At 43.6% G+C, this 112,397-nt stretch overlaps 9 protein-coding genes across 14 annotated transcripts; 2 read left to right on the top strand and 7 right to left on the bottom strand.

Annotated features, from left to right (window-relative positions):
• The first annotated feature begins 16,485 nt into the window (after positions 1 to 16,485).
• Positions 16,486 to 25,910, top strand: sox10 (SRY-box transcription factor 10). 2 transcript variants are annotated; one of them, XM_076752393.1, is made up of 4 exons: positions 16,486 to 16,611; positions 19,529 to 20,361; positions 22,434 to 22,594; positions 22,853 to 25,910. In XM_076752393.1, the coding sequence occupies exons 2-4, from the start codon at positions 19,928 to 19,930 to the stop codon at positions 23,641 to 23,643; spliced, it is 1,386 nt and encodes a 461-aa protein (XP_076608508.1). In that variant the 5' UTR covers positions 16,486 to 16,611; positions 19,529 to 19,927; the 3' UTR covers positions 23,644 to 25,910. The 2 variants fall into 2 exon arrangements, with proteins under 2 accessions (XP_076608508.1, XP_076608507.1); XM_076752392.1 differs by having other exon boundaries at positions 16,495 to 16,611; positions 22,434 to 22,702.
• A 2,961-nt stretch (positions 25,911 to 28,871) lies between these two features.
• Positions 28,872 to 30,581, bottom strand: polr2f (RNA polymerase II, I and III subunit F). The gene is made up of 5 exons (XM_076752662.1): positions 30,443 to 30,581; positions 30,176 to 30,245; positions 29,897 to 30,027; positions 29,593 to 29,664; positions 28,872 to 29,425 (listed from the first exon to the last, which is right to left on the bottom strand). The coding sequence occupies exons 1-5, from the start codon at positions 30,460 to 30,462 to the stop codon at positions 29,335 to 29,337; spliced, it is 384 nt and encodes a 127-aa protein (XP_076608777.1). The 5' UTR covers positions 30,463 to 30,581; the 3' UTR covers positions 28,872 to 29,334.
• Positions 30,582 to 31,154: 573 nt separating this feature from the next.
• Positions 31,155 to 37,532, bottom strand: LOC143333491 (MICAL-like protein 1). 2 transcript variants are annotated; one of them, XM_076751535.1, is made up of 15 exons: positions 37,290 to 37,532; positions 36,710 to 36,758; positions 36,379 to 36,520; positions 35,953 to 36,041; positions 35,698 to 35,840; positions 34,739 to 35,352; positions 34,568 to 34,613; positions 33,785 to 34,328; positions 33,449 to 33,574; positions 33,024 to 33,150; positions 32,802 to 32,892; positions 32,569 to 32,642; positions 32,010 to 32,124; positions 31,866 to 31,912; positions 31,155 to 31,672 (listed from the first exon to the last, which is right to left on the bottom strand). In XM_076751535.1, exons 1-15 carry the CDS (start codon positions 37,430 to 37,432, stop codon positions 31,548 to 31,550), a joined length of 2,475 nt encoding a protein of 824 aa, XP_076607650.1. In that variant the 5' UTR covers positions 37,433 to 37,532; the 3' UTR covers positions 31,155 to 31,547. The 2 variants fall into 2 exon arrangements, with proteins under 2 accessions (XP_076607650.1, XP_076607651.1); XM_076751536.1 differs by having other exon boundaries at positions 31,432 to 31,672; positions 35,953 to 36,038.
• Positions 37,533 to 39,013: 1,481 nt separating this feature from the next.
• On the top strand, positions 39,014 to 47,107 carry LOC143333529 (ADP-ribosylation factor-binding protein GGA1-like). Its single transcript, XM_076751587.1, has 17 exons — positions 39,014 to 39,074; positions 39,929 to 40,013; positions 40,669 to 40,744; positions 41,096 to 41,194; positions 41,302 to 41,425; positions 42,065 to 42,165; positions 42,338 to 42,418; positions 42,828 to 42,965; positions 43,050 to 43,131; positions 43,546 to 43,656; positions 43,754 to 43,906; positions 43,994 to 44,067; positions 44,243 to 44,430; positions 44,537 to 44,763; positions 44,867 to 45,036; positions 45,181 to 45,291; positions 45,738 to 47,107. The coding sequence occupies exons 1-17, from the start codon at positions 39,032 to 39,034 to the stop codon at positions 45,846 to 45,848; spliced, it is 1,974 nt and encodes a 657-aa protein (XP_076607702.1). The 5' UTR covers positions 39,014 to 39,031; the 3' UTR covers positions 45,849 to 47,107.
• An 85-nt stretch (positions 47,108 to 47,192) lies between these two features.
• LOC143333530 (putative ATP-dependent RNA helicase DDX17) lies at positions 47,193 to 55,804 on the bottom strand. The gene is made up of 13 exons (XM_076751588.1): positions 55,391 to 55,804; positions 55,045 to 55,204; positions 54,849 to 54,945; positions 54,618 to 54,751; positions 54,464 to 54,529; positions 54,163 to 54,304; positions 53,860 to 54,020; positions 53,518 to 53,690; positions 53,122 to 53,232; positions 52,952 to 53,013; positions 52,791 to 52,850; positions 48,736 to 48,972; positions 47,193 to 48,553 (listed from the first exon to the last, which is right to left on the bottom strand). The coding sequence occupies exons 1-13, from the start codon at positions 55,438 to 55,440 to the stop codon at positions 48,069 to 48,071; spliced, it is 1,938 nt and encodes a 645-aa protein (XP_076607703.1). The 5' UTR covers positions 55,441 to 55,804; the 3' UTR covers positions 47,193 to 48,068.
• A 778-nt stretch (positions 55,805 to 56,582) lies between these two features.
• Positions 56,583 to 70,434, bottom strand: LOC143334153 (transmembrane protein 184B-like). 3 transcript variants are annotated; one of them, XM_076752712.1, is made up of 11 exons: positions 70,315 to 70,434; positions 69,928 to 70,005; positions 67,373 to 67,606; positions 64,964 to 65,129; positions 62,028 to 62,118; positions 61,799 to 61,874; positions 61,303 to 61,394; positions 60,683 to 60,852; positions 59,956 to 60,150; positions 59,613 to 59,639; positions 56,583 to 59,094 (listed from the first exon to the last, which is right to left on the bottom strand). In XM_076752712.1, exons 3-11 carry the CDS (start codon positions 67,604 to 67,606, stop codon positions 58,865 to 58,867), a joined length of 1,281 nt encoding a protein of 426 aa, XP_076608827.1. In that variant the 5' UTR covers positions 69,928 to 70,005; positions 70,315 to 70,434; the 3' UTR covers positions 56,583 to 58,864. The 3 variants fall into 3 exon arrangements, with proteins under 3 accessions (XP_076608827.1, XP_076608828.1, XP_076608829.1); XM_076752713.1 differs by having other exon boundaries at positions 70,278 to 70,381; XM_076752714.1 differs by lacking the exon at positions 59,613 to 59,639 and having other exon boundaries at positions 69,928 to 70,424.
• Positions 70,435 to 70,587: 153 nt separating this feature from the next.
• On the bottom strand, positions 70,588 to 81,777 carry LOC143333773 (casein kinase I). Its single transcript, XM_076752058.1, has 11 exons — positions 81,552 to 81,777; positions 78,516 to 78,606; positions 78,160 to 78,270; positions 77,614 to 77,762; positions 75,997 to 76,225; positions 73,710 to 73,880; positions 73,389 to 73,537; positions 73,008 to 73,203; positions 72,731 to 72,870; positions 72,559 to 72,620; positions 70,588 to 72,459 (listed from the first exon to the last, which is right to left on the bottom strand). Exons 2-10 carry the CDS (start codon positions 78,589 to 78,591, stop codon positions 72,588 to 72,590), a joined length of 1,254 nt encoding a protein of 417 aa, XP_076608173.1. The 5' UTR covers positions 78,592 to 78,606; positions 81,552 to 81,777; the 3' UTR covers positions 70,588 to 72,459; positions 72,559 to 72,587.
• A 960-nt stretch (positions 81,778 to 82,737) lies between these two features.
• On the bottom strand, positions 82,738 to 98,720 carry tnrc6bb.1 (trinucleotide repeat containing adaptor 6Bb.1). 2 transcript variants are annotated; one of them, XM_076751980.1, is made up of 21 exons: positions 98,413 to 98,720; positions 96,883 to 96,970; positions 96,411 to 96,432; positions 95,613 to 96,053; positions 92,426 to 95,278; positions 91,972 to 92,133; positions 91,634 to 91,824; positions 91,398 to 91,460; positions 91,022 to 91,177; positions 90,729 to 90,866; positions 89,750 to 89,950; positions 89,394 to 89,510; positions 89,076 to 89,283; positions 88,495 to 88,647; positions 88,126 to 88,293; positions 87,612 to 87,758; positions 86,637 to 86,729; positions 86,155 to 86,370; positions 85,824 to 85,894; positions 84,886 to 85,025; positions 82,738 to 84,786 (listed from the first exon to the last, which is right to left on the bottom strand). In XM_076751980.1, exons 2-21 carry the CDS (start codon positions 96,937 to 96,939, stop codon positions 84,213 to 84,215), a joined length of 6,171 nt encoding a protein of 2,056 aa, XP_076608095.1. In that variant the 5' UTR covers positions 96,940 to 96,970; positions 98,413 to 98,720; the 3' UTR covers positions 82,738 to 84,212. The 2 variants fall into 2 exon arrangements, with proteins under 2 accessions (XP_076608095.1, XP_076608096.1); XM_076751981.1 differs by lacking the exon at positions 89,750 to 89,950.
• A 786-nt stretch (positions 98,721 to 99,506) lies between these two features.
• LOC143334209 (caspase recruitment domain-containing protein 10) lies at positions 99,507 to 112,103 on the bottom strand. The gene is made up of 24 exons (XM_076752877.1): positions 111,996 to 112,103; positions 109,277 to 109,519; positions 108,066 to 108,203; positions 107,242 to 107,428; positions 106,994 to 107,132; positions 105,665 to 105,874; positions 105,412 to 105,531; positions 105,174 to 105,299; positions 104,810 to 104,989; positions 104,599 to 104,703; positions 104,173 to 104,209; positions 104,029 to 104,066; positions 103,851 to 103,939; positions 103,707 to 103,753; positions 103,427 to 103,547; positions 102,712 to 102,889; positions 102,473 to 102,596; positions 102,098 to 102,338; positions 101,859 to 101,925; positions 101,638 to 101,740; positions 101,357 to 101,515; positions 101,116 to 101,228; positions 100,775 to 100,890; positions 99,507 to 100,499 (listed from the first exon to the last, which is right to left on the bottom strand). Exons 1-24 carry the CDS (start codon positions 112,000 to 112,002, stop codon positions 100,292 to 100,294), a joined length of 3,096 nt encoding a protein of 1,031 aa, XP_076608992.1. The 5' UTR covers positions 112,003 to 112,103; the 3' UTR covers positions 99,507 to 100,291.
• Positions 112,104 to 112,397: the final 294 nt, after the last annotated feature.

Below are 112,397 nucleotides of genomic sequence, written 5' to 3'. Positions count from 1 at the left end.
TGAGGCCTGCAAAGTGAATGTAGCTAACTATTCATGCAGTGGAGGCCAGTGCCCCCTGCTGGACAATCGTCAGACAGTTGTACTAATGTAGTTCACAAGCAACATGTTCAAACAGTAGACGCCAAGTTGACAATACACAGTAACAGGTTTGAGTAATACGGCCAGCATTGCTCACAAGTGTGCCAGTTGTTGTCCAGTCAGCTCTCGATCTCCTGACAGTTTTAAAACTAACTGACTTATGACATCCAAACGCCATGGAGTATACTTGACACCCTACAGCCAGGTGTGGGCAAATTATGAGCAAATTATTTGGGATCGGACATTGAAGCCCAAAAGTGCTTTTGGAGAACATCTAAATATTAGAAAGCTGTTGCCCAAGAGTGATCAAATACACAATCTCCTGATTCTTTCAAACTGGGACTTCCTGCCTCTTTCTGGATCATGGCTTAAGTCTAATATTGCAATGGAACTACTAGACATACCTGTAATTGCTACTGCAAAGATAGATGTTCAGTGAAAGGTGGAGGTGTAATAATGTATGTTAAAGATACCATTAAAAGCTGTAAAATGGAAATAGAATCCCAACTGGAATGTTTGGCTGCACACATTACTGTCTCATCCCAAATGCCCTTTGATATGCTGGTCATGCAAAACTTTCCATGACACAAAACTTCATTCAATAGCGTCTTTGATGTTAGTTCATCAGACAGAAATGTCCTTGGTGATTTCCATGAAATGCCTTGGTTGACAAGGGAGTTCTTGGTTCAAATGAAAAACAGAGATCAGGCCTTAAAAAATCTCCCTGAAAACAAAAACACTGAAATAACTTTTAAATCCCTAAGAAACAAGGTGGTCAAAGAAATGCATGCTGCACACGTACAGTGCTTCAGCAGGTTGATTGAAAGCACCAAGGGGAAAGGTTCTAATGCTCGGACACAAACACACAGTTTGGTAAACGCTAAACCTCTGAAACAAAGCTCTGTTAAGGAGCTTAAGGCTGAGAATACCACAGCGACAGGCCTTACAGAGATTGCAAACGGTTTTTTATTGGTTCTATAGATGAACTTGCAAAAATTTTCAGTTGGTTCAACAAGAGAACGATACCACAACAAGACCCTGACAGCTCTTTCAATATCAAAATGAGCAGTCAGGATACAGTATGCAAAATCATTACCAATCTGTCTAATTCACATGCAAAAGATGTCTTTAATCTAGACACAGTATTCTTGAAGAGACACTTGTCTACTCTTGATGAACCATTCAAAAAAACATGTCTTTTGCCACAGAAAGAGTCCCTGATCACTGGACAACAGCTCAGATTGACCCCATTTTCAAGTCGGGTCCAGATAAACTGGCGACAAAATTATAGGCCGATTCCCACACATTCAATTTTCTCCAAAGTCTTAGAAAAGGCTGTGGCATAAAAATTAATAGCATACTGTACTTGGAGGATAATTATCTCTTGCATCTAAATCAATTTGGTTTCAGACCCAAGCATTCAACAGAACTAGCTGAAAACATGAGAAGCTTCTTGGATAGAGGGATTGTAGATGGTACAGACATTCTACACCTCAAAAAAGCAATAGCACTAAAGCACTAAATTTAATTTCTCTCAAACAAAAACATGGTTTCATTCTTATTTATCAAATATGAGTCAACAGGTTACCATTGACCTAAATTTGAATGCAGAGAAAGTGAATGGGCACACCACAAGGATCAGTTCTCGGACCTTTGTTGCTCAGCTTATATATATATCAATGACATTGCTGAGCGTTGCACAGGAGTTGGGCCATAAATGTACATACTTGAATTCATGCTATACATGTCTTACATTTTGTTTTGTTTTGTTTTGTCTGTTTCTATGTTTGTGTGTTGTCATGGATGGTTGTTCTTATTTTTGATTATTGCATGCGCTGATTTTTAAATTTTGAATCGTAACATGTCATTTTATAATGATTGCTTGAACCATCAAGGCCCATCATGGGACTGGTGTTGGAAATTAGCTTTGGTACATCACTGGTTCTGTGTACATCTCCATAACCACTGAATTAACAAACCAAACCAATAAACTAAAATTCATTTGACAGTCTTATAGTAGTAGGTAAAAATTAGTATTTTAGATCATTAAAATAGCAGAACTCTAATAATACACAAGTAAACGACAGTATGTGGATACGATTTGGCTTTTCCAAAGAAACCAATGCAAGAAATCTTTTGATCTTAACTCTGATCAGTGTACATTTTGTTCTGTGACAGGCAGCTAAGATTTTAGGCATATCTGCAGGGTTAAGGTGTTGTGGTCTCACAGTTTTTCTCTCTCTTGGTTTTTGAGTGCTAGTTACTTTTAGTAGAAGAAGAAGAGGTAAAACCTGAGACTGAAGACACTGGTGCCATTAGACATGCTGACAGGACCTATCAAGGTAACTTGGTCACTCTGTTGTTGTAATTACATGGCAAATCTATCATGCCCCTTGAAATAAAGTGTCCTTAAAGTGCGCTGGTTACAGTGGTTCTCCTACTGAGGAATTTGACAGGGGGTTCAGTGAGACTAAAGCCCCTTGCAGACAGGCCCACACTCATTGCAGTGTGGTCACACCATCAGCTTCTATGAGATTTGCTTTGGAGGAGATGCGACATACAGAGGAGTTTGTCAGGAAACAGCTCACTGGATGTCCTGATCTCTGACACTGTGAGTGTCACATCTGCATTTTGATAGGAAGCACTCACAGGTGTTTGCTCGAGGGGACTTTCCTTACTCCAATATGTAAAGTATCTTTTCCATTCAAGACATGTTCCTATCCCATAATCAAATCATTTCTGTCCAGGTTTTAATTAAGTTAAAATCAGCCAGTGCCAGGCTAGTAAGAGATTTGCCCTTTCAGCCCTCATGGTTGTCCTGTCTTGATCTTCCTTTAATTATATATCCTCCATCTCTGTCTGTCAGCCTGTCGCTGTTCCCATGCACAAGGACCCTGGCAGCAAAAAGCAGCCCACCCACCGGACCTCTGAACCTCAGGAGAACTGGAGAGGCATTTCTGTCGGTGGAGGAAAAGATGAAAAGAGGGAAATGAGGAAGGGCAAGCTGCTCAGTAACCTCAGGCCTCGAGGCCATCAGCTTTTCATTAGCCAGTCAGTGAGTGAGTAAGTGAGTGAGTGAGTGCGATCGGTGGAATGGTAAAACAGGAGAAGCCATGCTGGGCCACATCAGCTATTAGGGTGATTTGGGGGCTCCCACTGACTCCTATTGTGCATTGTCTCCAAAGTGAGCAACCAAGGCTCAACAGTGAGCCTTTGTGTGGGACATTTAAATTCCTGTTAGCATGCTAATTATGGGATGTGTGTGTGTGTGTGTGTCTGTGTGTGCCAGTGTGTGTCCATCATCTTCTCGTCTTCTCCATCCCCTGGGATTTACACCCCTCCAATTCCTCTTCCTCTGTCTCTTCTTTTCCATCCTTCCCCAATGCACTGGTGCACCACTCTGCACCACTGTGCACTAGCATTACTGCTGTGAGCCCCTCTTTTCAAGCTCCTTCCTGTTGTTTCCATGTTCTTCTTGTTTGGTCCCTTTTGTTTATTAATCAGCTGCTTCTGGTTCTGCTATGCTTGGATTAGTTTTGCTTCCACTCCAGCATTTAGACATTAAGCATCTATCAGAGTCAGTGTACGACATTATCCTCACTTTTAGCCATGGAAAGCCTCATTTCAGACATGCGCCTCGTTTATCCCTGACAACTCCTCCTGCAAACTCTTCAGCCATCTCCATCCTGTGCTATACGTCTACCTGTCTCCATGTTGCTGGATTAGGGGTGTACAATTACAGATTCCCAAAATATTTTTGGCCAAAGACAGCCATCCTAGAAGGGAGAAGAATGAGGCTGGCAACCTGCTTTTCAAGAGTTGGATATGGCAAAACTTGTTAAACAGGTTACAATCCACCAAGAAATAGTGTAAGATGTTTCTGTTTTTTGGTCCATCACAACTTTGGAAAACATTTTATGTCACAGGTTGTTTTATTGTTTCCATGGAATTAAATGGAATAAGACAGGTAAGCCTATCTCCTAGAAATGACATTTATAACCGATCACCTTTGAAATGTCTTAGTCAACAAAAGCATTTTGGTTGAGGTTAGGGAAAGATCGTGATTGCTGCTGACTTTTTCTGTATTAAAACAGACTATGAACATTAACCAAATGCTGTCAGAGTCTGAACAGAACCACAAAATTTTGATACTATAAATACTACGAGTGGATAGTCCATTGCAAGATTTCCTGTTTTGGTGAAAAATCTGAACATACATTCGGTGTCAATATTTTTAACTTCCCAAGTATGTTAATTAACTACTATTCCTCATTATGTTAATACAAAAGGTAATTCAGTCTGTATTAAATGCCCTTCAAATCATATTTGCTGTTGCTAATTAGATCTTTATAAATGCAATTTCTAGGAACTGAAAGCCATCCAATAAAACACACACACACACACACACACACACACACACACACACACACACACACACACACACACACACACACTCTTTTTTGCCAACCCTTTAACAAGTTTCAGTGTCTGGTGATCAAAGTCTCTCATGTCGGAGGTTTTGGGGGGTGCCGTGAGTCCTGTACTCTTTAAAAAATCATGGCAAAATGACTCCAGTACCTGCAATACAAGCTCTGCATGTCTATAGTCAATTAGTCATCTAATTCAACTCAATCTTATCACGCAACTGAGTTTTAGGACACAAAATGTGTTCTTCATCACTGAGTTGAGTCTCTTGCACTTTAAGATGAGCCATGAGACCAGTTAGCTAAAACTGTAAGAAGGCATTTCTAAGTGTCATAACACTGAACCATTGACTTATATCAACATCCTATTCAAACAAACGTTAAGTCACGCTTTCAGCATCCATGCAGGTTATGCAGGCTAAACGAATTGACAGGCTCTAGCATAACAAGATGTCGGGTAAACAGAATTATCTCAACTGATCAAGAGAAAATACATTTGATCACAACAGTGAGCAGGAACAAACGTCTCTTGCTGACCATGACAAGGGTGGCTTTGTGTGCTGGGCCTGATAACTTGAACCCTTACACTGATGTTATATCTGTTCTGGATGCCCCAGACTGAATGCGAGTAATAGGATTAGAGAGGCTGAAAACGTAAAATGTCCATCACTCAAGCTGACAAAATTGACAATGAATGTGGCAGAGCACTCTACAGTGTAAACGTCTGCACCCTCTCTGCATCGTGTGTAAGTTTGAATAGTTTCACGACGGTACATGTTTATATTTGCTGTGTCTATCCATGAAACCTCATGCAGCATGTTTCCTTTACGACACAGGGACAGCCCTGACTGGAAAGACCATTTCCTGAGCTTCCCTGCAACGGACTTGTCTAATCATACTTTTTCCATTTTAATGGTTGAATTTTTGATTTTTGTGTTTCACCTTGGGGTATTGCACAAGATATTTTGTTATATTAATTTCAAGTACTTTCTTTTAACTGCTGTAGGTCATTAACCTTTAGATTTTGCACACTTTATACCGATTTTCAAGATGCACTGTGTATTTAATACATGTCTGAGTGTGGTTATTCATTCGTGACCTTTAGGAACAGATGTGGTATTTTAGAATTACGCACCAAGAGCCAGAGATGATTTTTCATTATTGACAGTTTTAATGGCTAATAAAGTTTTTGACTCTTGCTGACTCTTGATTTATTCTCAACAGTATGTGAGATCTTTCTGTGAGCGATTGACTGGTGTGCACCTGCAGGGACTGCATGCACATGTGACTGTCTGTGTCACCATGTGATCCTCAGCTCTCCTCGACATGGGATTAAAGAAAGTTTCATTTCATCTTATCTAATCTTATCTTATTCATAAGTTACTTTCCCTAGTGACTAATTACTTTCATATACAGTAATTAATAAAATAATCCAATTACTCTTGGGAGAAGTAACTAGTAACTGTCACTAATTACTAATTTACAGTAACTTGCACAGCACTGCTGATATGTGTTTGAGCCCTTGAGCGCGGTTTACTCTCACACTGTGCAACAGTTGTTGGTTGGCAGCTACTTGTCATCGTTTTTCATGATGTAAAGATTTTTCTTGGCACCTACAACTTATTGCTTGAAAACCATGACTGGAGGATTGAATCTGATCAAGTATCTGTTTTGTCTGCCACTAGCAGTGGAGGACTGTTCAAAGATGTCACTGAATGATCATGCGCTTTGACCGAAATCCTGACATGGTCCATCTGGGGCAACTCGGCACAACGTGATGTGTTTAAACTGGTAACAGACACGCAAATCAAAGTGGCATGGAGCCCTCCATGCTCTGTCCCTCAGCTCCTTAGACCTTCCATCCTCTAGCTGTCCAAAAGTTGTCCTCTGACTTTCCCTGCATTTCCCATAACCTGACTGCCCCACCCAACTACTCACCTCACACCCCCATCAGCCGCTCACCATATATACCAGTTCACCTCCTTTGTTTCGCACCACACCGTTAAGTCAAGCTGCTTCGTGCTTTGCTCTCTAGTACCTGTATCCTCTTCTGTTGTCCCTGATATCTGTTTCCAGTATGTTTTGGACCTTTATTGGACTTTTGATTCTTGTTTGCCTGTGTGGACTGGCCTCTCTGGTTTTAACCCTTGCCTGCCTCACCATCCCATAAGGTATCTGCATTTGGGTCCTATCCCTTGTATCGCTGTTATCCTGCCACCACCAGCCATGACGGTCTGCGTGTTTGTGTAATGTGTGTGTGTGTGTGTGTGTGTGTGTGTGTGTGTGTGCCTGGAAACGGTTGAGTAGGCGACACATGTATACAGATTCACATTTCTGCATGTAGTTTGCGCGTCTGCCTGTGCGTTTTAGTTGAGGTTGCGTGCATGTGGACACCCGTGTTTTATCCATGTATGTACTTCTGTGTGTCTGCATATGTGCGTGTGTGTGGCTGAGTCTATCTGAGCAGCTGTGGGCCCTGTATTTGAACTCTAACTCACATGGGCAGGGCGAGGGAGGGCCGCAGGGTGAGGAGGCGATGGGAGAGGGGACTGATGCCCGACAAGCTCGCCATCTCCCTCTCCCCTTTCATCTCCCTCTCCCAGCATCAAACAACAAACTCTTTCATTCAGGCATCTTTGCGGCCAGCCGCCCCCAGACCCTCGAGGCCCCCACCCGTTCACGCTGCTTAATTCAATGTTCCGAGAAAAACTCATGATTGGAAAGTGACTTTTTCATCCTCGTCCTTTTCCATATCTCCCCCTAAGAATCATCACCCCTCTTCCTGTTCTCCCTAAGTGTTTTTCCATCCAACATCAAAACAGCTTCTGTCCTAATAAGACAAAGAAATAAAATGCATGTCAATCCACTCTCACATCTGGACTACACAGTGACCATGAAGGATACTTCCAATGAGCATTCAGTGATAGATGATCCAGCATTCACTCTTACTGATACAAGAAATTATTACAACCCCGATTCTAAAAAAAAAAGAAAAAAAAAGTAGGCACTCGTGCAAACGTGTAAAAAAACAGGATGTAATCATTTGCAAGCAAACTGTTTGCCAACAACAAAGTGTCACTCAGCCCATGTAGTAAAATTCTTTATTAATTCATGTGTTCACAAAGTGGTGAACCTCGCTCCATCCTCGCTTGTAAACGACTGAGTCTTTCCAGGATGCCTCTTTTATACCCAATCATGATGCTATCACCTGTTACCAGTGAACCTGTTTACTTGTAGGATGTTCCAAACAGGTGTCTTTGGATCATTCCACAACGTGTTTGAAACGTTTCGCTGCATCCAATTCGGAAAAAGCAGATATTTATGAAAACTAATTAAGCTGATGACGACAACTTTTTTGGAGTCGTGGTTGTATGTATTCTGTCAGAAACTGAGGGCCAGCTCGTCTTAGTTCATCCACTGAGTCACAAGGATGTGAATTACTCAGAACAGCTCTTCATGTGCACAATGACGTATCTAAGAGACAAAAATGACCTCCTTTAGTTCCTTTAGTGCAAAATTAACTTGAAAATGAACTGCCAACCAAATCTCAAAAGATTTTTTTTGCTTTACTTGTCTGACTTGTCAGAGAGGCCGTCTTCAAACAACAATGATTATACACATACAATGAAGTTCAATATTATGTAGAAAAAGTAATAACACCTTCCATGACATAAAACTGAACTGAGTACAAAGCATGTGAAATGTACACAGTACTTACAGTAGCAACATTGTAGAGTATGTAAAGTTTTTTTTTCTTCTTCTTCAAAACTACCATTAATCACTTTAGCAAGATACAAGCAGAAAAGGGAACCATTATCAAACCTTTGACTGGACGGCAATGACCAACGCTGCCAATTACTTTTACTTTTCTGAGAAAGTTCTTTCATCTACAAAAAATTCAAATTCTGAAAACACTGTAAATAGGCCATTTAGACTGATTTGCCAACTTATGACACGAAGCTAAAACTACTGCAGCCTAACAGAGCATTATGCATGATGTTAATTCAACTTCAAAATACAGCATTTGTGATTGAGTGAGATATAAAAGAAGCATAAAAAGATATGTACAAAAAGATATGTGGATATGCATTTGTAGGATAAGCACATATTCAAGCCCATGCAGCTGGAAGCAGTGGGGCAGGAAGTACGCATCATATTTTATTACAAGATGATCATTTATTTTGTATAGAAAATCTTAAACTATGTTGAATGAGCATTAGGTATTAGGCAAAATAGGTACCTTGTATTATACTGGGTTACTATTACTCATGTATTAATTTGTAACAATGATATTTAAGAACCTGATTGTATGTTTTGCATGAAAATTCTCTGACAGCAAACGCAAACAGTTGTCAAGTAAATAGTGGAGTTAAATGTTCAGTGATTCCCTCTGACATGTGGTAAATAAGCAGAAATATAAAGTAGCACAAAATAAAGATTCTCAAGTGAAGTACAAATGTCAAAGCAGCACTGAAGTACAGTACATAAGTAAAATGGACAAAAGCTAAATCAGATATTTAATGAGGATTTTGTTTTTTGTCCAGGGGGACAAACAGCCTGTGAGAGATTCATTAAAATGAACATTTTTAGAGAGGCACATCATGCTGTGTGATGATGTCCCGAACAGCAACCAGCCAGACATGCAGTAGAAACATCCTAACAAAGGACACCCTTGTTCCCAACTGAATTCTTGAACATCATTTTCTGCATTTTCCTGCAAATGACTCAATCTCCACGTCCCTCGCCTCTCATTCCGCTCAATTATCATTTTTCAAGCATGTCCCCTCGTCCTACAGAGATGGGTTGTTTGGGACTTTCCAAATCTGACCATGAAATCTGCTTATATGTGTAGGGATGTGTGAGAGGATTTACTGCCAAAAAACACACACGTACTATACACACATTCAAACTGCACGGTAAATGAAAAGAGATGCACGTAAAAGAATAATGTGACTGATTTCGCTCCGAGAGGGAGACGGGAGGCGGTTGGGAGTGACACAAGGCAGCATTGAGGATTCTCTTTCTCTTGTTCTTCCTGAATCGTCCTCTTTTTTTCCTTTTGCCTTTGTTGCCATCACAGCTGCAGCAGGGCTCAGGGACCCCACAGCTTCATGGGCCAGGCTTGGTTAATGCTTGTCAGTATGTTATTGGCTGCTCAGTGTATCTGTGCCTACAGTTAGCTGTATGTCTATTTCAGTGTAAACCTGCACTGATGGCTCCAAAGGTCAAAGGTCATGTGCAGCTGAAGTATCTCAACCGAGTATTAACACTTAGCCAACCACTGTCATTTAAAACATTTTTCATACATTTGCGATTATTTTTAGCAAACTAATCTAATTTGTCAGTCATCATGTTGTAATGGAGTGCAATAATGCATATAGTAAGATTTACTCTGTATCATTAATCCACAAATTTTATCAGTACTCATACTTAACAAGGCTGCATGTGCATGTTGTCATTGTTTACACTAAATGTCTGAGTAGTAGTCACCTGCTTCTGGTTGTGTCTATCTGAAAGTCATATGACATGACAGCAGAATTTTGTTCACTGCTGAGCTTCAGCTTAGTGCAACAAAATCACTTGCAGCCTTTCACTCACTCACAAAGGGGTGATACACTGTGCAAAGATGATGAAAGTCACTGTTTTGGGTGTAACACCAGCTGTACTGAGCTAAACGCTAATGCTAACAGTATACTAATGTGATGACAATGACAATGCTAACGTGCTGTTATTACACTTGTAATGTTACCATGTTCAGCATCTTAGATTAGCATTTTAGCTTTGCTAATTAGCACGCTAACATTTGCTAATTAGCTCTAAACATAAACTACAGCTGAGGACGTCATAAGTTTTGCAGGTGCGTGGGAAGGAACCAAAGTACTGGACAAATTAAAAGTGTGACCTGATGTTGGTGCTGAATGAAAAGTCAAGAGATCTTCAAAGTGATAACAATTCATCGTAAGCGGCGCACAAGTGTGTGGACAAATTTTCATAGCAATCAATCCAGCGGTTGTTGAGACATTTTGCTCAAATCCACAAATATCAATGTCATGGTGGCACAAGAGGAAAAATCAGGGGATCACCAAAATAATTTAGATTCATTCTCCGGGAACCTTGAATGTCTGTACCAGACTTTATGCCAATCCATCTGTACACGATGAGCTAATGCACAGGAGAGTCAGAGAGTCTGAGGATCACCAAAGTCATGAGGATGCATCCTGTGATCATCATTGGTATTTGTACAAAATTTCATGGCAATCCATCCAATAGTTGTTGAGATATTTCACCAAAAGCCAAAAATGTCAATCTGCTGATGGAGCTGGAAGAAAAGTCACAGGATCTGATAGTTGTTAAGATATTTTAGTCTCAACCAAAGCGGTGGAATGACTGGCAGACAGACGGACTGACCCTGCCCTCCACAGAGCCATGAGCATGACTTAATACTACAAAATGACGGATTTCAGGTCATCATTTCTCCCCCAAAAAAAGAAGTCTGATTCTACAAGACAGTTCTTACGCAAAATGTTAATCATCTCATACCTAATGAAGTAACACAAAAATGCATTTCAAACAAAATACTGTGACTCTAAACACTTTATGGTGATAACTCTAACTCATTAAATGATCAGCACAGCTGCCTTCTGAGAGTGAAAACAGGAAATATGAGCCAAGTTCCCAAAAACGAGCAAAAGGATGATTATAGAATGCCAGCAGAGATCAGCCACGGGTAACTAAACTCTCTCTCTGTGTCTCACCTGGGACCCTTACCCTAATAACCCCACCCCCCTCCAACACCACCCTTCCCCACACACCCCACCTCAACCCCCATATATCAATTTCCTTTAGATGTTCCCCCTCACACAATTGAAGTAACTAAATTCTTTCCTTTGGCTGGCCAGAGGAGATATGAAGCAGAACACACAATGGGCTATTCATTAAGGTAGCAACACACACACACACACACACACACACACACACACACAAAGTCTTACCCCCATTCATCCCCACCAGATCAGTACCGGTGGAAGCACCGTCCACCTCTTAAAGGCCACACATACATATTTCCCCATCATATGCTTCTATGACATAAATGCATGCACATATAGACATGCAAACACACACATACTTTCTCTCTTTCTCACGCACACACACTCTCTCACAAGGTCACACAGAAGCACATGCAAAAACATTCACATACCCACATATAGCACACTCACTCACACAGCATCCCACCTCACTCCCCAGCTGCAGTGAAAGCCCGTCCAAGTTCTTGCCAACCCCTCACACACACACACACACACACACACACACACACACACACACACACACACACCCTCCCACTCCTCCCTAACCAGTAACTCAGAGAAAGTCAAGACGAACACAAAAGAATAGGAACTTTGGTGGTATGAGCACAAAGGCAGGATTCAAACGTTGAAGAGGGGGACCTATTTAAATGTAACACAGCTGCATGAATTTATTAAGGAAGATGGATGGCTGGAAAAGATCAGGAAGGTTCTGTAGCAGCCTGAATTATTTTTATTACCCGTCTGAAGATTCTCTGACATTTTAATTGGGCCTGTAACTGACATTCATCACTGTTCTATAATCTAGAAATTAAAGAAGCTCAGTGTTTGCCTTTCGTTTTCTATTACAGTACGCTACTTTTAAAATAGAGGCCTGGTCTGATGCTTCAAAAGAACGAGGAACCTGGTTTCTCAAGCAAGATTATGAATCCCCACCAGGTCTAGTTGTGTTGTTCTATGGCTGACTCTGTCCTCCCTGCGTGAAAATAAATGGGGAATCCATCAATATCTCATTATTGCTGGCATTATTCCAGAGGAACTCACGCCTCAATGCTGCCTTTATCTCAAAATTAAGACAGACTTGATTACATTTGTAATAACTTAATAAGTGCAATAACAGCAGCCCGCCGGATCCCTCTGCATGGTTGACTGATCCACTTCAACGGGCCAGTACTGACACACCTGCTCTGTCCTGCACAGGTGCACGCAAGAGGAGAGGAAGAGTGAATGAGAGACAAATAGATGAAGAGTGTCACAGAGAGGCAGCAGAAAGAGAGGGACGCAAACTGCTTTCGAATGATACAGTGACTCAGGACACATGATAGACCATCCTACACACATGTGCTGAGGTTTTTGTTTACATCTCCGCTCAGACTTTCAACAACACCACGCTAACACCATTACCGGGTCAGTTGAACAGATTCCTGCGCCTTGTGAGTCAGCAGGAATGTGTTTGTCCGAAACAGAAAACAGGCAAAAAGAGAGATGCCCCCATCTCTGTGCCTTTGCTGAAGAATGCTGTCCAACCATAGCACACAATATAATACAAATAAAGTTGTAGATTTTTTTCTTCTTAAACTTTAAACACCGCTAGATACAACACAAAAAAATAGCTTTCTGTAGTTGACAGGAAACATGTACCATGTGCCAGTAAGAGCTGGTTTAAGCTGCTGTGTTGATTTTGTTGTGAAGCTGGTTGTGATTGCATTGCAATGTTAATAAATGACAGGAAATACATGCAAAGTACACAGCTAGTTTGTGTTCTTCTCTGGCTGAACATTAGTAATTCCTCTGGCATCACCTCCTTTAAATCCACTTCCAGTATTTTGTTCAGTTATTGCAAATTTGTACATTTGTTGTATGTTTGTTTATTGGTCACTGCTTGTTTATAGAGAGTGACATCACGAAGAACCAAAGATCAGCCAATCGCAGAGAGTCAGTTCAGTACCTGCTTTTCACCTGGATATGACTGGGTACAGCCAGGTTTGGATTTTGTTACTATTTAAAGCTTCAAGTGTTGGTTTTATCTTATTTCATATTATTTTTAAATGTTTTTCTTTAATCGGTTTGTTTTGGAGTCTGTTTTCCCTCTAAAATATTGTGTTATTAGATAAAATTCAAATTATTGGAAGAGATCAAATTTGGGTCTTGATCCTAAAAAGCATAAACTAGGAATTCATAATGTTGACTGTATGAAGTTATGTTGAGTAGTGTGTGTGATTCTGGCCTGGCCCTGCGCACTGCTGGGGGTGGGGGCCCGGACCACAAGACCACGTGGCCTGTGTTAGGCATCTGCTTCGACGCTGCCAACCCAAACAACCTGCTGACCTTTAACTGTCACCGTCCATGTGTGCTTCACAACAACACAACAAGCTGCATCATCGTCTCCGTCACATGACGGGACAAGTTCGTTCCATTTTGTTTGTGTCCATCATAATAATCATCTCATTTCTCCAGTGAGCCTCAATAGCCCCATGGGAGTGGAGTGAAAGCGACTCACTCATTCTGTAGAATCAAAGGAGATCTATTATTGTTAAGAGCGCTCCATATTTTGGGGTTTTACATTACTTTTAAACATGAATTCACCATGATTGTCATTTCTCCTCAATAACATCACAAAGTAGCTCTAAAATTGGCCTTAAGTCTGTCAACTTTTTATGGCAAGAATCTAAAGGTTTAACTATTGTTCACTGGGAGCACACACACACACACACACACACACACACACACACACACACACACACACACACAGAGTGGCTGGTTATTATTTCTTAAAAATCTACCAAATCTTGTCTCTTTTAACTCAGACTGATTTCTTTTAGGATTGTTGTACTTTATATTTGAGTATTTTGAAAAAGTAACTTCAAATGTAAGTTTTTTCTTTTTTTTTAAAAAAAAAAAAAGTAAAGCTATTTCAGTAAAATGCAGTTAAAATTATTTATCCACAGTTGCACATTTTATCATGAGTAGCAGACCTGAAAGCAAAGGTTTTTCAGACTGAAAACATTTTCTTCCTATTATAATTAGGCCTGATATATATATATATATATATATATAAAGTTGGCTGTAGAAAATAATAAATAACAAACACATTTAGAAAGTTTTTATATAAAATTCTGCGTATCGACATGTGTAGCACTGATGTATTATATGGCAGCAACATTATATTCGACACAAATACTCTACAAAAAGTGCAACGTTTTTCCAAACGTCTCTCTTCGCTTTGAATTTAAAGAATTTATTTCTCTGTGAACGAAGTGCGCAGGCTGTGCCGCATTAAAGTATCATTTTTCACATTTTAGGAATTTAAGAAGCGAGAATAAATGACGTCTTCTGTTGTTTTAACAACATGTTTACTGGGGGGGGGGGGGGGGTTGGCGTATTTTCTCGCAGCGCCAGATATATCTAAATTCTGGCCGGAACATTAAATTCGACCCAGTTTGTGCCTCATGTCATCACCCGGCATATTTGCCTCAAACAAGCCGTCGCCATAGTCACGTGTTACATTAATTGACATTTTTGCTCTCACGCATCTTTGTTGGGCCTTGGTTAATTCTCCCTCATCATTTGCGCCCACACAGTCCAAAACAAACACTCACGTCAAACCGAGGCAGGGCCGCAAATCCTCCGCTCCACAGCGGGATACAAATCCCCGGAGTGGCTCTCACAAGGTCCCCGGTTTAAAGCTCCAGGAGCCGCACAGTCCCACCACAGCTGCCCGGGCTGAGTCCCCGCGCTCCTGGAGCATTTTTCTCTATATGTCGGTTTGTTGAGACGCGGACAAAGAGTGGCAGAAGAAGAGAAGACACAAGCTTTTTCCTCCTTTTCTTTTCTTTTTTCATATGCACAGAACTGCTTTTTGTTCCCCACTTTTTTTTTTCATTTAAGGGGGAAGGGGGTGCTCGTTGTGATCACATGATTACAATTCACCTGAGATAAAACAAAGGACGCAAAGAAAGGCGGGTAGAGGGGGGATGAAAGGGGCAGAGAACCAGACAGAGAGATGCACTCATGGTTAGGATTCCCTTATCACAGTCAACATTAATGGATAATGAAAAAAAACGGTGATTTTTGGATTGGGTGCCAGTGTGTCGCATGGCGGGGATACAAGGGGTCATTGTTGAGAGGAACAGCGCTCGTGTTTGTCTCCCCGCCAGTCTCCGCTTTCTGCGTTTCCACCAACACTTGGTTTTAAAGGCGCGCACTGTGGCTCTCAGTTAGAGGCGCTGATGCAATTAGAAGTCACACATGGGCATGAAGAGGTGCACTGTCCCCGCCACACAGCCTTGTTAAGGGCCTCTGAATGTTGTCTACACCTGTGATGCGGCGGTGAATATAACACCAATTCATATCTTCAGCAGTAGTCAGTAACTTTGATCTAACTCTTCCCCCTTTTTCCCCTCTCAAGGAAAGATCGGGCCTCTGATAGAGCTTAATCTGTGTGTCTGTCAGTGACAGAAAGCCTCCGAGCGTGTTCTCAAATCTCAAATGAAACTGCGTCAGATTCGTCAAATATCATACTCGTGATGAACGGTACACTCAAGCACACACACTCGATTTAATTTTGGACTTCGTTTTTAGTTTGAACTTCGGTCCTGGATTGGTGCACACTTTGGATATTAATAGGCCTAGTTTTTCTCACTTATTTGCTGGAGGGAGTCCGCAAAAATGAAATTGTCATTTTGCTCTCTGAAAAGTCGCAGATATCGTTAGTTGGACTCCTTTTCACGTTCACACCAAATCAAGGCCTGTATGTGGCAGTATGACATGTAGCCCACCATAAAGCAACAACACATCCCCCATGTAAACGCTTCAGAACATGTGCAAAATGAAAATCTTGTGTAAATCCTCGCGTAAAATTCCGTGCGCAAAATTACGCACGCTCGCATCTTACTGTAATCAACTTTAATTCCTTTGAGAGTAACAAAACCTATTCCTATGTATTTTTTTGAAACGTCAGGGTTTGATAAGAGAGAGCGAGAGAGAGAGAGAGAGAGAGAGAGAGAGAGAGAGAGAGAGAGAGAGAGAGAGAGAGAGAGAGCTATTACCTCAACCAATCAGAGATCACCGAGCCTTCGTCTGTGCAGTTTTGCTGCTCCTTTAAGACTTGTCCCCCCCAGTATCTTTTTATTTTTTTCTCTCAGCCTCATACAAGGAGCTCTTTAAGCCCCGGTACCGACACACAGAGCAGGCATTCATACTCGGGCAGCGCGAGCGAGGGGGCTGGGGAGCGAGCGTCACTTTGGAAACTCGGGAACTCACGGATTCTCGTGCTAAACCGGCGACCTCCTTTTCTCATTACTGAAGTAAGGCGCTCAGCATTTCCAACTCTTTCCTCTCTGCTGCTGGTGGCTGCTCTGACTCTGCGATTTGATTACTTCTTCTCGTCGGCCGACTCAGATTTAGATGATGTGATCTTAGCTCAGATAATCGTTAACGTTGCATGATTATTATTATTATTATTATTGACGACTTTTTCAGGATCTTTTTTTTTTCGTTCTGAAACTTTAATAGTGTAACATTTGGGACATTTCAAGTGCATGTGTGAGAACAGTGCTGTAACAATGTCTTTTCAGCACAAAAACATCCTAAGAGCAATTTCTGACTGCTTTTAGAAAGGGTGATGATGATGAACATAACCTCTGTCATGGTGAATCTCTCAGTGATACAGCCGTTATTGTATCAGTGCAGCAAGTGCTCCAGTTTTAAACTGATTTTTACTTATCGTTGATCATCATTTGTTTGGACTTTCTCTACACTGAACTGAAAGTTCAACCTGTCTGTTCGACTTACTGAGGGGACACTGAGCCTTTTTCATAGTAAGAAAAGAAAGATGCTCGAACAGTTTTTAAAGAAAGGAGACGTTTTTAATAGTTGGAACAGCTTAACGCACAATATTAGCAACGTAGCCCCTTGACATCATTTTTATGTGTGTGTAGATGGAAAAGATGAGTTTCTAAACAATTTATTTGGAAACACTCCATCGTTAGATTACAGTGCTCTTGGTTTAAATACATCTTGCGTTGGTTTGTCCTATATTTACTGTTGTTTTGGAGCTGTGTGGACTAGATGACACTGTAAATACGAGCTATTGTAAAACCAACTGGGGGGAAAAAAAAGTTTCCAAACAAGCAAATTAAGGCCAACTTACTGGCAAGTCAAGCGGTGATAATGAGTTCACACAGCCGAGCAGGAAATGTGCTCAGTAATGTAAATTAATAAGAAGCGTGATTTGAGGCCTGTGTCGAAAACAATTAATATATAATGGCCTATATTATTAGACAATAAATCAAATACATTTTTCGCTGCAGGCTGATGCCCAGTGCATAGATGACATATGTGTCGCTTAATTGTTTCTAAATTGAGGCGCAATCTGTTAGAGAAATAAAATACTTTGCGATTAATGTTGTGAGTGACCAAAGGAGATGATCACTACACAGTTCCTTTATTTTATTAGAATAACAAAAGTCTGTCCTGCAAACTGGCAACACGTGCGTTTGGAGCCTTACGCGCGGTGTTTACGCACGGTGTCTCTGCAGCGGCGACGCTTGGAGACGTGTCTGTGAGGTGGCCCGGCAGACCAGGTGGCAGGCGAATATCATTATTAATGCGCTTCGAACAGATGGTAAAGCTTTTACACGACCCTCTGCTGGAAATGGAGACGATTCCTGACATCCACTGTGACGTTAAATAAAAGCTGGTTTTCAGAACACGTCCAACTTTTATCGAGAGCCACACGACATATAGTCTGTAATTTAAGTGCAGTCAGCCAACACGCCAAATACCATTTTAAACATTATCTATTAGTTAAAAAGCACTCTGTAGGTCAGTAAAGAACAGTGGATGACCAGCAGAGGTACCCAGAAATTAGCGGTCTAACTAGAGGTTAATATGCTTACATTTTATCAGAAAGGCATTTATACACTTACAAAGATTTTCAAGTATCTACAACCAAGTCCAGCTGCCTTAGACTCAACCCGTCTTGGAGAACCATCACCTGGATGACAGACGTCACTTTGTTTACGCGTCTTAAGTATAAAATATAAAGGCGAGGTAGCCTGAGTGTTAAGTGGGTATATTCCCTGTCTTGACAAGCTACTTCATAATGTTGCTATAAGCGACATCACTAATTATCCTGCAATATGATACCGAGGCAGTACACAAACCAGCGGGCTGTGGGTCGCTGGTTCACAGGAAGTTCGCTGATTTAGGACGTGAAGTTCGAGGCAGGGTGTTGATTTAATGGACAAAACAAGGACACATTTTGCTCCCGCCGATAGACCTGGCACTGTTCAACAAACAGACTGTGTCCAATGCACACACGCGTACTGACACGCACGCACACGGGGTTTATATTTCCAGCGCCTGGCCATGTTTATCCAAGAAGTGCAGGGTATAAATCCAAGGTCTGTGCTGCTGCGGCCTCATATCATTCCAACACTTTCTCTCAGGGGAGCTTGGAATAACTGCAAAACCTTAAACAGTAGCTTGTTTGGGAGTTGGTGGGGGGATTGAGGGCGTCCTGCGCTATACAGGAGCTTAAGAGAGGTCCATATACTTACATGTATGTATACATATACACATATATAGTTATTTTTATTGAGCCTGATACTGGGCGTGCAGATCCACTTTCAGGATAAACGATACTAAGAATTCCACTTTGAATCTTGAGGATATTATGGCAAATCTTAGCTTTTCTGTTAACGTTCAGTTCCATAAGGTCAACACATATTGAATGGAGCCCAGGTGCACCAATGAGACTATTTTAGCTCATATTTGTCTCTCAGACTTTGATGAATATGAATTTAGGATTGCCTTCCATGAAAACGTCTCCAATACTGAATACATTTAGCCTAAAGGAATCACTTGAGGTACACTTTATACTGCTGATTGTGCGGTGAAAGGTGGAGGCAATACGGGGATTTGGCTGGAGAGGGCCCACACGAGGACGGTTTCATTGAGGAAAATTGGGGTGGGGCAATGCTTTCAGGCTGAGTGTTTAAGGTTTTATCACTGTGACGACAGAAAGAAATTATGTAATGTCAAACACAAATTTCCCTCATCAAGAGGTCTTGACTTGACCTAACTAACCAGATTACAGCACCCCCTCTGCGTGGATACAGACAATATGCCGACAGGTGTTGGTGAAGTTCTCATGAAGTAAGCACGGACTGACGCTCTACCTCTGGCTTGTTGAAGTGACTCGTCTCTCTGCTGTTTCAGGTCCTTGCAGTTGGATTTCAATCGTGGGACAAACGGAGGAGAGAGTGAAGGGGAAGTCAGGAGGGAAGTGAGACCGGGTGAGTTTGGCGCAGACAGTTGTGCGTTAGCAGGTAAACTGGGGTCCAAGGTGCGCACTGAGCCGCCTATGATACCAACAACGCGGATGGAAAGAACTTTAATGTGGAACCCTCACAGAGTTTTGCAACGGAGGCTCAGAGTAGAGACAGACTGGCAGTTTATATTATAACTTAGAGGTGGCCAGAGATTAGACAGCAGTCACCCGCGAACCGTGCGTCACTGTAGGGACAGACAGCAACAAGGACCCGACAGGTAGAGCTAAGCATTTTAGGAACAGGCCTTTTATCACCTGCGCACCTGGAGGCTTGTGTGTGTAGAGAGATGTCCAGAGAGGAGCAGAGCTTGTCGGAGGTTGAGCTCAGTCCTGGGATGTCCGACGACAGTCGCTCCCTGTCACCGAGTCATTCCTCCGGTGCGACTGGCGGGGGGGACTCGCCTCTACACCGGCAGCAGCAGGCGCAGCTGGTGGGTCTGGACGACACCACGGCGGGCTGCTCCTCCATCAAATCCGACGACGAGGACGAACGCTTCCCCGCGGAAATCCGCGACGCGGTAAGCCAGGTGCTCAACTGCTACGACTGGACCCTCGTGCCAATGCCGGTGCGCGTGAACTCCGGAAGCAAGAACAAGCCGCACGTGAAGAGGCCCATGAACGCCTTCATGGTGTGGGCGCAGGCGGCGCGGAGGAAACTGGCCGACCAACACCCGCACCTGCACAACGCGGAGCTCAGCAAGACCCTGGGGAAGCTCTGGAGGTGAGGAGGCCACTTCATGTGGATAGTTCAGGGCTGAAAGTCAACCACTGTCATGTTCTGACTGTGCTCACACTCGCAGTAGGCCCGCAGCAGCTGGCGGGGTTGTTGACAGATTAGTACTGGGAGGGGGGAGATACCAAAACATTAAGTAAAAGAAGCATCCATCTACTGCACTTAATTAGAACAATGCAGCACACTAAATACAGATTTCCAGGATGAATCTTCAGCTTTCAACAACCACATTTGCACAAACATCACTACAAAATAAAAGGGCCAGCGTTTACTTTTAGGGTTCAAGCAGGACAAGAGCCGAACGTTTCAAGAATAAAGGCAGATGGGTAGTAGTTCCCCTCTAATATGAAAAACAGCTTAGATTTCTGTGGTCTGACTTGTAAAACAGTATCACTCAAACCCAGTCAGCTGATGTTTTTGCATCCTGTGCTCAAATTCCCCATAATTTCTTCTTCATTGTTCTTTGTTTTCTGAATCATCACTCTTCCATGGATTTTACTTCAGGCAAGAAACAAGGGTGGTGTAGGATGTTGTGAACTTGTAGATGGGTTTTGAAGACAGAAATGTTGAAGCATACTGCTTTATTCTGTTTTATCCAGGGTCGTTTAAGTTTTGCCTGATATTCTGATAATTATGTAACTTGCGCCTGCCTTTTTTCAGACCACTTGGTTTAACTTGGTTTTTATTTTCTTATGAACAAAGACATAATTGTGACCTTGTTCATCAGAAAATGTGACACCGTTCCCTCATACAACTTGATGTGTGACACGATGCTTTCTGCAAAATATATAGTTGCTGTAAATGTGTACTGCCACAAATGTGATGTGTTTTAGGAGACATGGCTGCCCCAGACCTCTGCCACATTGTCTAAATGTCCACTTACAGACACAGCTCGCCAGTTAAGAAGCATTTGTATGTAGTTACTGTGAGTCTGCCATGGTCACATGTTCCTGAATCCAGGCAAATTTAAAACACTGTTTAATTACTGGCCATGCAGCTGGAGGAAATGGCTCCCGAGGGCATCAGAGGGCATTTTCACAACCGTTCAGCTCAAATTTAAACCTTCAACCTACAACTGTAAAAGTACTGTGTGATTATTTAGGTTTTTATTTTGGTTATTTAATTTTTAATTTGATATTTTATATTGCCCCCGCTCCTCTTACTCAATACATCTGCTTGTGTGCAGTATGTAAATTGTGGTTTAAGATTGCTAATATTCCCGGGTCAGCCACAGTAAAGTGAATTTTTGTGGTTAGCCTCCTAAAAACCTTCTGCTCTGTTAGATAGCTAGCTGTCAACATCGCTGCCTGATGAGCACAGAACCTCTGCTGTTCCTTAAGTTCAAAGTTTTATCAGACATCCACCCAGTTTCTATTCTCTCACACAGAACACTCACTACTTGTTGACAAGAAGGTCAGAAAGGTTAAATTTATTAACCTTGTGGGGATTGAACATGAATTAGATCAAGACTTGACCTTGGTACAGGCAAGATTGGTTAATTGGCCCAGAAACATGATGAGCAGAGAGGCTGAGGAAGGTCAGGGGTTTCTCATGCCATTGCCGTCCGCAGTAGTAATAAGGAGCTCAGTTTCTTGTGTGCAGACAGGATGCATCTTTGGCCTTTATTACTTCATTATTGTCCAGCAGGCATGACATTAGATGCAGCTGCACAGATGTAGTGAATAAAGCATAAATGCGCTGAAAATGGAACAAACTTATTCCGTAAGCATTTCTGTGAGAGGTAATTCTGACCCATATACTGTGTGCTGATATTCTTTCATGCAGCTTAACCCAGATTCTTGACTTCTTGACTCCAGAATATTAAGCCTTCATAAATCATCTGAATGTACATTTAGCCTTCATGTAACACATGCTCTAAAAGTTCGCAGATGACTACCAACATTTTGCCGCGCTTTTTGCATCATCGTGTATCATGTATCATGTAACAAGAGCCAAAAACTAGCAGTGTGGCCAAATTCTGATTGAGTGCTGAGACTTTTCTTCTGTTCTTCATACCTTAAACAAACCTATCAAACCTATCCACCTTCTTCTCTTCCAAGGCTTCTTAATGAGAACGACAAGCGACCCTTTATCGAGGAGGCAGAGAGGCTGAGGAAACAGCACAAGAAGGACTATCCCGACTACAAATACCAGCCACGCCGTCGCAAGAATGGAAAGCCTGGTTCCGGGTCAGGAAGTGAGGCAGACGGCCATTCGGAGGGTGAGGTCAGCCACAGCCAATCCCACTACAAGGGCCTGCACCTGGAGGTGGTCCACAGTGGGGGAGCTCAGACCCCTCTGGCAGAGGGGCATCACCCTCATGCTGCAGGTGGGCTGCCTGCTCCCTTCCACTACCCCACTGTCCTAGACCATGTTAGATTAGTCTAGATAGAACTGGAGAGTGTGGCACACAACGAGACAACTGCTTCAATCTGCCAAGAAAACTACAGTAACTATATTCTGTCTTGTGTCTCCACAGGTCAGAGTCACAGTCCTCCCACACCTCCCACCACCCCCAAGACCGAGCCTCAGTCTGGTAAGGCAGGGGATGGGAAACGGGAGGGTGCTGGGAATGGGGGCTCCCGTGGCACAATGGGAGCTGAGGGAAGCTCAGCTGCTCCGGGATCTGGGAAACCTCACATTGACTTTGGTAATGTGGACATTGGTGAGATGAGCCATGAGGTGATGGTCAACATGGAACCTTTTGATGTCAATGAGTTTGACCAGTATCTCCCCCCCAATGGGCACCCAGGGGTTGGGCAGAGTGCTGGGGCAGGAGCAGCTGCAACATCCTCTCCAGCCTCTCCGTACACTTACGGCATCTCCTCAGCTCTGGCAGCAGCCAGTGGACACTCAGCAGCCTGGCTCTCCAAGCAGCAGCAGCCGCAGCAACATCATGGCTCCCCTCTGGGCTCAGATCCCTCCAAGGCCCAGATCAAGAGTGAGGCCGGAGGTGCTGGGGGTCACTTCGCAGAGGCAGCCTCAGCCGGTTCCCATGTCACCTACACGCCCCTCAGCCTTCCTCACTACAGTTCTGCCTTCCCCTCACTGGCCTCCAGGGCTCAGTTCGCTGAATATGCTGACCACCAGACCTCAGGGTCATACTATGCCCACTCCAGCCAGACCTCGGGGTTGTACTCCGCCTTCTCTTACATGGGGCCCTCTCAGAGGCCCCTGTACACTGCCATCACTGACCCAGGCAACGTACCGCAGTCTCACAGCCCGACGCACTGGGAACAGCCCGTCTACACAACACTGTCGCGGCCATGACAGATAACAAGAACAGAGGGCACTGGTGCAGGTTCAGCCCCCATGTCAGACCCAAGGAGCAGCAGCAACAACAGCAGTGTTGGTGGTAACGATGGTGAAAGTGGTCTAGGCCAGGGGGAGTGGGCAGGCACTGGGGGAGTCGGCTGGGGAGGCAGGAGGGGACACACCCCATTCTGCACTCGCCCAGAGGCAGAAATGCTGTCACAGCTCAAGGATGAGCTTGGAGCGTGGTGCTTTTGAGGCGTGGTTGATTATTTGGAGCACACAGTGTAGTAGTGTAGTAGTGTAGTAGCGCAGATGAAAAACACCCACCCACCACCACCGCAGAGTTCCAGGTTACGTTTACAGCCACAAAGCAGTGTTCGTAAGTGGTAAAGGATCATGTCCCTGTCAGTTTGGTGACAGAGGAGGCCCACTGTGGTCTACACCCCTCTTCCACAAGCCACAAGGGGTCAGCCGCAACAGGGACCATGGTACACAGTGAGAATTAGGAAGACCTTTATCTATAGAGAAGGGTGTGACTGAGAGGTAGCCAAATTGATTCTATATGAAATGTTTTTTCGAACCAGAAGTATGGAGTGCCACTGCTCTTGGCTGTGGCACATTCACTTCTCAGGCAAGACTGACCTTTTATCAAACAGAAGTCAGTTTTGTATTGCTTTTGAAAAAAAAAAAACCAACAACACAAGAAGTACTGACAACTTTCTGTTGGTTTCTGAGGCACACTCGTGCCTACTGAATTCAAATCATTACACTGTGTTCACTTAAAATGCCTTTTGTACACACACTGAATATGTGTGCAGGATAAATGCCATAAAACTATGTTGAGGATTTGTCGAGTGAAATGTATTTTTAGTAAAAAAAAAAACAAAAACAATTGTCGTGATGACCGGCTGTTATCAGGATTGTTTATATTATGTACTTGAAATGACAAATGTACACGTGTATATTGATGCATACAGATTTGAGATATTTGTGAAACGACCAAAGTTTTGAGACCAAAACTTGTAAAGAAGAAACAGATTGTGCAGATGTTTCTCCCAACGTGACACTCAGAACTACCTTACATTTTGTCACTAATTAGCTGTCAACACTTTTCCAATGTGACTTATTGCAAATTGATTAAAATTGTATTGGTGGCAAGAGCTACTTCTGCCTTTTTCACAATGGCACTGATGAGTGTGTTGATATTCAGTTGTATTTGATGTATTCACAAAGAAATTCATGATAAAAGACATATTTATACTTGGATGGTCAATTTTCATTGACCATGGTCGCAGTTTGTCATAGAATTCACGATAGAAGCTTTTCATTGTTTAAACAGTTGACTGTATTAACGGTTCTTTGCTTTTTGCCATTATTATCTCCACTGAAAGTCTGCACTACTGCCTTTTCTTTTCCTTAATGTGTCATTCAAAGTGTGTACATAGAACAGTATTCAATGTCAAATGTCAAATCTTTTGATTGTAGTTGTGTAACTTTTAAAAAAAAAAGTTCTGGGATAGTTTCCGTGTGGAAAATGTCAATACTGAGAAACAGCTGCCAGAGATTGAGCATGGAAAGTTTTAACACAGCCTAATATTAAGTCTAAAATGTGCCTTGTCCTTACTAATAACTGCAACTCACACATGAAACAGAGAAGCAACGAGCTGTATTTTATGTTAAATCATGTTTCTTTCCAGAGTTTTTGACTGTTACTTTTTCTAATCTCTCATCTCTCTTCCGTCTTTATGGTTTAATGTGTCACTTCTGTCCCTCATCTCCTAAACATAACTGTATTTTAACCATGTTACTCTGCCACTTGGTAAGTGAAAAAAATATATATTTGCCTTGTTTTCATGTATATCAGTTAAACACTCTTTATCACAACTGGACACAGATCCAATCCATATGCATGCAGCACTGCTTGTTTTGATTCTTGGTCCACCGAAGCTTAAAGCCCATTTTTATCAAACCATTTACCTCCAGCATAAGCATCAGAGGTTATTTTACATCTTTGTTGCCATGTGTGAAATATCTGTGATGTTGCTGTGAATTTGCCATTTTTTATTTATATTTGCTTTGTTTGTGTGTGCTGTCATTGGTTTCTCTCCATTATGAAAAAACCTTTTGACTGTTCCTGCCATATTTCATATTTTCCATTCGTGTGTAACAGTTGCCAACACAACACAGCAACACAGCTTCTAACAGCAAGAGCAAAAGCCTAAACATGTGATGATGACTAATGATCTTTTACTCTCACTTGAAATAAAGCCCTATTATTTCTGCTTTAATACAAGTCCGCCTCTTGAAACAATTCTGCAATGGAAGCGAATAATGCAAATAATAAATAATCACACATCAGATTGTCACCAGGATCAGAAAAATGTTGCTAATGTCGTGACGTTGACAAAAACTCAGCAACAAAAGCACATCTTCATGGCATCCAGTGACTCAATCAGTGCACACATTTGCAGCATAATCTGTTCAGCTAATGGATAATTCACTTTAGCTGGCTGCAGCAATCGACAACCTACCATTAGCAGAGGTAAGCTGAACATGAGTGATGAGGCCCTGCAGGAGCAAGCAGTGCATGAGACTGTGGGGAGGAGGTGTTACAGCAGTAGCAGAAGTGTCATCAGATCCACATTCACGTACTGTATTTTGTGGCTGATTACTGCAACTGAAAGTTTCCTTCAGCTTGAACTAATCCAGCCCCAGATGGGGGTACGATTGGTTATGCATGCCTTTATGTATATTTCAAGTTTGTCATAGTGTGTGTGTGTGTGTGTGTGTGTGTGTGTGTGTGTGTGTGTGTGTTTCTCTGTGTTTTGTGGGTTAAGCCGGACTCCTAATTCCCTCTCTTTAATCGGCTGTGTGATACTTTTGAAAGACAAAGAGGGCCATTGAAGGGGAGCTCAGGGAGGAGGGAAACAGGGCAATGAGGGAGCCTTACCCATAACTGCCTGGCCTGTAGCTTCACCGGGATACAAAGGGACTCTCATACTCTCTCTGCACATAGACCCTGCCACCCCACTACCCACCCTCCTCCCCTCAACCCCCACATTCACCATATCCACTGAAAAAAAAAAAAACTCAGGTTGTAATGGGATTGAAACATTCCGATCGTTAAGAGAGTCGCCCGCAGGGAAGACCTAGGTAGAGTTATTTATCTGCTTAAGCTAATTCTGAGCAACAAACTGTCAAAGCCGATGTCAGCCAGAAGCAGCAGACCCAGGAACAGGTAGGAGTGGCATGTGCAGCTGATACCCAGACAGTCGATGAAGCCATCAACTCACCCTGCCACCCAAAGGTGCAGAGCAAGACTGGATCAAGAGCATTGTTTATTAGGTGGAAGGGTTGTTTGTTTCTCCCAGCCATGCTGATACAATGAAGGTCTGATAAACCTCCAGAACACTCATCTGATCTCATCCTGTTACGCAGTAAAGATTCTGATTCACCTTAATGAGAGACTAAGCAATCACGCAAGGTCAGTGGAACTGGGATTAAAGTTTGGCTGTGAAAGCACAAAACCGTGAAAACATGAATTTTACTGAAGGAAATTGTGGGGGAAAAAATTAAGAAAGAATTTGCAATGCAGCCTGATCGGTACATTTATCAAAGACACAATCAGTAAAGCAGAATAGCTACAAAACTGGAATCAAGTAGCATGACATGTTAGAGAGACAATCGCTAAAATAAAATCTGAAGAATTAAAGTACAACGCTATCATCTTTTGATCCAATAATCTAATTAACAAATGAAGGATATATTTAGTCCAGGCGGCGTGTGATCAAAGGCTTAATGAGGAACAGTCAGAACACAACAGGTAAGAGCATAAAGCAATGAGCAAAAGAAGAAGTCATAAGATATTAATCATATCCTCAGATGGATTGAGGACGACCTGATGGTGGCCTCCCTGTGGTTGGTGCTGCTGAGTGTCACATGGGCTGCACCATCGCCCCGTGAAAGGAGTGCAACCCTGAGGCGCTGTCTCCTCCAGTCAAAAGGCTCACAGATGAAAGCAGTTGTTCAGAAATGAATAACATGACTGTGGTAACGCATAGTTATGGATACCAGCGCAAACTGGCATCTCCCTGATGACAGGGGACAGGGGAAAACACGCTACTTCGTCCGTTTGTATCTTGGCTGTTTTATTATCCAGCTGCACTTTTATCAAGTGGGGTGTCTTTGTCATATACATATAATGCATATATACACTCATTAATTGAACAGATAGAATCCACCAATGCGTCTACCAGAGGCTTGAGTATCATCTACTGCTTCATCCACAACAGAGCTGTTAATCCTCTCATTCTCACAAACTTTCAGCCCCCCTGATGTTCCAGCATGCGCCAGCCCTCTTTCTGCCCAGGCAACAACTCATCTTCACTAAACAATACACTGACTGTTTGGCTGCTTTGTGCCTATGTGTTTGTCTGGGGGAGGAGGTAGGGGGCACAGAGACCGTCATGACAGTTACCACACTTCTCCACCTCTCGTCTTTAAGAAAGCTCCCAGAATGATAAGTCAGGGGGGAAGATAGGGTAGGAAATAACAAGTAACCATTTCTGAGGCAGTGCGGGTTGATTTTAGGACATCGTCCCTTGCTTATGACATCATTAACTAGTGTTTGATGCGGTGGATGTAGCAGGAATCAGCCATTCATTTTTTTTAAAGAAACCTCACCAATAAAAAAAATGTTGAATGTTTTCAAGCACAAACTGCTACCTGATATTCAACATGATAAGGAGTTAGTTGTGCAGCTGTCTGTGTATTTCAGTTTCAGCTGAACTGAACGATCTTCAGATGTGAAGTTATTTCATGTGGCGGTCTATTAATTATAATAAGGTATGTAGTCAATACTACTAAATCTAAAGCTGCAACAAATTCTCTGGCAGTTAATACTCAACACTGAGCTTTACCAACTTGGTATTAATCACAGGTTGTTGCACTGCGTTGCAGAAAATTTGCTATTTTTCCTTGTTGGAAGAATTGCTTATTTACTTCAAGGCTGAAAGATGATTTAGCAGTATGACACACTGTAGGTTCACGGAAACTGAACAGCACTCTTGCACTTCATTCACTTTACTTAGACTTCCCACTTACTCAGGTGTAAGTTACCTACTGCATAACTATATAATTATAGTTAAACTTTGGTGACAGGAATATAAACCCATAGCACAACTTCAAACTCATTGCATCTCTAATGGTTCACAGTTATTATGACTGTTATGAATGAGCCGTGGTCCTTTTATACAAAAGAGTTTATTAATAACAATAAAACACTAATCACCTCTCCTTCAAAAACAATAAATGGAATCATTACAATACAGGTAAGTAAATGTTTGACTTAAGTTACATTTCCCCCTTGTGGCTCTAAGTTGAAATGCAGCTGTAAAAATAAACAGTTCTGTAGATTCTAACTTGAGTCGTGTGGTGTGCAACGAGAATATCACCACCAACACACTCTTGATTTTAATGAGTCCTCTCGTGTCTGTTCAGTAGATTTTCTGTTTTCATATTTCACCAACTCACAGAGTCATCTGATGTGATGGGTGTTTTTGGATCAATCAAGGCATAAACAGCTGGGTGATAACTGCATCCAAATCAGGACTCTTCTGGGTTTGTGTAGCTGACTGACCTGAGACGATGGGGGGGGGGGGCTGAACCAGCATATATTGTTTTGCCAGTGCTGACTGGATAAGTTGTTTAATCAGTTATGATTAGCTCGTCACAGCCCCAGTCCTCATAACTCCCATCAGGAAGGTACCTGCGGATGATGATGGGGATCTTTCTGCTCCTGTCGCAGGAAACAAACAAAATTCAAGGTGAGACACTGGAAAGTACAGAGAAGCTCTAGAATACTGACCATCTCTTAAAATAATGACAAAAAGAAACTAAAAATGCAGTCATGATATGATTATATAAAGCATTACTGCTCATACAAACTGTGCAATTATCACTTACTTCAGTTCTTTCATAGCTATTTGCAAGGGGTCTGTTTCTCCCTCCAGCTCTACCATGACTGGAGCGCACATCCTGTTGGAGACAAGTCAGCAGATAGCAGACAAGGTGAGCTACCTTGACAACCCACAAAATACAAGTGGAGGAATGAGTCTCTGTCCTCACTGGCAGCACTTCCACCTCCATCATACATGGCCATAACAGAGTGAACATGGCAGGCAAGAGCGTGTAGGCAAGAATCAAAGGTCAGAGGCCAGATCTGAACCCAGGACACAGTTTGTAGGTCGACACATATGAAGACACTCACGCTATCTGGAGAGCTCGTGTCCCAAGCACCCTGGCCCTCTCGTATTTAGTCATGTATGGTGTTGTGATCCTCTTCTGGTTTGCCTGCTGCCCCTCTCCTGCGGGCAGGATCTGCACGTTTTCCTGGTCCTCCTGATCACAAGAACCAAAACAACAAAACAAAAAACAGGTTTGGACTAGATAAGACCAATAAAGATGGCATTTAAGTTACATACAAGCTAAATGTATGTTTAATCCAATTAGACAAGCCAATTCTCAAATAATTAAACGGTTAACTTACATCTTCAACGTTTTCCAGGTCATCTAATCCCTCATCCTCCTCGGCATCATCAAAATCTCCGTCGTCGAAGCTACAAAGTTGACATCCAAACAGTTATCACAGAGAAATCGGAACCAGAATAAATCTGTGATGGACAGTTCAGCTAGAGCTAACTGGCTAAACGCTAGCTAACGAGTTAGCTATAACGTTCACGTTAGCCCACGTTGTTATGACGTTACAGTAAATAACGCCATTTAATGTAACGTGTTAAAAGCTGTGTGTACTTACTTATCTTCGTTGTCGGACATGTTTTATGTTGAAGCTCGTACGTGTGAGCTCTTGGTATTACGAATTTTCAGAGACACTTATTATTGTCAATACGAGCCCACATGAACGTTCAAAACTTCCCATTTCCGGTGGATTGGTGCGTCGGGAAATGTTCCGGATGTTCAAGAAGACAGTTAGTTTTCCGTTCCGCTTGGATTGCACAAAGTATGCAGAACGTTAAAAGCAGTATTCTTGACTCTAACGTAATAAAATAAAAAGACTGTGACAAGGTCTGAATGTTACCTGTCAATTTATTGTTGAGTGGTGTTAGTGCATATTTAGTACTTCTTCCTACCCCCTTAATGTGAGTTAAACAAAATAGTGACAAACTCAGTTATGGTTGTTTAATGTAATATGTAATAACACAGCCAAGTGTCAGTACATACATTCCTCAACTTTGACCCCCAAGTATGTCTTTTCAAAAATGCTGCAGTACTTTTTTATTGAACAAAATGTTGGGCTTCAGGAGGCTCTTAACTGGAGATTACAGCCAGGATGAAATTATTGCATCACTTTTTTGTTTAACTCTTCAAGGATTTCCAAGTTCTGCTCTCCAGTGTTTCTCATGACATTTGAGCAAAAATAATCAAAGTGATACTGATAATGGAAATAACTTCTATACAGTATGAATGTTCATGTGTTTTCAGTGAATTTACACAGACAGCAGATCGCTAGCATTTCAAGAACAGTTGTTTAATCATAAAGCATACAATTCTTCTCCATAGACAAGACATAAAACTTTGCCAAATAAATATTCATCGCATACTTCAACTAATACAAGTCTGCAATACAATAAAAACAAAAACATAAATATTGATTACATATGAGAGATGAAGCAGGTAATGAAACACAGGAGAGAAAAAGTATTGACAACACTGGATCATTTGTGCTGGGAAAACGATTCATTCATTTTGTCTTTTTGCGACTGTGCTGCTCTTCAACAAAGTAATAAACCATTCTATGTTATGATCTTCTTCCACTTTTCCACAACACTTTGGACATCCTTATCATCTGAAAGCATGAATGAGTTCGCTGCCTATGAGAAGTCTGCAGTTGAGCTAGTACTTCAGCTCTTTTTGTCCATAGGGTTTTTGGTGCTCTCTGCTTTCTGGTGCAGCATCTTAAACATTTTGATGGGCTTGAACTTTCCTTTTGACTTCTTTAGTTCTTGTAGTCCTTCCTTCTGGAAGTCTGAGGAGAGATATCGCAGTAAGACATGGGTCACCATTTTCAAGAGAGTGAGCATTTTCTTGAGCATTTGTGAGTGTCAGAGAATCCGAGGCTGAACTTTCTCAGCCTTCTTCAAAAGCAGAGAGGAGAGTAAGACATGGACAGGAGAAGACACACAACAGTGTGACAAAAGGCCGGGAACTAATTTTCTCACCTTTGTTCTTCATCATAGCTTCCATAAGCATATCTTCTTCTCTTTCCCTAATCAGTAAAACACAGCTGCATTTATACATTTCAAAGCAAAAGCAAAAAAAAAAGAATGTGAAAGCACCATGTCTTGCTTCATGTCCCCGTGCACCTCTGCCTGTCCTGATCCAAGCTGCTGACGACCTGGTTCCTCTGCTCGATGATGGCGACCAGCTCGTCCGTCAGCTTCCGCTCTTGACCTCGATCCTCCTGACTCCAGTCGCTCTCTGAATGTGAAGACGACGGTGTACCAGATTTAACAAAACCCAACACTGCGCATCACTCCTTCGCACTGCATCACCACATTCAGGAAACTGCAACCAGTGAGGTTTCTGATTTCTTATTTGTTATTATCTTATGCAAAAACTCACAGAACTGTTTAAACCTGTGGAAAAAAAATCCATTAGAATGTCATATATAGTGTGTGTGTGTGTGTGTGTGTGTGTGTGTGTGTGTGTGTGATTTTAATTGTGAAGCTCTTTATACCCACATCAGAAGAGTGGTATAAGTAGGTGTGAAACTAGAAATGTTGGGCCTATAAATTATATGATTATATAAGTCCCCCAGGTTTCCCCACAAGAATGCTCCTGGTCACAGAGAAATCATGGTCATTATTGTCAGATAAAGTGGCCAAAAAAGTGACAAAGCGATGCACACAGTCACATGCTGACCTGGTTTATTAAGGAGACATCTGAGCTCATACTCCACGTCTGCCTGTCTCTCATCTAACTCCTGCTGCTTTGTCCTGGGGAGAGGCACAAAACAACACGTCTGTAAAATTAAGAAACCTCTCATCACAGATGTCACAAAAACCTTTTGGATGCAGAGTAAACTACCGTTAAAAATAATGGCACATACAAATCTTTACCAGAGCAAAATCGTTGTCCTGGTCTAATCTACTTACAGGTAAACCAGCTCTGTGTCTCTGCGTACCAGACTGTGTCTCTCCTGGATGAGAGAGAACCACTCCATCAGCATTTGTTCCTCCTCTGTATCTGAAATAAAAAAAAGGAGGGACCAGAGATATAAACATGCCGATCCCACAGTTAGCGTTCATGCACAGTGCATTCACACAAACAGTGATTTTAGTGATTTTATCTAGAACCAGAGGAACGATTCAGTGAACCATTCTTGCAGTCTCTCAGATTCCTCTCCAGCTCGACTCCTCTTTGTTCCAGAGCCTCCAGATGTTTATCCACTTCTCTCAGCTCCACCTGCAGGTTTTCTGCAGAAACATTCTGGTCTGTCTGCACCTGTCGAGCAACATGTAAGACTGAAACTCAAACACATCATTTCTGCAAAAGCAAGTGTGAAGTTAGGCCAGGACAATTTACATGTGGTCTGTAATGACTCAACTGGTGATGATCACCGTGTTTAAAACTGAACAATGCATCTAATCCTTCTGTCAAGATGAGAACATCGAGGCAAACTGAAAATATTCAGATTTTTGCCTTTTGGGAAAATGTGTCAACATGCATTTAGAACCATAAACATGACTCAAGTTATTTTTTTATTTGTTTGTTGCCTTTTGGTCTTGAAATCCAGCGGTACCTTTCTCTTGATGAGTGGGAAGCCATGTCCGGGGGCCGGGCCCCGGTGAGATGATGGAAGGGCCTGAAAAGTCTTCGATTTGGGAATCGCAGGTTTTTGGTCAGAAGGGTTCACTTTGCAGGCCAGCTGAAAATGACAAATAAAGCAGTTAATACCATATGATACATGACTGTTAAAGTCAGTGAAAACAAGGGCAGGCACTAATGTGAAACCTGCCTAACCTGTTTACATAGCATTACCATCCCACAAAAACATTCTTGTATGTGTCTGTGACTGCAATAGAAAACATCATGTTAGCTTTCACTAGTAAAAGTTAGCTTTTATCTTTATTCATACCTTACTCTGACATGATGTGACCTGATCACATTCATTCGTCTCTGTCGTGTCAACAGGCAGACGGTGGGCAGATGTGATAGCTGGCACAGAGAGGCTCCTGGGTAAAGTGTGACCCTGTGCTTCATCTGCGGTGGCATGAGACCCCTCTGCAGTCACATCTGATTGTGAACCTTCCGTGTTTCCAGTTTCATCCAAATCTGATATACCAACTTGACTAGCATCTCCAACCGGTTCACCTGAAGCAGCCACTGGGTTAGAAACTCCGCTCAGATGGCTACTGTTCCCTGAGCGGTTAGCTGACACTGAGGCCTGAGTTTGGTCTGCAGGCTCGGGTATAGCGTCCTCATCCACATCTTCTCCAAATGGATTGGGAGCAGGCACTTTGGATGTGTAGCCTGACCTCCGCAGGTTAGAGACAGATTTGGATCGAGGAGTGGGCACTGGAGCTGGAGCGGGAGGCAGCTGTGTCCATGGTCCGGGATGGATGATGGTCAACCATGGATGGTTGGTTTTCACTTTAGGGCTACCACTTTTTGGGCTGGTGCTAGGAGGCAGCAAGACAAGAAATGCTTTAAGGGATGACTCCACAACATTATTTGTTGTAATTGGATTTATGTTTAAACAATTGTTCTGATTATTGCCAATATTTCATACATTTGTAGCTGTGAGTCGCATACGTAAAACGAGTAAAAGAAAGACACAACATATTCAAGAGAAGGGCAGGAGACAGCTTGAGGTTTGTGCCAGAGGTAAGCAGAGAACAGTCTTGTTCTGCACACTTACATGTGAGGTGAGCTGGGTGAACATGTATTTTGGTTGGATGAACTGCCTGTGCAGAGAAGGAGAGAGGAAAACACAAATGGCTTCACAGAGAAGAGAAGGACATTGATATCAACACGCATGCAGTAGACAGAAATAAATGACTAACAATAAGATAAAGCATCCATCCATTACCTGCTGTGGGGGAGCTGTTCATGGTTTGGGAAGTTTTGGTCCTGGGTGCAGGAACAGGGACGAGCGTTCGTCTGGGTGCTGGAACCGGCCGACTACTTCCTTCGGTCACCTGTGCACAAGCTGAAGAGAGCTCAGAGGGCTCTTGAGTGTTTGTTCCTTCCTGCTGTATCTTACTGTTTGCCAGAATAGCTGCAGTTCCAACTTTCCCAGCTCCTTCGAGGGTCCCCTCTTTAACACTGGCCGGGGGGAGACAAGGAGGCAGGGGCTTCTTTACTTGGCTCTTCCATCCAACAGTGCAGTCTCTGTTTTCTCCGTCTTTCTCCTCTCTGCTCCTCTCCTGCCTTTCTTTCCCCTTTGTCTCTGCTGTTTTACAAACCAGTCTGTCCTGTGACTCTATTTTCTTAGTGTAATGAGGGACGCTGGTGATAGCCAATCCACCCTGAGAAAAATAACCGGCCTGAAGCGAACATTTGGGCCGATTCTCAGCGGACCCACTCTGCTGACTGAGGTCAGGACTTTTACTGTCTGTTGTGTGGTGAGTGCAGATCAAGGAGCCGGCATCACTTCCCTGTGTGTAAGACCCTGGTAGAAGAGTGCTGTGGCACACCGCGCACCTGAAAGATAAACATGAAATGTGTTGCTATAAAAACATCCTTAACACAAATTATCAGAGAAAAGTTAATCCCATTACTCTCCTGTACTGCTGTTTAAAAACACTTCTCTTCTTAGGCTGTTTGGCCAAGCTCAGTTACAGATTCCTGTGGCTATAATCAAATAATCATATATGAGTAGGGACGTCAAATACCATCAGAGTGGTCACTTGAAACGCATTTGAAACACATTCTTATGTGTGAACAGCAGTCTGTCTTAATCAGATCAACTCACAGTCTGGTTGAAAATCTGGACCCTAATAGAAAGAAAGTAACCAGCTGCTGTTGCCTTGTAAAGAGTGTTGTTACCTGAAACAGCGGCGATGGTAGATCTTTCCCTCAATCAAATGTCTCTGTATGAGGTGGACAGGCTTAAAACACAGACAGCACACTGTTCGTGGCCGTGTGTTGCATAAACGATCTTCTCTGCTGGTTTTGAGATCAGCCGAGCTCTGAAAAGAGAAGAGGAACCAGCGACGAAGCCTGTTAACCCAGCAGCAAAGAGCATGAGAAAACAGGCGTGTTGACCTTGGGAGTACATGTGCTTCAACTGCGAGCAATTACCTTATGGCGTTTCAGACCATCAGGAGTTTTATTCTTTGTGCGATGGTTTAAGACAGCGACATGTGATGACCTCAAACTGGCAAGACCTGCTGCAAAGTCAAGAGAACACGTGCAAATGGAAAACTTTAAGATGGAAATGTGCTGTCTTGCTTTGAGTAGAGGAGGGGTGTGGACCCAAAATACTGCTAGTAAAGTAGGTGAAAAAACAGAGGTGCCACTTAAAGCTAATTCCTCGCGGGGCATGAATTTGCATATCTTGTTAAGGGCCTGAAACAACACAGATATAATCCCAATAACCTGTCAGATGGCTTCAATGATCATGCACCTTCATAAAGTGCCTTTGAGCAAAACAATAAGCCTCTGCTTGCGGATTTCCTGCAACTAACTACAAATAAAAGTACATTCTGAAGAGCAGAAGAGACACACCATAAGACTTCCTGTTGAAGAAGTAGTAGAACTGAGAAACGTAGGTGATGACGCTCAAACAGTCCGGTGCCTTGCTGGAAACCATGTCGTTTGGGTCCAGCAACGCAGGGATGCCCAGCTTCATCTCTGCGATCCCAAAGGCCTACAGAGCAGGGCAGATAAACAGACTATGAGTGAAGTTAGGAAAGGGAGTTGTCTGAATACAGATTACCCAGAAGGTTTTTTTTCACAGTCTCTTGTGTAAGTAATGGTAAACAAACCCTAACCACAGCGCTGACAGAGACACGCTTGCATTTTGGCTTGTCTGAAAACACAAGAGGAAGTGACTCACCAGTTTGTTATTTTGATAAGCATTGTCTTTGGACAGGGAGCTGAAATCTCTGGAGCGAGGGCAGGAAAACAGAGAGATTGATTAAGTGATGATGAAAGGAGGCAAATCACCAAAACAATTGGTGAATGGTGGCGAACCAGACGCTCCACACACATACAGCACCGCACAACAAAATGCAGTTCAAAATCAAAGATTAGATGAGACAATTGAGGCTCATTTGCTGCACGTAAGAGGTAAAAACAAACCAACTAATCCCATTAAACTGGACAAGAAAAGGAGAGACAGAGAGGGATTAAGCAAAGGAGAGCAGATTAGTCCAAGACACAGTGTGCAGGTCCTGCTTAGATTAGACAGCACGTTAGTCAATCTGGAGCAGCCCCAGTCAAGACGACAATGAAATCTCAGCAGAGGACCCCAGAAACAGACGGGACAACGTGTTTATGATGTTAGCAATGGCTTTGTCATGCACCTGCAGATTAGGCCAGGGCCACTATATAAATAATGCACCTGACTGTCCTTGTTTGGCTGAACATGACTTTGCACAGGCAGCACAACTCTATGAAACTACTGGTGTACTTACATCAAGTCAGGTCGGTGCTTGTGGATGATGGCACAGAAGGCAAGTCCATCTCTGAATGAGGTTGACATGTTCTTTATTTCCACATTGGGGTAATAAGCGCACGAGACGCGGCACCACTCTCGTAAAGCCGTCGGTGATGCCATGTCTTGTGTGAGATTTGACGTGTGGACTGGGTAAGCATGGCACTTTATGAGTTAGAGGAGATCAAACAAAAATCTGCCCAGGTTTGGTTCTGTAGAGGAAACAGGAAACGAATACTTTTGCAACAACCGTTTTTTTTTTTTCCTCTGAAAACCTGCGGCCAAACTCGTGCATCGAGTAGGTGAAGCAGCAGGAAGGAAGTTTTTCCCCTGTCATGTTGCTTTGTCAAGTCAAAACGGAGGTGTCTGCGCATGTAAAGCGGTATAACATTGCTTCAGTGTCTCCAGCCACAACTTAACTCTCAAACGGTGTCCCTCACTCACGGCTGCACAGCACCACCTTTCACTACAAACCACCAACGAGCTTCTCAATAAAGTGAACTCTCGTCCAAACGTCTGTAGCGTCCCGATGACTCGTGGTCGATTTGATAGAAGGGGTGTGAATTAAAATCAAATCCCGTTACTTGCCGCAGTCCACCTTATTGTGCTCCACTCTCAGTGAAATGCACAATAGCTGCCGCTGGAGGGAGACACAGAGCTGCTGCTCCTCTATAATTAGGAAAGGGAGGTTTCTGGTTACAAGTTTATTTCACGGATACAGACTTGCCAGACTTTTTCTCTGCACTGCATCACAGTCAAACATAATAAATGATTTTTTTTAAATCAAAACTTGGTAATACATTAAAGCCTAATTAAAACTGGGCTTTAGCTCATTTGAATCCTTCCTCCCAGTTCGTGCCATTTTTGATAAATAAACACATGTCCTGGTATAAGAAATACTACTTTTTATGTGAGCATAGTCAGCTTAAAGCCACAATATTAACTTTGATTGGACAGCATACCCACTTGACAGTTCAGGAAGGATATTTTAAGTTATCAATAAAGTAAGCCATTGTTGAAAGACGTATTTCCGGTCAAACAAGTTAAATAAGATATAGCAGCATTAATATTTTGAGACATGAAAAAAAAAACTTGAGTGAAAATGCGACCCGTTTAGTGATAAAATGTTATAAAGCTATCACAGAGGGTGCTTTATCTCTATTTGTCCATGGAGATATATGATGGTTACCACAAAAATCAAACGGTCTGCTTTAATTTTGAAGATATTTTACATCCGGTGAGGTTGTGTTTTCTCACTTAACGCAGCCCCTAATGATAGAAATTGCTGTGCTCGAATGGTTATCCTATTTACGTTTACGCTTCATAATCTATAATTTGTGGCTAAAATTCAATATAGAATCATGTTTTCATGGACACTGGTGTTGACTTGGTATTTGAAATTGACAAAATAATTAGGATTAATTAGACATTAGTCTAAAAGATAACAATATCAATGTTTTATTATTATCATTATCATTTAGTGTACACCGGTGAGAGATTTCTTAATTTCCAAAAATATATGTATATCAAAAACATTTTAGACATACAAAAAAGGCAGAGAGCTTACATACTATATATAAGTTACGCTATTATACACAAACCTTAAAAATCCATTATGTTTTTAATTTGTAATTTCTATCCACTCTAGTTCTGTGTCTCTCCTGCTTCTACGTACCAGTGTGCACTCTCGCGAGACCCACACAACACATAAATCTCGCAGTGATGGCTGCGCCGCCCGATGCGGAGAGTTTGGAGTCTCGTATCAGTGAGTATTTCAAACTTATTCTACAGAGGTAGTTCCGATTGGAGACCTGAACACTCACAAGTCATTATCTGTGAGTTGTCGATGAGATGACAGCTCACCACAGCAGTGCGTGTCCGAGCAGAGGGGACTTTTGAGACCCTGCCGTCACATCCAGGATGCTAACGTAGCTCCGGAGCTGCTGTGCTTGCCAGCTGTCAACACACAACACAGTCAGGCGTAGCGTTAGCTTTACGGCACGATAGCTCGACGAGGAAACGCTGGTGGGCGACAAGATCAAGGCCCCCTCCCATTCTTAGTCACGGAGTTTGGATTATGGTGTCGGCAATGCTATGGCCTCGTGAGAAAGTTCTAGACGAGGCAGTGACACAGTGCGACTACCGACAGCAAGCTAGCTAACGTGACAGTTAGCGCGTGCACTGTGCACGGTGGCATGCTGGCGTTCCGTGGAAGAGACTTCATGAATTTTAATCATGGAGGCACCGGGGAAGCCTGTACGCTTTCTTAGGTGTTTTTATACGCAACATTTCTATGATGTCAAAGGTATTTTGGGTAGAATATTGCTGCTCACATTCAATATTAAATATAAAAGGGACAGTTACTGACACAGACTGAATGTTGAAACAGTGATCGACCAGGTAGAGATGTTCACTGTCACTGAATAATCTAAGAAAGATAAATAATCGTATAGTAATGTTACTTTTAATAGTAATGAAACCTGTGTAATTTAATATCATTGCTTTCCTGTAACCAAAATCTCAGAGATATTTGTTCTAAAATCAGAGTAGCAGTATTGATATATTGATATAATGCAGTAAAGTTGAAGTAACTGTCACCTCTGTTGTCTGACATTTCAGACAGAGCCACAAACCCACTGAACAGAGACACGGACTGGAGCAGCATCCACGCCTTCTGTGACCAGCTCAACAATGATTTGGAGGGGTGAGGAGACTGCGTTTTGTGCTTCGTGCCTCAGTGATGGTCTGGTTGATGCTGATTCAAGTTTAGAAATCCCAGAGACCCCATCTGTGGTAGTGGCCATCTTTTCTAGCAAAGAATGCCTTTGTATGTGTTGGTGTTGTGTGGTTGATGTTAAGCTTAGAGACGCACCGATCCGATACTGACTCAGATAGATGCATCATGTATTTGTGACAGTGAGACAGATCTTGGGGCCAGCCTATTCAGTTCAATTCTATGTTTACATCTACATGCCTGTTTGCACTGAACGTTTACACAGAATTTGAAATCCTAGTTAATTTTAGTATTTTTACCAAGTTATTGGTTTATACTACTTGTATGAATTGTGGTTTAATTTATCAAGTGTGATCATACTAGTTCAATGTTCGCATTTTGTTCCTCCTTGATGCAGTTGTATTTTATACTGGTATTTTAATTTCTGACCAATTTATTGCTGCATTTCAAAGGTTTACACCTGTAATTCCTGTTCATTTTGATTTCTTTGTATTACCAAGCATGATTATTTATTATTTTAAAACTATTTACAGCACACTTTACCACACTTGCATTTGCCCATATTCCGTCAGCTGCTGCATGCAGTGCTCTGGACACTGCAGTACTGTTGTGACTTGTGTTCCAGACCTCAGCTGGCCACCAGGCTCCTGGCCCACAAGATCCAGTCTCCACAGGAGTGGGAGGCCATGCAGGCCCTGCTGGTGAGTTCACATCTGAACCAGGATCTGTTGTAAGCTGCCCCAGCACTGGTGACCCTGGTTTTATTTTCTACCCCACTAATTGTACAGGATATATATGTTTGTTTACACTTGTACATTTTCTAATTTAAAGATGTTTTACTGCTATAAAGTTACAGCTCTTACAACAGAATCTGTTGATGGACTTCCAAAAACTGTTATACATCAAACCCTAAATCAGACGTAGTAAATTCTGTCAGTCTGTGTCCTCAAACCTGCATCCACCTTGACTGTTTGTTTAAATACATATGAAATAGTGTGAAGTGGCTTTTTTTTTTTTTTTACAGAATGATGTTGTTGATGTTGTTTTTCTAGGTTCTGGAGACGTGTATGAAAAACTGTGGGAAAAGGTTTCACAGTGAAGTGGGAAAGTTCCGTTTTCTCAATGAACTCATCAAAGTAGTTTCTCCAAAGGTGAGATTTTCAGAGTGTCTCTCCGTGTGCATATTTGTTTTTCAGACATGTCATTTATGTGTAAATAACATGGTTATTGTCCTCGACCCCCCCCCCCCCCCACTCAGTATCTGGGCTCACGATCACCAGAGCCAGTGAAAAAGAAGGTTTTGGAGTTGATCTATAGCTGGACTTTGGGGTTGCCTGATGAGGCCAAGATCTCAGATGCCTATCAGATGCTGAAGAAACAAGGTAAGAGGCTGATCTGCCATCACATGAAAGGAAAATACAACTTCAAAAGTTGTCAGAAGGCACTAAAGGTTGCAGTCAGAGGCCATGTTTGAGACTGCTGCATCATGCTGACCTCCCCAAATATATAAAGCAGTTTTCTCACTTAAACTCCAAACACTGTCTGTACAGTCAGGTCCAGACAATGCCCAGAGGTGCTCTCACTTAACTGAAATGCTTTGTTTGGTTTAAGCACGGGGTGGGGCCTGGGTAGAGCGGCAGGAGGAGGAGGTCTCATCTGTAATGATGACGGATTTTGTGTTGGTATCAGTAATACATGTATTTGGATGTACTGACAATGTCAGCGAAAGACTGGAAAGCAATATACAGGCAATCAGAAAAAAGCATGAAACAGCTGCAGTCCATGACATCAGCACGCCCACTCGCTGGCTGTGGAGCAGGGCAGCAGTGCATACACTGAAGGACAGAGTGTAAATACACTTTAAGGGATCGCTCCCACAGTGAAAACAGTATTGCCAAATCTAGTATATACCATCACACGGCCCAACCCTAGTGAGGGGTAAACAACTAGTAACCGCAGTGATGAGTAATGATCAGATACATTTCACTCTTGCTCTTGTTCTCTCTGTGTTTGGTAATCAGGTATTATTAAACAAGACCCAGAGCTGCCACCTGACAAACTGCTGAACCTTCCTCCACCCAGACCCAAGAATGCCATTTTTGAGGATGAGGAGAAGTCAAAAGTAAGGAAACAATCAGTTCTTTGAAGAGATGCTTTCCAGCATGAGAATAAATGTGACCTGAGCCCATTTCCCACTGACTGTGCGTGCGACGTGATTGTGCTTGTCTCTCTTTTGGGAGTTATGAACCCTGTTCACTCATTTTCTCCTTTGTGAACTCGGTCTGCTTTGTCAGATGTTGTCTCGCCTGTTGAACAGCTCACACCCTGAGGACCTTAAAGCTGCCAACAAACTCATCAAGGAAATGGTCCAAGAGGTAAACCTCTTTCTCTTTCCTCCTCCTTTTTCTAAATCGCAATTTTCTGTTATACATTAACTGCACCATAGTCGTGTGTGTGTGCGATTTTAAGGAAAGGGGTAAAATACCAGAGTCTGTCCTCACAGCAGAAACATTAACTGAATGAGGAAATGGCTCGGGTGCCCTGTGGGGTTTTGTGTGTCACTGGCAGAGTGATTCAGCAGGATTCCAGAGTAAATCTGTCCTGATTTCAGGGGCTCCAGAGCTGCTCTTTGTTCTTAAACCCAGACTTTTCTGATGGCCTCTCCCTGACCTTGCTGTAGTTATTTGGCTGTGTTGTTGTGTTTCTGTTGCGTGTTTTTGCCGCTTGCTTCATGTATGATCATCTCATACATGTGCGCGTGTTTGTGGTCGCACCCTGTTGCAGGACCAGAAGCGAGCAGAGAAGGTGTCGAAGCGGGTGAACGCCATTCAGGAGGTGAAGGAGAGCGTCACTCTGCTGACTCAGCTCCTGCAGGACTACGACAGCACCGGCAGCAATCAGAGCAATGCTGAGCTCATACAGGTGAGCTGAAAGAGAGCTGTAAAATAATGGTAAACCTGACAGGAAGTGGGTTTCAGGTATTTATGGTGTGTTTTGTGTGGTCAGGATCTGTACCAGCGCTGTGAGAAAATGAGACCTACACTGTTCAGACTGGCAAGTGATACAGAGGACAACGACGAGGCTCTGGGTGAGCGTTAGTTCTATTCATCTAAATGTCACATAAATTGATAAAAAAGAGGGACCGATGTCTCCTTGTGTCTTTGCTGCAGAAGTATTTTTTTCTCTATTAATCCTCATCAGGACAACCCCACAATTCATTGCATCATTCAGCTATTCAGGTGTTTTTCTTTCCTTTGCTGTGGAAGCATCAAACAGGACACTGAACTCAGGCTTCCTTGTTCTGTCAAAGCTGTGCCTGATAGGACAGCACCAGAGACACGGCCAGAATATAAATACAGAAAACACTGGAGCTGATAACTGACAGCTGATGCCAGTCTGTGTTAAATCGTTGTTTCCACACAGCGTGCTGCTCCTCGCGTCATCAGTTCGGACTGATCAACGCTGAAAACACTAAGGAGCATTTTCTCACGTCTTTCCACAGCGGAGATCCTGCAGGCCAACGACAGCCTGACTCACGTCATCAACCTGTACAAACAGCAGGTGAAGGGGGAGATCGTAAACGGCAACAACGCAGTGAACACGCAGAAACAGGGTGAGGCACCGAGCACGGAAATGTGTGTTTTAGAATTGTCTACAGAAAGCTTCATTCAGCAGTTGCTGTTTTTTTTTTTTGTCTTCCTTTCTCTCAGGAGGAGGGACGGCGCTATTAGATCTGTCTGGATTGGACACATCGCCGCAGTCACCTCCGTCCTTCCCAGAGTTTCCCACTCCCACAGACAGCCTCAACACCGCCACGCAAGAGATGGGCATCAGTCTCCTCGATGACGAGCTCATGTCACTCGGTAACAGCGTGTCGAACACCTCGTGAAGTGCATCTCAGGTTTAAAATGAAGGGAAAGAAAACTGAACGCTCTTTGTGCGTCTCGTAGGTTTAAGTGAAGGAACACACACCTCCAACCCTCCCTCACAGCCTGAGGACTCCACAGCCTGGGACTCCTTCCAGGTGAGCAGAGGGAGGATTCGTGGTGTCCACTGTGATGGTCTTGTGACAGTTTGTATGATTTACACTGAGTTTCTTTTTGAAATTGATGTTAATGGAGGTCATTACTCCTGATACTGCTCCGGTACATTCAGTGACTCATCTGTACTGCTATTCTCCTCTCACGGTCTGCTTCCAGTCCTCTGACAGCATAGATGCAGACATCCCAGCAGCACCCAGTCTCCTCCTGAGTCCGGACCCACCCTCCCACTCTCAGCCCCTTTCGTCTGGCTCCACCCCCGGGAACTCGGCTCTGGATGAGCTGGACCTGCTGGGAAAGACGCTGCTGCAGCAGTCCCTGCCTCCAGAGGGCCTGCAGGTCAAATGGTATTTAAATAGCACTGCTAAAACTGTGGGAAATGGTCTCAAGACAGCCCTCATATGTTCCAGGTTTTAGTTTGACAGGCTTGTGTGTTCATTTTTCTGCTTTTAGGGACAAGCAGCAGTGCAAACCAACTCTGAGGGATCTCCAGAGCAAGTCTGGGTCCAACGTTGCCCCGAACCCCATCCCAGCCTTCTCCGCTGAGCCTCCTGCACCTCTCAACTGTCAGCCCAGCCTTGGAGCGACGTTGCTGGACATGTCCCCGACTCACACCGAGACTCCTCCTCCAGACATCACCCTGACGGATGTTTTTGTACCGCTAGAATCCATTAAGCCCAGTAAGAGAACTGGATGGCTTTATTCCTCTGTCCACCTGGGAGTACAGATTTACGATTGGCTCTCACTCCTCTCTCTCCGTCTTTCTGTCCTGTCCCTCTCCAGGTAGTCTGTTACCTGTGACTGTGTTTGATGGACACAGTCTGCGGGTTCTCTTTCACTTTGCTCGCGACTCGCCTCCGTCTCGCCCTGATGTGCTGGTGGTGATCATCTCCATGCTGTCGTCCGCTCCTGTCCCCGTCACCAACATCAGCTTCCAGACCACGGCTCCGAAGGTCGGCAAGGCCGTTATCTCCCGTTTGATCGCTCTCGAGATGAGCTGTACATACAAGCGGGGTTCATCTTGCACAGATATAAGCACTGCAGCCGATTTACTGACTCAGTAAAGACTGTTGTTTGTTTTCTCTAATCAACTGCAGTCCATGGCAGTGAAGCTGCAGCCCCCGTCAGGAACAGAGCTCCCAGCTTTCAACCCCATCCTTCCTCCTGCTGCTGTCACACAGATCCTGCTGCTGGCAAACCCAAACAAGGTAAGATGAGATTTTGAACTGACTAGATGATAAACAAAAAGCATTCCTTTGCCTTTTGACTTAAACTACTCAAGCAGGACAGTAACCACAAATGTTATTTCACTTTCACTGCTGCATAAGAGCTTGAATAGCAGTGTTATGTGTCAGCCGACGTCCACAGCAAGAAATGGAAAGTCTCTGAAAGGAAATAATCCCTGGAAAAACATACCACGCTGCAGACTTTGTCACTTTACCGTCTTCATTATTATTTCAAGCTGCAGCTCGATTTGACACTGAGGTGCATGTTAGAAAAGTGAAAAACGAGATTAGCGCAGAGGCTGTCCGTCCAGCCGAGGCTCTCTGGATGTTTAACTGCGCATCAATCCACCTCTCCCATCCTCTCTGTGTGTGTGTGTGTGTGTGTGTGTGTGTGTGTGTGTGTGTGTGTGTGTGTGTGTGTTCCTCAGGAGAAAGTACAGCTGCAGTACACATTAACCTTCACCATGGGAGAGCAGGAGCACAGTGAGAGCGGCAGTCTAGAACACTTCCCTCCTCCGGAGACGTGGGGGAACCTATAGCATTTAGAAACAACCACAACACGACAGACTCTCTGCTTTCAGACTCGGCTTCCCCCCTAAACCAACTCTCCAACTCCACGCTCTGCATAAGCCTGTTTTTCCTTTTGCGATCACACTGTACTTTCTTTGATCGGTATTGATTGGTTTCCTTGGATTACGCTCATGCTCAGTCAGTGTAATGTGCGTATGCTTTGCTAAAACGAATCATGTGTGTTTAGGTCTAGTCTGCTTTATGTGGCTGCTTTTAAAACAAACCTGCAACTGCTTCCCCAAGCTTGTTGCAGTCTTGTCATCTTGTGTTTAACAGACGGAGCTACGAAGGAAGAAGACTACATCATATGTGTACATATTTGCTCGTTTGGTGTGCTTGATTTTTTTTTTTTTACTTTTCATTTTGTGTTTCCTCCTTCATCCACCCAGGACACAAAGTCGGTTTAAATCCATGATCAGTTGCATTTACCTCTGCATGCTCGGCCAACATGGGACACTGCTTGCAAAATCCAGCACACCAATAGAGAAGGAACATAGGCATTACATAGATGCACTTTGTCTTAGTTTGCAAAACAAAGCTGTACTTAATCAACTTTTGTGGTGTCTAGTTTGTGATGAGTGAATATTGCATCTTTTCTTTGGCGAAGACTGAGTCCACGTTTTGATTTGCACAGACTGTTTTTTTTTTTTCTCCTCATCTCGTGTGAACATCAGAGGTGTGTATCTGCCATATGTGCCTATTTTGCAGTTCTAACATTTAACTTCTCGTGTTTTGATGGATTGGGGTTTTTTTTTTCTCATGTTACATGTGAGTCACGTTGGGTCTGCAGTTTGTCTGAGACACACATCAGCTACATTATAACCTGAAATTCTTAATATATTCAAGGCATTTTCTGTAGAGTATAAGTTACATTTTGAGAAATCTTTCCTTCATCTCGTTTGAAATACTGCAGCATTTATTGGGTAAAACTGAATATGAAAAACTTGAGCACATGCAAACGGAGCTGCGCCCAGGTGCTCTGAGCACGGCGTGTCTCCAGCATGTTCATCTTGTTGCTGCAGTCTGCGATGCATGTCCGCCATGCTGAACACTTCCTCCTCCCCGCAGGCTCTCGATCACATTCCACTGCACTAATCTGATACAACTGCTTTGTAAATACCGACGATGGCAGTTCTGTTATGGACATTTGACGTGTGCAATGTGCAGGAGCATAACACTGGTAATATATTCCTAATGAGTAATAAAGTTTTTTTTTCTTGGTGACCTGAAGGCACGTTCATTTGTGTTGCAGATAAGTTTCGACTCCCACCGCATGAAAACTCCACAATGTCACTTAGCAAAAATCGAGACGGTTCAGTGATACATTGAAGAGCTTTATTAAACAAACTGTAAAAAGGGACGTACTATTTGCTAGGAAAGTTTCAGTCATCACTGCCGATTAAACACGGTGATCTATGGTGGATCTCATATTTGTCAGTAAACACAAACTCACAAATGTGAAAGAAAAGTTCATTTACATGCACGACTTTAATTGCTAGCATGGCTGCACAAAGCCCCTGCAGAGTTGCCTCTATAAGGCCTAAATCAACATCCATGTAATTAAATCAAGATATATTTTCAGAGAAAATGTTCTAAAGAAAAGAATAGCTTGACAGAAAAACTGCTTTAACACTAGTTCTGTTCAAGACACACCAGGATCCCCACGTTTTTTCTTCTCAATTCATACTGATCTTGTGGCTTATAAAGTTTCAAACACAAAATTAAACCTAAAACAGAAACATAAATACAAGAATTAACTTCAGCACCTACCTTTGACACACCTAAAAGGAGAAGCAGAGACTGAACAGACCCTCTGTGGCAGCTCAGAGGATCACAGTACAAAAACAGAAGTTTGTACAAAAAGATTCTTTTTCAAGACAAAAATGACAAACCTAGTCAAAAAATGACACAGACCAGTTTCTGTCAACCTAAATTTGATGATTAATTTGTCAAAAACAAAGAGAGTTGACCATTTCAACGAGCTGGGAACCGCTCTTAATATCTTGATGATAAAGAGATGGAAGAACTCTAAAAGCACTGTGTGCAGACGTGCTGCAACCAAAACAAGCTCACAGCTGGCATGTGCTGTCCCAGCAGTCAACTCCTGGGACTAGACCTTTAAAAATCAAGATTTCTCACTCATTTTGAGACTGGGTGTAGTGCTGTGTGTGCCTGATGCACAGATCCTATTACTTTCTGCCTGATGGAGCAGCAAACTGAAACGGCGAGTGCCCCATCAGGCCCATCATAGGCTGAGGAGGGTTGAACTGCTGGGCCATTAGAGGCTGGGGGCCCGATGAAGCAGGTGGGGCCTGCCCTGCTCCACCGCCCCCCGATCCAGAGCTGGCCCTGGAGCTGCTGTACTGACCGCTGCTGCTGCTGCTGCTGTTGTTGTTGTTCTGGTACTGGTCGTATGAGTTGGAGCTGGAGCCGTAGCTGCGTCCTCCGTCCCTGCTGCTGCGATCTCTGTAAGAGGAGGACGAGGACGAGGAGCGGTCCCCGTCCCGGCTGCTTCCTCCGCGGCTATCTCGCCCATAGCTGCTGCTGCTGCCACGGCTGTCCTTGGTGCTGCTGCCGCCCCCACCCACAGAACGCATTCGCCTGTCACACTCGTCCTGGTACATCAGGTTGGGATTGTTTGAATTGGAGCTGCCGCGGAAACGGGGACGGCCACCTGGAAATAAAGGATAGGAGGAGAGGGATAAAGCACCACCGCCACAAACACAGTCAAGTGTTAGGCTGTCACAATATCCTCAGACTGGAGACATTAGGACAGACAAATCTCTTTGGTGCTGAGATCTCAGCAGTAAATTATAAAGTACACAGTGTTTGAATCCAGCCGGAAGCGTCCCTCACCTCCTCCGCCTCCTCCACGTCCATTGTCAACCAGCTGCAGTAGTTTGGGGTTGATGGCCTGCCGGGCCTCCTCCAGCACCCGGATCAGCTCGCGGGCCTGGCGGAGGTTCCCCGGAGTGAAGAACGTGTAGGCAGTGCCTTTGTTGGTGCTGCGGGCCGTGCGACCGATGCGGTGGATGTAGTCCTCCGATGAGTTGGGATAGTCATAATTGATGACAAACTTGACATCCTCCACATCTTGACATTTGCAGCAGCAGCAGGGTTGAGGAGGGGCAGTGTGATGGGATCAGTTACAGGGACGGAGAAGACAAAAACACAAGTCAGAACAAAGACTAACACCAGCAGAGAAATGAATCAGTCTACTCCACTCATGAATTTAAGTTTTGTGCTTCTTGGAACTGAAAACATTCAGACAGACAATACCTCCAAGATACCCATAATCCTCTGAATGCATCACTTACCTGTTTACTTATCAGCTACTCAGACACAAAATGAATTTACTTACCATGCCAATCACAAAACAAGGCTCAAAAATCTATGATAGTAATAAAGTAATTGCACACATGCAAGTCAATTAGGTGCAGCCGAAGCTCCACAACTGAATTAAGTGATGGAAAAAAGTTAGTGGCTTGCTGGATAATTTGGACAATATTAAGTGGAATTCGCTAAGAAAAAAAGAGATTTTAAGAGGCAAATGACCCTAAAATTAAACCTAGCAGGTGATCCTTGTGTAAAGGACAGATTTAGCAGTAAAAAGGGGGATTGCTGATGAATGGTTTATGCACAAGAATCAAATGACTAATTGTTTTTAGGAAAAACCACCAACCAGTCAAGTTGCAGTTTACAACCACGTCTGTCCAGACTGTAGAGAAGACTTTGAAGGAATTTAATCAAAGGTACTAAGTGTATTTTTTGGTGAATCACTATATTGACATGTATGATTCCATTGCATGTCTTAGAGACTGTTTTTCCAGTTGACTGATAGAGAGCTTCATCACATGGTGCAGCGACAGTCACCTGAAGCTCAACATCAGCAGAACCAATGAGCCTGTGCTGGACTACAACACTTCAAATATGGATGTTGCTGCACATTGTAAAACATGGATGCTTCACACACATCTTCAACGTGACAGCATAGAAGATCTAAACAGTCAGCACAGTTTGAAGGTGGATGTCCAAGATTAGAGTCACCAATTCAGTATCTGACCAAATGTGAAATATGGCCACAATCTGGCTTCTGTTCCTGAGTTATGGTGCTGAATGATGGCCAAAGGGGTTTTTGCAGAACACTATGATGTCATAGTGAAGCTGACCTTTGACCTTTTAGATATAAAATTGGATAGAGCATACGAATTTTTGAGTTATGGCCAAAAATGTGTTTTGTGAGGTCACACTGAGCTTTGACCATCAAATCTAATCAGTTCATCCTTGAGTTCAACTGAGTGTTGGTGTCAAATTGAAAGAAATTCCCTCGAAGCGTTCCTCAGATAGCACGTTTATGAGAATGAGACGGACGGACAACCCGGAAACATAGCGCCGTCTGGCTGTCACCAGGATGAAGGTATAAAGACAGATTCGGCAGTGGAAAGGACTGATAATGGTTTAAATATAAGAATCAAACACAATTAAGCTAATTTCTGTTCAAATCAAATCAGAGGTCTGTTTCTCATTACAGTTGACAAAGGGCTCAGAAAACACTGCTGATTAGAGGAAAAACAAATCTCGTTTTGGAAGCAAAATGATGAAGGCTGGTGGAGGAGAAAATGGGGAAAGGGGGGGTTGAGGTACAGTACTTACCCTGAATCAGAGATTTAGTGATGACTTACAAAGTTAGCCCTCTGTCCCCCTACCCATCAACAGTCCTGAGAGGTTTGCAGGGGTAGGAGGAGAGTGCACAGGACAAAAGCAGTCCCATCTCCCACCTCGCCACTCCTCCACAACACTCCCAAGGCTGGAAAGTGTCTGGGCCAGAGCTCCAGCTGGACTACGCTGGGACGCGGTCCTACTCTAGTCTTATCTGCGCCTCTTCACGCCATCCAGCCTTTTTTGACGTGGAGACGCTACAGCCGGGTTTACGCTGGTTCTAGCGCAAAGTGGTGGGTGGAGAGGCCTTTACCGGATTCTTTTATGGAAACTTCAAGGATCTTAAGCCCTTGTAAAAACAACTTCCTCTGCCATCTCTTTCATTAGCTGGTGGCAGTGACAAGTGACTTCTTATCATGATGGAGAGCAGTGGAAGTGGCAGATTTTCTTAGGGGCTTTGGTGGTCTTTGACTGGTGTGGCTTGTTCCAAATGCCTCCCAGGTCACTTCCAATGGCAGTGATATCAACGAGCCCAGCTTTTCAAGTTCAGTAACAAGAAACAGACACTAGGGAGAAGACATGTGGATGCTTTCTGTGAGAGGAGTCTGAGAGGGGGCTCTGCCAGGGAGTTTGACTCCTGACAGTTTATGCTAGTCCTTATGGAGAGATCCAGCAAGTCATCAAGAGCTGGTGAGTTGTTTACAGACTGGACGGGGTCAAAGTGTTACAAACAAGGGGTGTTAAAAGCAAGACACACAGAAGATTTGGGAATAGGGGGCAAAGGGACAAAGAGGACAGGGGTCAGAAATGGTTTAAAGAAAACAACAAGAATAGGAGACCAAGATAGGCAGTTGAAGGGGGGGAGAGAGAGAGAGAGAGAGAGAGAGAGAGAGAGAGAGAAAAGAGATGAGAAAAGAGTGAGAAAAAGTGAGAGCAGGAAAAAGAGATGTGGTGTGTGAGAGAGGCAGAGGAAGAAAGGACAGAAAGGGAGGGAAATCGATCATAGAGAGGTGGCTCCTCCAGGCCAGGACTCCTGCCAGCCAGGACCAGACATGACGTCCGCAGAGGGAGAGGCCGGCCGGCACAGCCAGTGGTGGGGGGTGTCAGGGGCTGGCATCAGGGGGCAGTTCAGAGGGAAGCCTCCAGCATAGCCGTCCATGCCCGGCTTTGGCTGCTTTCCACCCTCACTTCCTGGCAGTTGTCTCTGTCTCTGTCTTCTTGTAACGCACCACTGAATCTCAGCTTCACAAAACTTCAGTATCATCTATCAAAGTGGATTACCTGCAGGACCAATTAAGGTGAAAAATTTTGCCCTCCAAAAGTTTGTTATTGGGAATGTATCTCCTCAAGGACTGCACTGGAAAGCTTTCTTAATCCACATATAATACTGGCAACTTTGTTAAAAAGTCTCTGAGTTAATTTAATCAGCTAATGTTGTGGTGCGTCACTGTGATGATGGCATGGCCGAGGGGAGCCCACCCTCCTCCATACCCCCCTCCTCGCCCTCTAACCTGACAGCCGCCCCCGACCCTACGGTCAAATTTGGAAGCCCAGCAGCACCTCGCGCTCGCCTCCCCACCCCGTCGCCCAGGCAGCCAGTGTCCTGGAAGGGGGGAGAGTTTTGTTTGTGGGCTCTGTTCTAGGTTTTCAGTGGAGATGGCTGTGTGGGACTGATTAATCAGGCCGTCTCTCTCCCCAAGTCAGCTTTCGATTTGTCATGCCTAGGTCCGGCTGCAGGCTCCCGAGGGCCTGTGTGCTTCTAGTTGTCGGAGGAGAGACTTGGAAACAACAAACAAAAACAAAATGAAAAGAAAACAAATGAACATAGAATTAGGTTAAAGGTTGATTGCCATCCTGTAAGGGGCTGCTGAACTAGCCTCACCCCTTACATCTTCACATCTTTATTCAACATCATTCCTATGTTCAGTGTTTTTGTGTGTTATTCAATAGAGCAAAGTGGCTTAAATCTTCACGGGCAACCCCGCTTCAAATATGACACACTTCTTAGATACACATTTTATCTGAGAAGCATCACACACTCTTTGAAAGAAAAGCAAATCCGTATGTGTCTGCGGTTGACTTTTGATCAGAAATCTACTGTAAATAAACATGCAGTGAAGAGTCTGATCATCATATATAACGACCACTGTTCTTATTCTACACATCAAACGGTCAAAACATCTCCTGTGTGTGTGTGTGTGTGGTTATACTGAGGGAATGATTCGCTTTGCACTTGAGCACACAGGACATACCCAAACCACGCGAGGCCACGTCAGTAGCAATGAGGATGGGAGCTTTGCCGCTGCGAAACTCTGCAACGAAGAACAGACGATGAGGGGCTGCACATCATCCTCTCAGAGACAGCACAGAGGAAAAGGCAACACCGGCGTTCAAATTTCAAGTGTGTTTGTACCTGATAACACCCAGTCTCTCTCTGGCTGGCTCTTGTCGCCATGAATACACATCGCTGGCCACCTAAAAGAGAGGCAAGCAACTTCGCATATATATATATTTAACCAGTGATTATCACTACTTTGAGTTTTTTTAAATGATCCGTTCTTAATCCCTCCTTTCATAACTCACCCATCACGTCTCATCCTTCGTGTGAGATCGTCACATCGTTTCTTGGTCTCCACGAAGATGATGGTTTTGTTCTCCTTCTCAGCCATAATCTCTTCCATCAGCTGGATCAACCTGATGAAAGAAAACCAACAAAAAAACAACAGGAAGAGTTAACAGATACAGAAAACGTGCAAGTTATACATGTAAATATATTGTATATCCACATCATTTATCACTTAAAATCAATCATAAAATTAAGGATTATAAGGGGCAGGAGTGGGATAGAGGAAACAGGAAAAGAGAAAGAAACAAGAAGAAGAATGAAAGGAATATTACAAAGAGCCCTAAACAACACAAACAACCTGTAATAAACCAAAGCAGGAAAAGAAAGACCTGCTGCTGCGACAGGCCTCTTACTTGTGGTCCTTCTCACTCTCCATACAGACATCGACAATCTGAAGGATGTTGTGGTTGGCGCTGAGCTCCAGCGCTCCAACATTAATCTGGACATAGTCTTTCAGAAAGTCCTCTGCCAGCTGGCGAACCTCTTTAGGCCAGGTAGCGCTCCACATCAGGGTCTGTCTGTCGGGCTGCGCAAGGACGCATCAAATAAACAAAAATCAGCAAGGAGAGATATAAAAATGATTGCTTCATTTAACAAAAACACCAAGCATAAGCTACCAAAGCAGGGATTGCTAACACTAATATTCTATAAAAATGTATCTTCTCCAGAGACAAATCTAAATGTATTCGCATTACTCTGATCTGATCCACAATCTTGCGAATCTGTGGTTCAAAACCCATGTCCAGCATGCGGTCTGCTTCATCCAGAACCAAGTACGTGCAGCGTCGTAGGTTGGTCTTTCCAGCCTCAAGGAAGTCAATGAGACGACCTGGAGTAGCAATGCAGATCTCAACACCTAGGAGATACAAACATGGTGTGTTTCAGTGTGTTATATAATTAGTCAACTCAAACAATATCAATTAAACAAATGCAACGATGCCAAAACAATTAAGACAATTACAGAAAAAGACAAATTAGTTAATAACGTGAGGCAAAACCTCTCTCCAGGTCTCGGATTTGAGGTCCCTTGGGAGCACCCCCATACACGCAAGTGCTCTTGATGCGGGATGACTTTCCATAGTCGTAGGCCACCTGCTGGACCTGCTGCGCCAGCTCTCTTGTGGGGGCCAGAACCAAGCACTGCAGAGCACACATACACTGTCATAACAAGCCACTGTTTCCTGAATTCGACACTTCAGTGTTGAGTTAAAGTGGCGTTTAATATCATTCTTATACACTCTATGATATCCCAAAGCAGACTACTCAGTGATTCGTGCATTCCTTTTTCTATTCACGTACAATGGGTCCATCTCCACGCTCCAAGTAGGGCTGATGATTGATGTGCACAATGGCAGGCAGGAGATACTGAAGGAAGAAAGGGCAGGGAGAGGTCAGTGGATAATGCTGCTGTGTAATTCAACAGTATGTTATGGAAGGAAGATGTGTGTCTCACCGATAAGGTCTTCCCAGAGCCAGTCTGAGCAATGCCCACCATGTCTCTACCACTGAGGGCCAGAGGGAAACCTTGTGCCTGAATGGCTGTGGGCTCCTTGAAGTTCTGCTGCATCAGTACATCCATTACATATTCTAGATGGAGGGGCAGAAACAAATGATGAGGTCAATTCTGTACCACAGATTTTGTTTAGTAGCTGTAGTTGCTGTGTAGTTCCACAGTTTTGCTTACGGGGATACTGCGCCTGATGGAAGTTGATGATGGGCTTTGGGCAGCCTGAGCCTCGAACAGTGATTTCTTTCTTCCTGCGATACTCCTCAACCTCATACTGAAAGCACACAACAACAGACAGACAGTATAAATACTTCAGTGCCAAAACCAAAGGTTTACCTGAGGTACACAATTAATTACAGTACTTGAGGAATACCTGGCTCAATCGCTGCACTTCCGGGTGTTCATTATAAAAGTTCTTCTCAAATTTGGGAAGCTCATCCAGGTCCCATCTCTTCTTTCGTAAACGGTCGCCGGGGTTGCCAAACTTTCTACCCGATGGTGGGCCGCCTCTGCTGGACCCAAAGCGAGGGCTGCTGCAAAATGATGACACACACTGTGTAGTCAGGTATGTGACAGTTTTCTGAACTGGCATTTTATTATTGCATATATGTTATGAGTGTTAATCGCAAAAAACGCATCCAAGCCCATTGCAATGCTAACGACACTCACAGTGTGCGCTAATATTAGCTCGCATGCAAACTGTTGACTGAGCTGCTTACCCTCTGTCACGGCCACGGTCTCGATCCCTGTCTCCATACGAACCTCTCATTTTCAGCACACACGCTTTTCTATGGACGGTGAAGCGGATATTTAATGCTGCCTTTAGATCAGTAGGCCCTTCTGTTGGATAGCTCACCTGGCTTTCGCTTATCGTTTACGTCTCAGGCCTTAATTGAAAAAACACCTTAGTTAGCTAGCCGTTATATCCCGTTATATATCACTCTGTTTCAGCCAACGTTAACGTTAACTCGAAACGCTGACAGCAAGAAACTGTGGCTTTCTTGTTGGCTTGTTGAAAACTCAAATATCAAACGCCATGTTTTTTTTCTGTGATGAATTTAAACTTAAGTTCAATAGACACAATAACAGCGAGCTATAATGCTATGTTTGTGTTAGCATAGAGCTCAACCGGCAAGCGGAAGCCGCTGTGATTGGCTGCTGCTTGGGAAGCCCCGCCCTTCAAGTATGATTGGTTTTAATCTTGAAATAATTATTTACTTATTTATTTATTTTTGTCTGTTACGACATACCATTTGCTCTGTAAATAATTCCTGTGTTCATATTTTACATATTTTTTTGTTTTCATGATGGCGCCTCGCAGTTTCTAGTGGAGTACGTCAACGTAACTAAATCTTGCATAACCACTAACGTGTGGTCACGCTGAGCCACACAGCTGCAAACATTTACACAACACGCACGCCACAAACTTTCAACAAAAGCCCACATTAGCTCTCCTGCTAAAGTTTCCTTCTTATCTATCGTAAAAACATGAACACACGTCGTGTCCTGCACCTTAGCTGGTTGAACGAGCGGCCAAACGAGCATTCAGCAGGGATGATGAAGTTTGTTTACTTTGTCTCCCTACAGCTAAGAGATACTTCAGCAGCCACCCAGCTGTCAGTCAAACACAGGTACACGCCCCTTCGGCTGAGACAAAAAGGAGCGTTTCTGATATGTCCCCACAGACCTTTTTAATCCCGTTTAACAATTACAAAAACTATAAGTATGCACTAAATAATATCTTGACATCTGAGTACGAAAAGAGATGACTAAACGTGATTATAGTTGGAGGTATTCAGCTCATTGTACATCATTTGCTTACATCTTAGCAGCGTTTTAATATATATTTTACATGTAAACTGCAGGTTTAGCTGGTTGCTGTAACTAAAAAAATAAAAAACCTGACAAATGTCTTGTCTGCATTTGTCTTTTATTTCCTTTTCAACACCAACAGAAACCAATATAGCATCAAAATGTGAGATATTTATTACCAATATACAAATTAAAAAGTATACAACAGAAATAAAACTGGAGAATATATGAAATTTAAAATATCAAACTAAAGCACTATACCAAGCAATACCATTACAGTGATGATCATGATGGATGTTTCACAGTGCCCAGTTCAACTCTATTTACAACATTCTTTCCACTCTGGCATATTTCCTCATTAAATATATTCAGCTTTACGTCAAAACAAATCATTTGATCGTGTTTTGAACCAAGACGTATAAGGCAGTGAATTTCACTTTTTCAGTTTTACTAAGTTAGTGTTACATTAATAGAACAAATTCACTGATTGGTGCCTTTGACTGAAGCACTGCAGGTTCAGTAGAAAGACGGATGCGAGTGGAGAATGTGTTTGGCAGGGATACATGTTTGCGCTCATGGCTGGAAACCAACTCTTTATCAATTCAACCAACACGCCCATTATTCTGCTAACTGGATGCAATTTTCGCATTATGAAGCTGATTGTGCTCTTCTGAGGACGCACATCGATTTGGCTGTTTCCTTCGACCTGAATACATTCATTACTCACAAGGACTGCACTGTTTGTTAAGCTGCAGTCAATGGGCTTGAGTCAATGTTTCCAAATCTGTTTGGACTCTGCACTCAACAGGAGGAGGACAGTGATCGCACATTTAGAGGCAGCAGCAGTCAAAAGGATCTGCTGAGCTTTTATGCTGGTGCACTCCGCCACCAAACAGTTACTATCACGACCGCAAGCGACTTCTACAGCGGCCTCTGCTAAGATGCTTATTAGCAATCGTGTTAACAGTTAACTCAAGCACAGCTTCTATTATCTTTGGGGGAGAAACAGATGAGAGGCAGGCCTGATGGTTTTTACTCACTTGAGGTTTTCTTCTGCCATGCATCACAGTCTTCTGTTATAGTGTGCCTCCTGGTTATCTATATTTACTGACTACGTGCTTTCACCTTGCATAACCAACTTTTAATGCCCAAATATTCCTTTTCCAGATGTAAGTCCAGTCAGATTTAAAATCTGACACATCTTTGCACGGCCTTATTTGTCTGTAACGACAACATCCTTAATCACTCACTACTATAGCGGCGAGGCCATTATAAACAATACCAGCAGAGGCAGGCCTGTTCTGTGCTACATGTAATGCCCTTAATTATGGGATTACAATCCACAGCAGCACATCACAGCTGGGCCAGCTCTGAGGGGAAGTGTTGCTTCTTCAGTAATCTGTAATCTGTGTGGGTGTTGTCCTTCCGTCAGTCTCTCTGCACACACACTCAAATCTCTCCTACAGCTGTTCCCTCAGTGCTGCACAAGCGCTGTTGTGCGAGGAGCCCAAGGCAGGCCAACAGCTGGAGTCGAACCATTAATCTTTTGAGTCACTTGTTCATATGAACCCACAACAAAATGAAAACAGACACAGACTATTTAGAACATTTCAGGAATAACAATTTTCCAACAAACTACTCTTTAAAACGAGTTACACCTTCAAGGTCATACAACATTTAAATAAAAAAAAAGATATCTGTGTTTCAATTCTTATATATTAAAATGAAGCCTGGCAATTCAATAGCTCTTAAGTTTTCCTTGACTATAAATCAATTCTGAATCTTAATTCTCAACTGGAGCACGGGGCACTGCTCCTTCTATTTGGCAATGTTTCGGTACGAGGCAGAGTCGGCAGAGGAGTGAGACGAAGCATGGATTGATATGAAAAACAAAAGATGAAGGAGGCTGCGTGTTTCTGATGAAAATGGCACTTATTTGCTCTAGCATACACTCTGTCATATCTTTTTTGCTGTGGTGTTTAAAATGCAGCATAAGGATGCTTTATGCAGGCACGGTTATTTGTACTAATCCACACTCGGTGGGTGAATATAGATGTGGTGTTTCTGTCAGTAATGGCCTCTATAACATCAACAGAAACGACAACCTGACCCTTTAGTAAACCCTAATGTCTAAACATCTCAATTTCTCTTCTCTTTTCCATCCTCGTCTTGCTCCCTTGTTTCCTTCTGCTTCCTCTTTCCCTTGTAAAAAACACTCGGTCCCTTCCTACAGTCTGTTACCCATAGTTTCATAAGTCTGACATGAAAAAAAGAAAAAAACAGAATCTGATCTTCCATGTTAAGGTCGCAACAGAAGATCTGATTTGTCTCACATGGCTAAAAAAATTCAATATGGGCTACAGGAGTAAAGTGATTCAGTCTCAGAACTCATCATCAGAGCTGAGCAGCAGGGTCTTTTCGTTGTCCCCGCGGGTGCTGAGGTTACTGTGGCTGCGGGAGAGGGGCGGCCCGCCCGCTCGCTCCAGTGTGGACTGCTGGGTGTACTGCTGATAAGCTGGGGAGAAGTTGTGGATGGCATCCTGGACCATGTCCCCTGGATTCATGGTCTCCTTCAGGCTGCTGGAGATGCTCTTCATTGGGGCACAGCGACCTAGACGTGAGGTAGGAAGGTTGGAATATTACTTAAGAGACAACAGAGCAGGATGGACGAGGAAGAAGATATGAACGTGACAGATGAGTGAGAAAGATATAAAATGTTTCCATCCAACTGTCAGGTTAGTTTTTCCAAATCAGTCTTTGAAATGTTGCCAAAATGAATGAATGAATTTTGCAAAATTCAATCAGCAGGATGGAATAAATAAATCTGTCTTCAGCTGGGAGAGAAAGCCAAAGGACACCACTGAGCCTGGGTGGGAACACAGACTAAAAAACACTGAGCCAGGAGAAAAGAAAAGACAAAATGTTCACCGACTGCAAAATGAACTAGACAACATGTAGACCCATGACTTTAAATGTAATGTCATGCTGAACTGAAAACATTGTTAACATAATGGAAAATTAACCACAATCAAACACAAAAACACAAACAAAAAAGGACTGGAATGGACACCTGTTGAAATGTTAAAACTGTTGTAGATATAGAGGAAACATAACCAACAGCAGACCTACCGTACTGTCCATAGATAGGAAATGAGCCTTTCAGTGCAGCACAATCAAGAAAAGAGGAAAAAGAAGATAGGGGAGACAAAGAGAGACAGGAGACACAAGAAAGTCAAGAAGAGAAAGGCTTAGAGAGTGTCAAAAATAGAATCTGTACAGTAAAAAGGCTGGGACACAAAGAGTGAGGTCAGATCAGCTCTGTGTGCACAAATCAGTCTGTATCCAGATCCACTTCAAGACTGTCAGAGCACACTGATGATAATACACACGACAACATACAGGATCATTATCAAACCCATCTTTCAGCCTCTTAATGCCTGCAAACACACTCACATGCACGCACTTCCCTTACCGTATGAGTCCAGTCTTTTGTCCATGTAGACCTTATAAGTAAAGGCATGGCGCAGGGCAACAGCAGCAAAGAACATCTCAATGCAGATGATGAAGTTTTGGTAGCCAGCAGCGACTGTTCCCTCGCCCACAGAGAAGTCAGCCGAGCTGATCTGAGGGATGGCTCCGCACTTCTCCAGAATGGCCAGCAGCATTCCTGAATCGTACAAAGAGAGGCAGAGAGAGAAAACAGAAACGAGAAGGAGGAAACAGGCACAGAGTCAGTTTTCATCTGCATACTGAGCGCTGGGGGCCCAGAGACTGAACAAACACCTGTTGCAAAAAGTGGAAAGGTTGGCGTGTCAACAAACATGATCCACGAAGGGTGATGGAAGCTGATGTGAACTTGAACTCAGTCAGTCAGTAAGTAAGGTTACACGACCTGCTTTCACACATTCTTCTTCTGATTTTATTTCTGGCAGTGCAATGCAGCGTCATAGAATTCACACCACTTCACCACAGCAGCAAAACACCATCCGGAGGAAACCACTGAATTCATGCATGGAACAGAGCTGTCCTTTAATTACAGCATGTAATCCTGTTGCACACACTAGACAATTACAAAAAAATCAATTTTCCTTGCCAACCTATTGGAAATTCCCTTCAAATGTACACAATATAAATAAAAACACACCTACAGATTACTGAGCAAAATAATGGCTGGTTGGTTTCAAACCGTGGCCTCATACCTTGCCAGAAGGAGAGAAAGATGACGGATTTGACCATGAAGAACTTGAGCACGGGGTTGTACGGGACCAGCAGTTCACGAGTGGCAAAGTAGAAGAGGAAGAGAGCGTAGAGCGACAGACTGACCGAGATGTTGTAGATAATGGTCACGTACAAGTAGCCACTGGCCACGCTGGAGGAGGGAAAAGAGCGCGCTTTAGCTTCGACACACAGAAAAAAGTCTAAGTGAGGGAAAAAAAGAAAAGAAAAGAAGCTACACAAGACAAGCTCATGTTGGCAAGCTGCAGAGCTTCCTGGTGCACAAATATGCAGATTAAGTTCATTAAAAGATGGAGATTCGGACTGTAGAGCAGCACACTTGATGTGTATTTATAGCAACCCTCATTAAGGACTTTCTAGTGATGACCTAAGAACTGCACAGCAGAGATAACTAGAGACATGAATTGTCTTGCATTTAGAGGGTTCCTTCAACCAAAGCTTCTCAGTCATTATGTTCAGAAAAGACTTCTGGCTGAAGATGGTCTGGGTCTGCAGTACTGTGACACAACACAGGAAGTCAGAGCACAAGAAATCACTGCTGTGAATGACAGCGGGTGATGTCGGTGTTGTTGTGGAAACATACTTAAAGTCTCCGTCTCTGTATTTCCCAAAGGCCTGAAGAATGACAGTGATCACCGCCATCAGGGGCTTCACCACACAGAACTGGAGAGTTGCCTGAGGAGGCAGGAGTGAGAGAGCGAGAGAGCGAGAGAGAGAGAGAGAGAGAGAGAGAGAGAGAGAGAGGAGGGGAAGTAAGCATGGTAGGAAAAATGATGTCAGGAGAAATACCAGGTCAATAAAAGCAGCAATGCTCCACCAGTTTGTTTCACTCATGACTTTCATTTATCTAGCGTCCGACATTGAGCAAGTTTCAATGACAAGCACATTAAAAAGACATCACACTTCCTGTGCTGGCATATCTGCAGTAACTCAATCTTAACTTCTCTGCTGGTGGATTTTCATGTTGTATGGAAATAAATATAGATTTTGTAACATTTGGCTTATTTATTATGAAACAAGCATTACAGTGAACAGTGTTTGTTCATCTTTCTGTAAAAGCACAACCCTTTGATTTGTACCTGTTTGCAAAACCTGAGGAAGCCGATGGAGTACGTCTTCCCCCACAGACAGCAGGTCCCATACACACAGCTCGACCTGAGGGGGAGTGCAGGTTCATACAGGTCAGGACTGCTGGAAAAGTATGCCGGCTATTTTCACATGAAGAGACTAACTGTTTCTACCAGAAAGACAGAGAATAGAACAAGAGAGAGAAAAAAAAAAGGAAAGACGAGAGCAAACAAGACTTACTCGATGGGTTTCCCTCTGATCTCGGCCATGATGGCGCTCTCTCCACCCAGATACTCATAACACAGACTCAGGAAGTTGTAGATGACAAAGGCTGCAGAGAGTCACACAGAGAAAACTTTACTGGGCTGTCAGAGTGACAGTTAGCAGCACATTAAACAGCCATCGACACTTTCCACGTCCTAACTGGAGTATGTGCTTGATGCAGTGAATCTTGAATTGAGAACGGGTCAGAGGTAACTGAGCAGAAAGCCTCAACCTACCTGCATTTATATCAAGGTTCTTACAAAAAATATCACGGTAATGTTGCTGGTTTAGTTATTTCTAACAGCCTCCAAAAACAGATTGATGCATGACAGCGACAGCAGCAGTCGGTTCATGACACAGAGCTGTCAACACTTGGTGAAACTGTCATAATTACGGTTATGTTCTTGGGTAAGAACTGCTGAGCTTGCCATTTCGAGGAGGAAAGGTGAGTCATCCCCATCAGCAGGCTTAGAAATGATTGGGTGATGCTGTGTGTGAGCCTAAGCATAATTGTAAGGTAGAGTTCTCCAGTGCTGGGAGCAGAAGGGGAACAGTGTGATAACAGGACGCCTGTGGAAATGTTAAAGACAGCAAACGGTGAGGAAGGCTCATGGTCATGTCACCCTGCCACACAATGGTGGCAGGGCGACATGATGAAAGTTGTGGGGTGGGGGCCACGAACGTCGTTCATTCAAAAGTTTGAGAATCACCGGTTTAGAGAAATAACACAGATGTTACGCAAGTGTCACTCATGTAATGTGTTACATAACTACCACAAAGCATCGCATGTTAAAACGTTATTTTGATCTTTATTCGCAGTATTCTTCCACAGCATCATGGGCCTAACAGCGAAGCTACACCTGGTGTGTCTCTAATCCCTCTCTCTTCTATCCACAGGTCGGACCTGACATGTAATCAGCCGAATCGGTGCAGCCAGCTTCACTGGTTGCTTTTTTTGGCTTGTTTTATTTATGCATGGCTTCAGATGAACCGCCCACCCACGGTATGGTTACAGTTAGGCAACAGAAAGCAAACTTCCACAAATCACCTGCTGATGTGTTTGACTGGAAGAAATGCTTCAGATTCAAGCCTTGAGACCGCTGACATGCCTGCTCTTACCTTTAACAGCTATGCTTCTTATACATTCAGACAGGAAGTCCCAAAAAAAAAGCAGGACAGTTACATCATATCCTGTGCACTCGTCAATAATGTACCGACTGTTCTGAAAACACCAATTTATTGGGCATTTTGCTGAGAAGTGACATCTAATTTAAATAAACATGAGTGTGCTGCATACTGATCCCAGCAATTGGTGTCCTGCTGCCCCAGGTGTTCTCAGGCTAATTTAAGGGTAGCCCACAGACACTAGCTCCTTACTGCCTCAGCTCTGAGCTTTGAAAGCGAGCCTGTGATTGTAGCACACTGGCAACCCCTGCTTTTCACTGAAAAATATACTTTAGCTGTTTTAATTTAAGGACGGGCAAGATGAAAGATGGAACTGATCTGATCGTGCATAAATATCCAAGAGTGCTAAAAACAAGAGCAACAACGCATACACACATTTTGCAAATGTACAGCAATTCAGAATGAATTAAGGTCCATTCTAAGACTGCATAATGCAAAATGCCAGTTTCTCTAAACACTGTGAACTAACTGCACTTTGTGTGTACTTTACCTGCAGTAGATGCCACTAACTGTAACAGGCCTGCGCCGTGCTGTGTAAACAGCAGCAGAAATAAACCTTATGCTGCCTGAAGGCCACAGGTGCTGCCCTCCCGTGCCCTCTCTCAGCCACTGTAACAACTGCTACAAGGTAGGGTGACACTCCAGAGTACAGCAGACTGACCAAACTGCTCCCAGTAAATAAATATAGTACACAGTGATAGTAATACACGGCCATCACAAGTTCTGAATCCAAGGCTGGGCTGGGCAATATGATGGTATATACCATGCGACAGTAGAAAGGTGTCCAGAGATTTTTATTTGGCAATAATGCGTCGTTCTTGCGACAGCAAGAGTTGGTGGTGGTAATGCACCTCCAAGCTGGTTTGTTAACTACTGCAGAAGAAGAGACAAAACATGGAGGAGGAGAGTGAGGCCCAATCCCAATGTCCCCCCTAAATCATTAATTAATTAAGCCCTGTTCCCGTGTGGACATCGTTGACGTCACCTGGCAAGTGTGAGAGTGCGAGAGGTTACAAGGACCCGAGATGCTATAAACAGGAACGGGACAGCACTTTATGATGTTACCTCATGGGTTTATGATAAGGAATTCAAATTGCAATGATATAAACAGAGAAAAGCAGCAAATCCTCACAACTGAGAAGCCTGAACCATCTAATGTGTTATCATTGGCTTCCTGTACATCAAACTAAGTTTCAGCAATACAAGCACGCAATTATCCTAATAAAACTCGTGATGATGAAATAAAAGGATAAGGAATAAAAGGATTTTCTTCTTAACCATAACATGATACAGAATTGCTTGTTCTATTCTAAACTTCTGCATGAAATTAGACACACTAGATGCATCATTGGCTGCTAAGATAAAAACCAAGCTTACAATTTTTCTGCTCACAAGCCTTTTACAAGTCTTCACGAGGATTTGCTCGTTTTCATACAGTTGCTAGGAAACAGGGTTCCCCTCCCCTGCAATCCCAAGAGGCCACAGAGACATGAGAACAAAGATGGCAACCTTTGTAAATGAAGACACTGCAAAGGCCATCTGCCACTGAGGTATCACACATAAATTCTCACACCCTTATTTCTACTGGGAGTCAAAAGACACACTGAAACACAAAACACTCACTCCCACCGCTGTGATGAGCATCGGCCTGCTGCTTAAAAGCATGCCAAATACAGCAGACATGTTGCTGTGCCAGTGGACTGTACAGTGTTCCTCTACGCACTCACCTTCATAGCAGTCGCGGACTGTGTCGAAGTACACGTAATACTCCTCATTGGTGAAGAAAAGAAGGCTGAGCCAGGAGTCGAAGGCATAGATGGGGACTATGAAGAGGATCCGAACTATGTGCCTCTGTTCATTTGGAGAGCTGTAGTAACGTAGGTGCATGTAGATCTAAAAAGAAAGAAAGATGGAAGTGAAGATGGATTCACCAAAATACAGAATCTGAAAATATCCATTCTATGGCACAATTTACATCGTTCCTACTGTGTTTTTGTGATTCTGTCACAAATTTGGTGCACAAGTGAGTCACTCCCTGAGCCTGAAACCGACATCAGACACCACACACCGTTCCATTTGGGAAAAATTCCATCTATAAGGGTGGAGGTGAGTGAATGCAGCACGTTCTTTAGGTGTTTTGACTGGTAACTTGCCGATAACATCAGCCTTGAGGCTTTTGCGAGAGAGCTGCTCGTGCTAGAAATACTGCAAAAGCCAAAAGTGAAATTAAATAATCAAAGGAGGGAGATGAAGGCTCTGTGGACCCAAAGGATCCGGGATGCCTGTGAGATGGAGCAGATGACGTACTCTCTAAGGTCACAAAAGAACAGATTTGATAAGAGAAGCATAACGAGCTTCTTAATGCAGTCATAATCTCAGCTCATCTAATGTGCAGATCGATGTAATGATTACCTCAACTATCCAAACAGGCTTGTTCATGTGATAACTCCAACTCACCTACTCCTCTAACCCCTCAAAGTTGAATGTGGACGGGATGTGGATGAGGAAAAATGAGGTCTGAAAAGACACGGTGAGGTGAGGCCTCCTTGTAAAACTACAGCTCAGAATGCGGCAGATAAAGAGGTCAGCTGCCTCATGAAACCTGCATGTGTGTTCTCACCCTGTCTGTCTGCCCAGTCAGTAAACATTTGCCTAAGTTGCACAGTGGAGTGCTGTGGGTTTGAAAGGTGTGTGTTGTGTGTGTGCGCTGACACATGGGGTTGTTTTGGGTAACTGATATTGGGCTTTTGTCTCCTACTGAGAGCAGCAGACAGCAGGAAGAACAGGGTGGGCCTTTGTCACCAGCACCTCTGTCTGCTCCATCTGGCTCCTTTCCGCTTACACAATGTCCCACCTATCACATTCCCTGGCCTGTAAACAGACACACACCTGTGGTAAAATAACAAACGGTGGGTGACAACACACCAAGCGAGACGGTGCACTCCACTCGTCGGGCTTGTTGCTAGGTGACACCCCCCCCCCCCCCCCCCCCCCCCCCCCACACACACACACACACACACATGCGTGCACACACAGACACACTCTCTCTTCTTTAAGCCTGTATTTGAAGAGCAGCAGCAAACAATGGACCACAAATCATTAACCTGTGCCTCCAGGTGCACAGCTAAAAATCAATCCCACACACACTGATGGGGTGTGATCAGCAGCGGAAAACAAAATCCAGAAAATTACCTGTACCAAAAGTGAGCTGAGTTGAGTCGTACCATGCAGTGGAAAACAGACTGTATAGCACTTATATAAGGTAGTCCTTATATCATTTATTTCTAATGCTTAATGCTTGCAACTATCTTAGGAGGATGGTTTGGGCAGATCTGATGCATACTCTAGTGGGAAGCCCTCAAAACAGTAAAGTCAATCCAGCTTTTGTCATTCATTCCCCAAATCCTAAATGTGTATGAACCATAAACACCCTCATGGACGTGTTCAGTGTTTACCCACTGTACAACAGGTAGTGTGGAAAAGCTACATGGAAATATTTCGAAGTGCATGCAGGTGTTCAGCGTGTGAATGTGCACATATAGAGCCTTAGAATAACAGGGGCTGATGGAAAAATGCTCCTACATGTGAATGAGTCTACTGTTTTTTTTGATCTTGCTGAAAAGGAGCTGTTTGTGCTCAATGACACATGAGTGATAAAAGAAAAAAGGGAGAACAGTGCGTAGGTTTGAAAGGCCATGAGCAATATTTAGGTTTTGTTCCGTCACTCTGTTTGTCCAAAGGCTGTGAGCAAAGGCAGTAAAAACAGATGCAACCACTTATTTGCACTTTGTTTCAAGTTGCTGCACTTAACCAGAGTGACATACAGGGAGTAAGCAGACCACATCCAGGCTGATGATCACGCAGCGTAAATGAGGCTTAACCTCCTCATTCATTTCAGTAAGACCATAGCATTAGCAACACGGTGTCAGACTGCACATGGCTTGTGCAAAAACTTCTAAACTTCTGATCTTTTAAAGTCATGAATGTATCATTCTAACATCCTCCAAGATGATATATAGTATTTCACTCACTGCTACTTAGACACTACACATAGTTGTTGCTGGACAAAATAACTAGTTGTGGAGACAGAAACTGAAATCTTCATGTGCAACCTCCAAATGTCAGGCTCTCCTTACCTGGTGACATGTAATCAGAAGAGCTGTCCAAACAAAGAAACCTGATATGGTTTGGGCAGTGGAGGTCATGAGGAAAATTGGCTCCTCTGGTGTGACCAATGGAGCTTCTGGTATCCAGGAGGAGTTGGATCCTTGCGGGGCCACAGTGGCTGGAGGCCCTGGGGCAAAGCCGACAGGAGAGTCATTCCCCAACCTCTCTGACAGGGTTATGTCTCGCCGCCAAAGTTGACTCATCTGTATGAAAAAAGGGAGTAGAGGAAACTTAATGAAGACGCTCTTAAAGCAATAATAGCCCCTACATTCGAAATAAGCATGGTCAGCAACACTCAGCAGCACAGCCTCATGTTCCAGGTTATAAAGGTTGAATGACACACTATAATGTGCATGTGCATCATAACAGGCCTGCGCCATCTGAGACCTAAATCTCAAGCCAACATCTGCTGATGTTAGAATGAGAAAACAGAGAGTTACAGAGCAAAGTAGGACATTGCACAGATCTGCAGTGCAAAAGAGACAGTGTGGATAGACGGATGAAGCCAGATCAAAACAGAGTGAGTGAAAGGGGGGGGCATGAGGTAGGTGGGTGAGGAGAGGCTGATAAGGAGTATAAAAACCACACACACCAACACACTGAGGAGGGGGCGCTGGATCACTCAAACACAGCGAATCAGTGTGACAGCAATGAGCTGAGGGCTGCTGACCCAATTTCTCCCCCTCTTTCTCTCTTTGCCTTGCTGAGTGCAAAAACGAGACAGCGTGTCGCTGGAAACAGCATCTAACACAAACATATTTCTTCAGAGAGGGTGGTGGCCTCAGGTACCTTGCCGATTCTGCAATAAGATAGATTCTTGAGAAAAACTGAAATAAGAGTAAAACTACAATGTAATCTCATCCAGAAGCATGCTTGTAGCTGGAAAAGATGGGTGTTACTGAGTTGCATATACTTTTTTTCCCCATTGTTGAGCAGCTTTAAGCATCATATTTATGTTTTTCTCAACAAACTAAGCACAGCGCAGTTCCAAAGCAGGCTGAATTGTCTTTGTCTGGTTTATATCACCCGTAATGCTTCGACAGCATGTGGACCTCATCAGCAGAATGGGAATCAACCATCACATCCATTGGAAAATCCCTCTAACTCGAAATTTCAACAGTAATGTATGTGAAGGGAAAATATGAGAAGTGTGAATCACGTAATTAAGCAACGCCGACTTGGACAAATGAAAACAAGACAGGCCAAAACCGAAGCCAGCAACATCAAACGCATCCAGAAAGATGCTGCATGTGCCGCCACCCTCATGATCAGATCACCGCACATCTCCAAGCACTGTCATCTCTCCAACCACGTCAGTGTCTTGGTGTGGATTCCAGGAAGGCGGTAATCTAATCATTCACAGTGAAAACTAATTTCACAATGACTTTCAACCCTCCCTGCACACCAGCTAAATATAGGCTAGTGCTCAGTGTGTTCATGGATGACTCATGCTACTTGCCAAAGCCTCAATCAGCTTGTGGCAATGCAGCAACTAGGAACACATCAGCGTGCCACACACACACGCACACATACACACAGAAGAAGAAATGCCAGGAAGACGTAACCAGAATATGGATTTACTACGTTTCTTCAGTGCAGACATTTTTAAATTGGTGTACTTTTTATCTTATTTGTTACTTAGTCAAACTTCTCGCTCAGTGATTTCTGACACAGCAGGCAGCTCCAGTTTGACTTCCATAATAACAAAACATTTAAATGTGATTAACTTCAAGTAGCATATCTAAAAACTTCCTTTCGATGCCCAAACAGATGTTATGTACTATACACTGATACCAGGGGAAGGTCTTACCACTTATCATCATCACTGCTACAACTAGTCTGAAAATGGATTCTACTCAGTTATCTGCCAACCATGACTGGATGCATGTAAATCAGTCAAAACAGATTGACATATTTAAAAAAAAAAATCAATAAAAAATATCTATATCATCTGGGGAAAATGAATATAGGTTTTTATGGGGTGAGTTCTGTGTTCAGTACATACGAGCACCAGCTTGCACTTACAAAAACAAAGCTCGATGCTTCCCAGTGGACCACAGACAAGAGAGAGAGGCAACTCATCAATCCTGCTGACTGCACCCGTGCTTAGGTTTCAAAACATGCATTGTACTTTGACCTCAATCGAATCAGCAGTCTTTGTGACAAACCATCATAAGTCCTAAGGCTGGGGGGGAGCTGCCTGAAACATACTGTAAAGCTGTCGGCCATTACTGAGGATGTGTTCACTCAGAGGCACGAAGACCATAGGGCCACTTTGCAGTGACCACAACTAAAACAAATCCCACAAAGAGCGAGGGAGCAGGTTTCAACCTTCAGGGCATATAGCCGTGAGGCATTAAAGAGAAAGAGTGAGTATATCACGGAAATCCAGCCAATATTTACCTCAGTACGGCTAATTTTGATGATCTACTGAAACCCTCTAAGAGTTGAGAAAATCACACTGCGCTGAAAACACGGTAGCTGCTGAGCTGAGCTCCTGACTCCATCCTGCTGCTTTACTTACCTTCTCTGCAGTTGTTTGATCTGCGCTGGTCTGAATCAAAGCATCAATTTAGCTCATCGTCTCAAGTCGGTTGCAAACCTTAAGGAGTACAGAAAGTTAATTGGCCGAGCGTTAACATTCAGACGACAGCCAGCCGGGTTATCTTATCGCTGCATCGTTGTTTGAAGCCCTGAAAATTGCCTTTTTTTTTCTAAAGGCAAGTGTCGGAAGCTGAGCGTGAACTACGCCGAGCGCTGCTAGCTAACGTTAGCAAGCCTTCCTAGCCTGACGCTAGCTTGCTGTTGCTTTTCTCCCGAAAGTCAAAACAAAGCAGAGAAATATAACACGACTTAAAGCAGCGACGCACTCACTTCCAGTATTATGTCTAAGAAAAACGACTGTGTTTACTTTGTCATTTCCTATCCAAAGCTAGTAAACTGGACACCGTTATTTCTTCCACATCAGCATCATCGGCAATTCACTATACCAACAGCAGCTGCCAGCACAAACTCCTCTCCGTCGGCGCATGCGCACTCACGCTCTTCACATCTCCAGGTCCTTGCCATTGGACATGATGTAACTTTGTATAGACTAGACTGCACAGCATGTGCTGCGGTTGTGCCCAAAAACACTAAAACCAAACTCTCCATGCAGCAGTAAATGAAAGATGAGCAAGAAAGGTTGTGAGCAACGTTATTCATTTTATTACTTCATAAAATATACACAAATACTGTTGTAAATAAAGTGTTAAAGAACTGTACAAGATATCAGTACACAATACATAAAGTGAAATCCCCATTACCTCAACTTCTTTTATTCCATTCCCAACCCAACAGTTACAATACCACTGGGTCATGGTGGCTTGTACAAACATAATTACACACACAGTGCACTGCTATTTACACATCCCTGCAATTGCATCAGTTGTTTTCTTTTGCATGACATCATCAAGATTGCTGGAGGTTAAAATCCAAAAGGTGACATCAAACTATTAGTGTATAATTTCTGCAGAAGGAACACTGAAAGCCCTATATATGACATGAGGTGGACAAGGTTTGAAGCATAAGAACCGAAGAACAAAGGGACAAACAATAAACCTGGACAAACAAGCTACTCCTAATAAGGTACAGGAAGATGAAATAAAACAGAAATAAGACAAAAGTTACTTCAGACAATTAAAAAATAGTTTTAACATAAATAGAGAATAGAGATAAAAACAATCGACGTTCAAAATGAATCTTGTATTCTTAGTAGGGAGTCACTGCATCTCATGCTCTCATACTCACACACACATGCACTCACACACAATGTTGGATGACCCAGCTGGCAGAGTAACAGTAGCCAACCCCACAATTTAGTACTTTAAATACCTAAAATTCTGAACCCTGCCCCAATTTATGTCATTAGTATGCATTTTTCTACTTTACACCTTAAAACAAATAACCACATTTTGGCTTTACATCAAAATAAAAAAAAAATATTTACAGTGAAGTAAACATTTAAAAAAAAAAAAAAAAAAATGGATGTCCCCACCCCTATAAGAGTCATCCCTAACAGAGCCTGCCCCCTGCCCTATGACCGCCAATAACAAAAGAATAAAAAAGGTAACATTAAGAACTATCATAAAAATTGCAGCCACTATTTGTTAGCCAAAACGGGCAGCTATGGTCTCTGGTCAAATACACTGAGAATTTCCTGAGGAGCTTTCCCTCAAGACTTGGAGTGTGTCTTTGCAATATCTATGCTCATTCTTCACCTTACCCACTCCCATTAAAACCAAAGAAAACACGCATGTCAAAAACAGGCAAAATAAGGGCTGATGGAGGTTTTGGTGGCAGAGTTTTGAGGGAGAGCAAATCATCACGACATGAATGAAGGGCAAGCAAGCACCAAATGCTACTTCACCAGAAACTTTACAACAGCTAAAACATCACTTACTTATCCTTTTCAAAGTTACCTTTCTTTTTTTTTGTTCCATTATCCTCTCACCTACCTCTCCCTATTTCTTCATCTTTCAGCTGTTATTTCTCTCAAAAAAAAAAAAAAAAAAGCAAGGAAACTCATAACAAGCTCCAATTTATGTCTTCATGAAAGATAAAAGGGGCGACATTCACTGAAATGTTTCTGTGGTGTTAAAACTGAAAAAGATAAATCTTTACTAAGCCTATATCAGTCACAAAAGTTGACCTTTGACGAGGAAACATGCGTGTGTCCCTGATACCTTTTTGCTTCTAGGATGCCATCAGTTCTTCACATTTGTCAGACAGAAGGTACTGAGGGAATGTTTTGAGGAGTGGAGCAGGCATGAGCAACCATGGGAGTAACATGTAACAGTAACTGTTATTCATTTGCTTTTTGTATTGTGGTGGTGGTCCACAGTTCAGCAAGTTCATGAAAGAGTGCACGTTGGATACTGTCGTGTGCTTCCCTGGATCCTTCCAAGATTTACTGTCCTTTTCCAAAGATCCATGTGTCCATTGGCAATCATCTTTTCATAAAACAAGGTAAAAAGAAAAGGAAAATAATCCGGAGCAATGAATATACTTTGCAGCCCTGCAACGACAGAGTGATGTCATCAGAGAGGGCAATGGATTGGTGAGTGGTGGATTTCTGCATTCAGTGTGTGGAGTAAGTTAGTGAATTAGACCTCACCTGTCAGTTCCATGTGCATACAAAGAATTCTACTTCCCCATGTGCTCAAACGGCACACTGACCTGCAAAAAAAATAAAAATAAATAACAGAATTAAGACTCAGAGGAGGACACACACACACAAAATTATTCCATCACATGGCTGACCAAAGGGGCTTTGAGTGTCTTCTCACCTGTGATGTGGAAATTCTGGATTGGTCATGACGGGCTGTGAGGTCAGAGGACGACACGTTGGCGGGAGCCCCACGGTGGAGCCGCATGCTCACCTTCCTCTCCCTCTCTGCACGAGAAATTGCACGAGGTGACGTGTTGCCTGAAATTAAGTAGAAAATTGAGAACTACATTTGATGCAGACTATGAAGAAAAATAAATTGCAGTGTCATCGTAGAATGACTCTGTTAAAACAGACAGCAGGGGTTTAAGACTTAAGCAATTTAACAGTACACTCACCAGACTGCTGGACCCGTGAGGCAGGGTTAGAGATGGCCTGCTCTGGCCCATTCCTGACTCTGTTGGCAGCTCCAGGGTTGGGACCTGGGGGGAGGCCCCGTGATGCAGACCCCCTGGGGGCTCCTCCAATCCGCTCATCTCTCTCTTCTCCTGTCCTCCTCTCCCGATCCCCATCCTCGGCTGTCCGACTGGCACCCTGATAGATGAGATAAGCCACATTCAAGTCTTTTCACTAACAACAAGTAGCTCTAAAGAAGCTGCATCATATTGTAAGCTGTTTAAAAGTTCGATTTTTTAGCACTGTGATAAGAGATCCAAGTGGCAGCTAGGCACCAAAACAATCATCAATACCACAGTTGGAAACACGTTATGTAAACTTACAAATTTGAGCATGTTCCAATCAAAGACATAATCATAGGAGAAACCCTGACGGTGGAAAAGATTCCTGAAGAGCTGTCGTAGGTAAGAGTAGTCTGGCTTGTCATCAAAACGGAGAGAACGGCAAAAATTCAGGTATGTGGAGAACTCAGCTGTGGGAGGATAAAAAAGGGAAACAGTAATGAGGAGAGACTTAGATAACATTTGCATTGTTAGTGTTCAATTCCATAATGAGGAAAACCCAATGCTGCAGCTGCAGAGTATTTCAGAACTGCAGGTATGTTGCTGCCATATACAAAGAGACACCAAAGACACATTACTTACAAGGGTATCCTTTGCACAGAACCTCAATGGGTGTGGACATTTTCTTTTCACTGATTCGTTCATACTTCTGTCTCTTGGTAGCAGCTTTGAGGCCCTGCCAGGGAAGTGAGCCCAGGTTGAAGTACATGAGGACATAGCCAAGAGACTCCAGGTCATCACGTCTGGACTGCTCTGTGGACAGAAAATTGTGAGAGTGCAAACAAGAGTGAGAAAACTGAGAGATGTCTGCAGTAGTGCTACGAAAAAGGGCCATTTACCCTGGCCCTATTTACGGTTTTGAAATAATAAACTATCTTCTTCAATCGCCTGTGGTCAGTCACAGGTCACAGTGGCCTGTAAACCCACACAATAGCAGTCATACAGGCAAATAAAAGTCTGCTCATGCAGTCAAAAAAAATGAAAAAGGACATCCCTTCGGACAATAGCACTATTTTTAGTTACTGCACTTTCAAGTGATCTTTGGTTGTAGTGATCTTTAAGTTGTGAATCTTGTGGACCTTTTCTTACCATCTTACCATCATTCATCCCTTCGTTATTAAACTGGTCCCACAGTCATTATTTGATCTGTTCAAATGATTGGCTAATGAAAGTCCTGTGTGCAAACACACTGAATTTGAGAGAAGTGCTTCTAGTTCTTGTGCTCACACACAGTTGGAACATTTTACAACACCCATTAAAAGTTAACACAATTGTACCTATAGGTCAGGTTAAAAGCATGATTCCAAACTATTCCGGTCTTGAATGTAACGGTTTTTAACTGTGTTCTGTTCTTGTTTGTTTTCTTGTTAATTATTTCTAACAAGTTGACATAATTAGAAATGCTCTCCATGATTCTTCAAGTTTAAATAGAGGTTGATGCATGGGCAGTTTCAACCCCCTAGAATGGTGTCCTCTGACTTGACAACCCAACAAAATAAGGTGCTAATGTGGCACTTCTTACTGAGGAACTTGTGTAGCCTGTTCATCAGCCAGCACTTGAAAAAAGCAGACAAAATTACTTCTTGACACTAACACTGTGTTTATATATGCTTTTTAAAGTGGAAGCAAGGTACATGCATCTCAGCTGTTATTAACTGCCATTGCTGGCTGTTTAAATTCCACGTTCAATGCCTACTTGTTACATTTAAAACTACAACTCCAAATAAGCTACTTAATCAAATGATTTTAGGCTCAGAGTAAGGCTAAATAGTCTAACAGCAAAATCACACCCAATCATTCTCACTTAAATGTTTGTTTAACAGAAAGTCAATATCAAACCAAAGTATAAAGGTAAGTAACTTGTTGGGGCTGCAACTGTTCTGCTGGTACACTGCAATGAGATGGGGAGTGTGTTAAAATAGTTAGTCATACGAAAATGCTCTGCACAATGTCTTAGAGAGCATTGCACTGAAATGACGACACCACAACAGGGCTGCTTGCCATCCCAGATGGCATTTCCTCCTTTTTCTCTCTCATGAGTCCTCTGCCTTCATATCCCTTGTGTGATCCAATAGGGTGTGTATAAACAAAAAGACGATGCAGAGAGGAGACACGTCCAAAATGAAACAGTGGGGATGGGATAGGGGTGACAATGAGAAACAAACTGCTTCCTGGCTGAAGAAAGTTAAGCCCCAATAACAACTCCAGATTTAGAAAATGCTAAAATATTCAGGGGGAATTGTTATGTTCTGACAAAGACAGTGAGAAGGGATGTGACTCATTAAATAAAGAATCCAAAGACAACCGTTGACAGGGAAAGTCTGACAACCAGTGCAGTGCATTACACTTCCAGGCTAGGGCTGAATGTCATGTAGAGGGGGATATCATCAAGACAGCTCTGATTAATCACATTTAACACGGTGTTTAGAAGCAGCTCTATCGAAGGGGAATTCGTGAATTTTTATATTTTCTTTACATTTTAACTCCATTTAAAAAAAAAAGAGGCAAGATGGGCCTGCTGCATGATGCAAGGCCTGGACTGGACTGAACACATTGCATCTTGCTGAACTTCCGTCGGCTATATTCAGTGTTATCCGCACTTTAGGCACTTTAACCTCTCTGCCAAGACAGTAATACATGGAATGTAAACAAACATGAATCGCATCAACTCTAATAGGGGTTTTTGAGAAAGCATCATCATGCGGGACTATAACAGAATTACCTGACAACATGTGTGTGAATAACCAGGCCAAGGGGTCAAAAACCAACCGCACTATTGTTTTATGAGGATCTAATTCAATGTTGTGAATAACAAGTAACTAATCTGGTACATAAACCAGGTCTGTGTATATGCTCCACTGTGTCTTACCAATTCCAAGATGTGTGTTGATGGATGCGTAGCGCGCCGTGCCAGTCAGGTTCTTGTTCTCCCTGTAAGGGATGTGCTGGTGTGTACGGGCATCACGGTACTTTTTGGCCAGGCCAAAGTCAATGATGTACACCAGATTACCCTTCTTGCCAAGCCCCATTAGGAAGTTGTCAGGCTTGACATCCCGATGGATGAAATTCTTGGAGTGGATGTACTCAATGCGACTTATCTGAAGAAGATGCATGAGACAAAGAGTGGCAAAACTGTCAGGTTCTGTCCAACAAAACATAAATACTTCAGTGCACAGACAGGATTCATTAGAGAGTGTCATTGTGACATGAGTTCATGGCCACAAGGCCACAACACCTCATTCTACATGCTGCCAACCCAGCACATTCCCTGTGTTGTCTTCTAATAAATTTTTTGTCACTGAACAGTAGTAGGTGTACTTGATACATCAACACCTTGCGCTAGCTAAGGCAAAAAGAAGGACAAAGAAGGACAACAGGATATATGAAGACAGGACAAGGGAAGGTGATGACCCCGGGCTATAAGTAGAGAGTCAAACATCCATATAGAGGACTGACGCAGCAACTTGGCTGCAGTTGAAACAAAAGGTGAGATGAGTTGAGCTTGAAAGAGCTATGTATGAAATATCTAGGCCAGCACAGTCTAAGAAGAGGCCAGGATTGCTAAGTACACTAGATACACAAGAGTAGTGGAGACTAAACCATCCATAATCTTAAAAAACAAACACAAAAAAGCCCTCAGGGGAATCATGTGCATTGTTTATATATAGAGTGTGCACCAACAAATAAAAGCCAAGTAGGCCATGCACATGACCTAGTGGGATCATAAATATTAGCTCTCTGTAGTCTACTTGCAAACAGAACTGTTTCACATAGTGGGACCTTAACAGAGGGGACGGTGAAAACATCTTAATTCCAATGCCCCTGACGTAAAGGCAGGATGAGTGGGGGTTTCCTCAAAAACATCCCTCTCAATCATCACTTATGAACCACTAAAAAAGTGTGGTGGTGTCTGTATCTGCAGAGACCCTGTCCTCTGCTTGGATTTTCATATTTTGCTATGTTCAGTACATTCCTGGGCATCAACCTTTGGGCAATGGGGGTATAGCCACCAGCAGAAAACAGCATGCAAAGTGTGAGGTCAGTACTTTATAAAAACTAGTGACCATGTGACATCCCCATCTCTGTCTCTCTCCTCTGCTCTCTGTATCATGGGTGGATGAAGAACTGCATGTCTGCGCATCTGTTTGACTGAGCTACACATCCAAGCTGAGCAGAAAAGCCACAGCGGACAGGATGAAGTGTGCACTTCGGCTGCACTCACACAAAATCCGGGAGGTGTGTACCAAGGTGCGGGCATGTTTCTTTGTGCTTTACAACATAAAAGTAACTATTGCTATTTCTCTAATTCACTGCTTTGTTCTTGCCAACACCGCTCCCTCTCTTGATTCATTCTTAAGCTCATTCAAGCACCGCTGCTCTCACGCTCTCTCTCGTTGAGCCAGGGTGGAGGGGTAACAGTGTGTGTACAAACAGCAACTGACAAATTCCACTCATTCTGGTTTTAACATGTGGTTTTGTGTCATACCATCTGGTCTGCCAAAAGCAGGACAGTCTTTAGGCTGAACTTCCGGGAGCAAAAGTTGAATAGGTCCTCCAGACTGGGACCAAGCAGCTCCATCACCATCACGTTGTAGTCTCCCTCTGCACCACACCACTTTATTGATGGAATACCCACTAGAATACACACATACACATATACTGTCACCATAAAGTTTGTTCAACTTAATACTGTAACATCTATAATTCATATTACTTGCCATACAACAAACTTTGCATCAAATACAAATGTATTTCTTAACTTTGTAAATCTTACAGAAGATAATCAATTTCTTTAAAATGCCTTTACTCATCAATGTAGGCTCAGCTAAGATGGATTTCAATCACAACCATTTGAAAAGATAACATTCATTCAGTCAAATTCTTATTGATAAAAGAATTCATTGCACATATTTTCAGAGCCTGAGTAGGGTATTCACGTATATAATATTGCCAGGGACAAAAAAAAAAAAAAAACTGTAAGGAATGCATGAAGAATCTTGCAAAGCATGTCAAAGCTACATTCACTCCTTACCTCCTCCTTGCATCATCTTGTAGAACTTGCTTTCAATGTGCAACTGTGGGTGTTTGGTCTTCACACATTCCAGCTTGATGGCTACCTCCTCACCGGTGGCAATGTTTGCACCTGAGGAGATGCACAAAAATACAACACGGCTGTAAGAGCCATAACAATTGCACCCTTTCCAGGCCAATGATGGATGAATAAGAAGGAAAATCAAGCTCTGTGCCCAGATAAGGGGGGGAAATTAATGGTACAGTTTGAAAAGGGAGACTGTCCAGAAACCAATGTGGAAAGAACCTTAACAGATGAGACACATGGAATGTTGCGTAAGATGTGAAAAAAATAAAATACTGCATGCATTTACTTACCAAGGTAAATATCGCCAAATGAACCACTCCCTATCTTTCGCCCGAGCCGGTACTTGTTCCCCACTCTCAGCTCCATGGTTGCAAGTCGTCACTGCCACCAACAGACAAACAGAGATGATCATAAGAAAGCAAAGCACACATGACTCCATACTAGCTCATCTGTGCTAACCCCCTTTTCTCTCACCACTATCACTGAAATATTATAGAATGAGTTACTGTATAACTCAACTCAATATAACTGGACTATTTTCTTGACTCTCCCAAGTAGTAGAATGAGGGATGGTACTCTCGAGTCAATCAGCTGTTCACATTATGATCCATCAGTCCCATGCTCACTGAAGTGACCACGTGTTTGAGTGACAATGCTGCCTGAGCAGGGCTAGTTGATCAGCAAACAGCTGTCTGGCCTCCAGAGATACATGATTAGGATTGGGAGGGGGAGGTGGTTGAAATGAGATCAGCAAAAGCAGGGAGGAGAGGAAAAAGAAACAGCAGAATGAAGGCTACAATCAAATGCAAGTTGCCACTTGGAAACTAGAATCAACTGCTGCACGAGCACAAAGACGTGGCAAAGATCAAGTGAAATGAAGTGCATCTTTTGAGCTAAACTGCACGTGATGCTGGAGCAGAATCATCATTTATTTAGTGCTCTCTCTGCCACGCAACGTTGTGCAGCCACTGCAAGAGCAAGACTAAGCTCTCCACTGTTCTGTACTAGCACTGCCAAGGGAAGGAAGGCACGAGCAGCCGCGGACCGCTGGTTGGCTTTATCTGTGTCAAGGCCCTCAGACAGTTCTGTGCGATGAACTTCAGAAAGTGCTGCAGAGAACATATCAGCATAGACCATCATTTATCAAAGCAATTTGCTTCCTACCCACCAATTTGGGAACACCATGTAAACAAAAACTGAGCTCTTTACACCAACAGCGTGCTCTCGTTCCAAATGTAGCATTGCTCCATCTTCAAATAACACTTCCAGTCATGTGACATTGACAATTCAACAAGGGAATATTATATTCCCTTGTTGAATTGTAGGGTCAACACACAAACACAGCAACACTGAAGTGACCACATGTTTAACTGATCAGCAAACAGCTAGTCTGGCCTCCAGAGATACATGATTAGGACTGGGAGGGGGAGGTGGTTGAAGTGAGATCAGCAAAAAGCAGTGAAGGGAGGAAAAGAAATACATATAATACTAATACATGAGATACAGCACAGCATATTTACTGATTCCTGCCTCTACCTACACCCCCTATAAAAAATATGAAATAGTCTGAAAACTAAGAGAATTAGCAAAACAAAACATTATCAGATAACCTCAGTTTTGTGGGTATGCCAACTCAAACAGAACAGTCATCAGTTCTGCTGGACCAGTCCTCTGCATTCAGTCCGCTTCCATCCAGAGCCTCCTTCATCACAACATAAATTATCCCAGAAGTTGCTTTGCTTGATTGTAAGCAGTGGGATTAAAAAGAGAGCTGCTGACACCAGCTCTGTTCAAAACTACTTTCTCAGTGATGATGGCTAACATACTCACATCTTGGACGATCTGAGCCTTGTTAAAAGACTCAAACTCCAAACTACTTGCAATGCACTGTCCTCACTTCAAGTGAAAACGTCAACTGACCAGCATACTGTATGATATGCAGCGCCCCTAGACCTCCTTGTCAACTCTAGCTGATGAGAGGACAGCCTGCCAGAGTGAATGTGATGGATGCAGATGGATTTGGGTTAATAAAGGGTTGGGTTTCATTACACCAAGAGGGTATGTCATGTGCTGCAGCCAGGAACCCGATTTAGGGGGCAACATTAATCACAAGGTTACACAGTGAGTGCCACTGATTAATTACTTGGTACCGGAGCAGTGACACACAATTGCAAATTGCATTGTTTCTATACAGTTTTCATTTGTATATGTGTTCATATGTTGATTCTAAAGAGCTTAGCAAGGGAGAACTTGGCATTGCAAAGACATGTAGAGAAAAAACTTAGGCACAAAGTCTGTCTTAAAGATGTGATGTGTAGCAAGTTCAATTAGCCTATGACACTGGACCTGACAAAGGACCATGAGGTGGGAGTAATGGTCTACAGGACAGTGGACTGGTTAAGATTCCACAGTCCATATCTGCTGCTTTGGGGGAGTCTTAGTGGCAGTTGTGGTTGCAGGATGTCCTGAGCAGGCAGCACACTGTGGTTAAACCAAATATACCTCATAATAATCATCTGAATCCAAACTGTAAAACAATTTAGGATTTCTTTCTATAACATCGAATAGAAAGTAGAAAGTGTCTTCAAAATCAGTCCTGTTTACGAGAGAAAACAAGTCAGAGACCCAGAGCCAGAGATTTCAGTCACATGAAAAACACGGCTAAGCTACGCCTCTCAGACTCGGACAGCTGTCACTCCGCAGCCAGATCCCGTGTTACACACACAACACTAAATGCGAGCATTAATATAACCCCCGCTTTCAAAATCTCAAACATATACAGTTAAGTTATTTATTTTTTAACGTTAATGGTAGATGTCAGGCTACGGTGCTCTTTCCTTGTTGCAATTTGATTAGAAGCAAGTCAGTTGTGATTTACGCTACAAGGGCAAAAATCTTTGCTAGAACTAATATTACATTTCGTAAAATCCACCTTCGACCTTGATGTTTTAAAATATCCGTTTCTATCATTGACGCTGTAAGTAAAAATACCGTCCGAAGGCATTTACGTTAGTTACCAGTTAACGTTAGCTGCTAAGAGTAAGCTAACGTTAGTAGAAATACGTTAGCAGAACCGTAATACGTACTGCACCACCATTAATGTCGAAATTAAAAGATGGAAATGTAACTATATATCGCACATCGTCGCATTTTGTATCATAGTCACAACCGCACCCATTTATGTACTGGACTAGCCTGTGTAGATAGCCATCCCTACTATTCGCCCCCTCCCCCTCTCCCGTAAGCCGTGAATACTAGACTCTGATTCGGCCGAATCAGGCCCCTTTTCCCCCTTGGTTTCTCTGGTTCCGCGAACCACCACTCACCTGATATTGGGTTCGTCCGAGAGCTGGTTCGGTGGAGGTTCTGATCCGATGGTTGTCAGTCAGACAGGAGCCTGGGCAGAGACGGATGGGAGCGGATTCTGGTGGCTCTCATTCCCTCAGCTCTTAGATCCGTCGTTGGTTGCACTCCCTGTTGATAGTCCCTAAGAATCTCCAGCAGCACGAGCGGCCGTTCTCCACTCGAGTCTGTCTCCCCCTCTCGTTACTTAACAACGCGCCCGTTCACAACGTCGATGATGTCATTCTCTGGCTGTCAGGGCACAGTCATTAAAGGAAAACGTCACACCAAACTGCTCCTTCCTCCATAAATTTGACCATTCATTAATTATCCCGTTTCTTTCTGTTGCTCGTTTTGAGTCACAACACTGTTCACAAAGTGAATCCGGTCGTATTGGTTGAGTTCATTAACACATATGTTTTAGTATCAGTAAACAATAATATTAATAGTAATATGGGAAATTTCTCTATCATATGGTACATATAGTACCAAGCATGTCCCATATTATGCTCTGGCAACCATTGAATCTCACTCACTAATGTACACACACACAAAATTTGAGGTCAGTCACTTGTGGGAGTTTCTGCTATCCGACAAATTGCACTCATGTACATTGGGCTCATCCTGATAATCAGGAGCCATTTGAAAATGGCCCTGTCACAAAACGTTAGGATATCCTGTAAATCTGGCCTGAACTCTATGGGGAAAACTGTGGTCTATGATAACGTTTTTGTGGGCAACAGTATATCCACTTAGCACAATGAAAATCCATAACTGCATCAGAGAGGGTAAATAATTTCATACAGTAAGCAGTGGCTTACTGTAGGATGACGTGGGTGTTAAATAGGATTGGTTTGTGGATGGTAATGAGAGGGTGACAGATGGACAGGCTGGCTTGTTTTTCTGTAGCTCTGTCTATGAACAGCTCATAGGCCTTTCCCTTTATGTAATTTCTTTGTGGTACTCATCACTGTAACATGCACAAAGCAGGATTTTTCACTGCCGCCACGCAGACAGTGCTTAGTGTTCACATGCGCGTTACAGCACACGGGACAGTTTCAAGCTGGTTTAACATGTAACAGGTACTCACCATAAAAAACTTCTAACCAACACCCAGAGACCAAAATTCACACATAAAAAAAAGAATTTACAAAAATGACAAGGACGCGATTAGAAGCCAATACTTTCATCTTTATTAATCTTGTTCTCATTTGTTTAAATAAATTTTTCCTTTGTAAAATCTCATAACGAAAACACTGAACAGGAGTGTTAAAGCCTGTCTTAATTTAAAACGAATGCACAACAACAGAACATTAAAAACGTACGGCAACTCTTACTCTGCATCTGTAAACAACCCGTCCCACCCCTCCCTCCCACTCCACACAGTTTGATAAGATTTGGCATGTCCATTTTCTCAACGCATATGCCTTCAGCTCTTTGTGTCATTAAAATGTTCTTTTTTTTTTTTTAATTATTGCAGGTCGGACAATAAAAAAGACAAGTCTGCTTTTAAAAAAAAAAAAGAAAAAGAAAAAAAAAACTTCAAATGAGAGAAAAAAAAGCATTAGTGCCAATATTTCTTAACACACAGTCAGCAGTATACCAAATGCACTCATTTTTGTAGACCTTCTGTATAGTAAGCAGCCTTGCCCACATTATGACAGGCAGTAACATGCACACACGCACACACACTATCTTCACATTCACACACACGTGCGCGCGCACAACAACTGTGGTGGTTTAATTTACTTGGTCTCAGTCTCACTCATACTCATGTCCGTATAGTGTGTATGATACTGCACACAGTATTGACACATGGAGAAATGCAACATAGCCTCAAACTGCCAGCAATTTAACATTTATCACTGCAACAGTAACAAACATGTTCAAGAGAGAATAACAGAGAAAGAGTGCGTGAGATACAACAGTAGGAGGTCAGCATTTTGAAAACAGAACAATGACATTTTTCAATATTTTCACTGTTCAAAAATTAAAACCATACATACAAACAAAACAGAAAAAACTAACTTAACATACACAGTAGATACAGTTCTGTTTTCAATCAGAGCTGTTTGCATGTGTATTCGGTCTCCGTTTTAAAGGGGACGTGAATACAAACTGCACTTTAACCTCACATCATGTAGTAGTTTTAAGTTCTCTTATACGATGAAGGTAATGCTGTTTACAGTGCCCATCTGTCTGAAGGCTTGTCTGTATTTGGTGAGTGCATGTGTATGTAAATCTGTTGAAAAGTCCCCTATTTACTAAGCACATTGCAATCCAGTCAAGTCTTTCAGACCAACTGACTTTTCATTCTTTTTCAGGTTTCAAGTCTAAGCAGTTGAAATCTTCATCTGTGGAAAAAGGCTGTATACACATCTAACAGTCCCTGCATTTGTTTATATAATAGCTTAAGTCTGGCCACGAGAATGTGTGTAAGCATGTCTCACATTTCTGCTTTGTGTGTGCACATTAATATGCATACCATGTATATGTATGCAGGTGTATATATGTGTATTACATTAATATGCATACCATGTAAATGTGTTTGTGTGGATGTGTGTGTGCTATAGTAAGTACATATGTATCCCAGTGTATGTCGTATCAGTGTGTCCAAACCTACACGTACAAATGGAGGGGGCTTATCAGATAGAATCAGCTCCTCCACCCAGCAGGTCGCCAGGCAACAATGCAGCAGGGCTGTCCATTTGGTGCCTTTCCTCCATTTGTGGTGCCCCCCACAGGCTGCTGCTGGGGTACCCCGCAGTCATGCCACCCCAGAGCCCAGACCTCCCAGACTCCACACCGCCGACACCTCCTCCTTCCCCTGCCCCGTTGGTGCTCCATTGGGAAAATATCCCCAGCCCGGGTCCTTGGGCTGAGGAGGTTTCTGAAGAACTGCCTGTACCATCGAGACTCTGCCAGGCAGAGCCAGAGGACCTCACGCTACCTACAACCGCTGCTCCACTTTCCCCTCCTCCACCACCATTTCCATTTCCACCTGAAGTTGTGCCCGCTGATGCCCGTTCATTCCCCGGGGAGCTACCGCCACTGCTGGCCACAGCTGTGCCCGTTCCAGATGAACCCTGCGTCCCACTGGCTGCTGCCCCTCCTGAGCTTGCCCCCTCTGCCCCTCCGGCCTGGGAATGTGCAAAATAACGAGCAACTTCTTCCTCACTCACGAACTCCGCCAGGATTGTGGTGTTGCCCAGAACACACCTGAGAAGGATTTACAAAACAAGGCTCTTTAGATCAACAGGAGCGTGTTCCATGTTTAGTATTCAGTATGTGCATTAGTGAGGTTACAGTTTAACCTACATGTGCAGTGCTCCCTGGGCCTTGGCTGCTTCCTGCCGGCTGCTGTAGCGAATCAGAGCACTGCCCTGGGTCAGGCCAAGGTGGAAGGTCAGCAGGGGGCCATGCTGCATGCAGATAGTCCTCAGTGTGGAGCCGTCAATCTACAGGAAAAAAGTATAAAGGTCAAGTGTAAAAGATTGTTTGTGTGTGATGTGACAATGCTACAGTAATTGTCTGCAATCTTGAGCCATCAATTTTAAGGCCAAAGAAAGGTCAAGAAATCTATGAACTTATGCAACAATGATTATGTGTATGAAGAACCATGAGCTTATTAATAAGTAATGCAGTGAGACTGTACACTGTGGATCTATTGTTCTGTAATTCTGACACTTAAGTAAGTTAGACGAGCTGTGCAAGCGTGTGCACATGAGCACTGAGTAAAGCCAAATGTCTAGACTTATAATTGAACATTTTAAATTCTATGCTTTTCCCACAGCAGTGTCATGCAAGTGTCATTTGTGCAAACCCTAATTGATTAAATGGCTCATCCAACTTCACAATCCAATTACAGCGGGGTAATGCATCATTCAGTCCAATTTGCATAAGACAGACTGAAGGGGAATGCAGATGAATGAGCACAGAGATTTAATGCTTTTCAATCCAAACCCTGACCAGTCTGTATGGGCATCTGTTTTACTGTATAGCTATAATAACTTCTGCTGTACTGAAGGGTTGTAAGAATATTGTAATTCCACATTGCCTGCACAGCATTCTTCCGATCTTCTCCACAACCTTCTGCAGTGTACAGACAACAGGATTACCGCTAGTGACATGGTTAATATTTAAAAGTTGTCACTTTGGCTACAAAATCCCTGAAAATTGTCAAGTTAGTTTCTAATTTACTTCTCAGAGTTTCCATCCCTCTTAACCTGTCCCTCCCTTGTTTTCTCACTCCTTACCTGAGGGGTCAGGTTGCTCAGCAGCAACCAGCAGCTGCCTCTAGAGGCAACACCATCACTCCAAGCTGAGCCTATGAAGGAAAAAGGAAAAGAGAAGAGACAAACATAAAAGGAGGACGGATCGATTAGTGGGAGATGTCACAGCTGATGGCAAATACAAAGTTTATGCTGAAGATTACTTTATTTACATAAAGACAACTTTAATGCTCGGTTTCACGATAATGATCTAAGACTGGAGTCATCATATCACTGTCAAGATCTTTCTCTACACAGTATACAGCTGTTACAAATAGTTATGAAATGACTGAAATCTTTGCTCTTTAAACAATACCTGGCCCAAATCTTGACTCTTGATTAATCCCGCCCCCTCCCCAGCTCCGGGCCAAACGCGGACCTCCACTTCCCCATGGGGAGGGCGAGGCCTGCTTCTGATTGGTTAAGCCAGGAGGAGGGCGTGGCAGTTGTGAGCTGTTGCGATTGGTCTTCCACAACTTGTTTTGTCCGATGGGCTCTGGGGGCCAGCTGGGCTTGTACTCCGAGTACTTTCCTGAAGAGGAAATGGGGAGGTGGGGGAAAGAGGGTGAAATGAGTTTTGACAAACAGACCACAGAAACAGGAGTTGAGAGGACACAGTATAGCCAGCTCCTTTGGCATCTTTGTAGAAAACTCGCACACCCGTAAAATACAGTGACAACACAATGATAGTGACCGAGAAAAAGAAATTGAAAAGCTAAGTAACAACTGGGTTAATTAGATACAAGAGATTCAAGAGTCACCATGCAAAAGGAAAATCAAACAAATCAAAGCATATACCTGTGCTGTGCGCATTGCTGAGGGGACTGTCTGAGGCACTGTAGGGCCAGGCACCAGGTGAAGGCAGCGAGGTGTTAAGGGTGGGGTTTGGCCCTGCGAAACATTAAAAGGTTATCTCAAAGCAACACATGCTGTTATAAAGCTGGACTGCACATGGAGCCTGTGAGGAAGAGTTTGTCAAACCTTTGCCCTTTGAATTTCTGTCAATAAACGCCATGAGCATGTTGCCATAACTTAGTTCATGATATTTAGCAGAAGAAAAAAATGTTCGGACTTGCACCCACTGCATGCCTCACTTTGTGCGTGTGTGTTTAACCATGGGGTGTGAGTCAGTGAGTGAAAGACGATACGCTAAAAATAGCATTGGAATCATTGTTAAGCATGTTCAGGCTCATGTCCAGTTGTGGAATTTTAATTGCACTACATCAGTTGATGCTCATCATACTGGAGAAGCCAAACTGGAAATGTAATTTTCTGTTGGCAGTCCATCTTGTCTGACTGAAATCAATGTGGCTGCTCTGGAGTAATAATTCAGAAAATAGAAATGTGTATCATTATTCACCATATAAAATATCCATCATGTTACAGTGAGAACAGTTAATGGTGAACAGATATACTGCTCAGCCCTAATCCTCATGAGAAAGAGCCGTTGCTTCGACAGGGAACTCAAAGTAATTCGCTTTATTAACGACCTTAAGCTTAACATTACTTTAGAAAGTAATATTTAATCTATAGAAGTTAATAGTATAAAAATAAATGCGTTTATTCAGTCTGTCAGCTTCATGCGCCTGCTGAGCCAAAGTTAGCAATGCCACTACAAGTAAGACCCTCTAATCTATTCTTTCCTTTTATTTGGGACCAAATTGGAGCTCATGTTACTACAAATGTCAAGATTTGTTGAGATTTGTCAGTAATAGTTTAGAAGTCAATGCAACTGGAAACTACGCTCATCAAAAACATAACACACTCAGATACCTATGTTGTCTCGCAGCAACTGGTGGTCAGAGTCGTTGAGGCTCGGGGGTCCTGGGGAGCCAAGAACACTGCCAGGGGTCATGTAGGGGTCAGACTCTGGGTCTCCACTACTCTGGATTCCCTTCCAGGGCACACCAGGCTGGAACTCTGTCATCAAAAACAGAAAACTTATTGACACCAAAAGAATGTAACCAAATTCTGTGGTTGTTTATTGCTGTCGTATATTAAGGGACAATGTGACTAAAACTCCTCTTAGGATTTGCACATGCTGGATGGCTATAAAACAAGTAGCAAATGAATGTAATTAGTTTGTTTTTGATTGCTTTAGGTAAGGTACTTCAATGAAAACAGCACAATAGCTTCTGAGAAGTAGAAGTATTGAGTCAGTTTGTGTGCACACACATAACCTCTGGACAGGTTGACACCCGTCTACTGTTCTCTCCTGTGTACTAATTCTCTGATCCTAATTAGAGACGGCACTTTGGTAAGATGTAGCAGAGAAAGACACACTCACCTGGAGGCCAGCTGGATGTGGCAGGTTTATTCCCCATTTTACTCCCAGGGGTCCGGTGCCAGTTGTCTGCAGAGCCTTGAGGTGGAATCCCCAGACCATCACTACCCAGCATTTCATACTGGGAGTAAGGGGATCCTCCTCTCACTTTTATAGCACTGGGTAAAGGGCCTTGGGAGTTGCACACAGAGGAGAAATAAGGTCAAACAGACTAACATGAATATGTCTCAGCGGTTCATTCAGACACACTGTGAAAGAGGGTGATTACCAATGCAGTTAAGACCAGACTGACAACAGCCTGGGAGCCATGCTTTCCCAAAGCATGAATTTCACCTTGGCGAAAATCATGTTACAAACCACCTGTTATCCTACCATTCTTGTGAAGGGCTGTGTCAGGGGGAGATGGAGCTGGGGAGTGTCCCTCCATCATCCATTTGAAGCGGGACTGCTGTCCTCCTGTGTCCTTCATCCCTCCCATCATGGGACTGAGCTCCAGTCCTGACAGGTTACCACCGGGGGCAAGCCCTGACGAGCACAAAAACATAAACACTCATGGGCACATTACATTTTACTAACACTCGGTTCATTACAGCCTTTGGCTGAGCTGGCACATGTATTTTTCCCCGGAGTTTGTGTTCAGTAGCACTGGGATTATACTTAGTGCTGAAGGCTACAGGCTGTTAAAAATGGAAGGCCGTTGTTATAGCAACAATTACAATGGTCATGTGTCTGGGCTAACACAAGTTAGATAGGTATTCAGTAACTAGATGGTTCTTATTGGGCCACCTGAACAAACAGACAGACTAACGACAAGATGCTGAGACTCTATTATTGCAGGTGGACTGGGATGAATTCTATTTCCACAGGGCACTTCACAACAGTTTTATTTATACTTACCTGCTCACCTAACTGTATCACATCTAACCCAAAAACCCTTTGCCTGCTGGACTCACCAGAGTACATCCCTTGAGATTTGGCATGAAGGTCTGATAAGGGTCCCCCCATTCCAGGATGTGGAAGGGAGTCTACCATGGCCTGTTTGGACAGGCCTCCTCCCATGTGAGAGGGGGAAAGTTTGGAGCTCCCTCCTCCTGCTACTCCTCCAACTCCACTCTGCTGATGTTGTCTTTGCTGCTGCAGAATAGCCATAATCCTTGCCAGCTGAGAGGGACAAGATTCGAGAAAAGAAATCCATCAGAATGTCTGTTAAGTACAATGGATGGTCAGAAATTGACACTGCATGGTGTGGTACAGAACATGACCATGTTTACCTGCTGTGGGTCTGGCTGCTGTCTGAGAGGCTGAGGCTGGGGGAACTTCCTCTGGTTCTGCAGAAGCTGTTGCTGCTGCTGTTGCTGCTGCTGCTGCTGTAGCAGGAGCTGACAAGCCTGTGGGTTAGTGGGAAGAAATGGTCAGCGATGGAGGTAAACAAAGAATACATAAGCTAGTGCTCACATACAGACACTGCGAGTGTGTTATTAGGGATGGGTTTATTACAACTGACCACGTATTTCAAGATATTCCAATACAGGCTTACACACAGGCAGATAAACAGACAACAATGAAATATTTAATTCAATGTGATGAATCAATCCAACAATCAACATTCTAACAGTTAGTCATGTACCAGATGGAACTGCTGCATGTGGGGGTAAATGTTGCTGAGCATTGCTAGCTGCTGTGGGGAAATCTGAGGAGGGAACACTCCTCCACCAACACCACCAACCCCTCCGACACTTCCAACGCCACCGACACCTCCTACTCCTCCAACCACTCCACCCACACTGCCACCAGGAGAGGGCATCTGCTTCAGCATGGGACCCGGCACCTGCATGTCACAGGAATTTCTTCATGTATGGTTGTTGATACAGACACTCGGAATTTGAGTAAAGAGGAACAGCGCATTCATCGAGCTCCACTCACTCCAAATTTATGAATGACTTTAAGTGAAATTCAGTTTAAAAAAAAAGTCTGTGCGCATCATCTAGTCTTAGTGAGAGGTGTGTAAGATCAAAAACTACTGACTGGGAAGTATCCTATTTTGAGTCAAGAGGCTTCAAGATGCAACAAGTGTGGTGCTGCATTACTGTCAGATGAATTAGACAACAATTAAACAATGATACAAGGTTACAAGGTGTCTGATAAACAGAGAACTGAAGACTGCTGGGAAATAAAACCATTAAATTAACAGTTAATATACAATGCACAGGAAATAAATAAAATTAAGTTGATTATTTCATGTCTAAACATTGTGTTATGCACCTCTTAAAAGCCACCCTCTAGCCTAAAAGCCATAGCCACAGCTACTATTTACTTCCAGACCACAAGGCGATCAGGCAATCAATAAATTGACTCAACACGTAACAAGACCCACAAACTATTTGTTTGCGTGTACTAACAGGAAAAACACATCACTATGGGTTTGCTGCATGCCACTTTACCCCCAACTCTTTTCGACATGCAGCGTCAGCATTATGAGCAATATTCTGTTAGTACTGAAAATCACACAAACAACAACACTTTGATTTGTGTGAACATTGGCAGGACTCAGGGGACTATACAACATTCATCATAACTAATAACATCAGAGACAGAAGACAGCAGACCTGAGCAGACAGGAACTGATGAGGCACTTGAGCACGTAACCCCTGGGAGGGGTTCACTGGATGCATGCCAGGTTGGTGCATCCCTCGAGGTGGAGGCATCCCTCCGCCACTGCCAACAAACACTCCATGGCCACCCATCTGGAGTACAATGGAAACCAAACAACAATAGCAATAGATTTGTGGTGAGGTTTTCTCAATTCTAAGTAATTTTTTAAAGTCCTCAACTAAGCACAACTCAAACTTTGAATCTAACTCTGTGGCAGACGTTGATGATATAAAAGACAGACTCATACCTTTTCACCATAGGGCCCCATGTCAACAGGACCCATGTCTTTGGAACTAGGTATGCGGTAACCTCCCCCTCTTCCTCCTCTCCGCATCTCTCCATTATAGTCAGTTATTCCTCTCTTGTCTCCTTCCATCTTTTTGTCAACACTTGGGTCGTCGCCCTAAGAAACAACAAAGTAATTTAGTGACCTCACACTTATTCATAAGACAGTAACAGAGGCCTCACTGATAATCCATCCACCATAATGCCATTATCAATACGAGTGACACAAATTTTGATGAAACAAAAAGCAATATTACAGATATCAAAGTAAAATGTTAAGAAAAACACGGGAAGACTGCTGTTTTCAGTAGCTAGAAATTTACGAATTAACATCTTACCAGAAGACCCATATTTGAAAACTGCCGTGACACTGGGTTCATCCAGCTGTCCCCTCCTCCACTCTTTAGGAAAGAAATTCAAACATTACTCTCAGTCAAAAAAGGGAATACAAAAAATGCAAACGATTGTCAATATTAAGGAAGTTACCAAACAGAATGGAAAATGTTTTGTCTTTATACAATGAACCAAGAGAGACCATGTAAACTTGTCTGTGTGTCCTAGAACCTCCTTTTACCTTGATGTTGCCTCTCTTTGCTCCATGAGTCTGACCCCAGCCTCCAGAGTTGAAGGAGGAGCTGCTTCCCTGGGAGCCCGTGCTGTTCCAGACGCCTCCACCACCATCATCTTCTTCATCCCAGCTGGGGTGGCGGGAGGCTGCAACTGAACCCTCTCCCTTTCCACCCCAACTTTCCATTGACTTGGTGCCTGCAGCAAAATTCGAAGCAGCATGATTATGATAATATCGGCAGTCATTTCAAGACTCAGCATCACCTCCCAGAATGATAGAACATCAATAACTCAGAACTCACATACTGTAATAGTTTGAATTACACAAATTTTTTCTATTCTTACCAGGTTTACCAGGATTGGGTGAAGGGTTCCCCCAGCCAGAAGCTTTGCCGGGTTCATCTGGATCACCCCAACCTGTCGCTGCTTCTGACGTCTGGCCCCAAGCAGCCGTACCATTATCCACTGATTGTGCACCTCCTCCTCCTCCTCCCCACATACCTGGACCTGGAGAAGAAATTAAACACCAGCCTTCAGAATATGCCAAAGAGAAATAGACGAGTTAAATGTGGAATTCTAATTCCAAGAGTCAATGAGATGTCAGTGGGGATGACATCAGCAAATACTGTGCTTCTCAGCAGCTGTTCCTGGTATTTAGAATCAAGGAGACAAAAAACCCTTGATTGCAACATTGCTGCTACTTTTGCAATACTTTAAGACCACTTTAAATGCTGATTCTCAATCTACTTTGGTTGTGGCTTGCACATTTTTTTTAATGAACGGTACACCTTCTGCTTACCAACTGCAGTGTTGCCAGGGTTTGCGTCCCTGCTGTGCTGTATCCCCTGCTGCCTTCTTGGTGGTTGTTGCTGCATGGGTAGTGGGGCCTGCTGACCGTGGCTTTGGTCGGGCGTAGCACTGTTTTTGTCCCACAAATTCACATTCTTGCTGTTGTAGCAGGTTGGGTCTCCCCAGGCTGAAGTGCCATCATCTATTTCCATTTTGCGACTGATGGACTGAGGAGAAGGTTCTTCCCAACCACTGGGCTCCAGGGTGTCACCCCCAGCCCCAGAGATTTGGGGGATTGGGCCAGAGGTCCAGCCTAAACTTTGGTTCTGATTCTTGGATGGTGGACCTCCACCTCCAACATTGGACCGACTGTTCCATCCTCCTTGCATGGGACCTCCTTGTGGCTGCTGGCCCTGTGATTGGTGCTGCTGTTGATTTGGGGCTTTCATTGGTGCCACTTGGCTGTTTGGTATCTGTGCTGCTGCTGCTGTGAGGGGCTTGGTACTCCCCCAGTCCTGATGGGATTTGCCTCCACCTACATCTCCACCCCATCCTCCTCGCTGGGATCCCCCTTCATCCAAATTAAGCCAGGAGGATCCGTCATCAGAGTTGCTTCCACCTCTGCTTCGCCCATCACTGCTCCCACCTCCAGGTATAGAGTCTCTCTGTCCCCAGTCTCCTCCCCAACCACCTGACTCCCCTCTTCCAGTCCCCTTCCATCCTCCTGTCCTGCCCTGTTTATCCTCTGAACCATCTGCCCACCCACTACCCTGTTCTCCAAAGTCTATCCAGTTCCCTCCTCTACCTCTGCGATCCCCCCATTGCTGTTCTTCAGTTGCCCATCCTTTGCCCTGCTTTTCAGGTGGGTGATCCCCCCAGCCTCTAGCTGCCTTGCCCTGGTTGCCCTCCATATCTTCTTCTGGCGTTCCTGGCTTCCTTATAGTGCCACCAGGCATGTGGGGACCACTGGTGGACTGTGTAACACCACCATCCCAACCATCCCTCGCTGTAGCAGTGCCGGAGTTCAGGCTGGTCGTGTGACTGCCAGCAGATAGATCATTATTCATTGAACTGGTGTTAGACGGGTACCCAGGACTGCGACTAGTGGTAGTGTTCATGGTTGCTGATGAGAATGTAGAGGAAGATGAAGTGCTTCTCTCATTTCTATTTCCTACTCCTCTTGTGGTGTCCAGGTCCCAGGCCACATTCTGTCGAATCTGGGTCTGTCCCCAGCCCGTGTTAGACAGAACCCTGGGGTCCAGGTCTGATCGATTGAGCATGCTGAGTAAGGCCACTTCAGCATTGGAGGTCTTGTTGGAACTGCGGCATTCAGATGAGGTTCCCTCCTGCTGTTGTCCGCTATCACTGCCTCCTCCACCACTTCCAGCTATGGACCCTCCTCCGCTAGAGGATGAGGGTCCTCCCCCTCCAGTGCCTCCACCCTGCCCGCCCCACTCCCCAACTGCACTGTCCCCACTTTCCATCCCTTTCTGATTGTCCCAGGCTTTTGTCATAGTTGAAAACTTTGGTGAGGCAGAGTCCTGCAAAATGCTGCCACCAATACCTACACTGCCTCCACTACTGCTGCTGTTGCTGCTCCCATCTCCTCCTCTTCCACCTCCTATTGCTAAGTTACTCGAACTTGCACCTCCCACTGTGCCACCCCACTCTGTTTCTGAACTGCCTCCTTCCCACGCTCCCTGAGATACCACTGGGGTATTTGAGCCACCATCATTTCCCCGGCCCCACCCTGCCTTGTCACCCTGGCTACCAAAGCCCCACACATTCCCTTCCTGCCCCTGAGCTACAGTACCTCCTCCACCCCATCCGTCTGCCTGTGAGGCACCTGCACTAAGGTCAGAGGACACCAGAGGCCTGGATCTCCAAGAAGAGGCAGCAGAGGAGGAAGTGGAAGAGCCAGAAATATTACCACTCCCTTCTCCTTCAACACTAGCAACCCCACAGTCCCTCTCATCACCATCTTCTTGATTTGGTCCTGCTCCTTGTGCTCCCCCGCCTGAACCCAACTCTGGCCCCAGGCTTCCTAAGTGCTGCTGCTGTTCTCCACTTCTGGCTTCCACAGCTGTCTCAGTGTGCTGCTGATGGAGACCAGTTTGATTCACAGATGAAAGAGAGTGAGTGGTGATGAGGGTGGTGCTGGCAGAGAACGAAGAAGCTGAAGTAATGGACGAATGAAGTGGAAGGACATCGCCAGCCGAAGATGATGTCCCACCCTGCACAAGGGCAGGCCAGGCAGAGGGGTTCACATTAGGGTTGAAATTGGCACCAGGGACACTACTGCTGCCACCCATAGGGCTCTCCTGAGGCCCAGGAAGAAGATGGGAGACTTTGGAATTGTAAAATGCTGCTGATCCTAGCCCTGCCTCCACCTGAGAAGAGGTGGAAGAGCCCCACACACCACCAGTTGACTGAACACATTCATTAAGCGAGGAAGAGGAGGAAAGAGGAGAAGAACGAGATGAGGAAGGATTGTCCATGTTCCCTGCTCCTCCTCCTACCGCTCCTCCCTTCTGCTGGATGTTTCTCTCACTCCATGAGGCACTACTGTTGTTGATGTTACTGGGGCAGTCTTGCTCCTGCATCCCTCCTCCAGCCCCATTTGAACTCAATTTGGCCCCGCCTAGGATGCTAGGCCAGTCCGCCAGGTCAGTCCCATCCACAATCACGTTCCCGCAGCCCTGAGAAGAGGACGGGCTGCCAGAGCCTGCCCCCCATGTGGAATTTGCATAAGTTGAAGTAGTAGTAGTAGTAGAAGAAGAAGAAGACGACGACAGAGCAGCGACACATAATGAGGATGAGGAGGAGTTGGTGGGTGAAGCGGAGGATGAATCAAGGTTGGAATCTGCATCGAGAAAATTGAGACAATTCATTTAATTGACAATTTAATCATTAACAATACCAATGACTTGCAAAACATACAAACTGGTGGTCCCATTCTGAGATATTACTGGCATACCATTGTTGTCATGCACAACTACAATTATAGTGATATCCATATCATAATGTCAGCTGATCGATGGTATACTATTGTAAAATCTTTTCCATGGCTTTTGGATAAACTGTAAAATGGATCTTTCAGACATAAAACCACTACTTTTGGTGGGATTTGGTACTCTGTGGACTACATATCAAATTTGATGGGGTTTTTTTTGTTTTTTTCAGAGAGATCAACCCACCTGTGCCTCCAGCTGTGTTTGCATTGGGGCTATCTGCTCCCTGTGAGGAGAGAGATGGGGTGGCTACCCAGCCACTGCCTCCACCAACCCCTCCCGCAGCCCCTTCCCCTCCTCCTCCTCCCAGCAGCATGGAGGATAGCGGTGGCTGGCCCCTCTTCAGAAGCACTTTATGGTCCTGCTGGCAGCGAAATCTTGGTGGAACCTCTCTGGACATGTATCGCTGCTGCTGGGAGGTCTGGCTTCCAGAGGGGGAGGAGGAGGGCTGTCCGTTGGCCACAGCAGTTCGCTGCTTTGCATTGTTCCCGCCACCAGGAGGAACTTGCGCAGAAACCCCAGCTGCACCAGGACTGGGGGATGAGGGGGCAGCAGGGCCAGGGCTGGGGGACACTGAGCCTGGGGTGGTGAGCGGCTGGGAACAGGGGGGCTTGGCTGATTCTGGCACTGAAATACACAAACAATGAAGGGTGTGAATCACTGGTAGAAGTATGACAAATAGACAAAGACAGTGTGGCTTCATCGCTCAGCTGCAGGTAGGTAAAGCTTCTCTATAGCTAAGAGTTTAAGAAAAGCTCAGGAAAGTTTAATTGTCTAAAGAGTGAGCATAGATGTGCATAACCTTATGCAATGATTCCCTCAGTCATCACAATACATTAATGTTATTTTAACAACAGGCTACTGCTGATTAAACTATATTTTTAATGACACATAGACATCATACCACTGACATTATCATATGGAATAGTGAATGATAAAGAAGTAAAAGTGTGATGGTGACAAACAAAAGAAAAAAAAACATACCTTTGATTTTCTGTTCTGGCACCTAAAATAGAAAGAATAAGTGAGTCGGATACAAAGCAGAAGACAATTTGATGGTGGCAAATTAATGGCAAAAAAAGAAAAGAAGAAAATGTTATTTTGTTTTGACATCACTATCTACATACATCTACATGGACTTACAAATGTAATCATTGTAGGCTTTAGTCATGCTACTGCAGCTGGGAAATATATTAGCAATGCCCTGTTCACGCAAAAAATTTAAACAGGACATTGAAAATTAATCTTACAATATCCAAGCATGACAAAAGCTCTGAGCTTTAAAACCCTGGTTACCAAACAAAATAGTGAAAATTCATGTTGAGATGTTATCAGCTCCAATTCTACAAAAACAATCCTGGCCATAAGTCGTAATGATATCGAAGTGGGAATTTCGCACATATTCTCTGCAAAATCAAACACAGTCAACGTGTGAGTTTTCGGTGACACTATTTACCTTCTGAGAGGTTTCCCTTTTCTTTTTATCTTCTTTCTTCTTTTTCTTGTCTTCCATGAACTACTGCTCCCTTTCCTGATTCTCCTGTCTGTGCAGAGAAATGTACACATTCAATTATTAACGTTACACCTTGGGCCAAACAGAAAGTAATTTAATGCTCACACAAGGATAGCATTTTCATACACAGTTATAGTGTTCGACTCAAAATGAATAATATGTATTTTATCAAATTACTGCCAAGTATTCTCTTATACAGTCCGTGCTGTAAGGACTGTAACGTTAACCACGGACAGACAGCTTGACAGCAGCCCATGGCAGCCTCGCTTCTCACTGCATAATTCATTAACCAGCAAACGATTGCAATTCCAACCAACAGACAACACAGGCAGCAGTCAAACAAACAAGGGACTTCAAGCCCTAAAACATGTCAGAAAAAGTCAAGTTCTTTTGCATTGCAGTAGAGACATTAATAGCAGCGTGAGCCACAGAATACTAGCTTTAATGTGAGTTAATCTGTTTAGTGTCACGAAGGCTCTCTGACCTCTCACCTGCCTCCCACCCTGCCAAAAGTAACGTTAAACCTATGAGATATGCAAAATACAACACTTAAACCCAAGTCACGTTAGCCCGTTTTTACGGAAGGTAAAATATACTTCAAGGGGCTTTAGAAATGCATGCGGAAGATTAAAGGGATCTCAAATACCAGGGAGCTGTAAATACGACTCGGCCCGGTGTTTCTGTTAGCTAAGCTGCACATAATTAGCACCATGTCACACAGCGCTAATGTGAGCTAACTAGACAACTTATGGCTTTAACTCTTCACTGTACCCTATTTAAATGCAGCAACTGACATTATCTTTACAGTAAGTTTATTTAGTATGTGAGAACCCCCCCAAAGGCAGACGCCTGCGGTCGCATCAGGAGCAAACAAACTGGATTTCGTGTAAATAACAGGCCAGTAAGCAATAGCTGTGCAGCTACACGGGACCACTAGAAGGGCTTCAGTCGGGTGAGCAACTAGCTAATGCTAGTCGAGTTTAAAGCGGCTGGTGAGCACTGTGCCGTGACCCGGGGAGCTGGGGGCTCGCGGCGGTAGGCAGTCCAGGAGCAAGGTGCCTCTGTCGCCCCGCGCGACCAATCTAACCTCTACGCAGTTGACTGCAAACAACAGGCACGTAATGTTAGCCAACGACATGCGCCTTATTTTCAAACACGGCGCATTTAGTTTAGCCTACTAACTGTTCAAATTCGTAACTTTGCAGCTGGCACAAAAAACACGAACGTTACGAACAAGTCCGCGAACTGACGGCTAGCAGGCTTGTCGATCAGTACTAACGGTCGACAGGGCCAAATTAAACGACGAACTTCAGGGACGTTTCTTCAGCATTGCAACGCGTATCAAGCGAAGCTCTTCCAAAACTGAAACCCAAATATCGCTGGCTCCGTAAAAGCGGAAACAACTATTGTTATCTATCAGGAGATACACAACGAAAGCTACCAAGGAGCGTAACATTAATGTTAAATACTCACCTCGGGAATCACACAGGACATAAAGTGCTTCTGTGCAAAAATTCTTGCAGACCTACCGCTAGCAGGCTAGCAAGGTAGCTAGCCTAGCGAGCTAGTTCTTCGAGGCTTCCAAGGCTAAATTGAATAAGAAATGACATCACCGAGAGGCGAAATGTTAATCGTAGAAAAACGGAGGAAAGGCGACTATCCTTTTTGAGCGACTGTAGTTCTCAAGCTGTAAACAAAACATGCATAACCCCTTGATGACTGTCAGACGCTGTATGATCGTTTAGTTTACTATCGGCCATTTTGCTTCTGTGTAGAGGTTTAGGCAGCATATGATATCACCGAGCTGGTTGTTGATCAGAGAGGGGAGGAGGAGCAGGGCGCTACCGACACCGTCCACCAGAGGGCGTCTTCTCCCTGGAAACATGACGTCATACACGCGGTGTATAAATAAGTAAACAAACAGGTCAAAAATCTGTGATTAAAGTGAGATTACCTGCGCAAGACTGTAACAGGCCTTAAGACTGCCTCCCTGAGCTGCAATTTTAAAGCTACATCTTAAACACAGAGCACTTTCACGTGTTTTAGTTTTCACTAATTGTGCTGAATAATTGTGCACACTCTACTGGTTTTGATTTGTGAGAAATGCTGCGATGTTTTTGTAACTTTCGTGGCAGGAAGTCAAAAGGCAGTTTCTGGATTGTCCTAAAATATATTTTTCAGAGTTTTACAAAATTTCTTTTATTGATTTAGTACAAAATTTTGATTGATCAGGATGATGAATCTTCATCCTGTGGTAGTTCCACATAGCTTTGAAAATTTGCCAGAGAAACAAAACACTTTTATCACTTTTGACAGGAACAAATGTATAGTATTCTTTAAAGTTTTTACATATTCTAGACTACGTGAGTGCATGTGTCTAAATGTAAAATTAGGTTGTTTTTGTTTTCCATTACTTTGTCTATACTTCCTCAATCAGTCTCGCTACTGCACTGATGTCTAAATGTCTGCTTTTCTTCTATTTCAGTTTTAAAACAACAATTATATCAAGTCTGTTTTGTATTTGAGCACAAAAGTGAAGTCAAAATCAATTCTTCTTTATTATTAATTTATTTCTTAAACTGGTTACGAAAGGAAAAAAGCAATGTAGTAGTTAAAAAACAAAACCATCCGGTCACAGTGATCTACAGCCTCTGTCGTACAATGTATTGTAAATGCAAATGCAGCCCTTGCTGACTTTCAGTCATACACAGCCCACCTAAAAATATAAGTTTTCCTTTTTAAAACAGTCTGTGTTGATGTACTTGCAGTCATACCGGTGTGATACTAAGTGTGACCTGTAGACGTGTGGTTTACATCTTCAAGATTATGTCAGCCCAAAAAAACACTTTATTGTCTTTATTGCAAATACAAAATGCGGATAAACAGATTTGTACCCTCCACTACATCCCTGCTTATAACATACTACAATCCCTTCAGCTATACCCTCACAGCTCAACTGCATCCTCACAGCTTAACTTTCTACTCACATCATAACTGAATGACAAGTGACACAAATGCCCTAAAATGGGTACCTTGTGTGATCCCCCAAGAACAATTTACAAAGTACAGTTATATAATAAAACTGTATAATAAAACCTTATTTTTTGTCACTATTCCTCCATTGTTGCCAGTCCAGCTTGGCTATATAAGTGATAATAATGAAATTTCTGTTTGTCTTCATGTACATAGGCCTAATCTTAGGAAATAAAAGATGATCTAACAATAATTGTTAATCTTTTATAGAAACCTGGCTGTTGCTTGTTGTCTGCTGGCAGCTGCCAGATTCTTTATTCAAAGACAGGAGACCGTAGTTTATGTCGTGAATACACACATTCTACACAACATCTCTCCTCTACTGAAGCCGATCAAGTTCCACCCAAGCTACCGCCCTCTGCTGGCTGTGGATGGCATTGCATATGGCTTCCAGCAGCTCATCAGTGCAGCTCCAGGCGCTGGGCTCCAGGGTGTAGTAGAGCAGGGGCAGCGTCTCCAGCTGCAGCTCTTCAGCCTGGCACACCTCCTCCATTATGCTGTCCTCTCCACACCGTGGAAAAAACTTCCTGTTTCAAGTGTTGGAGGGTCATATGAGGCATATTAGAGGGAAACATGTTGGGTTCTTTCAAAACAAGACTTTTTACATATCTGAAAGGTAAAAAAATGCCACACCATCTGCACATGAGGTAAAATGCTTATTTACCCTTCCATGTGAATGATGTGATGTGTGTGGTGAACCTGGACTAGCCTGAACGAAGCGCCAGCATGCGGCTAAGATCTGAAGTGTACCACTGTAGCACTGAATTTACTGTTCATGCAAAGCGAATGGATGCGCACATACCTCAGCTTCTTGTGCTTCTTGTTCTTGGGGCGGATATGGATGATGATAGGGTAAATCCCCTGTCTTAATAAGCCCTCAACACTGGGCAGCCCCAGCTCCAGCAGACAGTGCTTGTCCTGAGACAGAGAGGGAGATTTGGATAATATGTGACAATTCACATTCATTATTATTACCACAAACATGTTCTCCATAAAATGAAGAGGTGTTACAGGCTATGATTGGTTATTGAGATGATTACAATTACTGAGCAGAATGCGGTGAAGTTGAGTAATAAGAAGGTGCGGCTATGTGTTTGTTTGGCAGGGGAAAACAAAAGCCAACAGATATGTGTTTTTTAATACCTGGCTGATGATATCCTGAATTGACTGCAGCCGTATGCCCAGAGCCTGCTCTGGACTGCAGGAATCCAACAAGAACACTCTCTTGTCTCGTCTCTCTGAAGCCTGGATGGGCTCTGCAAACAGGAAACAGAGGGACGAGGAGACCGGGGTGTATCATTCGAGGGTCAAATGAGGAACCACGTTTTTGTTCACTTGCGTTTGGGGCATCATGGGCGATTAAGTGTGTTTGCTGTGCACATACCTGGTGGGCAGGTGTTGAACTTCAAACCAGACTCTGCTGGTTGCAGCAGCCTCTCGATGAGACGACAGGAGAGAAGAGAGGGGGAGAAGATGACCGGCCGCTTAGTGTGGACCTGCACCGGCTGCACGACACTGTACGGGATCAAGTGCTCCTCGTAACCTGAGGGGAGAGGCATGCATGAGGGTAGGTGCACACACACACACACACACACACACACACACACAAAAAAACAGATTCATCACACAGATTTGCTGTTGAATTCACGGCCCGCTGTGGCTTACGTTTGCTGAGTGTGTAAAGGACCTGCTGCGTGGAACCAATCCCACGGCAGCTGGGGTCCACTGCCTTGACCAATCGTACACGTCCAGGTGCTTTCTTCAAGAACTAGAAAAATGCATTTAATAGTTGTGTCAATTGTGTTTAGCAGTTCTGTCATAGTTTGGTTAAGCACAATGACTGAAATTGAGCTTGCTGTTCATTTCAATATGAGCAGTCTTCCCACCTTTTTCTTGAAGTCCTTTTGCTCCAGGGCCATCTTTCGTAGCCTTACAAGCAACAACTGCTGTGCCCTGAGATTGAAAATGGTACAATCCAGGTTATTTACACTCCTTAAACATACAATGATTCAAGCCAGGTTAATGTTTGTCTTTCAGAGCTAGTGTAAAAAAAAATCCTCATTGGCCTGAATTAGAATACACTCTGTAATAACGCAGCAGTAAAATGAAGGTTTAATTGGCGTGCCTGTTGTAGTTGGGCATGGTTCCTGCCTGCAGGGGCTTGGCTGTGTGTGGGTCCACGAGGGAACAGCGCCAGTGGTATTTTCCATTGTACTTTGTGTCTGTGACATGTATAATGTCGTCACAGGACACACCCAGAGACGGCGGGTCACCGAGGGGCTCCATGTTGAGATTGACACGCACATAGAATGAGTCAGCACCAATGAAATTAGGTGCCGAGAGCTGGGAGCACAGCTTGGAGTATGCTGAGGACGGGTAACAGAAGAGGGGTCAGCTTAGTCTCTCTGTCTTTCTGAGACGTGAATGAACATTTTTTTAAAGAACACAGTATTACTGTTTTACACCCATTTCTGTCAAACCTCTGAGAAAACGGACTCACCCTCTGGGTTGCTCTGGTGTTTGAGCGTTGAAGGCTCGGTCCACCACTGCAGAGAAAAGTGGGCTACTTCAGCAGTGCACTGGCTCAGCAGCACACTGCCCCCACCAAACAGAACCCGCTCCAGCTGGACAACATCAGGAGAAAGCATGTTATGCTCCAGCCTTGCATTCTTCTGTTCTTTTTTTTTTTTTTTTTTCAAACAACCCTCACACATATTATTTATTCATGCAGACACACACCTCCAGCAGCTCACTGCCCTCCTTCAGTCCATATTGCTCAGCTGGGGAACCAGCTCGCACATGGCTGACAAAGATCCCTGTCCGGTTTCCTCCGATTATCGTAATATCATCAGCTAGACTGGATCTCCTGTGCTTTGGTGAGATGGGGGGGCTTGAAGACGGGGAGGTGGGGGGTATCCTGAGAGATGGCAGAGATGGGCAGCGGCAGATAAGGATGGTGTGACATGCACAGGAGGCAAAACGTGGTACAACTCCACGAGTCTATCGACTGGCTGTAATTAAAAAGGTAACTTCTCTGCTTGTTTTGAGCTCTAACAATTTATTTTAGTATATATTCACATCATGTTGTATGTTATATGAATATTTATAGCATTAAACCCTTTTGAAAACAGTTGAACCCTTATATTAATGTTTCATGAGATGTTCATCACTATTCTATTAAACTGTATCTGCTAGGAATGAATTGTTGGTTACATATTGAGACTTACATAAACATGAGATAACACAGTTGCTGTAACAGGGCCAATGTTCACAATAAATCCCCTAAAATGTTTGTAAGGCAGGACCTTTTTTGCTGCATCGTCATTCCTGTCTATGATGGTATTAGATGTTGCTATGAGTAGCATATTAGCGGTACCATTGATTATTAAGCAGAAAGGAATCACATACATCAGTGTTTTAACAATATTTTTAGTGGCTTTCTGTGAGGTTGTACCTGGGAATACTGGGATCGGGTTGATGTGAGGAGACTGCAGGCAGGTTGACCAGGTCAGGGGGGAAGAGATGAGAGTGTAGGGAGTTCCAGGAATCCCACAAAGACGGTTCACTCTGCTCACCTGAAGACACCACAGAGCCTCATAACTTCAAAGTTCATTCTTTTTATTTTCGCCATGATGGATATCTAATGGAAGGTGGGGAGCACCTGAAGGCCTCATTTGTTTGCAAAGAAGACTGTGACAAGTGGTTCATGCAAAACATGACCGAATCACACATACCTGGAATGTTATCATTCTCATCACTGCCCCAGGAGTCCAGGTCAAACCTTTTCAAGCACAAAGAATGAATGTTAATCAAATGAGGTCGGTTAGAGCAGGTTGAAAATATGCATCGGCAGGGTTACGTGGGGCTGATGAACTCACTCTGTGTTGAATCGCCGGTTGATGGAGTTCATACATGGAGGAAAGGGGAATGTTGAGAGCCGATTGATTTCCTTTTCATTGTCTTCTGTCTAAGGGGAGAAAGGTAAATAAAAACACATGTACTCTCACGCTTTCATCCTTTCTCTCCTTTTTTTCTGAGCAGAGCTGTAATACTCACTGACAAAAGGAGGTTCTCCTCAGAATTGGAGCGAGAGTCTGTGAAGGAGCAGAGGGATTTTTTAAATAAGTAAAGTATATCTGTGAAATAAAAAAAAAAAGTATTTTCCTGCACAAAACTTGAGAATCACCTGTCACAACTTACCCTCTGAGTTTTCATTGGCCTGACCTCCAGAGGGCGTCTGTGGCACAGGAAAACATGTAAATATACAGTAGTACAGCCTGTGAGCTAGTGAGAGGTGTGGTGCAGGTGCTAACATGCCGAGAGTTGCATAAGAATCTACTACGTCTCATATTCTAGGCAATAACAAGCTCTTAGTGTAGCTGAAGAAATTTACTTTGCAGTCCAAAAGCTCCATTTCTTACATAGTGTAATAACAATAGGAGGAAACATGTTGTTGCAGAACAGTTGTGTCCCGTGGAAATGATCCCTTCGACAAAGAAGAGGTTTTACTGCATAAGCAGCAACTACAAGTCAATACAATGTTTGACAACAGCACCGCATTCCTACAACTGATTCTGATGGTGATTCCACTGTTATTATGAATGGGAGTAAAATGTCTGCTCTGACCTTCCGCAGCAGCAGACGGGCGCTACTGGCCCAGGGTCTCAAGTCCAGGCCGACGGAACAGCAGGGGCCGTAGCACTGGTCCTCGCTGCACAGGGACAAGTGGGACTGGGGAGCATGCACAGGGAATGATGTCAGTGTAAAACGTTCAGAGGTTGCGGCAGGAAAAGACGGCGCTACACTCCTAACTTGCTGTACTGGAGTGTTAACTCACACAGTGCAGACAGGGGCTGCTCTGCTCCACCTGCTCCCGGCTCCTCTCCCTCTCTCTCTCCAGCTCCCTCTGCTGCTGCTCCAGGTTGGCCTGCAGCTCTGCAATGCGTTTACGCAGGCGGTTCTTATCCAGCAGACAGTCGGTGTACTCCAGCTGCAGGCTGTCTCGACTGTGCAGAGCCTGGTGAAAAGATGGACAAAAGAAAGAGAAAGAAGAAGTTTGCATGGTGTAAAAACTGTTAGGACAAGTCAGGGATGCTAATATGGGGGAAACTGAATCTGCAACGACAAATGCGCTTTGTAAGCAGGTTAGAGACCGTGTTGGGCAGTGCCACACTGAGCCATGAGTCCAGGCTCATACTCACCTGGTCTCTCTCCTTTTCCAGTTCCATGATCTGGTTGAAATAGGACACACTCCTCTTCTGCTCAGTCTCCCAGTCCAGCTGGAGAGTTCTCACCTTCAACTGCAGCTGCTCGCACTGCGACTCCAGCTGCAAACATAATTTACCATCACAGCCTCTTCAAAGGCAGAAAATCAAACTTCTCAACAACTGATTGAAGTTGAAAATCGAATCTTAAAAATCCTTTGTGACACCGGTTTACCTTGTCCCTGTGCTCCTCGGTGCTCTGTAGCTCCCCCTGTAGTCTGGTAATGACCTCACAGAGCTCCTGCCTCTGCTCTGCAGACTCCCTGCGGTCCTGCTGCAGGATATCCATCAGAGCCTCAGGTAGACAACAGAGAGGACATTTTTTGGACATTGTTCGAAAAAGGCTACAAAATATTTGGCTTGAGGACTATGAGGATAAAAGCACAGACAGCTGTCACATAATAAAGACTGTAGATTTAAAAACATACTATGACTCCAGTGGCAGGAACTGTGTCCCTCATGTGAGTTCCTTTATTCTCAGCTTTCTGAACCTCAGCATGCTGCAGCGGCTTTTCCGGCAAAGCAGGTGGAGACCCATTTACTCCATTAGAGAGCAAACTGTTTCTTTTTGTGGGTGTATTATTCCCTGAAGTGTCGAGATTGTCTGCTTCTGACAGCCTGGACCTGAGCTCCTCTACCTGTATGGAGAAGAAGCAAAGCAGCCATAAAGACATGTTGAAATGCAGCTCCGTGCTTTCCTGCACCAGGCACTTCTTATGCTGCTGTAACACATGATGCAATGACATGACTTGTCAGCTGTTTAACAATATTAATGATATAAATTAAATTTTGTAAAATAAAAGACATTCAGGCTTTTTGTGCTATAACTACTTGTCAGCGCAGGACTATTATGTAGGATATGTGGTACACACATATCTTCTTTCCAAACTCTTATTCAAGAAGTAGTTAGGGTTAAATTAAAAGTAAACTTAAGTGTCCATTATACACAATTACAAGACCTCCCGCATACCTATATAAGCAAGCACGCTGCACATAAGGTAACTAGACCGTAGGGGAAATAATGCAGTTGGTTGGTAACATCACCATCTTTTGGGAAAGAATTAACCACAAATATTTCCAGGTGTTTGTAGCCAAAGTAGTTTCCACCACAGAGGTATGGTCGACAGGTTGTGGCAGTGCTCATACTTAATAAAAGTGAGGCTGATAACATCTTCGTAGTTTAAGCTGCTCTTCAGGTCTTACATTGCAGCTGCATGCCAGCCGAAGCAGTTTCACCTGAAGCGCCTTGGGCGGTGTTATTTGCTGCCTTATCAATCTGTCAAATGAAAACATTTGGATTTTTCTTGCCCTGAGCCTGAGACAAGTGGTGCCTCTGGCAAACAGATCCTTGTGTTAAAAAGAAATGTATGGCCCTCGTGGAGTACCTAAAAGAGCAATTTAAAGTTGGCAACAGGGGAAAAGCTGGGGGACTTGAGACAAGAAGATCACTATTATTAGCAAATTTACCATTTCTGCAGCCTGCATACAGCTGCTTTTAAAGTCGGGAGCAGCTGAGGAATGTGGTGGTAGAAAGAGAGGGAATGACTCATCCTCTCAGCAAATGACTGTGGTTGTGTTGGACAACCTCTAGGTATCAATATCTGTAGACTCATTGAGTTTATAAAGCTGACTACATGAGAAAAACAGTCTCTTTAACCACCCTAAGGTAAAATGAATTTCAATGGAATATGAAAACACAGCGGAATTCACATGTAAAGAGTTTCTGGTTTTACATATGCTGCTCCCAAGCGACCTACCTGCCTCAGCAGCTCTCTCTCACGACAGGAGGCCTTGCCTTGTTCCTCCAGGGCCCTGGAGTACTTCACAGCCTGCTCCAGGTGCCTGTCCTTCATTTTCCCCAGCTCTCGGCTGGCTGACTCCCAGTCCTGTCGCAGCCTGGGGATCACAGGTCATTTTTGCCAGTCATTCTCCGAGACAAGCTAGCAGAATAGCAGGATGCAAACGCAGAGGTACAAACTAAGCTCACAACAAAAGTGAGACAAACCTCTCCAGCTGCAGCCTATCGTGACGTAAGTCTTGAGCTTTCCTTTCAGCGCGGCTGCGTTCCTCCTCCGCCATGCGGCAGCGCTGAGACAGGCGTCGCTCGCACATACGGCTGTTTCGCAGCTGCTCCCTCAGCTTACGCACCTCCAGAAGCAGAAACTGGGTCAACCCCTCCGGACCCTCCTCATCTGGGGAGTAAAGACAGGTGGAGGTTATGGATCAAGGGGGCTTTTGGATGAAGTATAGAGAAAGTAAACTTGCTTATACTCATGTATACTCTTGAGCATCATTATCACACGGAATTGCGTGCTCAGCTCTGCAGAGAGTACTTATCTACTAGATACCACTGAACCCTTGTGAGTCATTTTAAGTGCTGGTATCTCAGATCTGTTTGTTGGCCCAGTAACATTCAGAGATAAACCCCACTGAGTTCTTTCCGAAGATTGAATGTCTTAGTTCTTGAACCATTTCACGCAACCTCCAGCCAATACAAGTGGACTCAAATCATTTTCTGAACGTCAGATTAAAGTCTCAAGACTGCTCTCAAGTCTGGAGTACGAAACTTTGTGCAGTAGTCACCGTAGTGTCTAAAAACCAGATTTCCTCACAAAGAAATCAAGGTTGTTTGCTCCAAAGTGTGACTGTCCTTACACTGGGTCACCAGTTTGAAGGGCTCATTCACAGGATAATTGTCACAAGTCATGTCAGTGTTTTGGTTGATTTTTTTCAAGCCACAAGTCAGTTTAAGGATCTGAAACGTGCGACTGAACATTGTGACGGTCCACACTTCTGCAATCCTCGCCACGCAGAGAAACCCCCGCTTACCCAGTATGAGGGAGCATCGCTGCGTGGGCTTTTCTCCAGTCAGCTGTGTGTACTGCTCTGGGTGATAAAACTCCAGCGATTCCATGAAGGCTTGAAGACCTCGCTGGCCCTGACCGCGCAGAATGTCCAGCAGACGGCCTGTTCGACGAAAGGGAAAACCAAAGAAGGTGGAACAATGTTGAATTAATCACCATCCCAGGCTGTCGAGCCCGGCCATAAACTGCGACCTCTTTGATGTGGGCGTCATTCACTCCTGTAGATATTTCCAACCTGACCATGATGAATTACTGCCTGCAGGATGAGCTAACTCACAGGCAATGAAGCAACAATGCTACGAGCCGGGTGCTCAGGTGTTTGTCTTCATCCCACCTTTACTTGCGACATCTCCCCTTCATCTTTATCCTCATTCTTCTCTCTGCATCTGCCTCACACTCCCCTTTACTTAACGCCGTCTTTCATCTTACTCTCTCCTTAGTTCCTGTCTGTTTTTCTCACTGCAGCATTTATCTTTGCCCACCTGTTCCTCTCTGACAACATGCCGCACAGTCATTCACACATAATCTTTCTTCTTTGGGGGTTTTTCAAAAGATCCACATTACTTGATCTCAGTAAAGACCATATTGCACGTCGTCTCCCTGTACTTTCCCCGTGTTGTATGCTATTAGCAGCTCCTGATTGCTGGATCACTGGATGTAGATTCAGCTATCACTGGATTACTTTGATACTGAAGAAAACTTACAAAAACATGATACTTCTCAGTCATGTTCTGAAGTTATAAGGTCTTTTTTTCTATGTTTTCTCATCAGTTTCATGCACATTTACTTGCGACGGGCAGTGGAGATAACGCTATCCTCAGTGTAAGTGAATTGAAAACTATGTGTATCAGGTTCAGATTTGAGAAGTACCTTAGCTGCCTCCATGAGCTCTGTGTCAGAACCACTGCATCTGCAGCCATTGACCATATTGGTAAACAGGTCTCACTACAATAACCACTGTGTCCCTTTCGTCTCATGCCTCATGATATCTCTGCCTGAACTGTGATGGATTAGCTATCATAAGCAAGTTTTAAATCTCTGATCTAAACATCTGAAGCGATGTTTGGTCTTTTATGGCATCTAAACATGATTAAACCTGACAATTTTGCTTGAGGTGTTGAATTTAGCTGGATGGCGATGTACAGATGTTTGCACATGAGATGTTCCACCTCTCACCGGCCTTGGAGATGCGCAGCGGGTACTGTGTGGAGTTGAGCACCTCGTCTTCATCCTGTTCATCGATGACCTTGCACTGGCGCAGATACGGGGTGAGCTTGGCCGGGTTGAGGATGCGTGTGAGCTTGTGCCGTACGCCCTCCACGCGATCCCAAAGCTCCTCACAGCGCTCCTCTGACCAGGAAGGAGAAGATCGCACCTCCTCCTGAGCTATGTCCCCCTCCTCTGCCCAAATTGTGGTACCTGCAAGAGACCGAAAATTTATAAGCAGTTCAGGTCTGAGTTCTATAAAAAAGGATTGTGCACAGAGAGAGTTTATGCTTTTTCCTCTGGTCTCTTTGTCACAGACTGACAGGTATATCGAATGTCCAGTCCTAGACAAAATATTTTTCCCCATGGAGAATTCCACAGTTTGTTTTTGTCTGACTACGCTTATCTGTATCTCTGCAACTCTCAGCCATCAAGAGAGTGGGTCATTACAGTATGCTACAACTATGATTTCTAAACAATCACAGTCTGATCAGAAGATAAGACAGCAGAAGCAAGCATATGAAGATCCTTTGTGAACCATTTTATAATCCCTTTAATTTCAGCCTTAATTAAAAATCTTCTTTGTCAAACGCTGAATGAATAGAAGTCATTCTTAACGATGCATAAAAGGCTTATTGGATTTATCTGCTGCCATACTTAAGGGATGAGAGTTGAGATTACTGGAAATCTTCTGAGGGACACTGAGGGGAATTTACTCCCTACAAAATCTGACAAAGTCTGACACATGAACATTTAGCTTGAAGCCATTTGCCCCACAGGCAGCAGATACGGTGTTACATAGTACGTAAGAGGACACCTTGATCAGGTGAAAGCTGTCAAATGTTTAAATGAATGAACTTATGTTTCACACACAGTGTGAGTTAGTGACTTATTTAAGAGCAGCACTGGTTTCACACACTGTTCAGCTCCTGTCGAGCCATGCGTCTGCTGTTACGAGGGCCATAAACTACAGTGGGGAGGACACTTTCTGGGTCAGTGTCTCAGAGTGCTGGAATGAAAATACCCTTGTGACTCATATCGCACACCTAAAAACACACCAGGGGATGCAGACAAAAGCTTTCTCAGCCCCATTCACTTCACACTGCGGAGGAGAGAGAAAGTGAGTAAGCCTGCCACTACAGGAGTTTGCTTAAAACCAGTTAAACACATACTTACACTAGCTCTAAGTTGTTTTCTGGATTGTCTACATGTTATCGCAATAATACCAGAATGGTTGATTGCAAGGGAGGGAAAGCTTTTACCAGCGTCCCAAATCCAGCGAGAGATGACTGAACAGGGCACACTACAACAACACGGGCCCCTCAAAGCTGCGTAGATATACAGGCAAAAACCCATGACTCATTTCTGCTGGTTTAACCAACATAGTGTTATAACCACAGAGAGGTCGAGGTTGCCACTTTCTTTCTCATTTCCTGCCGATCAGCCTAAGAGAGACATGTAAACACTCTCATTCTGAGCTCCGATAACGTGTTAAGGGAGTTTGTCCTACTCCATACATTCTAGAAACAACCTTTAGACGAAGCAATCGTGAAAACAACCCTTTCAGTATATGCCCTCTGTGTATTAGTGCTGTCATTTACTGATGAGCAGAGTGAAGCGCCTGCTGCTCTGTGCAGCTGATCTGAGCTATTTGTGCTAACAGGCAGGCTGAGGCAGGTCCGGACACTCTGGAATCTCTGTCATTACCAATAAACAGTCTTGAGACATTGTTCCCGAAACTCCTCCTCGTTACACACAAAGTAATAAAAAAAACAAAACAAAACAGAATACTATCCTGTATCTACCATCACCTTTTCTTAGGAAATGATTGATGGCACCCAGTTAGAAGTAAGGTCCAGTGAAAATTGTGAAAAACAGGTAATCTGAATGGCAACATGAATATCTTCTTTCCAGTAAACCAAAATTATTAAAAAAAAAAAAAAAAAAAAAAAAAAAAAGATGACACAAACTAGACATGTGTTATCTGATATATTATCTGATATTTCCACAAGATGAGTGTTGTACAGGGAGGCCATTTGTTCTCTTTCTTGTTTTTTTTTATTGTTTTTTGACGTCAGATCTTGTTTAGAGTTTGCGTGAACATTTGGAAAGTGTCTAGCTTTACAAAATGAAAATTAGAAATATGAGATGCACTTTTGCATTTGACCGGACTGAAAATATACTGATAGTAATAAGCAGGAGCTCCAATTATTGTGTTCAGTGTTTGGGGGGGGAAAAAGAGCATTTGTTCTGGAGAAATCATCTAAGAACTGATGCTCAGAAAAAATAAATGAATAAATAAATAAATAAATAAATAAAATAAATCAGCCATAGTGTCACATTTCACAGCCTGCCACCGGATGCTTCATATGTAGAAAACGCGCTCCACAGCGGACACAGATTACAGACCTACACGTTTGAGGATGGTACATAATCTGATGGATTATTGTGTAAAATGTGAGAATTAAACCTGTTGTTTTGATACTTCAGATTCAAAGATTGACACAAACCGGAACCCGGACCTGAGAATCTAATCGCTGATAACGCAGCAGTATCAGGGCACAGCAGAGCCCAGCCGCCGATTCAGGTGCAGCCGGACGGTGACAGACTGAGATAAATCCGCCGATCATTTCCCAGAGGTCCCTTTCAAAGCAGCACCAGTCAGTAACAGTTTAAAGCTTTAACTTACCACTCATGTCTTGAACCTGCTTGAATCCGCTCTGAAGATGAGACCGAGCAACCAAGAGCTTTACATCCCACTCAGCTCCAGAGACGAGTCCGGAATGAAACTGCGCGCTGACGGCGGTGTGTGTGTGTGTGTGTGTGTGTGTGTGTGTGTGTGTGAGCGCCACCTGTCCGGAGAGCACACCTTGGCCCACTCAGCTCCCCAACCCTCGATCAACCACAACCAGCCAATAAGCACCCGAGGAGAATAATAATAATAATAAAAGTCCTATTTCGCAGCGGATGTCCTCTGTCAACCCTGTCTTTACTGCTGTGGAGTGTCTAGAAAGCGACCCCTGACTGATTTCCGTACAATGGAGCACGTAAGCGCTAGATGGCGCTTTCAACCAATGATTGTGCTCTCATA

The sequence above is a fragment of the Chaetodon auriga genome, chromosome 16 (genome assembly GCF_051107435.1).
Source record: "Chaetodon auriga isolate fChaAug3 chromosome 16, fChaAug3.hap1, whole genome shotgun sequence".
NCBI classification, from domain to species: Eukaryota; Metazoa; Chordata; class Actinopteri; order Chaetodontiformes; family Chaetodontidae; genus Chaetodon; species Chaetodon auriga.
This window is presented reverse-complemented; position numbering and strand designations above follow the sequence as displayed.

Excerpts from the sequence above, each read along its gene's own strand:
- sox10 (XM_076752392.1), top strand. The coding sequence starts at position 19,928 with ATGTCCAGAGAGGAGCAGAGCTTGTCGGAGGTTGAGCTCAGTCCTGGG. Across the intron at positions 20,362-22,433 it reads ACCCTGGGGAAGCTCTGGAG|GCTTCTTAATGAGAACGACA; the intron begins GTGAGGAGGCCA and ends TTCTCTTCCAAG. Across the intron at positions 22,703-22,852 it reads GCATCACCCTCATGCTGCAG|GTCAGAGTCACAGTCCTCCC; the intron begins GTGGGCTGCCTG and ends GTGTCTCCACAG.
- polr2f (XM_076752662.1), bottom strand. The coding sequence starts at position 30,462 with ATGTCCGACAACGAAGATAA. Across the intron at positions 30,246-30,442 it reads ATGTCCGACAACGAAGATAA|CTTCGACGACGGAGATTTTG; the intron begins GTAAGTACACAC and ends TCAACTTTGTAG. Across the intron at positions 29,426-29,592 it reads ATAGCTATGAAAGAACTGAA|GAGCAGAAAGATCCCCATCA; the intron begins GTAAGTGATAAT and ends TTCCTGCGACAG.
- LOC143333491 (XM_076751535.1), bottom strand. The coding sequence starts at position 37,432 with ATGGCATCACCGACGGCTTTACGAGAGTGGTGCCGCGTCTCGTGCGCT. Across the intron at positions 32,893-33,023 it reads TCTGAGAGACTGCAAGAATG|ATACAGAGGAGGAACAAATG; the intron begins GTTCACTGAATC and ends TTTTTATTTCAG. Across the intron at positions 31,913-32,009 it reads TTGGATCAGGACAGGCAGAG|GGAAAGAGAAGAAGATATGC; the intron begins GTGCACGGGGAC and ends TTTACTGATTAG.
- LOC143333529 (XM_076751587.1), top strand. The coding sequence starts at position 39,032 with ATGGCTGCGCCGCCCGATGCGGAGAGTTTGGAGTCTCGTATCA. Across the intron at positions 42,966-43,049 it reads GCAATGCTGAGCTCATACAG|GATCTGTACCAGCGCTGTGA; the intron begins GTGAGCTGAAAG and ends TTGTGTGGTCAG. Across the intron at positions 44,068-44,242 it reads CAGCCTGGGACTCCTTCCAG|TCCTCTGACAGCATAGATGC; the intron begins GTGAGCAGAGGG and ends GTCTGCTTCCAG.
- LOC143333530 (XM_076751588.1), bottom strand. The coding sequence starts at position 55,440 with ATGAGAGGTTCGTATGGAGACAGGGATCGAGACCGTGGCCGTGACAGA. Across the intron at positions 54,530-54,617 it reads GCTCTGGGAAGACCTTATCG|TATCTCCTGCCTGCCATTGT; the intron begins GTGAGACACACA and ends TTCTTCCTTCAG. Across the intron at positions 54,021-54,162 it reads AATCCGAGACCTGGAGAGAG|GTGTTGAGATCTGCATTGCT; the intron begins GTTTTGCCTCAC and ends TGTATCTCCTAG.
- LOC143334153 (XM_076752712.1), bottom strand. The coding sequence starts at position 67,606 with ATGAGTCAACTTTGGCGGCGAGACATAACCCTGTCAGAGAGGTTGGGG. Across the intron at positions 65,130-67,372 it reads TTCTGATTACATGTCACCAG|ATCTACATGCACCTACGTTA; the intron begins GTAAGGAGAGCC and ends CTTTCTTTTTAG. Across the intron at positions 61,395-61,798 it reads TCCTCAGGTTTTGCAAACAG|GCAACTCTCCAGTTCTGTGT; the intron begins GTACAAATCAAA and ends CTGCCTCCTCAG.
- LOC143333773 (XM_076752058.1), bottom strand. The coding sequence starts at position 78,591 with ATGGAGCTGAGAGTGGGGAACAAGTACCGGCTCGGGCGAAAGATAGGG. Across the intron at positions 72,871-73,007 it reads CTCACGGGTCCAGCAGTCTG|GCAACACGTCACCTCGTGCA; the intron begins GTGAGTGTACTG and ends ACTTAATTTCAG. Across the intron at positions 72,621-72,730 it reads CCAGAATTTCCACATCACAG|GTCAGTGTGCCGTTTGAGCA; the intron begins GTGAGAAGACAC and ends TTTTTTTTGCAG.
- tnrc6bb.1 (XM_076751980.1), bottom strand. The coding sequence starts at position 96,939 with ATGGAAGACAAGAAAAAGAAGAAAGAAGATAAAAAGAAAAGGGAAACC. Across the intron at positions 95,279-95,612 it reads AAACACAGCTGGAGGCACAG|ATTCCAACCTTGATTCATCC; the intron begins GTGGGTTGATCT and ends TTCTCGATGCAG. Across the intron at positions 85,026-85,823 it reads TGAGCAACCTGACCCCTCAG|ATTGACGGCTCCACACTGAG; the intron begins GTAAGGAGTGAG and ends TTTTTCCTGTAG.
- LOC143334209 (XM_076752877.1), bottom strand. Across the intron at positions 108,204-109,276 it reads GCTGCGCATCTCCAAGGCCG|GCCGTCTGCTGGACATTCTG; the intron begins GTGAGAGGTGGA and ends TTCGTCGAACAG. Across the intron at positions 101,229-101,356 it reads GTTCAACACCTGCCCACCAG|AGCCCATCCAGGCTTCAGAG; the intron begins GTATGTGCACAG and ends TCCTGTTTGCAG.